This window comes from Microcebus murinus, chromosome 6 (assembly GCF_040939455.1).
Source record: "Microcebus murinus isolate Inina chromosome 6, M.murinus_Inina_mat1.0, whole genome shotgun sequence".
Classification (NCBI taxonomy): Eukaryota; Metazoa; Chordata; class Mammalia; order Primates; family Cheirogaleidae; genus Microcebus; species Microcebus murinus.
This window is the reverse complement of record NC_134109.1, coordinates 6843080-6985592: the sequence shown is the minus strand read 5'-3', so window position 1 is coordinate 6985592 and position 142513 is coordinate 6843080. Positions and strand designations below refer to the sequence as shown.

Sequence of the window (142513 nt, the reverse complement as noted above, 5' to 3'; positions counted from 1 at the left end):
AAACCCTAACCTTCAATGTGACTATATTTGTGGAGAGGACCAGTGAGATGACAAAGGTTAGATCAGGGCATGAGGATGGGACCCCTAATCCAACAGGGCTAATGTCCTTACAGGAAAGGGAGGACACACCTGAGTTGTCTCTCTCTCCAACCTGAGGCAGAGAAGAGGCCATGTGAGGACACAGTGAGAAGGTGACCACCTACGAGCCAATAAGAGAGCCCCCACCAGAAAACTGAATCGGCTGGTGCCTTGATCCTAATAAACTTCTAGCCTCCAGAACTGTGAGGAAATAAAATTTTGTTATTTATGCCACTCAACCTCTGGTGTTTTTTGATAGCAGCCTGGGCAGACTCATCAGCATGAAAAGAGACGAGCACAGCATCACCTCCGGGACACTCCTGAAAATGACGCACGTCCAGAATCCGATTGTGAGGAAACATCGGACGGAACCAAACTGATTAGACATCTTATAAAATAGTTGGTCTGTAAGCTTCTAAAACGTCAAGGTCACGAAAGTCAAGGAAACACTGAGAAACAGTCTCAACCTTAAAGACACTAAAGAGACATGACAACTAAATACGATACAGGATCCTGGACCTTTTCGCTGTCCCATTATTGGGACATACAAATCAGCGGTTGTTATGTCACTTCAATGGATTATTCTTTTTATTGATAGGAAATTAGCCTTTTTCATTTAAATATTAAATTAATATTTAATATTAGTGCTATCAAATTAAATTTTATTTTGTCTGCTATTAAGAACACTGTGCTAACTTCCTTTTGGTTGAGAAATGCCTAGTATGTCTACTCTCTATACCTAAATTTTCAAATGTCCCCTGAATTTTTTGAGTATGTCTATTGTAATCATCATACACTTATAAATTTGCAATGCAATGTGAAGTCTATCTTTTAACTGTGAGTTTAAGCTGTTTACATTTATTGCAGTTAGTAATATATGTGGATTTATTTTTACCTCCATGCCTTCTTTTAACCTCTTTTGTTTATCTCCTTTTATTTATTTTGTTGGATTGATCAAGTTTTCTATATTCCTTTGATTTTCCACTACTGGTTAAGAAGTTAAGCGTTCCATGGCTGTAGTGTTTACTCTTAAATTTTAATATGCTTATTTTTTATTTATGTTACACCTCACTCCTTCCTTCCGGATTTATTTTTCTTGCTTAGGTGTTTTATTTAATAACGCATCCACATGTAGTATCTATTCTATGTTCTGCTTTATCTAAAAATATCCTTATGTCATCCTCATCCTTAAATTATTATTGGGTTGGGTATAGAATTATAGATTCAGAATTATTTTCTCTCAACTTCAAAGATATTATTTCTTTTTTTTTTTCTTGTATATGTTGTTCTTGAGAAGTTGACTAACAATCTGACTGCTGCTCTGTTGAAAATAATCTGTGTCTTGTTCTCTGGGGGACTTTAGAATTTCCCTTTATCCCTTGATATTCTTCAGTTCCACTAAAAATTGTCAAGCTTGGAGTTTAATGAGTCTTTCTCTACTTTTTAAAAAATTCTCAGCTATTATGGCTTTAAATATTCACTGTCCTACTCTGGTCTCTCTTTCTTGACATATGTTGGAGCTTCATTTTCTATCTTCCATGTTTCTTAAGTTCTCTTTTATATTTCCTAGTTCAGTAATTTAGGTCCTGTTAGATTTATGTTGGAGCTTCTCAGTCTATATTTTATGTCACTTCATTTCTCTTATAATTGCTATTTATTTCATTTTGCCATCTATACTATATTTTCCATCCTATTAGTCACATGATGAAATACCTCATTCTATCCTCAAATTTTCTTAAACTCTCTTTTATATTTTCCATGCCTTTAATAGTTTATATCTCTATGTACTAGAGTCTAGTCCTCTAATTCATTTGTTCTTTTCTCAGCTATATCTAGCTGGTCACTTATGTATCCACTGAGAGGTTTTGTTTTCAGCTCCAATAAACTTTTTAAATTTACTTTTGACCTCAGAGAGCTGTGTTAACAATAACCCTCATTTGAAAGCATTTGCTATAATGTGTTTATACAAGACACTAATTTTATTTTCTTTTTTTCCTTTATTCCTGATCTCAACTGCCGTTCCTTTCTCACCCCTTGGAAATCATTCCACAGTATGTAATATACAATGCATAGTATATAATTTGGGGTGGCTTATGGTTATGAGCAAACAGGCTGTGGCAAGACTGGTTAGATGCTCTTTCATCCCATTTCCACATCCTGAACACTTCATTTTCCAACCTTCTTCACAGTTAAGCCAATAAAATTTGGTGGAAGTAATACAAGGTAACCACACTGTATGGATGGGGGGAGAGGTGCATGGCGATGTCAGGACCCACTATGGACCTTAGTGAGTATCTCTCGCTTTCACCTGCGTGCCTCCCTAACTAGCATCCATCCCTCCTTCATCTGATGGCAGCCCCTACTAAGGACTTAGGAAACCACTGTGTGCCATCTTGGTAGAACTGTTAATCATATCACCTTGCACTCACCTGACCAAAGCAGAACTAGCTACAAAATTTGTGGAGTTCAGAACAAAATGAAAATGCGGGTTCCCTTGTTTAAAATTATAAGAGTTTCAGCATGGCAACAGCAGAGCATTAAACCAAGTGTAGGGCCCTTCTAAGGGCAGGGCTTCCCAGGTGATATGCCCAGGAAAGTCACTGTCCTTCCCAATGACATAGATTTGGGAAAATGCTGGGACTAATCTTTCCTAGAAGGCGCCATTGGTTTCTGCTACTTAGATGCCCAGAGAAGTCCTGGTCCCTATCTTTTCTAAATCTGATTCATTTTTTCCCCTTCAATTCTATCATCCTCTGCTCCATTTCCTTCCAATTAAGACTTTGACTTAATTTAACTAGAGCCAACTGCTGATGGATACATCAAAGAACCCTAAATGAAACAATGAGTAATTCCACTTGAGTCCACTGAACGTCAGTTTTCCATTTGCAAAATAAGAATAGTGATATCTACCTCTGAGGACTCTAGTTATACTTTAAAAGAGAGAAATGAATGTGAAGTGTACAGCACAAACACTTGCATGTACTAGGAGCTTATTAAATATCAGGTTTTTTTCCTCACTGCCCACTCCACCCACAGACCATCAGTAGCAAAATTTCAGGCTCTCTGTTATTCAGACAGAAGCATCACCCATCTCAGAAATAGGTCTAGAAGTTAAGTTTTTCAAATGCATCAGTTATTATGAGAATGTTCCCCTGTGGCTAGACCAAGGGGAGCCTGGCTAGGGTCCCTGCTCAGGAAATGGAAAGGAGAAAGAGCCAATTTTGAGTTTGATGCACTTTCTAGTCACCTCCCTGAGAACATAGCAGATTCTTGGGGGGTATTAGCCTTTCCCCAGAGTGTGGTCTCTGATAGTGATTCCACTACAAGCCTCCCACTTTGGAAGCCCAGAGGACCACATTCTAACTCTCCCCACCTCCTAGGAAAGCAGGGGATGGATAATATGACCTCAACTCAGCCAATCAGCACCTGTCTACCAGGATCTGAGCTTTGAATCAGCACGTGTCCAGAGAGGGCTCACTGCATTTGCAACAGATAAAACACGGTGCTGGTGGCCTTCTACTTGCAAGAGTGTATCTGCATGTTCTGCTTCCTGTACCTCCTTCTCCTGGGGTTCTCTTGGTCCCTGCCCATTCCCAAGTCTGGTCTCAGGGCCCCGCCATCCCCTGACACACGAACGCCCCAAGACATCCTTGCACCAAAGCTCCATTTGCTTACGTTAACCACATGAGCTTTTGTTTCTTGCAAGCAAGACCTCAAATGACTACAGGGAATCAGACTCCATGCCCTCCAGAAGAGCCAGTCTTGGGGAACCAAAGTTAGGTGAAGCTTCCAGAAGAACAGAGGACAAGAACAGGGAATGGAGTCCAGGGTCAGCTACTGAATGGAACTGGATCAGGCCCCAAGGAGAAGGAACCCATAGCCCAACCAGGCACTTGATGGAGGTAGGCTCATTGGACCCCACCGGAACAGATGTCATGATCTCCATTTTTCGGAAAAGGAAACTAGACTCCGTGGAGTTATGTGATATGTCAACAGGCAGGAAAGCTGGGCATGGAACCACAGCTCCACAAGATGTGATAATGCCCATTTTACAGCTGAAGGGCCCATACTTCCAGATGACAGGCAGCTCTCATCAACTAAGCAACAGCCAAGCACCAGGCACTACTCTTGGACCGGTATTTCCCATGCCCTGTCTCAGTTGGTCCAAGAAACTCAATCTCTGTCGTTCCAATCAGTGTGTCATTATTGTTATATTTCAGGTCAACTGTTGAAACACAGGAATAGATAGTCCCACCAGGTGCCCAAAGCAAGTTGGAATGGCTCGAAGCTGTGAGGAACTTACTCTGCAAGTGAACGCACGTAGCTGTGTCCGAGCACATTAGGGGCCGACTGGATAATTCTGCATAGAATGATACGGATTGGAGGGAAAGAAATAAAACCATGTGAACTTGAAGCTGAAGGCGATACTATTTAGTCTCACTATTAAATGTAGCAATTGTTTAGAAACTTAGACCACCAAAGAACACGCCAAGGAGGAGTCGTCTGTCACCGGCTCTGTTAGAGTCACCAGCGCAGTGATACTGAAAGCCAACTCAGCGTGACTCAGTGTTAGTTTTTTAAATCCCCTGCAGACGACACACCCCTGACTGCCTGCTGCCCCCTCCCCCCGCCCCGCCCTTGGTGTGATATTTCCACTTACAGACGAAAGAAACTGGGCTCTGGATCCGGCCGTGTAAAGCCACCGGCACGGAGTGAAGGCGGGATTCAAAGTCAAGGGTGCAGAGATGCCAACCTCGCCTTCCTCCCACTCCGCCAGGCCGCCGGCCTGCGGGTGCGAAAGCAGAGGCTTCTTCCTGTGTGAGATAAATGTCCCTGCCTCCTCCGCCCGCCCGCTGCCTGCGAGGGGGCTGCTCAGCAGACTCTCCCTGGGAAGACGGCGCTTGTCCTGGGAGGGAGACCAGCTCCAAGAGCACAGCCAGGGCAGGGCTGGGTTCCAGCCTCCGCCGGGCTGACCACGGGCTTCACGGTGTCACTTCCAGGCTGCCTCACCTGTGCCCCGCAGGTGCTCGTGCGTGCATGCATGCGTGCGCCCCTACCTCCCAGGCTCTGCAAGTCCTAAGGGGTGGCGCCCCAGGTTGGCGGGACGGCCCTGCTTCTGACCTGAGCATCCTCAGCCGCCATCTGGAGGGACAGCGCCGGACAGACGGGGCGGCGGGCCAAGCCGGGCGCGGTGGCGGGAGCCTCCCGGGAGCCAGCAGCACCATGTGTCTGCACACTCTCATTTACACTGAGGAGCCGGGTATTTAGAAAACAGGGCTGGTCCCCAGCGCGCCATCTGGGGCCAAGCTTGCCCGGCCCGCTGCACCATATTGAGACAGGCGTGCGCTGAAGGGACCGGCGTCCCCCGTAGCCCAGTGTTTGTTTGGTTTGGAGCTTTTGTTGTCTTTCGTTTTGGGTTTTTTTTTTTTTTTTTTTTTTTTTAGCAAATTCAAATGTGGCTTCCTCGCTTTGCAAAGCAGGCTCGATGGCCCCACGGAGCCACCGGAAGGAGAGAAGGACGAGGCGGCGTGGGATTTGCGCACCAGCTCTGGGCGAGGGGGAAATAATCCCACCTGGCGCACGCTGAGGGTGTCTCCTCTGTCAGGCACTTGCCTAAGCACTGTGTATATCCGTATCCCATATACATATGATTTATGTGATTTCTTTATTCTGCACTACCATCTTACGCGGTAGACACTACTACTATTCCATTGTATAGGCATGGAAACGGGAGCACAGGGAGGTTGAGTAACTTGCCCATGGCCACACAGCAAGCAATGATGGAGCCCAAGCAGGAAGCCGGGTTTAGTCCACATCCACCCTGGCTGACCTCTGGGCCTTCTTTCTGTCCCTCACATCCGCTAAGCTCCTTTCTAGATCTTTCCAGCAGATTCCACACTTTGTTCAGTCACTCCCTTCCATGCACCCTGCTGCATTTTCCTTTGCATGCACTGCCGGCCTCTGGAACCACGCTCCTTGCTCTCCCGTTTGCCGTCCCTGTGGCCCTCGCCCAGACGCCAGTTCCGTGCCTGGCAGGGCTCGTGCCCACCTTGCTCACCACTGCGTCTCCTCTGCTACTCGCCCCATCACAGGTGCTCAAGAAACCATTGTTGAATAATGGATCAAGAGCTCTTGCTCCCTCTTTCTTCTCCCGGCCTCAGTTTCCCCATCTGGAAAAAGGTCCACTGCTCTTGAAAGTGGCTGTCTGGCACTGACGCCCTCTGGCCCGGCCCTGCAAGAGCCCTGGGCCGACCCCGGTGTCCAGAAGCAGGCCGAGGTGGTGAGAAAGCCCGTCCCACTGTGAGACGCTGCCTCCTGAGCACCCGCGGGGCAGAGCCTAGCCCCCCAGGTGCTCTCAGGAGGAGCCCCCCCCTTCAGGAGCGATCGTTCCACCCCTGGCGAGTGGCTGCAGCCGAAACCGGGTTTGGAGAGAGGGCGGGCCGGTGCTGAGCAGCGAGGGAGCACTCATCACCACCTTCATCACGCTCTCTTGGCGCTCCTGCCCGGTTGCGGGTTGCCTTCTCTCTTTAATTTAATTTTATTTTTTTTCAAGAAAAAAAAAATTGCTCTCTGGAAACTAAAGCAAAATAAAAATGCCAAGAATTAAAAATGCAAATTCATCCAAGATGTTTTCTGCCCAAGACAGCAATGGCCACATGGCTCGATAACATTTTAAATGTTAAAAAATGGGTAATTCTCAGTAAAAATCAAATTTGCCAGAGCCCAAATTTAAAACGAATCCCATATAGCACTCGGGCAGCCGGCCAATATTAATGAACAACAAGTCCCTTCGGAGGGTTATGCACTATTAAAATGAGGAGAAAACACAAACTTCGCATACGCAGCGCGGGCCCCTGGGATTCTGGAAAACTCGGTGGGCTGCCCGTGACTCCAGCTGAGCCGGCTCCTCGAGCAGGTCGCTGGCCCTCCCTGCACTTGGTGGCCTTGCCCATAAAATGGCCACATATGCGATGTACCCACCGACGTGTGAGTGCCACCAGGGCAGGTGTTGGGGGCCCAAGTTTGTTTGAAGACCAAGACCGAGGGCCGTGGGGGCAAGGGGAAGCGGCACACACAGGGACAGAGGGGCAGGCCTGTCCAAGGCCACACAGTGAATAAGAGGCGGAGAATCCGCGTCCCTCCCCGAGTCGGCATTGTCTGTGGGCTGACGCAGCCAGCAAGCGGGTTCACGGGCATCACCGCAAGGCGTCGGTGTCCTGCGTCCTCTGTCCCTTTAAAATCGATCCCATGGGAAGAGCTCTTCCCCGGCCCGGACTGTCCCCCACAGTCCCAGAGGGCCTCACGGTTCTTGAGGTCACCCAGCTGATGTAAGTTCTAACGTCGCTTTAAGTTGACAGACCCTGTGTCACCTCAGCCATTAAAAGTACCTTGTGCCTTGACAGAATCAAAACTTCAAACATGATTTACAGTTAACCCTTTTCCCGTCCCCAACAGGGCCAGCCAAGGTGGGGGGCCTGCCCCACGCTCCCCTCCCCATCCCGCTGCTCCCCTCTCCCCTTCCCTATCCAGGGCCGGGGTGACCAGGACTGGGGGAGCCTTGGGGGAGGGAGAGAAATGAGGTGAGAATGTCATGAGCTGGCTTCTCCCGCTCTCAGCCTGGGACCTGCGTGAGGCCAGCTCTGGCCACTTGTTCCTTTCCGGGAATCACTCCCCAAAGTCGCCTTGACTGGGTGGATGTGTCCTGATGCCAGCCGGTCACTCCCCCATCCACAGCCCCAGGAATCCCGGATGCGCCAGCTTCTCCCTGCCGAGTGTGGCTTAGCAGCCCAGGCCACTCGGGGCCAGCCCCTCACGATATGGAGCCCGCACTGGTCCACGGGACACACTCGTGGGCCCTTGGCCCTGGCGAGGTCCTTGTCAACACAGCCGGCTCAGCTCTGGCTCCTCCAAGAGCTGTCGGGCAGCTCCGGCTTCTCTGAGACAGGAGCTGGGCGGCAGGTCCACGTGTCCGCTTTGCAAGGGACAGACAGGAAGTGCCTCGCACGAAACCTGACGTTGGGGAGAGTCACCTCACACCCCCACGCGCTGGGGAAAGGACTGGGCACACCTCTGGCCAAGGACTCCTTCCCCAAAACTTCCTTCTATTCCCCCAAACCCATGTTTTCTTTTATATTCTCATTGTGAGTGGAGAGTTTTTAAAACCCACGTCAATTTCCCTTGGAAAATGTGCATCTCACACCGGACTTCCCTTAGGAAGGTAAGAGCTCTTAGGCCTTGATGCTTCTCTTGAAACTTCCAATTCCGCAAGCTGTCACAGCCTTTTTTTTGCTGATTGGTATGTTTCTTGCAGAAAAGAGAGAGAGAGAGAGCAGCAGATGAGAAGTTTATGACACCAACAGGGCAGATGATTTTTGCAAATTTTCTGAAGTTAAATAAAATATGATACTTCAGAGATTCGGTGCAGGCACAGGGGCCCCCTGCCCCCTAGAAACATGCCCGGTTGGGATCCCAGCCCCTCCTCTTCCCCACTTTCATGGACAGCCTCCCTAGGAACAACAGCCCCATCGCTTTATGGGTGGCTGTGATGACTCTCAGTTTACAGGTGAGGAAACTGAGATAGTAGGAGTGGCTTCCCGAAGTCCAACCGATATTAAATAGAGGAGCTGGGATTTGAACCCTCAGTTGTGGGGTCCCGGGCCGATGCTCCTTCCCCTCCTCCACCTCTGCCTCTAAGGAGAGAGCCACCAGTCCAAGAGCACCCTGCAATAAGGAGGTGAAGCTGAAGGCACAAGTCGGCAGGACTCACGCTGTTCCCTTTGTCCCCTCCCCGTCCCCGCCCCAGATGCTGCAGGCGTCTCCCCTTCAGCGCACCTTCCCCCAAGGGCCCTCGCTGGGCCGTCCCTGGGCCAGGCCGTGGGGACACCGAGAACGACAAACTACAGACCCGCCTCAAGCAGCCATGCCACCGGAGTGGCCAGCCCAGGCGTGTGGACCAGCGATGCCCGCCGCCGCCAGGAAAGTGCGGGCCGGGGCCGAGGGCTCTGGGTTGTCGGGGCAGCCCCCTCACCCCAGAGGTCTGCGCTGCTGGGGGCAGAAGGTGGGAAACGACCTCCCAGCAGAGCAGGAGGAAATACTGCCGGACCCCCTGTAACAGCGGCGGAGGGTGAGCCCTGGGGACCGGAGACGCAGCCCAGAGTGGGCCACGACCCCGCAAGGCGTCCAGCTCCGTTCTATGGCTGTGCTGGTTCTACCCCCAAAATAATGTTTGAAATCACTTCCTGGAGAGTAAAGGCGGTGCGTCTGCAAAGCGTGCCCTGAGTGCTGGGGCCCAAGTGTCACGGGGCCTGGGCAGGGGCTGCTTCTCGGGCCTGAGGGCACAGGTGCAGCCCGAAAGGGGCGTAAGCAGAGAAGTGACACCGCCCCATCTGCCCTTCGGAAAAGAGATATTTTGGCCACAGTGTGTCCAGGGAGAGGCTGAGATGAGGAGGCTGCCGTGGGGGCCAGCGACAGGGTGAGGCTGGCAGGAGGGGGAAGCGTGGAGCCTGCCAGCTGCAGCACCTGGGAAGTCCCTGGGTCAGGACAGTGTCCCATGGCCATCGACCCTGCTCCTCCACCGAGGCCCAGCCCAGGCTGCACGTGCAGAGGAGCCTCCGGGATGGCCAACCAGGCCAGGCCCCGCAGGACCCTCGTGGCCACGCCCACTCAGCAGGAGCACCTCGCATTTCCCCACGGGGCTCCTGGCAAAGGGTCTCTCCCCACAAGACAGTGAGCTCCACTGCTTAGCTGGTTGGTGGGTAAGTTGGTTGGTTGGTTAGTTGATTGATTTTGGTTAGTTGGTAGGTTGGTTGGTAAGTTGGTTAGTAATTTGGTTGGTAGGTTGTTAAGTTGGATAGTTGATAGGTCGGTAAATTGGTTGGTTGGTTGGTTGACATATTGATTAGTTGGTTGGTATGTTGGTTAGTTGGTAAGTTGGTTGGTAGTCTGGTTGATTGGCTGGTGAGTTGGTTGGTCCATTGCTTGGTTGACTGGTTGGTTGGTTTCCTTCAAATCGTGATCATGTCCAATATGATCAGTGCCATGAACATAGCAGGTCTACAAGAAATGTCTCTTGAGCACTCTCACATCCGCATTGTCTCACTTGCTTCTTCCAACATCTCGGTGCTCCAGACAGGGAAGGAAGTGACCACTTCCAAGTCACAGCTGAGGAAACCCCGATTCGGAGAGGGATGGCCACCTGCCCACAGTTCTGCCACCAGGAAGGGGGACAGAGATCCTAGCCTAGGCTCCTTTATGCCCAACCTAGTTCCTTCTAAGCTTAGTTCTTTCTACTTCTATGCATTAAATTCTGCTGTCATGCTGGGCCTGGATAGGCTGTCCCCTGGAGGAGGGGACAAAGGCTCGCTACAGGAACATCATGGCTCATGAATGGCTCTGGATTCCAGGATCCGAGTTCAAGTACGCTGGCTGCCTTCTGAGCTGTGGCTCCTGTATTCCATGGGCCAGGCTCTCCAAGACGCCCCTGGGAGAACTGCCTGGCAAGTGTGCAAGCCGTCAGCCTCCCAGCGCAGAGGAGAAGCAAACAGGCATGGAAACTCCATGAAGGACTGCCAAGCCAGCAGCCATGCACACAACCAGCAGAGCCTGCCAAAGGGCCCCCGTGCGGCCTTGACCGGCAGGGCGGGCGGGGGCAGGCAAAGGCAGGAAGGGAGAGCAGGTCTCTCTACGGCCCCACACGCAGGCCCCAGCCCACCCCGCAGCCCCTTACCCCCCACCCTTGAATAGCTCTGACTCCCCCAGACCCAGAGGGGTCACGCTGGAGGCACCCAGGGCTGTGGTGTGAACCGCAGAAGCTGTGAATCAGCCTGGGTTCAAACCCTGCACGTCAGAGGCAGAGCCGGGCCCGGGACCCAGGAGTCCCTGGCCTGCGCCCACCCTCACCCACGCCAGGGCCGCCGGTGGCAACCGTGAGGAAGTCTGACTGTCACAGAGCTCTCACCCTGAGGACTGCGAGGAAACCCTTCGTGGCCACGTCCAGGAAGAAAATGAGGGAAAATAGCATGTTTGCTCCCTATTACTAATCGTGCGGCCTCTGGGTTTCCTCAGTCTGTATTTTTGGTCTTGCATAAGCACATTACTCTCGAGCCGCTCTGCAAACGCCGTCAGCAGGCCCGCCCTCCTGCGGCCTCAGTGCACCTCGCGGTCTGCCCGGCCTGGACGGCACCTGCAGACCAGACACTTCGAGTGCATGTGGCTCTACTCAGTGGCTGCCTCCCACCACCACTGCCAGCTGGAAGGGTGTCCCTCAGCACTCACCTGCCTTCATGCAGAGCTGAGTGAGCCTCCCCCACCACCAGCCACTGCCCCCCCTAGCCCCCAGTGTGCAGGTGGTGCATTCCCAGCCAAGACCCTGCAGGAACAGGGAGACAGCCCCCCGCCCCCACGGCTTCAGTGAGCTCCAGTCCCTGCTCCTCCGCCAACTAATTGGATGGTCTTGAGCAAGTCCTTCTACCCACATGATCTTCGCGGAGGTCACAGTAGCGTGCCCTTCGAAGCATCTTGCAGAGACATCTGGAAATGGTTTAGCACAGACCTGGGCATGGGGCAATAACAGTAGCCAGCACTTACCAGGGCTCGCTGCGGACAAGACACTACTCCACGCACTTTCCAGTCACTGTCCGGTATAGGCCTTGCAGCCTTCTGCTGGGGCTGGCTCTTACATTACCCTCCCTGCTTTGCAGATGTGGAAAGGGAGACACAAAGGACTAAGTAACTTGCGCAGGATTTTACAACTGGTAAGAGAAGGATCGGAATACTAACCAGGTGGTCTGGTGGTGAGGTCCACGCTCTTGGCCACTGCCCAACAGGCCCAAGGAGAGAGACCCTAATGGTCATCGTCATTACTGCTCCCGGGCTTGGTGCCCGCCCACACGGCAGCTGTCAGTCGTGCTGTGACATTCCAAGGCTGGTTCTGGCGAAGGAGCCCGGGCTGCCTCTCCTTGGGCCGAGGCAGGATTCTCTCTCTGGCACTCCGCCTTGGAGGCATGATGGACAAGTAGAGGGAAGAGAAACCTGAGCTTACAAAATCAACCTTGAGAACACGGTTTCCCAAAGTGAAAACTATCAACAAAGACCTCCAGGGGTGCAGCGCTCCTGCCGCCAGCCCCTGCCAAGCCCAGCCACCCAGCTAGCGGGAACGCACACGCGCTCGCTGTTGCGACGTGCCCCGGCTTCCCTCCCCTCGGCCCCCGTCGCAGGATAGGAAATTAATCCCTCACCCCTCTTCCCAGTGTGCAGGCTGGGAATGCCGGGGCTGCTCCAGGAAGGGCGAGTCTCTAACGAGAGCCGGTTCCAAGGTAAACAGAAGGCTCCCACCGCCCGTCTCCGATGGCCTATGAAAACAAGACATCCTTTCTCAAGCGCATAGTGTGTGCGCAAACCAGTGCACGCGTGTGTGTGCGTGTGTGTGCGTGCGTGCCCATGTATGAACGTGTCTGTGAGAGTGTGAGTTGCAGAGGAGGGATGTGTCCTACCAGGAGCCGCCACCTGGAACGCCATCGCTAAGCATCGGGGAGGCCAGGTCTAAAACCTGCCACTCCGAAGAAATGCTTCTTGGAGTGAACCCTAGGGAAAATTCCTTCTCCTCTTCCCACTTCCTTCCGTCCCTTCCCAAAGCCCTTGGGACGGAAAGCCCAGAGCCCCTCCCAGCTGTTTGTGCTAAGGAGCAGAGTTTTGATGGGGAGGGATGCGCAGATTGAGTCTCCGCCCCCCACGAGGGCAGCGCCCCCAGGCCGGCCCCACCGGTCCAGCAGACCCAGCGGCTTGGATCCCATCGGATGCTGGAGCGGCAGGAGCTGAGGAGCCCACACGGCCAAGCTGATCATTTGGCAGCTAGGGACACGGAGGGGGAGGAAAAGAAGAACCTAGCCCAGGCCGGCACCTACAACATGCCACTCGCCTCTGTACCCACTGTCTTCCTGAGCCCGTGACGTCCTTTAAGACGAGTGTCCGTAGAGGCCCGGCAGGAAGTGAGCGCCGAGAATCCGGGCCTGCTGACCCCTGGCTTAGTGCTCTTCTGATGCAGCGTCTCACGGCCCGGGACTTGGCTTTCCTTACCGTGAGCGGCACGGTGGGGCGCTTTGATCCAGGATTGAGGGTCAGGGAGAAGAGGCATGTTTTTGATTCGGTGGCTTTTATTGTTGGTGGCCATCCGTGTTTGACCTGAGCGCCAAAGCCAGCCTGAAAAGTGTATTGTCGCCCCTTTCTTTCCGGGTGGTCTTTGGCCGAGTCTCCTGGTCAGTGCAAGCGGAGTGGCCACCAGCCCGAGGCCTCCTGGGACCGGGCGGCCTGTTTGGGGGGCAGGTCCCGTGCACAGCACTGGCCTGGTCCCTGGAACTCCAGCCTCCCCGCCTGCTTGTCCCAGCTCCAATTCCGGGCAGCTGCATCTCCAGGAGGCCACCACGCTTGGAGCTGGGGGTCCTTCACGAAGAAGACGAGAGACCACCACAGAGGAGAGGCCAGGGCCGAAGCGAAGAGTGTAGGGCCCTCTTGGGGACAGCCCCCTCCACGCTCTCTCCTCCCGGTCCTGCCTTTACCCCTTTCCTCTGTCCTCCTCCCTTCCCTCTGCTTCCTCACCGTCTCTCTCTCTCTCTTCCTTAGAGTAGGGGCTCATAAATGCTAAGCTGTCACCCCTCTGCTCCCTGTCCCTCTCCCCGGGAAAGGGCAGTACCTGCAGCCCACAAGACATCGGATTAGCCTGCAGGGATTACTGGAAACAATTCCTTTGCCCCTTCTGCCTACAAATGTGGCAACACGGAAGAAGCCACTGTCAGCACCTGGCCTCAGAGAGAGTGTGGCTGTGCGCTGCCAGGTCACCCTGTTAGGCACCACTGCGCCCCCATGCCCGCACGTGTGGGTGAGCGAACGGGACAATGACAACAAATGGATATTATAACAATGCTTTTACATATGAGTATCACAATAAGATTTTCTTGCTTATTATTAAAATGAGTATCATAAAACATTTTTTTCAATTGTTTTAAAAAGCTTGTTAAACTTACTGTATCAGACACTGACCTAAGCACAGAAAGGTTGAGTAATTTGCCCAGAAACACACAGTTATTAATAAGCAAGGAGCAATCGCTTCTCGGCCTTTTGGCTAAAGTCAAGTGTATTAACAGTAAGGAGCAGAGCTGGGACTCAAGCACATGGTATTATAAAAGTATAGAAAGTACATAAAGCATATATATGAACACACATCATATCAATATATCATATGGCATATATAACAATGCAAAGAATATATGTGTATATAGCATATCTAATATTAATATTTTATATAATTTCTATATAATGTATACATAAATTCATATGTGAGCATATATATGAACAATTTTTAAGTGTAACCTATAATGTGTATATATTTATATATAAAATATTTAAAATATATAAAAATGTGCAAATGAGAACATTATAACAATACAAACTGCCTGGAAATGTCACTGACTACGTTGGAAAGTAGTGAGTTCCCCGTCATGGGAAGTGTGCAGGCAGAGGCTGAAGGGCTGCCCATGGGAGCCGCTGGGAAGGGGGCCCGTCCAGGAGAGGGAACGTGGAGGACTGTGCTCTCAGGGCAGGCTGGGGAGGGCGCATTGTCCCCTGCCAGGTGGGTGGGTCTGAACCCGGGGAGGACAGAGACCAGGGGAAATGCCAGGTGCAGCCAGCCTCACCTGCCTGTTCTAAGTCTGGGGTTCCAGGTGGCCTGGGAAGCCCGGCCAGCGCGGACGGATCAGCCCGGCTGCGGAAGAGGAATCAGCTGACAGCGGCACTTCGGGGCGGGAGCCCGTGACCTGCCCCTCTCTCTCACCACCACGCGTCCCCACGCCACGCCCCCCACTCCACAGGGCCAGCGGCAGGAATGAGGTCGTCCCCGCGGCACCGGCAGCCCACGGGCGGGAGCACGGCCTGCAGAATCGGAGCTGGACCAGCATATGGCAGCTCTGCTTGGGACCAGGGAGTCGGGGAAAGGATGCCGAGAACTGCTGTGTCCTCATTCTGAACGCTCAGACCCCCGGGGAGTCAGAGTCAGAGCGGCTGGCTCCAAATCCCAGTCCTGTGCTTACCGGGCTGGGGAAGCCGCTTGTTCCGTCTGAGCCTTGCTTTTGTCCTCTATGAAATGGGATGATCCCAGGCCCTACTTCACAGGGCCGTTGGGAAACGTCAACGAAACGCTGTGTCTAGCGCGGCCGGCTCAGAGCCCGGCGCGCACAAGTGCCCAGCAGATGTGCGGTCCCTTCCCTTTCCTGGGCGAGCCCGCGAGGACGTATGGGATGGGAGAAAGCGTGGGGATTGGAATCAGAAGGTTCTCATCCTAGGCCCTCCTGTGTCTGCCCACCAGCCCCGTGACCGAGTCCCCTTGCCTCTCTGGGCCTCATTCCCCGTCTGAGAGGCGGAGGACTCACGTGCACAGCGAGCACAGGCCACCTGCGGCGTCGGCATGCGCTGTGCTGCCAGGAGGACCTCTGGGCTTTGGACTCGGTGCCTTCAAGGCAGCACAGGGACCTCTGAAGCAAATCGGTATCTGAGAACCACAGCACGAGGTGGTGCCTCACGTAGCAATCTATTTTCTCCTATCCCAGTAGCAATCCTGACAGGCAAAGGCCTCTGGGTCTATTCCCCTACAGGTGGGGAAACAGAGGCCCAGGAGGCTGCATCACTCCAGGTGGTGGGGAACCTTCTTTGCTTTGCCCCCAGCTCAGTGCATTCCCCACCCCGCTTTTGCTTTTCCCCAGAAAACTAAAATAAAATAAAATCATAATAGGAAGGCCATGACTCAGACACCTCTGTCTCCCCCAGCCCCGGGCAGGCCCCTGGCATCTCTCAGATCTGTCAGCTCTTTGAGGCCATCCCAGCAGTCCCCAGGTGGGGGGCAGAGCCCCCACTCCACGCTGGGTGTTCCCGAGAGTGACAGAGGGAGACAGAGCTCCTGTAGCATCTGGGTCTCCCCTCCCTTGCCCGCGGTCAGAAATAAAAGCCCTTACTCATTTTTGTAAGAAAGAGGCAAAGCAAGGAGTCGCAGTCGGCCGGGGAGGGGGAAGGTGGGGGCCGCCTGTGTTGTCACGGGCAGGGCAGCAAAGACGTGAGAGCCATGACGCCACCCTCTGTATGTCGCCTGCTCCCTGTTTCCTCCCAGAGTGGTTCCTTATTCGGGGAGCATCTGACTGTGATCACGGCTCCATTTGCATGAGAAGTTCTTGGGAGGGAAAAAGAGCTTGTCACATTTCTCCCACAAGAGTGTGTTCACACCAAGAACAAGGGAGATGCCAACAGTGGCCTTTGCCGTCACCAGAACTGGCAGCTGGGTTGAAGAATTCCTCCCTGCAGGCACATTTTCCTGTGTCTCCCTGTCTCCAGGGAAAGTGGATCTCCCTGTCACCGGCACGGCCTCCCCGCCCGCCCTCTGCACTCAGCGCTCCAGTTAAAGACATGTCCTGTCTCAGCTACAGGTTTATGAGGCCCTGTTTCAAGGATGACAGTCTCCTCTCCGGGCGAGAACAGGAGAGCCGGGGCCAACTCTTACAAAACAGGCTTCTTGGAAGGAAGCCGGTGGGGGTGGGGAGGGAGACCCGCAGTCAAACTAGGACAGCGTTTCCCAGGAGGAGCCAAGCAAGACGCCACATGATTTCAATCAGGGAAGGACACCCGGCTGTTAGCCACTCCACCTCCCAGCCAGAGCCAGCAGCATCCACATGTCTACAAAACATCCTGTCTCCCCCAGGTGCCCTGGCTCTTCCCACTGCTGGCCCTCCCTTGCCCTTGGGGCACACCTGGAAAGCGCTCCAGCCCTCACTGCTCTCCAAGGCCAGTGGAACGGCTCAACCCCATTCTCGCACTAGGATAGTTTACAGACCATTTGATAGCTCACCCGGTGTTGGACAAGAAGTGGTGCACGGGCCCTAAGCTACTCCTGGGCTGCTGCTCCTGGGGGGACGTTTCCGGGTGTTACACAGGAAGTGGCATGGTGGCCCTGTTTGTACTCAGTGGGGGAATGGGTTTCCAGAGGGAACTCCCAGCAGGAAATCAAATAAATGCCTCTTTGGGTCAAGGAGTGGGGCAGGGGTCCAGACACCACGGCCATGGGTACAGCCGATAGGAAGGCTCCAGGGCAAGGGGCCATGGCCCTCAGGTCCAAGACGCAGGGAGCAGCAGCAGCGCGGCCCCACGCCTCGGTCCCGAGATACTGCTGCACGAGGTGGCAACAACACAGAAGATTCAGCAAGGGAGCCTGGGGTCGTAGGGGAGACCCAGGCCACAGAAGCTGACCCGATGGGCCTAGGGCGGTGTCCGCCGGCCTCTCCAGCTCCTCAGTGGGAACGGACAGGAGCCCTCGCTAAGGTCCCTTCGACCCCCTTTCAAGCCAGTGCTAACTGCAGGGTGCTCTCGTTCTGGAGTGGGGGTTCAGTCACGTTCTACACATCCTTAGACCTTTGTTGCTAAGCCCCCAGGTTCAAAGCCATCCCCAGGACAACATCACTGCCCACATGTGTCTGGACCCAGTGGCTCCTACCTGACTCTAGTCACAGCTCACACCAGGTGTGAGCCAGGTGTGTAGGCCCCTTCAGAGAATTCCAGCTGAGCAGCCTCCACGGGACACCTTGGCGTCACCATTCCACGCGAGCTGCTGCTCAGAGAACGCCCTCCCACTGGAGCCGGCGAGGGGAACAACATGGGCGGCGTGCTTTCTCTGCGTCACCATCTGACCTTGGCCATCCCCTTCCCACTTGGGGGCCACACTGTCCTCGGCTGGTTAAGAGTAGCGTGGCCAAATGATGTCTGAGCCTCCTTTCTGCCTGTTTCCTCCCAAAGCAGTTCCTTTTAATCTGGCGCTAAAAAATCCAAAATTCTGCCCTCTGAACTCGGTTCTCAGAGAGGTGAGTCAGGTCTAAAACTTGGACTCAGAGGGAAGCCCAGGGATTAAGCCAGTTCAGGTCGACGGGGATTCATTCCATTATCACCAGGCAGAGGCACGGCCCAAATCTCCCAAAGCCTCCACTTCCCCCACCTGCACGCTGGGGCAGCCTCGTTCCGTGTTCTCCGGTGACCTCCCCTCCCTGTCTGCCCCGGCTCCACCGCTGCTCTCCGCTTAGAGCGTCCTCTGCCCTTCTGCAGGGCCGTGGCTGTGTCCCTCCCCTTGGAAGGGGGGTAGGCTGAGGTCAAGGGGACGTCGACGGGGGGACTGAATGGAGCCTGGAGCTTTCAGACCAGGGCCTTACGCTGGGGACTGGGGACGGCATCAGGAGGGATGAGGGTCCCTGGGTGGGACTGTGCCCATACCCGTTTTCCTGCAGTGCTTTAGTGGAGTTCTTAAGTGTTCTGAGACCTGGAAAAGGCTCAAAACCAAAGTGAATAAAAGCACAGAGAAAGTGGGAGGTGTTTGCTCGCCGGCTATTCATTTGGGCACGCAGCACTACATGGAGGGCCCCCGGTGCCAGGCACTGTGCCGGGTGCTGAGCACAGAGTGGGGACAGAAAACAAACTGTCCTGCTGGCGCTTACAGTCTCGGGGCTGCGGGGTCCGGGTCAGAGGCATGCAGACACGGCACACGTGTCGTGGCAACTCTGCCAAGGAGCGGTCTGTGGATGAGCAGCCCGCTGTGGCGCAGGTGGAGGTTTGGGGACATGAAGCTGGAGAAACGACGGGCTGTGCCAAATCCAAAGCACCCGAGTGGCCGGCGTGCAGTGGGGCCTGCAGAGGGCTTGGGGTAAGGAAAGCGAGGGTATGGCCAGCTGGAAGGCCCTGGCAAGTAACCAGTGGGGCAGGTCCGAGTGGCTCTACTTGACAGATGAGAACACTGAGGCATGGAGGGTTTAGGCAACTGGAGAAGGTCCTATGGGGTCCTGGTGGCACCTCACGGGGTCATTATACACCATACACCTATAGGGTATTAAAATTTGCTTCTCACAGGGTCCCCATCTTCCAGGTACTACAGGGGTACCTGTGGGAAACCCCATGCACCTAAAAAAGGAATGCATGACCCACCCTCAAAACCTCCTCCCTCCTCCAGCTGCACGCCCTGGGGGCTGCGAGCTCCTCAGGGGTGGGGTGATTGGCAGCGGCAGCGCCAGACACATAACAGCAGGTGGGTGGTCGCCTGGATGAATAAATCCATCATCGGGGGAAGGCGGCTGTGGCCCCATCAATGACACGCTGGCCCCTCCTCACCTGGGCCTGGAGGGAGCAGACTGTATCTGCATCTCACACCAAACCTTGCCCCCAGACCACAGGACGGAAAATCAATGCGGTGTCAGACAAATTAATTGTCCACGGGCGGAGAGCTAAAAACCAGAGCCGAGCTCGTGTAGCTGTTTCCAGTGGACAGAGCCCGGAAGCACCGCCGCTTTTTTAGCTCAGAAAATATGGCCCCCATCAGTCGCCGGAGAGTAATTACCCATTAGAGCAACAAAATGCCAATGTGCTGCTCTCCCCACGTGAAACGGGCAAACTTTTATGATTTGGAGGGAGGAATAAATTGCTTTAAGTATGACATGTACTAACAGCTGTGCTCTGCCAGAGTGCCCTTAAGAACCCATTTTAAATAAACACCTATAGGGTATTAGAATGTGCTCCTCGCAGAAAGGCCTTCTCCCAGGGATTAAAGCCCAGCGGTCCGTGAGCGGCACAGCCTCTCTCCACTGACCCCTGCCCGCCCGCACAGCCAGATCTCCAGAGCGGATTTTCCCTCCCCCATTTCTCCCAGCTCCATCTCCTTCTGTCCAGCCGTGGCCACATCACCGGCTCCCTCCCGGGCGGCAGCAGCAGCAGGGTCCCCCTGGCCTCCCTGCCTCTAGGCCCACTCGCTCTGCCCCAGCTCCTCCTGGCTGCCAGAGTGAACCTTCCAAAGTGCAAATCCAACCGCAGGACGCCCAGCTCAAAGCTTACCAATGCCTCCTTAACACCTCCAAGATCAAGTCCACAGCACTCGCCCACGGCTGAACTTGCTGCCTCGGCAACCACCCACCGGCTCTCGACTCCGTGGCTCCAGCCCAGGTTCCTCCTGCCTCTTGTCCGAGCTTCAGACCACCTACTGCTTCTCGGCCTTTTCTCCACTGGACAGTCTGGAGGTGCCTCAAAGTCACCACGGCTGGGACCAGACTTGTCACCTCAGCCCCACTTCCCCGCATACTGCCCCCTCCCCCTGGCTCAGCAAAAGGTCCCACCTTCCAGCCAGCCAGGAACCACGTGCACGTGGGCCGTCCAGGCCCTGTGGTCTCACTTCCTGAACACCTCCCGAACCACCGCCCTCTCTCCAGGCTCTCATCATTCTGAACCCCGACAACCTCCCAAATGGATTTTCTGCCCCTAATTTACCCATCTGTCCGCCAAGGCAATGCCAGCCGCTGTTACAAATAAAAAACACAATTTCAGAGATTGAACATGACAGAGCTTATTTCTCCCTTGTGCAACCATTCGGTGCAAGTGCCCCTGGGTGCACAGGTGCTTTTCCTGCAGGTGGTGGTTCAGACACTCGAGTGCCTTCCGTGCTGTGGTTCTGCCAGCCTTCTTGGACTCTCTCTGCTTGCAAAGTGGAAGAGAAAGAAGGCGTGCAGAGGCTTCCGTTCTTAAGCGCCTCGGCCTTCTCCCTAGTACCCCACTGGAGACAGCTGGTCACATGGCTGCTCGGGATACAGGGGGCTCCGGGAAGTGCAGTTCTTCCCCCCTCTCCTGTGCATAAGGAGGCCAGTCCAGCAACCTCGCAGCACATGTGAGACGCTCTCTGAACAGGTGCGCCTCACCTGCCTCTTCTCCACCCACACGGGGCCCTGTGCTCCCAGCAGGCTGAACAACTTGAAGGTCTCTGAATGCACCCAGCCTTCTTCCCACACCTCTGCACAAGCCATTCCCTCTGCCCAGCTCGCCCGGGACCACCCCCCTTATTCAGATGACAGACCCTTCACCGTCCCTCCAGACTCTGGGCGCTACCCACTCTAGACCTCCCTCTCACCCAAACAGCCAGGCTCACCCCTAGGAGCACCCTTTGCACACCCCCGACCCATCTGCAGGCATCGGCTCCCCCGGGGGTGGCACGGGCTGAACACAGATTCGGGTGTCAGCCACATGGGGTGCTAGCTGGGGGGCCAAAGGCCTCAGGTGCTGAATGAGAAGCCTGGGGTGGACAGAGCTGGGAGAGCCCCTGGGGGAGCATGGATGAGTACCCCAAGAAACAAGCTCCAGCCGAAAGATGGTACAAAATAATACTGGCCTAAAGGAGGTGAGTGGGTCCCCGTGCAAGGGACGGGGCCACGGGTGACTCAGGGGTGGGGTGGCAGTGGATGGTCCCTGCCACGCTCTCCAGAGGGTGGGACTCTGGAAAATGCACCAGGGAAACCACAAGGGATTGAGAATGTTCTCAGCCCAAATGCCCGGCTCTGCGGGCCGGGAGAGACGTGCTAACTGACAGGGCGAGTGCAGCAGGGAATGCTGACTGCACCCCCAGCCCCCTAACCCCCCAGGCAGACATCAGACCTGAGGGCGCTGGATTCCAGGGCCCTGTTGCGCTCTTGCTGTGGCCGGGCTGTGGGCTGGACATTCGCACAGCACCTCCCTCTACAGACGAGGGGACAGAGGCCCTGGGCTGTGGCAGGCCCCGCCCGAGCCCACAAGCCCTATGCAGCTCCGAGGTGCCAGCAGTGTGCACACAAGGACTCAAGGATGGGCCGCCCCACCCTGCCCCAGGTGGCCACCACCTCTAGGTCAGCACAGCCGAGCTCCCAGGCCAGCCCTTCTGCCGCTCTGCCACAGGGTCCCCGGCTGGGGCAGGTGCGTCCTCACCCTGGAGCTGCGTCTTCCACCGGCTCCTGGACGCTGCAGAGGGGCGTTGCATCCCGGCCCGCGGAGAGGAGGCCACGCACAGGAGCATGGTCTGGGCCTGGCAGGGGAGAACTTTACCCGAAAGCTTGAAGGCTGAGCAGGAGTAAACTGAGCAGACAGGAGAGGTGTTCTCGACGGGAGGGGCAGAGGGAGGGGACATGGCAAGGGGGCAGGACGCGGATGCAGGGAGGGAGGGAGACCCTCTGGGGCCCGGCACAGCACGAGGCTGGGTCTGGGGGCGTGGAGGGGCCCGCGGCACTTTTCTCCAGCAGCCGTGGTGGTCACAGCCATGTTTGGGAAAGAAAACAAGTTGGGGTGCAGCTGCCCCCCCAAGCTCCCAGCCTGCCTGGCGCCCATGGATTTCCACCCCCCTACCACCATGGAAAGCAAGCCTGGGCTTGCTTGGAATAATCCCAAATCAATAATGCATCTTAATCAAATAGTAGCAAGTCTTTTAATTGAAACCAATCATGGAGTTGCATTCTCCTCCCTTCCAAAGAGCTGTGCTTCTGATTAGGCAGACAGAAAACAGCCGAATTTCCCGCCCAGGGACGCGGGGTCCTATGCAGGCCCCTTCCCTGCTCCACGGCTGCAGAAGATAAGCTCCGTGGGGAGGACTGTGGGCCCCCAGATAGGGCTGGGGTCCCGGGCTGGGCTGTGGGTTTCCCTGTGTGGTCCCCAGAGAGCGGAATGCACTTAGGGGCACCTCCCGGGCTGGGGAGAGGCTCCCTGACATGGCTTGGCTGAAGTGGCCACCTGCAGGTAAGGGCCCTTCTCACCTGGGCTCCCGAAGGGCTAAGACTGGGTGTAGCTGCCTCTGTCACCCCGGCACCTGCTCAGTGGCCAGTGTGAAGGATGGACGGATGGATGGATACCTGCAGGGGCTGGGAGTGCCAGGAGCTGCCTGGGAGTGGCTCGGAGGTGGGGACTAGGGACCCAGGCAGAGTGCCAGCAATTGGACCCAGCCTCTGGATCTCAAGGCCATGTCCTGTCACAGCCCTGATGAGTTCTAGCCAGGAGCACCCCATGGGGCACAGGTCCTCAGGCATCTCTCCACAAGGGCTGACCTGAGTCATCTACGCTTTCACCAAAGATCTTCCTGACCAAGCATGCCTTCAGCCCTGGCTTTGGCGATGTGAGTGACCCTGGAGAGTTGAGGCCCCCTGCCCCTCTCGGGCCACCAGGCCTCATCTCCCTAGGGAGCCTCCTGGGGCCAGGCGTGTGTGTAACCACATCATGCCAAGTCACGGAAAGAGCCCAGTGTCCTGCTCACCTAGTCACGCCCTCCGGACCTCTGAATCTTGCCTCTGACCATGAGTGGGGTCCACCTGGACCCTCGGAGCAAATGGTGTTAGCTAGCGCCATGTCCACATAGCATTCATTCCCTGCTCCCTCCTTCCGGGAGTGCTTGACAGCATTGCTTGACACCTGGATCCAGCTGTACCTGCAGGCTCACCGGAAACAATAAACTCCCTTTTTGTTCAAACCCACTGGAATTGGGTTCTGTTGCTGTCATTGAAGAACTCATAACTAACATGGCATGGAGGGCCTCTTAACCTGGGCTCGATGACAAAGTCACAAACGTATGTGAGCATCATAGAACCCGAATGCTGGCCTAAGAACAGTCCAACTTCACGTCACTTACAGCGAATGCCGGGGTCACTGATTCCCAATCCTATTGAAGATGATGACCCTTTTATAATATTAAAAAAAAAAAAACCCTCACAAATCCCCACAAAACAATACCTGTACCTTTAGTAGCTCTTGACTCAGAAAGCAAAGAAACCAGCAAACTTTCAGAATGAATCTGTGGGTTTTTCTGTATCCACTGCACACATCAGGAAAGAGCAGTCACTCAGGCACATGTGAGAGTGTCACGCACCATCCCGACGCGCTTGGCCACACGCTCTGCAGCCCGCCGCCCATCCCCCGGAGCCAGAGCCGGCCTTGCCCAGCTCCTGGGGACAAAGGTCGCCAGTCTCGAGCTCCAGGTCCCCACACAGGAAACCAGTGGGCACCCTCAACCAGGGCGGCCAGGGGACTCGCTCTGCTCTGATGCTGCCTAATTCTCCTTTCCCAGCCGCTCCTCCCCCCCTCCCAGAGGCCCGTACCTGACGTCCCCGACGTCTCGCGCCTCGTCTTCATCTGCGTCCTCAGTGCCCCTCCGATCGCGGGGATAGAGGAGACGTAGGGAGGTGCTCCTGGCGGGGAAACCTCTTCCTAGTTGGAGTCCACACCAGACGTGGATTCCCCATGGCACAGCACTTCCTGTGTCACATCGTTAACCTTCCCCAGGGAAGGGCTTGGCCATTTCCCACCCGGCTCTGTGCTGAGGCCGGCCAGGCTCTCCAGGGTCTCCTCCGCCCACTCCCCGCCTCGCCTCCTCCCTTCATTCCTGCTCCTCCGTTCCTGCCGGCTTCTTTAGCCAGGTGAAAGCACCTCCAATGCTACAATGCCCGGCTCCTCTGTCTCTCTCTGTCTCTCTCTCTCTGTGTCTCTGTCTCTCTCCTTTTGCTCTCTTGCTAAGAATGCTGTGTTGACTGGGGAACCACTGTTCACCCCTCCACACCCAGGTTGGACCTCACGCCCTCAGAGAAGCTTCCCTGCCTCGCACAGCGTCAGGGTGAACCATTCCACCGCCGCCCGCCCCGCCCGCGGGCTTCCTGGACCTCTGACTACTGGGGACTTACCCGGAAGTGTGAGGCCATGGCGCATACACAGTGCCGGGCCTGCGGTAGGGACTCCATGTCTGTGGAGATGGAGAGGGCTGAGTGCACGAAGTCGCAGGGCAGGGAGCCACAGCTGTCACAGCTAGACAAGAGCAAAATCCAGCATCTTCGTCGTGGAGGTGAGGGCACAGAGGCTCAGAGAAGTGAGGGGACTTGCCTAAGGCCACCCAGTAAAAAACTATCACAGCCAGGATCCAAACTCAGATCTGAGTCCAGGGAGCGAATTAATGCTTTTCTCACCACCCCAGGCCGATCCTGGTTTCATGGAGGCTACTGAAACAGCATTTTTGTGTTAGGCCTCCAGACAGCTCTTCTGACTTTTGATTTCAATCTCGAGGTCCTTGTAAACTGGGATGGCTTGTTTTTCCCTCTTTGCTTTGGCAGCTAGGAAGCTCAGAGCCAAATTTATAGCAAACATAAAAGACACATAGCGGCATCTCGTAGTCTAACCTCTCCCTGCTTCATTTTCTTTCTCTTTTTCCTTATCTTGCCTGATTACCTCACTTACTAATTCTTTTCTCGTGTACTATGTATTGCATCCCTGTAGGTGAAAGGCATAGCATAAAGAACTAAACACTGATGCAGCAGACATGGCAACACTGGGCTCAGAGCTGCTCCTCCTGTCTCCCACTCTGTTGCTCTTCCCAGCCATCGCCAGCACCTGGCACCTCCCTCACGGTCAAGGACAAACCCTGAGATCTTCCAAAGACAGTCTCATCACCCTTCTTTTATTTTTCCCAGACGTTGGAAATGTCTCTGAAGACCTGGCGAAACATTTTCCCAGCATACACATAAAGCAAAAAACGTCCCCGTCCATCCATTTCGCCCGTTGTTCTTGGGAGAACAAGAAGAGTTCAAGAAGAAAAGAACAGAAGTGCACTTCATTACCATAAGAAGACGCCGCGAACAGAATATGATTCACAGAGGTCACTGAGTTCTGACATGCACATTTTGCTAAACAATTACCTGTTTTGTGCATTGTCGTAAACTGCGGCATCTTCCATAAAATGTCCAAATGCTACCGAGGGTGGAATTGGACCTCGGGGCCCTATTTCCTGCCACATTACAAGGCGGTAATTAGCTCAGCGCAGAGGTCCCGTGCCTCCCTCCCTCGGCGGCTCCAAGTGTCGTTGCCTTTCTCAGTTGTCCCTCCAACAGCAGCAGCAGGTTGCAGGCTCAGAGCCCGGGAAGCCCCGTCTCCCAGACGTCAGGACACCGTGCAGAGAGAGGCCGTGCCCCTGGACTGACCTCCCGGTGGGCCGCCTTGCAGCAAAGGGGTCCTCGAAGGCACCCTCGGAACGCACAGAGATTCCGAAGGATATCGGTCCACATGGCAGTAGCAGGACGCCAGAGGCTGCTCTGTGTGCCTGGGAGCCCCAGCCGGTGGCTCCCTAAGCAGAGCAGTGACCCGTCCCCAGGAGAGGCACTCAGGGCCCTCCGTGATCGGGCGGCTTCCTCACTTTGCATCTCCTTCCACGCACGCCCACACGCAGGCAGTTCTCCCAGGGTGGCACCCCCTGGCGGCCTCGGTGCAGGTGTCCTGCTGTCCCCACTGCAGCTACCCCTAGACCCACCCTGTCTTGGCAAACGTCAAGAACCCACTCCCTCCTTCGCTCCTCACCTGCCGTGGCCTCAGCACACCTGGGCAAGGGCCCCCCGTCTCCCTTGGCCCCACCATGGGCTCCGTCTGGGGAGTCCCAGCGGAGGGCAGCAGCGGTCAGTCCCAGCCTCTGCCGGACAGGCAGCGGCGGGGCGCGAACCCACACCGGTGCTGGGACTGGTGAATATCATAGTACAAACTTACAAAACCAACGTTACTAATAAGTCACACTTGTGATACTTTTGCATTCGTTGCTTGGGTTCTGTTTCAGATTTTATTTTTTAAAGAATGATAAACTTGGTTTGGTCTAAACTATACGTATATATGTGCATTGCATGAATCTGACAGTGGCTCCCCGAGCAGGTGGGCGTGGAGGGGCGTTCCGAGCCGTGGGAGGCCTGTCCACGCAGCTGAGGGGCTCATAGGGCGGGGAGAGGCCTGAGCAGGGCTGGCGGGGCGGGCAAGGGTGGTGTCACGGGCCCCTCCCTCCGCCAGAGGCCACAGCTCCTGCTTTAATTTGACTCTCAGCTTGACTATTATCGGTCTGTAGAAATGCTGCTGATCTGTGTATGTTGATTTTGTAACCTAAGACTTTGCCAGGCAGCCCCTATCTTTCCAGCCACTGTCTCCTGGTCCCGGTGACCACCCCACCCCTCGCCCTTTCAGGCCTGCGGAGGGAACAGCTCATACCATCGCTAGCCCTGGGGACTTCACCAGCCCCTGTGGGCTTCAGCTAGCTTTGCCCATAGCTTCGTAATTGTCTTTCCCTCTCCCTTTCCAGCCACCCCTTTGAGCGAGCCATCTGTGCCCTGCCGGGACCCGCACCGATGAGCCGACAGCCCTGACTGATCCACTCAACCAGGGAAGGACAAGGATTCGAATGTGTGGTGTGCCTGCCACAGGCCAGCCACGTTGCCTATGTCCTCCCGTTTAATTCTCGTAACTATCCTGGGATGCGGAGGAAGAAACTGAGGCACGAGAAGGCAGAGCGGCTGGTCCCAACACAGCTGGCAGATGGCAGAGCCGGGACCGAGCCCAGGTCTGGCCAATGGCAAACCCCGCTCTGTCTTCCCGCCCTCTGCTTCTATCCCCACCCGGGCATGGGGCGCAGAACCCCTCCCCCCAGTTGCCGGAGACCCACAACTGGCTCCCCGGGGACAGAACGCAGGGGAGCGGAAGCCACCGCACCTGCCCGTCACCGAGAAAGAGGAGAAATGGGTGCAAAGCCTGAATTATGCGGGTGACACAGCAGTGACGGGGGGACAGAACATTGTTAAAAAACACAATGGCTCCGAATTCTTGATTTTTAAAAAATATTATTTATTTTAGTCTTAGAAAGATCTTTTCTAAACTTGTTGTGAAGCAACATGACTAACAGCTACCCATCCTTCCGTCCAATATGTATAAAGAGATTCTTGAAGGGTGGTCACTTTTGTTAATGATGCTTATTGGGGGTTTGGGGGTGCCAGGATTTGTGGTGGTCAAGATTTCCTTCTGCTTCTTGTCTTTGCACTTTCATATGTTGCTTAAAATTTTTAAATCATGAACATGCATCATTTTGTGAAAACAATAATCATTATTCTAGAAAGTAAAAAGTGGGGGGCTTTTCCCAGCGCCAGGAGGCAGCAAGCCGGTGAGGAGCATTTGTGCGTTTGTCTGCCCTGACTGCAGACAGGAAAGGAGGTGTTGTCCCCAAGGCCACCTTGAGCTCGGGCGCTGGCCTGGCCCGCCTGGGCTGCCTCTCACATCAAAACGGGTAAGGAGGCTGAGAGTATCTCCACCCCCAAATGCAACTTTGTAGGAATCGTTTATGAATTCTTGATTTCGTGATATAGAAACTTGCTGGTATCGCATACGAGAGCCACATGTCTTGCTGGTGACAGCGTTTCTGGCCCACATGACAGGAATGAAGAGAATCTGCATTTCCTAGCGAGCCCCAGAGAGCCCCATGGCATCCAGCTGGGGTTCCTCCCCCAAAATATATTTGACACCCCCTGGAGGGAAACAGGACCAAGCCCCCATCTGCCCACACACGTCAGGATTCTGTGTCCTAGCCGTGGAGGGAGCATCTACTAGAGACCATCTCATCTCCCAGGCTGAGCCTCGTTCCTGGCTGTGGCTGCAGGAACAAACTGAGAAGGATTTGGGGTTACGACGGGGCTCGTGGGGACAGGGCAGTGACTGCTCCGTGAGGCCTGCCATGGCTGGGAGGCACTGGGGCAGTGAGATTGCTGGCAATTTCCATGCGGTTCAAAGTCCTCGCATTCAGCGACTTAATCAAAACATTTGTCATATTAATTCCTCGAGATGATTAAAATTGCCTGGAATGTTGCCAGGTGGCATGCGTCTCCCCAGTTTCCCACCTTTCCTGCCCTCCTCCTGGGAACATCTGAAATTCAGTTTAGGCATCCGTTCCTTTTGTTCAATCAGCTTTAGTGAATATAATTTATATACAACAAAATTCACCAATTTTAAGTGTGCAATTTGGTAAGTTTTGAGACGTGTGTGCAGTCCTGTAACCACCACTATATTCGTGATAGAGAACATTCCCATCGCCCCCAAATGTTCCCTCGTGTCTTTTGGAAGTCAGTCCCCTCTGCCTGCCACCTGGTGCCTCCCATCCACTAGTCTGCTCTCTGTCACCATGGCTTTCCCTTTCCTAGGATGTTGCATAAATGAAATAATGCATACAAGAGTCTTTGGCGTCTTTCATTCAACATGTGCATTTGAGAGTCACCATGTTCTTGCATGTGTGAGTAGGCCCCTCTGAGTTTTTATTCCTGACTGGTATTCCATTTTCTTTTTCCATTCAGCCACTGATGAACTTTTGGGATGTTTCTAGGTTTTTTTGGTTATTATGCATAAGCCTAGGGAAAAGCCTGTGTGTGGATCTCTGTTTTTATTTCTCTCGGGTAAATGCCTAGGAATGCAGTTATTGGATCATATGGTGAGAGTGTGTTTAACTTTGCAGGAAACTGTCAAACTGTTTTCCAAAGCCATGTACTGTTTTTCATTCCCGTGGCAACACATGAGAGTTCCTGTTGCTCCTCATCCCTTTTAGCATTTGTTATTGTCAGTCTTTTTTACTGTTAGCAATTACAATTAGGATGTGGTGATTTCTCTCTCTGCTTTTAGTTTTCGTTTTCCTAACAAATAGTGATATTGAGCATCTTTCCATGGGTCTATGTGTCATATTCATAAATCTTCTTTGGCATAGTGGTTGTTCAAATCTTTAGCTTGTGTTGTTTGCCTTTTATTATTGAGTTTTAACAGTTCTTTTTTCATATATTCTGTATTCCAGTTCTTCGTTAGATATGTGTTTTGCAAATATTTTCTCCTAATCTGTGCTTGCCTCGTCATTTTCTCGATGAGGTCTTTTGAAAAGCAAATGTTTTAAATTTGAAGCCCAATGATCTATTTTTTCTAGTTCATGTACTTTGTGTTTTATTCTATAAATCTTTGGCTAATATAAGGTCAAGAAAATTTTTTCCTACATTTTCTTTAGAACTTTTATAACATTAGCTCTTATGTTTAAGCCTATGACCATTTTGAGTTTATTTTTTTGACTAATTTTGTGGTGCGGGAGGTAAAGGTTGAATTTTTTTTTTTTACACAGATATCCAGTTTTTCATTAAATTACCTTGTGAACTTAGTTGAAATCAAGTGAACATAGATGTGTGGTTCTATTTTTTGGACTCTATATTGTAGTCCATTGATCTATAAATCCACCTTTATGCTAATACCAAGAGATTTGATTATTGTAACTTTACAGTAAGTCTTGAAATCAGATCATGTGAGTATTCTAATTCTTAAAAATCATTTAGGCTATTCTAGGTCCTTAGGATTTGTATATAAATTTTAGAATCAATTTGTCATTTTCTATTTTTAAAATCCTGTGGGGATTTCAGTTTGATTGCTCTAAATATATAGTTAAATGTAGGAAGACTAAATATAGAGTTTTGCAATCCATGAACATAGTATATGTATTTTTTTGATCTTCTTTAACTTCTCTCAGCAACATTTCATAGTGTTCAATGGGCAAACATGCATTTTTTATTAAATTTGTTCCTTAAAATTTATCTAATGGTATTATTTTTTAAATTTTCAAATGACAATTATTTATTGATATATATAGAAATACAGTTGACTTTTGTATACCGACCTTGTATTCTGTGACCTTACTAAACTTACTTATCAATTCTAGTAGCTTGTTTGTATATTCCTTGGTATTTGGTACATGGTGTTACCTGGGAAGAAAGACAATTTTAAAACCATTTTATTTCTTCCTTCCCAATCTGAATACCTTTTATTTCTATTTTCATTTTATGACATTATCTAGGACCTCATATATAGTGATGAATAGAATGGTTAAGTGCAGACATCATTGTCTTGTTCTGATCTCAGGGAAAACATTCAATCTTTTACCATTAAGTATAATGCTATCTGTAAGCTTGTGTAGATTTAAGAAGTTCCTTTCTATAGCTAGTTTGCTGAGAGTTTTTAATCATTACTAGGTGTTGAATTTTGTCAAATACATTTTATGCATGTATTGAGGAGATCATATGGCTTTTCTTTTTAGTCTGCCAACACAGTGAATTACATTAATTGACTTCTTAAATTCCTGAGATAAAACCCACTTGGTCATGATGCATTATCATTTTATATATTACTAGATTCAATTAGCTAGAATTTTGTTAAAGATTTATGTCCAAGAGGGATATTAGTCTATAGTCTTCTTTTCTTGTAATATCTTTTTATGGTTTGGGTACCAGGGTAATGCCAGCCTCATAAAATAAGTCAGATTATTCCTTCCTCTGCTATTTGCAGGAAGAGTTGGTGTACAATTAATATAATTTCTTTCTTAAATAGGTGGTAATTCACTAGTTAAGACTGCTGGCCTTTGAGAGTTTTTTGTTTGGTTGATTTTTGTAAGTTTTTAACTACAAATTTAATTGTTTCCAATACATATAGAGCTATCCTGGCTGTCTATTTTTTTTCTTGAGTGAGCTTTGATAGTTTTGTGTATTTCAAGAAACTTGTCCATTTCATCTAAGTTGTGGAATTTATTGGCATAAGGGTGTTTGTAGTATTCTTTCACTATGTTAATATCTGTGGGATAGGTAGCAATGTCCCTTCTTTCATTCTTGGTAGTTGGTATTTTGTGTCTTCTTTTTTTTCTTGATCAGTCCAGCCAGAGACCTGTCAATTTTATTGATATTTCAACAAACTAGAGTTTGAATTTATTCGTTCTCTCCATTATTCTTGTTTTCTATTTCAATGCTTTCTTTTCTTGTCTTTGTTATTTCTTCTTTCTGATTATTTTTTATTTAGTTTGCTCCATTTTTTTCTGGTTTCTTAAAATGAGAGATTAGATTACTGATTTGAGACCTTCTTTTCTAATATAAGAATTTAATCTTATAAATTTCTCTTTATGTACTTCTTTAGTTGTATCCCACAGAGTTTGATATGTTTTGTTTACATTCTCATTCAGCTCAATATACTTTTTAATTTTCCTTGTGATTTCTCCTTTGACCCATGAATTATTAAGATGTATGGTATTTATTTACCAAATAGTTTGAGAATTTCTCAGACATTTTTTTGTTACTGACTTCTAGTTTAATTATATGATGGTCAAAAAACATATTTGTATGTCTAGCCATTTAAATTTATTAATATTTGTTTGATAGCCCAAAATATGGTCTGTGAATGTTTCTTGTTTTCTTAAAAAGAATGTGTATTTTGCTTTTGTTGATTGAAGTGTTTCCTAGATGCCAAGTGGATAGTGTCAGTTGAAAGCAAAGTCTTCTACATCCATATTCATTTTCTACCTATTTGTTCTATCAAGTGTCAAGAGAGGAGTATTGAAATCTCCAACTGTAATGGTGGATTTGTTTATTTCTCTTTTTAATTTTATCAGTGTTTGCTTGCATATAAAGTTCTATTTTTAGGCACATACACATTTAGGATTATTATAGTCTCTTTGTGAATGGCATTACTGTAGGTGTGCTATCAACTCTTTTGTCTGAGGTCCACTTAGGTGGAGCAAATGATCTTGAAGTCCATCGGCCCACCCACTTCCATTTTCCAAAGCAATTACCGAGAAACAAAATAAGATTCAGAAAATTAAAACCTAAAAGCTATTCTACCAATATATTTTGCAACATGACACTAGAAATAATTGAAAACCCCATGAATTCAAGGCCACATTGATAACTCAGTAAGAGCAGAATATAATCACCCAAAATTAAGGAAATTTTAACTCTTTGCCTACATAGTTGGCAATGAGAACTTTTTGCCAAGGAATATTGCCAGGAATTGTGCAATGTTTCCATGAAGTCAGACTTTCTGATAGAACGATAAAATAAAGTTCTTAGTACACTCTAGTATTGCACTAAATCTAATTTATGAGAGCTTTATCTGAGTAATCTTTAATAACTTGGTGAGTTACTATTAAGTAGAAGTCGGTCATACATACCAACAAAAATAAATGGAATTGTGGATCATCTGCTGTTGAGAACTGGATTTTGAATGTACATTTTTAATCAGTTTGTGACTGTACAGGAGTCCCTCACCTCTCGCCAGTGGGCCGTGGACCACACATTGAGAAACATATCTCCATACGAGGACCCCTAAGAGAAAGTGCTTTCAGATTAAAGTGCCAAGAAACACTTCCCTTCATCTGAAGAACTACTAGGATTCTTTCCGCACTGCTGACTATACTCATTATATCCCTTTTCCCATTGACAGCCAGGAAGCTCAAAGCCCAGCTTGCATATCAAGCTGTAGAACTCTGTGCCTCGGGCGTTTGCATTTCACTTCCATTCACGGGGGCACTTTCCCTAATCATATTGTTCATAGTGTTCTAATTTATCCTACACATTTCTTATCAGACATCTCGCCTTCTTTTTGTTATGTATGTGTGTGGAACAAGTCGCTGGCATGAATAAATAAATAAATGCATGTCTCTGTCTGAGGGTCGCTTTAGATGTTCCTACAATCCATGCATGCTAAATTCCTGACCACAGCTTTTCACTCTCTTAGTCCACTCGGACCCCTTCCAAGTGGCTAAAAATACTGTTGCATATTTACAAGCCTAACCCTTTTAAGTGAGAGGAGAAACAAAGTCAGCTTCCTGCCAGTCTTCCCAGCATGCCAGCACTGTGGGATGGCAGACAGCGCCAGGGCCTGGTGGGCACAAGGTAGCCGAGGAATGAGAAGCCATCCCGACTGCCCCGCATCTCAGGGAACCCAGCTGCCGTGGGATGTTTTGTGCATTCTCCTAGAGCAGTTACCAGGGTCTGGAGTCCCAGTGAACATGACATTGTAATCTCCGTTATGTTTTATTTATGGAGAGCCGTGCCACGGCTAGGGTGTGTTAACAAACAAAGATGATTGCTTCTGAGCCCTCTCCCGTCCTGGGGTAATTAACACAAAGTAATGCGCCAGTTGGGGGATTCAAAGAGTCGACAACCTTTCTATAGGAAAGTGGTCTGCAACACTCAGGCCAAAGCGGGGAATTGAGAGAAGCGAGGGTGTGTTTTATCTTTGGTTAAAGGTGTATCATTAAAAGGCACTGGCATAATTATTCTTCCCTTTAAAAAAAAATCCATATAACATTAAGAAAACTACAAAGTATAAAATGTCAGGGGCAGAGATGTGTGGATTTGCAGCTGTTAGCAAAGTGGGCCAGGGGCTCCCTGTGTATCTGGAACGGCATAAATTAAAAATATTGACTGCAACCAAAATAGCATTTGCAATCAGCTCAATGTTGCAATGTGTTATACAGACCATTTGCTTTTAAAAAAATTAGAATATGAATCAAACTTGGATGACAAAGAAGTTCAACTTCTTGGGGGAAAAAAAATCAAATACATCATCAAAAGGTCACAATCCGTAGACAAATTGCTGTTAAAATTTATTAGTTGTTTGCAAAATGTACTGTTGATCATTGGTAACTGCTAAATGCTTGGGCGCCTCTGACAAAATAAATAAATAAATAAAGCACTCTGCATTCATTGGGGTGGCGGGGAGGAATGTGAAAAAGTACCTGGAATGCTAAACTCCAGGGGGCTGGGGAGGCGGGGAAAGTGAGGGAGGAAAAAAGAGCTGAGAACCGAAAAGGAAAAGGAAAGAGAAACAAGCACTTGGCACAGCAGATTCGTCCTTGCTCCTTTGTGAAACCCGAGATGACCAATAATCTGAAAAGCACAAAATCAGAGCATCTAAACATGAACCGCCACGTGGGTCGGTGCTGGGAGGGCCCGTGCAATTTGGCTGGCAGTCCCGAGGGCCCCCAGGCCACTGACGCGCATGCGCGCCAGGGGCCTGTACCTGCCCGTTTGCAGGGAAGGCAGGGCTCTGAACGCCCTGGCGGCAGAGACCGTGCCAAGGCCAGATCTGCACCTCCAGTGCCCAGCAGAGCTCCAGGCACCCAGCAGGGCATTTGGGGGACTTTGCAGTTGGCTCCCCAACATTTCTTCCAGCCTTCCAACACCGGGCAGCAGCCACAGCCACTTCGCGGCATTCTTCTGGCCGAGGTATCGGTTCGGGAACAGCCGCGTGGTGCATTTCAGGCCAATGACTCCTGGGGGAAGTTGGCTAGATATTCTAGAAAGGAGATTCCACTGTCTTCCGAGAGGTTTCATGGTATCCCAGCAGCCAGTGCCCTCTCCCCTCCAGGGCCCCTCGGGGCAAGGGCGTTAGGGTGGAGCCGGCAGGCGAGTGATAGGGACAGAAGGAGATGAAACTGGATGGATGCGTTGGATCCAGGAATGAAGGGTCTGAATGCTGTGCGGAAGCACCAGGCAGTGTCCCCTAAAGTCAGGTTGGGGCCATGTCACTGCCTCCCACTCAAGGGGATGGAGGCAGAAGGGATATTCCCTCCTCCCAGGCCTGGCCCACGAGGATCCCTGCATGTGACCCTCTGCATCTTCCATTGCAAATGTCTCCATGCAGAGGACTCAGCAGAGACCTCCTAAGGCCTCTCTAGAGCAGCGCTATCTAACAGAACTTTCTGCAGCGATGGAAAGCGCTGTCTTTGCTGTCCAGCGTGATGGCCATTTGCCACCTGTGGCTATCAAGCACTTGAAATGTGGTGGCTGCAACTGAGGAACTGAATTTTTAATTGTGCTGATTTTTAATTAATTTAAATTCAAATATTTCCTTGCAGCTGCTATATTGGACAGCACGGCTGCAGAAGACGTCACCTGAACAGGACGGAATCCCCAGGTAGGAAGCTGCCCACCCTTCACTTTAGGGGACTGTGGCATTAGCAAGAAACGAAGTTTGCTATGTCAAGTCTTTGGGGTTTCGACGCGGTTACCCTTGGCATGAATTCCCCAGCTGCCCTGATGCTTACCGAGTGTGTACTGTGCACACTGTGCTCAGCACTTCACACACCACAGCTTGTTCAATCATCTCAACAAGCGGAGGAGGGAGGTGCTGTTATTATCCACATTCTAAACATGAGGAAACTGAGGCACAGAGTGGCCACACAGATGAGAAGAGGCTGCATGGGGTTCCTGGCCAGGTGGGTTCCAGGCCGGTGGCTCTAGAGCTCCTCTGAGGCTAAAACCAAGACCCACGAGGGAAGCTCCTGTGGGAACTCAGAGCGAAGGTGGTGACCAGACCGGAGATGAGCCCCGAAGGGCCCTGTAAGCTACAGGGGCTCAGAGAAGGTAGGTCCCACGGCTAAAGGTTCCTGTGCAGCCCGCGGAGCCGATCCCGGGTGCTCTCGTTTCCTGGCACCAAACCCTTTCCTGCCAAGCTGCTCAGACAGTGCCTGCGAGGGGGAGAACGGCTGACTCTCCGGGGCTCTGGACAACCCACAGGTGGGTGTCCCCTGCACCCAGCAAGCAAGACACCTCCTCCTCCTCCCACGCACAGCCCTCCAGGGCCTGTCATGCTGAGCGCCACAGGGCACGGTGCCAGGGCAGATGTGCCCAGGGCGGGACAGTACCGCAGAGTCTGGGCTGTGGGAAGTCCAGGAGACGGGGCAGAGGGGACCTGGAACGACGGTCCCACAGGGCCCGTGCGGGAAGGGACAGACATTCCTGAAGGAGGGCACAGCAGGGAGGCAGGTGAGGTGTCTGGAAAGTAGCTTCCGGTGCTCCAGGGCCAGCAGGGCTCCTCTGAGGGATGTCCTGTGGCAGCTGGGTGCACTGGGAATTGCCACTGTGTTTTTGATTGTTTAACACATTCGTCACTTTCTGACATAGGTCTAGGGACATAAGCTCTCCAGACCCTTCTTTGGTCGTCACTTCATCAGTCCTCCCAACCTGAGGATGGCTGGTCCACCCCACTTTGCAGAGAAGGGGACAAGAGCGGATGGGACCTGCCACCTGGAGTGGCGGGGGCAAAGCTGGCGTTAGACTCGGGGCTGAAGATGTCAAGCTCAAGGCTCGCTTGCTGGGTGCACCACCCTGGCCTCCACCTGTCTCCCTGCCTCCCTGGGGGCGAGGCTCAGAAGAGCGGTGGGGAAGAGGCCAGAGGCCCTAGCGGCCAGGTGTGACCAGAGCAGAGGCAGCCCCGAGACGAGGGTTCAGCGACCCCCACACACGAGGCTTCCTGCGCGGCCCAGAAGCTCTGGGGAGCTGTGTTGCAAATGCACACTCCGGCTGGCCCCAGGCCTGCCACGTCAGAATCTCTGGGCAGCACGAACCCAGCATCTGGTATGGAGACAACCCGACTAGCAGGCTCTTCTGGGGCCACATCTTCAAGGAGTCTGCAGGGCTTCCTCCCCGGGCAGCCCGGCCTCGGGACAGGGTCAGTCCTTCACTAGAGCCCCAGGAACAGCGCGGGGAGGGGCGCTGGGCAGAGGAGGAGCAGGGTCTCTGCAGAGGGGAGCTCATGGGATGTGTGCACCGTGCAGGAGAGAGAGGAGACGAAGAGGCAGGAGAGGACACGTGACAGTGGAAGGACAGTGTGAGACAGTGACGAGAGGAAGGACAGTGTGAGACAGTGACGAGATGGCAAGCCGGAGATGGAGGCGGAAGGAGACATGGAGAGAGACAGCCAGGCCGGGAAGAGAGCAAGGCCAAGGAAGCTCACGAGCGTGGGCGACAGGTGAGGAAGCTGGGGAAACCGAGGCCACGCAAGTTGCTCCCATCTGTGGGGTCTTCCCTCCCCCTCCAGGGCGAGGGCCAGGTCGGCCGCAGCAGCTGCCCACCCCCAGAGCTGGCCCTCCCCGAGTGGCGGCCACCCCCTGCCCAGCCGCCAGGCACCCAGGGCTGTGCCAAGCGGGTGTCTCGGGGCGCCAGGCCAGGCTCCCCCAGGCACACACATGGGCGGCGGGGATGGTGGGAGCCTTCACCGACAGCGGGCGCAGAGCAGGCACGAGGCCTTCGGGTGCTCTGCAAACGGCGGGGTGGGTAGAGAGTGGGAGGCAGGGAGCGAAGAGGCTGGAGTGACGTGGGAGGGGGTCAGGGCCTTTCTGGAAACACAGAGACCACAACTGGAAAAGGAAAAGGAAGGCAAATGGAATTTTGGGGGGCACCTTCCATGTTCCAGGTGCCTCATCTACATTTTCTTGTTTGATCCTCACGAGAGCTCTGTAGGGTAAAGATCCATGTCACAGATAAGGAAACTGAGGCTGAGAGATGACAGACTCTGGACATTTAGCCAGTAGGAGCTGAGATTCCTGCTCAGCCTCGGGTGTGTGCAAATCTAGATTCCATATCCCTCCACTGCACTAAACTTTCTAAGCTCACGAGAAGACGAAGAACAATACACAAGATTCTCTGAAGCAGGACAGTCTAGCAGACCAGAGCTGTCACCAGGCGCTGTGACAGGGAGGTCCAGAGGGCGTGGGCTGTGTCCTGGGGTGGCTTTGCTTACTAAGCATGCTCTACCCTAGCATCTTCTAAGGCATGCTCAGGAGGTTACAATAAGATTACAGATACAGTAAAGTTTTCAAAATAGTAAATCAAATATAACACAGAAGGAGAAAAGTTTTTTAAAAAAAAATGGTCTGAAAGTAATAGAGCTGCTGTGATACGCACAACGTCCAAAGCTTAAATCGGGAAGAAATAGAAACCCGAACAGACCAGTAATGAGCAGCGAGATTGAAGCTCCCAACAAAAAAATCTCCCAACAAAAACTCTCCCAACAACAAAAAAGCCCCAGACCAGATGGATGCACAGCCGAATTCTACCAGGCATACAAAGAACTGGCACCTACCTACAGAAACTATCCCATAACATTGAGAAGGAGGGAATCTTCCTTCACTCACTCTATGAAGCCAGTATCGCCCTGATACCAAAGCCAGGAAAAGACACAACAGTAAAAGAAAACTTCACACCAATATCCCTTATAGACATAAATGCAGAAATCCTCAATAAACTACTAGCAAACCAAACTCAACAGCACGTCAAAAAGATAATCCACCAGGATCAACTGGGTTTCAACCCAGGGATGCAAGGATGGTTCAACACATGCAAATCAATAAACGTGATTCACCACATAAATGGAAACAAAGACAAAGACCATATAATCATCTCAATAGATGCAGAATGTTATATTTAACACTGAGCTTTCTGGAAGAGAGAGAGAGATAAAGAGAAATGCAACACATTATGCGATTCAATAGAAAATTCAAAGTACTGACTTACCAAAAAAGACATTCATTTCCCAATGCTACGTACTACAAATCAGTGAGAAGACTTCCAAATGGGTAAAATGTCACAAACATTTGTTATCTTGTTTTACATACAAATATAAATGCATGCATGCACACATATATCAAAAAATTTGTGTGTGTGTATAACAACGTATGTGTGTATATATCCAAACTCAGAAGAAAGAGAATCCCTGAAAACTAGAGAAATCAAAGCCTGAGTGGTAAGAACTAGCTCCACAGTTCATAGGCTTCGGACCTAGATATGGAGCTAATAGCTAGAGTTCCAATGTTCCTATGGGCACAAACCCGTCTGTGTCTGGCACCTGAAATGGAACCTCTTGCACAAAGCCTGGATTTTGAAGGGCTGCTCCATCACCAAAAAACAGGACAAGGAAAGCTACACTCACCAGGACATGGCAAAGGGAGAGGGTTGCCCTCCGGGGTGGGGCCCAGATGTGTGAGTTCCAGATTTATCCTCCCTTTCCAGACCAACCAGAGGCCCTAGGTGGGCACAGAAGCAGCCAGGAGAGTGCTCTGAAGGACACTTTTATAACCAAGACACTTCAGACACACTCAAGGGGAAACTGACAAAGATGAGCTCACAATCTGAAATCACAAACCACCAAGGAATCAGATCTGCGAGAGAGTCCCCAAAGGAAAAAACGTTAAGAGACCTTGGACCAATGAAATGAGCTGAGCGAGACTATAAAACGCATGCCAAACAATGCAATGGAAAGCATCTTTAGCAACTTTTCTATTTATTTTCCTTGGCTGTAGACAAGAGAATTGCTAGATGACAACAATTCTTTTTGTAGCCAGTCCCAGCAACAGCCATCCAAGGCAGATGAAAACATCATGTTGCAGTGAACCTTGTTCCAGATGTTGGCATGGGGGCTGATGTGCCCCCCCCCAGTGCAGCCTTATCATGTTCTACCTGGAAATAAGGGTTAGAACTTGAAATTCAGAGAGTACTGAATGGCCCCATGGGCTGCCTTTACTGATAACCATGGTCAGACTCTGGTGAAGCCCTGAGCCTTGGCCCTTCTTAAGAAAGGGGACAGAGTTTAAGCCCAGCTATGGGTATGCAGTTTTCTAGGTGTTCGTTTGCCTGGATATGAAGGCACATTTACAAATAGTAATTAACTGCATCCTCATCACATCTCTATGAGGGAGGTGCTCTTATTTCCCATTTTTAAAGATGAGGAAACTGAGGCATGACCAGGTTAACTGACTGCATGAAAATCTCACAGCTTGTAAGTGGCAGAGCCAAGCTATGAACCCAGGTAGTCTGCACTGAGCATGGTTCTGCTGGCAACTGCACTGTGCCGTTGCCTTGTGGGTATGAATTCTTGAGTTCTCTAAACAACCTGGTGAGGTAGGTATTGCCAGCATTAACCAGCAGGTATCTCTAGCTTCCTGTGCCAGGGAGAACTCTTGTGCCTCTTCCCCCCACCCCACCTGTCACTCATCTCTCGTTGTCTACCAGGTCCACAGATGGCCGTCCATCCTGGCGAAAGAGCTGTCGGCATCCTTGATGGCTCTTCCCTTCACAGCCAAACCCAAGCTACCCGCAAGTACTATCAGCTCTTCTTCCTGCCCCAAACACGTGCTGAATCGGAGTTCTCCACACCACCTCCTTCTTACCACTTTCCATCTAAGACCAAGCCACCATCCTCTCCCCTTGGATGGCTCCTACCTTAGCTACTGCCATGACAGTCTGTCCTCCACCTGCAGCCTGAGGGGCCTTGCTACAGTGTCACCTGGAAACAGCTTCCGCCACCCTGCCCTTGCATTTCCTTCTGGCACTTTTGGATGATTTTTTTTGAACAGAAATTATTTCAGGGATTAATCAAAAGAGATAAAAAATACTTCTGTTGTGATCAGTGCTAGGTTATGAGGTGAGCAAGGTATTTCCATACCGTCCAGGAGTGATTCCGTGCTGACCTTCATGGGCCTTGGAATGTCATCAACGGCCTGAGCAAATGGCACCCAGAGATGGCAAGTGCCGGCGAGATACCTGTAAGAGCCCGTCCGGCACATGTTATTCACTTGAATACTTTCAGTTGCAAAGGCAAGGACTAACTTCCTGAAAATTTAGACAAAACGGGAGACATACCTTTCTGGAGAGATTTTCCCCAAACATGTGCATAAGATACATGTTCTTGTCCACACATACATTTAGCTGGATAATTAGAAATCATAATGTGTGAACATTTTCTATTCTTTTAAGAGTTAACATTAGCTCATATACACTTTCCCTGTTGCTGCCCCTCGTTTTAGATCGATGTAAATATTCCATAATGAACAGGCTCTTCCTTACTCATTCTCTTCTCTATTGCTGAACACACAGGCTGCTTCCAAAATTGTTCTATCACACGTATCATTCACTGGCGTGTTTTCTCTGCATGAATCATGAGCAGTGTATCTAGGTTTCTTTTCTTCCCTTTGGCTACCAAGAAGCTTAGATTCAAATTTATGACTTAGGCATAGCAATGTATGGCCTTCTTCTCTAGTCTATATTTTTGTCTAGGTGTGTGCATCTTACTCTACCTTGTAATCTCTCAGGTCCTGAGCTTGAGCTCCTTATTTATATTTTATTATGTTTTATTGGTCTGCTCAGAATCTCGTGGGATGAGGAAAGATGCAAATTATTAATAAAGTATTTAAGGAGATGCTGAAGTGGCCGTCTATAAGCACCTAGCTTTTCCTCTCTCTAGGAATTGCTAATTAGTGTACTTAGCATAGTTTCCAAGAATGACATCACCAGATCAAATAGTCAGAATATAATTTGGGCCCTTGATACACACTGCCCCAGAGCTTTCCAAACGGAAGAGGGAATGTGGTTGAAACATGATACAGGTAACAAAACCGAACCCTCAATTAGACTTCCACACACAGGAGAAAGGGCTGGGTCTCGCCACGTGTGAAGGTGGTTGGGGGTCTGGGGTGTCACCTGCGGTCTGCCTCTTAACTTCTTCTTTCACTTACCAACCCGTTGGCACCGCACAGTGGCTTCCACGCTGCACCATAGGACTTCGAGCAGATGCTTAGTACGATCTTGCTGATGGAAAGGAGGAAGAAGAGCTAGGAAAAGAGAAGGCGAGAAGAAGGCGCTTCCGCCCTCAGTGGCTCCCTGGTTTGCTGGGAGGCGGCCTCGCCTCTGCAAACTGCGGCCTGCGGGGCATTTTCAGCCAAGGAGGCCTTATATGGCCTGCATCGCCATTGTGCCTTAGGGTTCTGACAGGTAAAGGGCCACCCGCATCCTCTAGGCAGGACCCCTGGGCTCACATCCTGGGATGTGTCCTAAACTGGACACTCTTTATTTTAAACTTGTGTAATTATAAAAGATTGCAGAAACACACTCCGTTTTCCTCGTGGCCTGTGAAGAATAAACCGCAGTACAGGGAGGCAGTTTGGGCAATGGCAGGGCTCAGTGGGACAAGGACTGGGTTTCCTCATCTGTAAGGAAGGAGGAGAATATTTCCCCCCAGCCTCCTGCTGCACTCGCGCTCCTGTCCCACAGCCTGATGCAGCAAAGGCCTTTGATAAATGTTGATTAAATTAACAAGCTTGTGGGTGGATGGATGGATGGATGGATGGATGGATGGATGGATGGATGGATGGATACATGGATGGATACATGGATGGATACATGGATGGATGGGATGGATGGATGGATGGGTGGATGGATGGATGGATGGATGGGTACATGGATGGATGGGTGAATAGGCAGATGTGCTGTACTTTAGGGTTTGGGAGATGATTCCTCTGTTAGACCAGGTTATACTAAAAGACTTTTAAGGTCCCAGCCAACTTCGACTGGGCTTGTCCAACCTTCGTGCATTTCCGGCGTCACACCTTCTGCCAGGCACACCACTGCTCCCTGGCTGGTCCTCATCGTCCTGGCAAATCCGCACTCATCGTTTGAGAAGCAGCACGATTTCCCCAATGCTCCCTCTCGCCCCTCTCACAGCCCATATGACTCTGTCCCAAGGTCCTGCTTCCTAGCTTGTCTGTCTCCTCGAACAGGAACCCACGAGAGCAAGATCAGGCCAGGGGCTTTCCTGTCTGCCCAGTCCTGGCACTCCGCTCAGTCTTTGGGACTTAAACTGACTTCTGAGCTCACCCTGTTTGGACTGCTTTAGAGCATCCTAGATGGTCGGTAACCAGAATCCTATAAAACTGTTTTAAAGGGTGGGCAGCCAGTCAGTGACCAAGGCTCCACCTGCACGCAAGACAGTCAGAATCGTTACCCTCCCTGGCTGGAAAGTGACATGGGACTCATTGTATATTTCCATCCCATTAGCATTAAAAAAAAGAAAACCAACAAGGCCTATGCATCTAGTTTTGTCTCCAAAGCAGACAGGGATGTTTTCTAGTTTTAATTTGTGGACCTACAGTTCCAGAGTGAGGTGCTCAGCAGCCTGCTGGGGTGCCCCAAACCAAGCCCGGTGCTTGGAAATCGTAGACTCCGTGACCTGCCCAGTACTGAAGGCTCCAGGGTGGCAACCCACAACAACATGGGACTTTCTGTCCTTGAGAACTCATTCTTACTCTGATTTTTGTAACCTGAACCGGGAGCATTTCTGACGTGAACCTTCCCAGCAAACCCTGTTACTCTGAGCCTGCACTGCACTCTCAGAAGGGTTCAACTGTTCGCAGGCGGAATGATTCCTTCCACTTCACCTTAACCCTCCGCCTTACAGACGGGGAGACCGAGGCCCAGAAAAGGGAAGGGACTGACTCGAGGTCACGGAGCTAGTTACTGAAGGGACGATGGTGAGAACTGAACTGAGCCTTTCCTTTGGTCCACTGGCAATCCCCAAACACGTCCAGGCCGGAGGCGTGAAGGACATTTTCATGAGTGACAACTCACTCGTCCCGAGCCGCGTCTGGTACTCAGCCTGGGTGTTTGCTCCCACTCCTAAAATGAAGAGTATCCCCAAAGTGAGCATACCCCTCTGTACGTCTACCTGAAAGCAACTGAGCGTTTCAGTTCTGCTATCTGCACAGCTTTCTGGGTGGGAAAGAAACACAAAGACTCACAAACACTTGTGTTTTAAAGCCAACCAGGGAGACAGACTTGGAGCCCAAGGCCTGTGGAAAAGAAAAAGAGAATTTCCTCGCTGGGAATTCGTATTCTCTAAGCCCTTCGGAAGCAGGGCAAGTCTCCCGAGTGACTGTCAATTCCATTTTGGGTGCTGGAGTTCAAACCCCACTTCTTGTCCAGGGCTTAGACACGGCCGTGGGAGGGTGACGGCTTGTTGGGGTGGAGACAGGGCATAGAGGAACACGCTGCCCTTGTGTCTCTTATCCTCTCTGTGGGCAGAACCCACAAAGGACCTCAGCGAGCATGGCTTGCTGTTTTCATTTCTTTGCAAAGTCTGCCTGTGAAGATTCTCAGCCTGCCCAGCGTGGTTCACGGTCAGTGCCCAGTGAGAGTCTGCAAGAGTGGTTCGAGTGGAATGTTCTCTGTCCCTTTAGGAGCAGGAAACCCAAGAAGAGAGTGGTCTAAAAACTCCAGTGGGTCCTTGATTCCTTCACACTCAGGGGTGGGCTCTGCCTCCCACTCACGGGGAGAAAACCATTGGCATCTTCCTGCCTCGGTGGCTGGACCCCGGCAGAACCCTGCCTTCCTCCGACCCCGCGGTATTGGCTGTTCCAGGCCCAGCGCTGGGAAAAGCCAAGTTAAAGGCTTTTTCATTCTGCAAGAGCTGACTTTGATTAACCCAGAGGAAAGTTTCCTGGAATCTGCTAACATCCAGCACGTGAGAACAGAAGGAAGCCCCTCCGTGTGATTTAGTTAAAAAGTCATGGATGGCCAGAGAGGCTGTCTAGCCCGACAACCTCATTTTACAAATGAGAAAAGCAAGGGGACCTGCTCAAGAACACAGTCATTCAGACCGTTGGGGCAGGCCTTCCTTCTCACCAGGTTCTGATCCCTCCAGTGGCTCTCGCTAGGGATTAATGAATGTGAGCTGAGTTAAACTAGACTAGTAAACCAGTCTGCTAATTCCTAGCCAAGTGCTTTTTCTTTAAAAAAACAAAAAAAAAAACTTGTTCTCAAACTGGGCTGTAGGAGAATCACCTGGGTCATTTGAAAAATTCGATGCTGGGCACTGAGATTTTTGAAAGCTCCCAGGAGGTCCGAGTGTGTAACCCGGGCTGAGAGCCACTGCTCTGAATCACACTGGCGCGTAGGGGCAAGCGGGAACTGTTGCTCCCACCAACCAGTCTTTCCTCTCTTTCCCAATAAGGGCATAAGGGTTTGGGTCAGGAGGAAAATGGAGAAAGACCTTCCATTCACCCTTGGAAATGAGCTGTCCATACCCCACCTTTAAAAGACACAGAAAAGGACAAGGTTTGGAGATCAAGTTAAATGTCCAATTTATTTTTATAACTTGAAACCAGAACAAACTTGGTTTTGAACAAGCGTACAAATGAAATGGCAGACACATGCTGAACTCAACATTGTGACATTAAGGAAAAAAAGAGGCCCAAAATCTTGTACAGAGGATAAAAGGAACAATAAATATTTTACTAAGCCATATTGAAATGACCTCCTGTCATCTCAACATTTTATCCATAATAAAAAAAAAAAAGGTGCCCGTTTCTTAAACAGAGCACAAATACCAAGCAATAATAAATAGTTCCAAACTTGTAGTAAAAGACAAAAACCTCCAAGTAAACAACAAAAGCTCATACAATAAGTAATAGAAAAGGTAATAAAAATATTTCGCCTTGCCAGTACAAATGCAAACAACTGAAATCAATGTAGCTTTGCTTTGCAGGGCTAAGATACAAAGAGCACCAAAATCACGGTTTGCCTGTGTTCAACAAAACCTTCCACTGACAGTTACGTAGGACCGGGATGAAAGGCTGATTTCCTTACTTTTCACATTTTGCTTAGAGTAATTCAGTCTCCTCCTCTCCCCATGAAAGACCCTCTAATGGCAAGTGGCGGGTTCCAATTTGGGGCAACTTTGAACAAAGTCGTGGCAGTGTGGAAACCGGCCTGGGGTGTCTGGGTCGCCCATGCTAGAGGCCTCTGTCACCGGGCCATCTGCTTCCGTGTTGGCTTTTTAAACACGAAAGAGAAAGAAGATTCTCTGTTCTCTGCAGCTGACAGAGACTCACAATCCTTGTGCTTTAGGATGGCTTAGTCCTGGCACTCTGGTGACTTTGTGTAAGCTGGTGAGCGCTGGCTAGCTCTTAGGACTAAGGGAGGACCGCCGTGGGGGCCCTGCTCGAGGACCTGCACGGGGCCTGCAGAGGGAGGGGCAGCCCGGGGCTCCGGGTCAGGCAGCAGGAAACTGAGATCTCAGCTTTACCTCCCATTCCCCGTCCCTCCCCCTTTCTTTTAACTTTGCAAAGGTAAGTGGCAAGGAGGAAAGGTCGCATGGAACAGAAAAGCTCCCAGAAGAAAGATTTCTGCATTTGGTAAAGAACTGCCCAAAAGGATGCTTGGTTATACTTTCATAACCTGAAATAATGGTTTCTTACATTTCCTGAAATTAAAAAAATGGCTTCCTGATATAGGTATTTTTAAAAAATGTATTATTTCCTCGTCCAAAAAACCACCACTTATATTGTCTTAAAGCTTACTCGGCTTTACAAAAAAAAAAAGAGAGAAAGAAAAGAAAGAAAAGAAAGAAAGAAAGAAAAAAGGAAAGAAGGAAAGAAAAGAAAGAAAGAAAGAAAGAAAGAAAGAAAGAAAGAAAGAAAGAAAGAAAGAAAGAAAATAGGGAAAGGGACAGAGAGGGAGAAAGAAAAGAAACTAAATAAAAATGAAAAAAGAAAATGAATAAAGGACAGACAGAGGATGGAGGGTGGAGAGGAAGCGCAGAGGAAGGAGAGAGAAAGATATATGGAAAGGCACCGAATTCATCCCAGGCCCTCGCATCCGCATCCGGAAGCTGACGGAATGTAGGTTTCGGAGAGCAAAGCAGCAAAGCAGGGAAGACAGCGAGAGGCCACAGCTCTCCACGGCACAGGGGTCCTGGCCCCGATGGGGTCTCCTTCCTCAAAACGCGCTGGCGCTGTTCTCAGCAGCAGGCCACTTCGCCTGTGCCTAGCTGACACACCAGCTCCTCTCGTTACATCTCTGTCCGTTCAGCGTTTTCTTTCTCAAGGACTAAAGCAGCTCGGTTGGCACTGCTTTCTGCTCCTAAGGGTGGGAGAGGGGTGGTGGTGACCGACTGCCACCGCGGTGACGGTGGAGAAGGAAGATGCTCTCTCGCTCTCTCTCCACCACATGTGACATCTTACAGATGGCCTCTCAGAGAAAGGGAGGACTCTGTGGAATGTTACTGACATCTTTACAAAAACTGATTTTTTTTTTCCACTCAACATGAATAAAGAATTTCCCATCCGGTCTGCTGTGGCCACACCAAGGAGCCTTGATGCAAGGTTCGGGGCGTTCAGAGTGAAGCCCAACACGAAGGGTTCTTTGTGTAGGCCAATTCCGACAAAAATATATACAACTAAAATGATTTGTGAACCAAAGCATTTAACTACTTCCTTTTGTTTCTTTTTCTCAAAGGTTGTCAAACAACCCTTTTTCTCCTGTACAATAGGACTTAACATACAAATTTTTTTTTGCAATATTTTATCCTGCCAAATTAAAAAAATATATTATGGCAGCCTGTTTGTTTTTGTTTTTTTTTTCTTTTTATTTCCAAATTCACTAACAAAAAGGTACATTAAATCCCTTTAAAAGGACAAGCTTACAGTTAAAAAATTACAAGCTCCAGTAAAAATACAGCAAGTGCCTACATCATATGAACCAACCAATATATCCATTCCAGAGGGAAGTGGGAAGAGAAAAATAAGTACAGGTCAGAAATGTGATTTTTTTTTTCTGCAAAGCAATAACAATATTAAGCACTTTTTTTTCTACATACTTTTTCTACATGGTGTAGCAATCCCCTTTTAATCCCCAAATACAAGTTTCTATACATTTTTTTTTGAAATAAAAATTCAACACCCAAGGCAGAAAAAAATTTACTAAAACTCCGACTTTACAGTTACTGTGACAAGAACAAATTTATAGACCCACCATTTAAATTTTACTGCAACATTTTCAAGGAAAAGAAAAGGGTTTTTTTTTTTCTTGTTTTGTAAAATGCCCAGGCATTCTCAATTATTACAAATACTGGTCCACTTTTACAGTAATCAAGAAATTTTAATATATATAATATATACTAAAACCCCGTCACCAAAAGAAAACAATATACACGCGGCCACTGTGGCATTTTTGTATAACCTATTAAGCAAACTTTGAAAAAAAAAAATGATCGCTCCAACACACATACACACATTTTTTTTTACCCTTGTATGTATCCAATACTGTAAACGTATTTTTAAGACAGAGTGCACTAAATTTAACTTTAGAAAAAATTAGCCGTTGTTCCTGAATTGTTTTTGTTTTGTTTTTCATTCAATGATATCAACTTGTAACTTGTGTCACTTGAGTTTTAATTCAGCAGTAAATCACCTCCACTCCATATCTAAGCAGCGTTGTCCCAAAAACAAAAGGGGCTGAGGATAATTCAGCTAATGATGTCCACGGTTGTGCTGGGTTTATTTCTTCATTTGATTGGGTCTTATGGCATTTTCATATCCTCTATCTTCAACCAGGATTTTTTTTTCTTTTTTTACTTAAAGTAAATGTGGCTTTGTTAGTTTCTAAAGAATGTACTTTTTCTTGTTTTACTTTTTTAAAAAGTCTTTTCATTTCAAAAAAAAAAAAAAAGTTTTGCATTTGTCTCAAGAGACTCAAATAGGAAGATCAGTTTTCAAGGCACTCACATCAAATTGAATGGCAGTAGAAAAACTGTCCTATAAATTATTATTTTGTTCTTTATAGTGCCAGTATTGTGAATGCCACGCTTAGCAACACTGACACTCAATCTCAGCTGTCCCTTACAGTTTAACCCACCTCTGGGCCAAAGAAGAATATGCTGCAATTTCTTGTTTAGAAGCCGTTTAATTTAAATGCAAACAAAAGCTTTAAAGTGCGGGTCAACAGAATTCAAATGTCTAACCTTAACAGTTTGATGTTTAGTACCTTCTGACCTAATGAGATAGAAAACAAAAAACAAAAAAAAAAACACTTGGGAAGTAGCGCTGGGCACCTGAGGATGGAACTCTCCCCCTGCTCTTCCAGGAAAAGGGAACAGAAATTCACAGGATTCCTCCCGTCCCTACAATATCATCAGTGTGCATCACATGAGAACACTAACTTCCTCAATTCACCATCGGGGCATTGTCTGCTTCAGAATCACCAGTTTCCACTGGTAGCAACGTCTGACTTGAGATTTAAGTGGTGGGGGTGATAAAAAGAGAGAAGCCTTAAAAAACACCGCTGGTTTCTTCCTTTCTGTGTCACTGCAGGCCACCCCATGTACCCAAAAAGTACCCTCAGCCCATTTTATTTAGCCTAATCTACAGCAAATAGCGGAGACAGTGTCCCAGGGAATGCCAACATTCCAGGAAAATGATAGTATCTGCTGGTAATGCACAACCTCAGAATGCTCTTGGGCCATTTCCCAGAGTAGCCCTCAAAAGCTCTCTCTCCGGTGGTGCGGAGTTTGTGGGGTGCGCCCCGGGGCCCCAGCACCACCACTAAAAGTTTTCCTTACACAATGGCAAAGTTGAAATCAACACAGAAAAGGCCTCTGTTGCTCAGGACATCAGTGCTACATCTCCACCCCAATGCTGAAACAAAGTGCTACAACTTTAAAGATTGTTATCGCTGTACATCCAATCCCCCACCCCAAAAACAAAAACGAAAAAAAAAAAAAAAAAAAAAAACCACGCATGCCACTTTTTATTTCAGGACCAAAAAAAGAGGAAGGAATAAAAAAGTAAACAACTTTAAAAGTCATTTAAGTGTTGGCTTCTTCACAAGAAATTACACATGCTTAGCTTAAATTTCAAAAAAGCAGCGCCCACCCCACCCCCCAAATTATAATTTAAAAGATACGCTTCCCCTCTACACTGCTCGCCAGTCATCTGCTCAGGCTACTACTGGGTTTAAAAAAAAAAAAAATGAAGAAGGGATGGATACCCAACAAAATCTTTTAAAGGAATTTAAACAGAAGGAAGAAGAATAAAAAGTACCTGCACATGCCAAAAAAATTACAAAACCCAATAAATACAGAAATTATTGCACAGTTAAAAGGCTCCACAATTTTTACTGCCTTAATCAACCCTCGGGTTTCCATAGGACTTCGCAGACACAGGTTGCGTTGGGGCGCCGCCCCCCGGCCCGGGCCGCGGGGTGCTGGGTGGCGGGGGCGCAGGCAAGTCGGGTCAGCGTCCGCTCGCTCGTGGCGACGGTGCCGCCGCGCAGGGGCGCGTGCCGGGCCGCGGCGCGCTTAGCTCCTCTCGGCCTGCTCGATTTTGACGTCGTTAGTCAGCAAGTGCTCGCCGTGCCACTTTTTCATGTGTTTCTCCAGGGTGCTGTAGACGCTGAAGGGCATCTGGCAGATGTCGCAGCGGTACACCTCCTTGCCGATCTGCCCGTGCGTCTTCATGTGGCGCGTGAGCTTGCTGCTCTGCGCGCACGCGTAGTTGCACAGCTCGCACTTGTAAGGCCGCTCGCCGGTGTGGCTCCGCCGGTGCACCGTCAGGTTGCTGCAGTTCTTGAACACCTTGCCGCAGTACTCGCACGTGTCGCTGCGCCGGCCCTCCTTGGAGCTGGGCCGCCCGGGGCCGGGGCCCCCCAGGTGCGGCGTGCTGCCCCCGCTGGCCGTGCCGCTGCGGCCCGACAGGCCGCCGTCCAGCAGGTCCCCCGGCGGCGTGGAGAAGCGCAGGCTGCCGTTCTCGGACGAGTGCTCGGACGACGTGGCGAAGGGCGACTGGCGCGCGTCCGTGAAGCCCAGGAAGGGGTCCTTCATGAAGTGCCGCGACGCGGCGTAGCCCACGAGCCACTGCGAGTACACGTTCTCGGACGGGATGAGCGCGGCGGGCGGCAGCTCCAGGTCCTTCTCCACCTTGATGCGCTTGGCCGCGCTGTTGAGCCCGGGGCTGGGCAGCGGCGCGGGCTTGCGCGGGAACAGCCCCGGGAAGGGCTCTGCGCCCGGCGCGAAGCCGCCGCCGCGCCCGTTGACCGCGCCGCCCGCGCCCGCGTCGCCGCAGCCGCCCGCGTCGTCGTCGTCGCCCGCGTCGCCGCCGCCCGGGCCGCGCTTGAGGAAGGCGCCGCGCTTCTGCTTGTCGGCCAGCAGGTCGCCGTACTGCGGCAGCGCGCCCAGGCCCACGTTCTCCATGACCTTGCCCAGCACCAGCGCCTTCTCGTCCGCCAGCGCCTTGGGGCCGCCCACGCCCGCGCCCGGCACCCCGGGCACCCCGCCGCCGCCGTTCTCGCGGTTGCGGCTCAGCTCCGAGTCCATGCTGAAGCTCGACTCGGGCCGGCTCTCGTTCTCCAGCAGCAGCTCCTCCTCCTCCTCCTCCTCCTCCTCGTCCTCCTCCTCGGGCTCGTGGCCCAGCGACGGGTCGCTCTCGTGGTGGCGGAAGTCGCCGTCGGCCGCCTTGAGGCCCTCGCCGGCCAGCTCGCTGGTGCCCGGCTCGGGGGAGCTGGCGGCCGAGAGCCCGTCGTCGGAGCGGCCGGCCAGCGAGCCGGCCTTGTGCATGTGCGTCTTCATGTGGCGCTTGAGCTTGCTGGCCTGCGAGCACGCGTGGTCGCACAGCTGGCACTTGTAGGGCTTCTCGCCCGTGTGGCTGCGCCGGTGCACGATGAGATTGCTCTGGAACTTGAAGGTCTTGCCGCAGAACTCGCACGACTTGCTCTTGGCGGGCGGCTGCGGCGGCGGCGTGCCGCCGGGGGGCATGGGCGGCAGCGGCGGCGTGCTCAGGAACGGGGACTTGGGGCTGGGCTGGAAGGGGTTCAGGAGCCGGTGCATAGGGTTGCCGCGGCCCGGCGACACGGGCGGCGGCGTGGAGCTGTTGCCCGCCAGCTCGCGGAGCCGGCGCGAGAAGTCCATGGCGGGCGAGTCGATGGCCATGGGGTTCAGGCGCATGACTCGGTCGAAGGCACTGGGGTGCTGGGCGACGAGCCCCATCTCCTCGGCACTGAGGCGGTGCGGGTCCAGGTGGTGGCGCGGCGGCGGGCTGAAGAGCGGCGGCGTGCCGGGCAGGCGGCCCTCGCCGAAGCCCGGGTGGTCCCGCAGGATGGGGCCCGTCATGCGCAGCAGGTTGAACGGGTTGCTGTCGCCCAGGAAATTCATGAGCGGGGACTGCGCCACGGCCTCGGGCCCGAGCGGCGGCGGGATGGTGAGCCGCGGCGTGAGCGAGCTGCTGGCCGGCCCCGGCTCCAGGTAGATGCGGAAGCCGTGCGTGTTCTGCGCGTGCTGCAGCAGGAACCACGCGCTGTTGAAGGGCTGCTTGCATGTTGTGCAAATGTAGCTGGAAGGCTCATCTTTACCTGGGGAGACACACGGACAGAAAGGCAGACAGAGCGTGAGAAGCGGCAGGGCGCGGACACCGCGGGGCAACGGCTGGATCCCCGTGCGCCCTGGGCCCCGAGGCGCGGCTGCAGGGCCGCCCCGCAGGCCTGGCTCGGCGCCGCCCGGCTGGAAGGCAGCCGGGCAGCTGGACTTCCGCAGGTTACGGCAGTTCTGTAGGCCTCACTCTGCTCCCCCAAAGAAAAGAGGTTCTTATCCCCATTATCTCTGAGGCCAGGTGAGATCCGCTTGTGACAAGACAGTGCCCGGTTCCTGCAGGAAGCAGTCTGGAAAAGGCTGGACGACACAGCAAGTAGCCAGGGCAGGTCTCCCCTATCCACACTCAAAACCGCCCAGACCGGGGGTTTCTCAACCAAGGCACCATTGACCCCAGTAACTCCTGGGGTGGGGCCCGTTCTTGTGGACCACGCATGCTCTGCGGCATCCCTGGCCTCCGCCTAGGTCGTGCCACAGGCAGCCCCTCCAGCGGTGGAGACAGAGCGAGTGGCCCCCGCCCTTGCCCCGGGTTCCCTGAGCGGCAACGTCTCCTCTCCCCCTGCTCCTTGAGAACCAGGTTCAGACAATATCGGATTCAAGGAAGCTCTACCAAAACACAAACTGTATCATTTTGCAAACCATCTCTTTTCTCTTGGAGGGAAATGGCTGTGATGCCTCTGCAACGTCAGGGACTTCAGCTAGAGGAGATGCTAGCGTGTCATCCACCAGTGTCATCGCAGAGCGCACCCGCCCACCCCACAGGGACACTCAGGAACAGGAAAAACGTGACCTACTGCTGCGTGACAGCTGCCCCGCCGAGTCCTCACACACAGCCTCGGCGTACAGTTCTGCCTCCAGGGACCCCCGGGGGGAGGGGGGGAGAGAAATTGGCCCAAGTGAGTATTTCCAAGTCCTCTGCCAGAAAACCAAGGGATCAAAGGACGTCCTGAAATCTGACAGGGCGGCCAGGATGAACAGCGGCAAGTGCTGATCTGTTAGAAACCTGCTCTGGTGCCACGGGCAGGAAATTGTAGTGGACGCTCATGGCACGGTGCCAGAATGTCACGGTCTTGGCCCGTCACTGGGGTGGTCACCAGACGGAGGCTGAACATTTTGTCATCTGGAACCCGACTTGTGGGCGCCCCCCTCAAGCATGGCTGCTCTCCAGCCTGGCCCTCTCCTAACGCACAACGTAAAGAGACGGCGCGGACAGGCCTTCTCTTCCATCATCGGGCTCGCTAGCCGGAGGAGGGGGACAGGACTCCCACCTCAGACCTGGCGTGAGGCACAGCATCTGTGACCTCGAAAAGCCCCTCTGTTTTCTCAGACTTTCCCGTACCTGGAAGATTTTGACGCTGATATTAAACTACAGTAGCTGCAAACTCCCTGGAGAAGCCAAAAGTGCGCACGAATCACCACCCCGGTGTCAGTAAGGTGCAGAGGGGAGCGGAGCAAACAGTCCTCATCCCGCTCTCTCGACCCGTCAATGGATGGAATTCAGAAATCCCGGGCAGAGTTTCCCCCCCACTAATTACGTTTCTGGAAGGCTGCACTGCGTCCTTAGCAGTGTTTATAGGCACAGAAACCTCCGTTTGGAGAACCAACTGCCCTGAATTCTGTCCAATTCAGTGTTGAGTGTGGTGAGCACCTCTCTCCCAAATTAGGCTGGCCAACTTCCGTGGGCCAGGACCTCCCCAGGACATCCCTGTGAGCACTGGCACAGAAAGCGTCACGCTGTGCAGGGGGCAGGGTGGAGACACAGCCGGGCCAGGGCAGCACTGGAAACTGAGCCGTGCTTTTGCGAGTATCCGCAGGCATGGTTTCACTGTCCTGCCCTGTGTCTGTGTGTGGTGAGAAGGCAGGCAGAAGGACCGAAATCAAAAGGGATTTCTGAAGTTCAGCCTCCCCTCCCTTTTAGAAACACCTCAAGAGAAGTTCTGAGGCTGTTTTCTTTCCCCAGGGTGCCTGGGTCATTGTCCTCCCCCTAGTGTGGCGGAGTAAGTCATGCGGGAGCCCCTGAAGGGGGACTCCCCACCTTGGAAAGGGCAGGTGCCTTCCCCGCCCCCCTGCACCGTCCCTGTCCCCAGCCTATTAGCTGATGTACTTGGGGACAGGAAGCCTCCTCAGCCGCTCATCGGAGAGCCGGCCAGAAGCCACGGTTAGACTCCTCCCTGCGTCCTTTCTTGGAACCCGGTGGAATAAATAAGTAATACATAAGAAAATAAATAAGCATCCCTTTCTGACACAGGAGCTAATTACACAAATGAAGTGCCACGTCCTACAAGGTCGTAGCTCTTCCAATTAAAGAGCGTTTCTGCACCCTCCGCCCAGGCTCCGGCCACTCTGGTTAATCGACGTGTGGCACGGCTGCTCGGGTTGCTCGCGTCTTTAAGGCGGACCACCTCCCTTCCCCCGATCTCGTTTTTCCTCTTCGTGTCCTTGTGTAGCTCCAAAGCACTTCCTATTCCTGGATCTGGTGGCCACACGTTTTCTAGAAAGTTCTGTGCCTGGTGAGGAACGTGGGTATCAGAGGAAAATGGCAGAACTCCCAGGCAGGCGGCAATGAAGACTGCTCTACAGCTGAAATGGCCGATTAAATTTTTTTTTAACTCAAAATGGCAGCTGCTGGGAATCATGTAGCTACATGTTCTGAAGAGCTCAGATGTTTCCACTTCTTGTTTAAAAAAAAAATGCATCTAAAACTTTAACTTGGAGCAGCGTAGGGAGGAAGTTACCTGTCCACCATTCACCATGAGGCGGGGAAGGGCGCTGTTCATTCCCAAGTTGGATTTCAGGAGCACCCGTCACCCCCACACCCTGAACCGCCCTGGTTCCAAGACTTCCCTCTGCACAAGAGTGGATCCGTGACAGGCGACAGCCTCCCCAGGGTCCGACAGCTTCCGATTTTGTGAAACTCTCCCAGCCCTCAAAGGCCCTCTCTAGACAACTCTCTTTTCCAATCCCCCCTTCCTTTCTTTAATAAAATGTTCATTTCCATATTATCACTTCGTGGTGATCTCTTGCCTAGCAGTCGCCCCTGAGCATGGGGCTGCTCCCTTTTAAGAACTGAACAATGTCAGAAAGTCTTGGAAGAGCCACTCGGAACATTTTTCTATTTGAAAACTCACGAAATATTTTAAGCACGCGGCAAACGTAGTCTCGGACGGCTGGTTTTTAAATGCAGCAGAAGACCCTCGGTGAGCAGGCTGCTTCTGACTCGGGGATGGCCCACTCCCCTTCCTGGGGCCCCTCCTCGAACTGCGGGCCACCTGCCCACAGGTGAGCCAGAAGCTGCGCTGCAGCAAGAGGTGGCGACTTTACGCTAGTGGCCCAGGCAGGCCACGGGGAGCTACTGAGTTTCCAACTGCTAGGTCAAGGGCTAGATTATGGAGAAGCGATTCACCCAGCAACATCCACCCTGGCCTACAGAACTAGAAACATCAGCTGCATTTTGCTCAGTAAATCAGGCTTGGCGACTCAGAACCCGGGATCCACGTCTCTCCTCGCCTCCTTCTTCCTGTCTCAGACATCTTTAGTATCAACTGGCGGAAACCCACACTGGGTCCTCTTTGCGCTGCTGGTTGGTTCTAAAGCGAGCCCCTGGATGTCTTTCTCAAATGCAACCCCCCCCCCACATCTCTCAGTCACGACAGCCCTGGGCAGCTTCGTGCCTCTGCCCCGATGACCCCAGAAGGGTGCATTCAATCAAGTCACTTAACCTCTCTGCACCTTCATTTCCTCATCAGCAGAACGGGAAAAATACACCCGACTCCGATGAGGGCTGGGGAGACTGAGTGAGCCCCCGCATGGGGACACGCCCTGTCAACCGCACCTCACCATGCAGACGTTACCGCGGGTATTTGCACGTTTTGTTTTTTTATTATCCATCCTTGTACCTGGCCGTGGATGTTTGAGGGACGCCTTTCGGTATAACTCTGCCAATAATGAAACCCTGGAGAAATTGTAATGCAGCCTGCCTCGTGTATTAGAGGTTCCAGGGAAGTAGAAACTTGCAGACGCTGAGAAAATGTCATTCTTTATCGTGATGCGTGGGAACCGACACACAACCGGACTCCCGCGATGAAATGTGACTTTTCCTTTGCAGTCAGTTTTTTATGAGCATTTATACAATTGTTCCTCCTTATTATGCCAGCTACTCTAGTAATACCAATAAAGGCATCAGGGATGTTCAATAAAAACACCTTTAACTGAATTATTATGCAATGAAAAGGCCATCATTAACATCCCTGTTGCTCCTAAGGCCAAGCGATACCAAGTGGAAGGACATTCGTGCCCTGGCCAGCAGCCAGGAGACCCCCCTCTGGGCTCTGGCAGGGCTTGGGGTGATGTCCCGAGGGAATGAGGTAAGAACTGGGCCCTGGTTCCACGTGCCCCTCTGCAGGTTGCCGGGCATTTTACGGCTGGTTTGGCATTCTCCCACGCATCCGCTCACGTCCCCACGGCGCACCACGGCTCCAAGGGAGGCCAGCGAGGACCACGTCCCTGCTGGCACCTGGGGAAACTGAAGCTCGGAGAAGCCAGGAGTCAGAAGTGGGGGGCCACGCCCCCACCAGGCTTCCCGACCTGCACCAGCAGGGCACCAGCTGCCTCCCCGCACGCTGCCCCTGCCCGGGGGGTCTCTACACGTGCCAGGGCCCGTCTCACAACGAAAACAGCCAGGAAAGAGCTTCTCCTGCCACACTGTGTCCTGCGAGTAAAGGGCACTGACTGTCCTTGCACAGAACGTGGCCGGGGCCACCACGGGCCTGGAGAGGCGTTTCACAGAGCAGGCAGGTGCGGCAAGCTGGGGTGACATGCCACACTCGGGATATGGGGGAGCGGCGGCCAGGCGGGTCGAATCCGGGGCAGGAAGCTGGGTCCCAGGGCCCTCTGTCACTGCCCCCTCCCCCTCTCTGGACTTCAGGCTCCCAGAGCTGGATTCACTGGCCGACCACCCGGTCCTCCTCCGCGATCTACGGCTGCTATAGGCGTTGCTCCTCAGTTCCGAAACGATCGTAATGACCAGTGTTGTCCCCTAGATGTGTGTGCTCCGTATCTGTTTAACAACTGTCTCCCCTTCCATGGGTGTCAGAAAACAGCCACCGGGCACCTGGAGGGTCTATGTAAGTTATCCTGACCACAGCCATCTGCGAAATCGATAACCAGCCAGCTTGTTCCAGAGGCATCGTCAGACCTCTCCAGGATGCCACGCCGTACCCGGGGAGCGACTGATAATCACAGCAGAACCAAGAAACCGTTAAGGAACCTGCACCGCCAGCCGGGCCCTGAGCTGAGAACACCAAGGACCCCACACGATGCTCCCGACAGCCCCTGAGGTACAACTGTTGTCATCATGCCCATTTTACAGATGAGGAAACTGAGGGCGGGAATCGGTAAGGGGGCCTGTCCGAGGCCACACGGCTGGTCGTTGGCAGAGCCTGTGCTCATGATGCTGTACTGATAAAAAAAGGGTAGGAGCAGGGTTGGAGGTAACTGTGCGTCCCTTGCATTTTACCTTCCATTCCAGCCCAGGTGCTAATGAAAACATCAAGATGTGTTGCTTTTGGCTAGAATTGCAGTAACATGATAAAATCATGCTGAAAGGTAGTAGATGCTGTTTAGAATAGAAAAGTCTTTCAAAGCAAGTGGTCCACGGAACGGTCACCCCTGGTGATCAGGTTCTGAGCCACTGCCCCTACACCAGTGCCTGCGCCAGACATTGCCAATCCATCCCCGCACTCTGCCCCCAGGCCATGGAATCCTGGTTAACCGCAGCTCTAGACAACCATTACCAAATAAAGTGCTCCCGTGCCTGTTGGCTGTTCCTGGATCCCAGCACATGTAAGCCGGTAAATGCGGGATCAGAATGGACCGGCTGAATAACTTGGTAGCAGCTGTGTGTCCTGCTGAGAACAGTGACTACCTGTGCCTGTCATTCATTCATTGAACAGCAGGAGCCGGGCACGTTTATCTGTCAGGGACTCTGCAGGTAGCCGGGGGTACGGCTCACATTCAGGGGGGGGGACAGGGAGCCCCTAACAGGCCGCTTCATTGCTTAATGAAAATGACAAGTGGTGCCAGGGAGAAGTTCAGGGAGACAGAAGAACTCAGGGGCTTGGCTGGTTGTGAGGGTCTGGGACCCGCATCCCCTCATTTGGTCCTCAGAATATCCATTTCTAGGGGAAATAAAGGAGGCTCAGAGAACTTAAGTAAGTTGCTGGAGAACACATTATTGGCCTCCGATTATTTATTTAAAATTCGATTTCCGGTTTCCAAGCTGCCCGAGGACAGGGACCAGACCGGTCTCGTCGGATGCTCAGCCTCCAGCGTGGCGCCGCGTGAAGACGCGCTTCAGAACCGCCCGCGGCCCACGGGCAGGAGGCGACCGCCAGACTGGGGCGTTTTCTCGGCCTTTCGCTGGCGTGAGCCTCTGCTCCCTTCCAGACTCATTTCGGAGCCAGGGCTCTTTGGCCAGGTCGCCGGGCTTCACAGAGCTTCAGGTTCATCGCCTGCACAGCGAAAACAGTATGTGCCCGCCCGGGTTGCTCGTTGTAGGAAGGGAGACCGTCATGAAGAAAATGCCCCAAACGGGGCCCCCAACACATGCAGTAAGCTCCGGGTACGTGGGAGGGGACGGAGACACGGGCGCACGGCGAATCTGCACCCCGAGCCCAGGGCTTTGTGTTCTGTGTGTTTTCCCACGGTTGGCATTGCTGAGGTCATCACCACCAGCACAAGGACCAGGCCTGGATGAGGCCTCCGACCCAGGCTGCCCTCTGCCCTCTGCCCTCCACTCCAGGCTGCCTCCAGAGCAGGGCTCAGCTCAGCGCCCTCAACACACGGCCTCTCCTTTCGGGCAGGGGACCCAGCCGGCACTGCCCACGCCATGCAGCTGGCTGCATTGCAACTGCCGGAGCAGGCCAGGATCCCTGGTGATTCTCAACTGAACCAAGACAATCTGCCACTACTCCCGCCACTGTCCACCCCAGAACAACGGACTGATCCTCACAAATCCCGGGGCTAACAGGGCCCCCCCTGCCACCCTGGAGGATGCACCAGCACCCCAGGCTTCAGGACCTGGCCCAACCGGCTGCAGGCCACACACACTGTGCACTGGCCACCCACTCTCCTGGTCCCCTCTCCTGGGGCCCTGCATGTATTTTCACATCTGCGCACCCTTACCAACGCTAGCCCTGCTGCCTGGAGTCTCTGCCTTTCGTTTCCCACCTGTAAACATCTTTGCAGACCCTGCCCGTGTCACCCCTGCTGTGTCCCCACGGCATTCATTCAGACCTGCTGCACTCTGACCACCACACTGCACGGTCACTCCTTGTCCTTGACTTTGTTGTGTTCAACTCACCTACAGCCCGCGTGTGCCAGTGTTGGGCTTTTGCTCTCAGGTGCATGCTCATGGCCACTTTGTAGAGTAGGTTTTAATCCAGATTTTCTAGGAAAAAGAAACTAAGTCTCATCACAGTTGAGTGAGGGGCCCAAGGTCACACGGCTGGCACACCCTGTCCATCTGACCCCAGGGCCGTGCTGCGTCTGGACACATGGCTGGCTTCCCTCATGCTGGGGCTGCAAACCCTGCCGCAACTGGCCCTGCGGAAGAGCCGGGACCAGCCCCTGGCAGTCACTCCACCTGCGTCCTGGGCACCGGCACGCTGGCCAGGGAAGCTGAGCAGCAGGCTTTCCTGGCAGGAAATGGCCGAGAAGGGAGGCTGCACTCAGGCAGCCAAGCTGGCTCAGCCCCGCAGTGTTTGGCAGCCCCGTCTGTTTACCTGACGGGACCCCCGCAGCAGAGGTGAACCTCGAGGCTGCACCTGCCCGGCGGTAGCCCAGGCTGGGAGAACTGCCCAGGAGCCTGGGGCTGCACCCTTAGGTGCCACCCAGACAAAAGGCCCCACGTTCCCCTTGCCAGCTGGCTTTGCACAGAAACGCTGGAGTCTCACTCCTCTCCTCTCAAGGAGGCCACAGGTGGGGTCGTGGGGTGGGGTCGTGGAGGGGGCTGGGTTAAGCTGTGGACACGGAGAATTGTAAGGCAGAACAGAGCTGCCGAGTGACGTCAGACAGTCCAGGGAGGAGGCAGGCGGGCAACACCGCACGGCGATGCTCGGGCCAGACGTGGAGAGCCAGGCGTGCCCAGGCGAAGGAGGGAACGGCCTGCCAGGCAGAGGGAGCTGCGCGAGCACCCTGGGGTGCAGGACGCCCGGGCACACCCAGGAGAAAGCAGCGCTGTTTGCTGCAGACCGAGGCGGGGGAGGGGAAATGGGAGACGCAGCTGGAGGGTCCCTCGCTGTCCGCAGGGCCTTGCAGGGGGCTGTTCTCACCCACACACGCTCCCCCTCCTGCCCGGCGAGATGCTAAATGTGAGCACGATGCCCTGCTCCCAGCCTTCCCTCCCAGGGAAGGACGGCAAGAGGATCAGGGCAACTCAAGGTCACGGTACCTCTGGCAACCCAGAGGCAGTGGGGTGACAGCGAGAGGTGAGCGCGCCCCCGCAACACCGTTCCCTTGCTCCCCCACCCTGTCCAGGTGCAGGCGTGTCCTCCCCGCGCCAGGCCCTGCGCTAAGCAGAGGGCCGCAGAAACGGAGGTCTGTCCCGGTGAAGCCGGAAGCCCAGAGCAAGCAGCGAATCACTCCCGGAACACCGAGGAAAGGTTCGAGCCACGCAGACACTGACGAAGGCTGTGCCACACGGCAGAGGCCCGAGCGGGCCCAGGCCGACAGCCTGGGAGCACTGAGGAGGGGGCACCCCGTGCCGAGTTCAGAAGGAGAACAGAGCCTGTCGCGCGGAAAACGGGAGCAAGGGGCACCTGGCAGAGGACGCTGCGAGTACGAATGCATCGGGGGCACCCTAGATTCAAAGAGGGGACGAAGCGAAGACAGAATTTGAAAAGGGGGTGTCCGGGACCTGTCCGAGGAGGCTCTGAAAACACGCCAAGAAACTCAGCTGGAGACACGGCCAATCCCATTGCCATAAATTCCATCACCGTGAAAATTTTCCCTATTTAAAAAATTGACTGGAATCTGGGGGATGGTCATGCTGGAAACTCAGACTTTGGGGGGGGCAGGGCGGGGGGGAAGGGCATTTTTTGAAACCTTCAAATTTGTACCCCCTATAATATGCCGACATAAAATTAAAAAACTAAATAAATAAAAGTAAAAAAAAAAATTGACTGAAAATGTGCAAGCTCACAGATCAAGGCCGACTCAAGTCAAGAGCTGTTTGGTCTAACAAAACCTCAACACGACAAAACGACGTAGGTGAACCCCTCAGAGAGCTTTGTTTCCAACAAGGCCCAACCTTCCCAAACTGTGGAACCGGAAGATATAAAGGAATGAAACTCGAAATCCAATCTCTGAAGATCACTGGTGTAGGAGGTGGCTTTTTTATCACCCTCTGGAGCAGGAATTCAGTTATTCCAGCAAGCCTCTTATCTGCACACCCTGGGCCTACGAATCCGCCTTCAGGAACAGGGTGGTCCAGGCTCTTAGTGGAACGGAGAAGTATTAAAACCCAACTACAGCTGCAGGCACCATGCACCCCAGATTCCCCAAAGCAGTCTCTATTTCAACCGCTCGATTCTGTGGTCAGACCAGGTGTGCCGTTTCGGGCTCAGGAAACTGCCACCCAGCCCTGAAACAAAGCGCGGGCGCTGACAGCGGGGGCATCTCGGTGCAGGGCGCAAACAGTGGTGTTTTGACAGCGGAGCCCGAGGGCAGGACGCACTGGGCGGATTTCACTTGTGGGAACTCATTTGCGGCACTCGTGAAAAAACTACGGCACATTCCTCAGGGCTGTGGTCCTCTCCCCGCCCCCAGCGCCGGGTAAGCTGCTCAAATCCACTGCAAACGACGCAGATCGCATCGTTGGAGTCCCTTGGAACCTGCTTTCTGTAGGCTTCCCTGGAAGGGGCCCGCATTTCCCGGTGGGGTTTGGTGGGCTGAGAGCTGGACTCACCTTCCTGGATTTGTTCCCGCCGCCCCACCCCACCCAACAGGGAAGGGTTCTCAGAAAGGGTTCTGGAACTCTGGGGACAGGAATTTTGCAGAGAACGTGAAAGAGAAGCACAGAGCATGCTGTCCTTGTTCCTTAAGTGACTCACAAAGAGGGAACTGGGAAACGCGGGGCGGGCTGCAGGCCTGTGACGGGGTCCCCGCGTGCCCGCGTGTGCCAGCCTTTCGAGATCACACGTGGGGCCTGAGCCTCCCCCCCCACCCTGGGGCGCTGCCAGCCTCGTCTCCCTTCTCCATAATTCACGACTTCCTTCCCAAGGCAAGGCTCCATCCTTCCTTTCCTTAAATCCACAAAAATCTCCACATTCCGCCCCAAGAAGCGCGGCAGGGGCAGTAAATCTCGTTTTAATGGAGTGTACGTTTAGCTCCGAGGAGATAATTGACGTTATGGAGAGCGCGACGCCGAGTTATATAGGTTAGCTAATGCAGGGGGGACTCATTACCAACGCACCACAAACAAGTCGTAATATATGTATATTGTTCTGAGTGGTGTTAGAGCAAAAGTGTTCCGGTCCGCGGGGATTGATAAAGCACAAGAAAACAGCAGATATGCACTTGTAAATTTGTCTCATTTGTCTCTGAAGTTAAAGGTTATTCCCTTGTTCTGAATTTGTAATAAAAACATGCTAGCCCAGGGTTTGTGGAGAATGTTTGAATATTTAAATTGTGTATAATGATAGGCAATTATAGGGTAAAAACTGGACCTTATGAATGGGGGAGCACTGTTTGGATCACTGAGTGTTTTCCCACTGACAACCCTTTTATCTTGAATGCATTTTGCAAGTAATTTCCCCGCAACGGGGTTCAGGGAGCATTACCGGGGGCCCCCGGCCACCAACCAGCACCCAACCAAGCGTGCGTCTGCCTAGGTGAGTGGGCTCTTTTCCTCTTCCTTTCCACCCCTGTTCTTTTCCTCTCTCTCTCTCTCTCTCTTTTTTTTTATAGTTTTCTTTCCTTAAACATGCACAGTGCATCTCTGCAACCAAGGGCAGAAGCAGCGGCTGCGGCTGAGGTCCCTCTTTCCCCAGCTACTCAGCGCTTCCAGGTTGTTCCAGGGAGACCGGGCAGACGAGGCCGGGCATGGGGAGAGGCCTGCGGGGCGGAGCATGAATTTCCTCTGCCCGGCCGTGGGTGCCTTTCTCCCCACCCTCTCCCCGAGGAGGGCAGGGTGCCGCGGGGAGCCCCGGCTGTGCCGTGCCCGCCCCGGGTGGGGGTGGGGGTGGGGGTGGGGGTGGCGCTGCAGCTCCCGCGGCTGGAGCCCAGGTGCCCGCCTGGCCGCGGCCGCCGTCAGCCCAGGTTAACCAACTGCAGTGCTAGAGTAACTCCAGCCAGCTTGTCACAGAGCACAAAAGTCATCAGCCAGTGAATGTTCTTTTCTGCACCACAATTAAGACGAATCAATACGACGTGCCACAAATGGTATTTTACTCTCAATAAGAACTCGAGCTGAGTTTATTCAGAATATTTTAGCGCTTCCCCGGGGGATTTTGGGCCGACGCAGATGGCAAATAAAGTACTCAGCCTAAGGCTACAGCACATTATGGTAATTCTAATGTCAGATGTACTTTAATATACAGCTCTATTTAATCACCCCATTATTTCACATTTCCATATGAAAAACCTGCGGCACTTCTGCGGCGCTTTGCCTCTGCCACGGTGCCAAGCTTCCTCCAGCCCGCTGCCGCCAGCCGGGGACGTGGTCACCCTCGCCAGCACAGCCTGACAGTGTCGGAGTTTCTGGGGGGCCCGGATGCACGGCTGCGCCGCTGGTGCAATGAGAAAGTCAGAGGACTCAGAGGGGTACCAAGCATCACCACGGGAGGCCACAGAAGAAACTGAGTGCCCCCACCCACCCCCACACAAAAATGCAGGGATGTGTGTGCGTGTCCATGTGGTCACACACGTGCACACACAGCGGGCGGGGGTGTAATGTCAAGGAGCAATCACACCCACGCTCCTAACACGGCCCAAACACCGGCACCCACAGCCCCAGCACGGAGACTCGGCAGCTAGACCCAACCGTGGCACCGGCTCCGGACTGTGACCCAGGGTGGTGGCCGTGCCAGCTGGCTCTCAAAACAGCACTGCTCACCCACCCACCCCATGAGGGCAGGAGGAAGCGAGCACTGGCATGGGAGACTGGGCTGGAGAACAGCAGCCCTAACTGCACAGCCTAGAGCCGGAGGCCCCCCGGGGAGGTATGGTGCTTAGCATTCCGCACGGCTGGGGCACCCCAAGGCCGCAGAGAGCAGCCCGCAGAAGAAGCATGGGTGTTGGCTGAGCCTGGGAAATCACTCACACACAGTCCCAGGGCGTTCCAAGGAAGCCCAACACAATACCCGCTGACCACCCAAGTCTAGCGTTCTCAAAGATGGGTTTGCAGATGGATGCAATGACATCTGGCACCTGACCCTACTGGGAGCTCCCGTAATGAGTCAACATTTAAAGCCACATAACATGATTCTTGTAAATGGTTACAGCATATGTCGTTTAAACGGGGTGCTTGCCTATGAGCAGGCTAGGTCCGGGGAGGTGGGAAGGGAGGGAAGGAGGGCATTAAAACTGAGAAAGTCCCAGAGCACATTGCCAAAATCACTGGCAAATTCCTCAGAAGTGATCAGTCACCAGGAAGACTTTCAGTAACTTAATTCTAGCAGAGTTGTCTTATCAGCTCAGCACGGGAAATTTTTTAGAGGAAAACTGCGTGAGTACTTGAAGGTACAGATGTCCAACCCACCTGGCCATTCCAACTCCTGCAGGTAGGACTGTGAGGGTACATACAGCTCACCACCCTGACTCCTGCTGCCCACACTGGTGACAAACCAGGGTCATCCTGTGACTTCTTTCTAAAATATGCTTTGGGAGCTGGCCAAGGTGGTGGGAGCCTGCAGTCCCAGCTTCTTGGGAGGCTGAGGTGGGAGGATCACAAGTTTGAGACCAACCTGGGCAAAATATAGAGACTCCTATCTTCAAAAATAAATATAAAAAGTAAAAAAAAAAAAAAGACATGCTTTGGGGGTAAAATGCAACAGTAGGAATTCAATTCCTAATTTCCAAGGCCTTTGATTCCACCCTGTTATTATTGGTTATTCTTAAACCTAAAAATAGACACTAATATTCCCCAGGTCTTTTTCTGGTTGTTGCTAGTTTGGAAAAACAGGCTAGACCAGTGGTTCTCAATTGAGGGCTATTTTGCCTCTCCAGGAGACTTCTGGTGGTATCTGAGACATTTTAGATCGTCAAGACTGAGGGGGCTCGGAGTGCCACTGGCATCCTACAATGTCACAATGCACAGGACAGCCCCACATCTCAACTGCCCCGAGAGTGGGCAGCCCCAGGCCAGACCATTCAACTTAAATGCTGGCTTCCTTGTGGGCAACTGCCCGTTGTCTAACAAAACAGACTGAAGGGAAAACACAGGGAATAGGGAGTAAGAAAGAGAGTCGGAAAGGGAGGAGGAAGAGGGGAGGAAGGGGTGGGGAGAACTGCAAAGACAGAGGAGGAGGGGCCCACACCATCTACTTTTGGCAATAAACGAACTGTGGAATCCCAGTCAATTTCATCATTGTGGAAATCATTTGAATTCCAGAGTTGCCTGGAGCCGTGACTCCGGGGCTCCTAGTGAGCTCCGCGCCTTGGAAAGGGGAGTGGCCGCCTGAACCGACAGAGGGAACCGGGCATTGCATTTGTCAACACCCCCAGCCACCAACACCCCCCACCCCAGGTGACGGACCCCTCCCTCCAGAGCTGGGCCCGGCCACCAGGCAGGGCTGTCAGGGGCTGCCCTAGATTCCGAGGCTCAGCTGTGAGCCTTGCAACAGCGGCTGTAGGAGATGAAAACCCAAATATACTTCCTGAAGTCAAAGAGATAAAAATACAATTTCTGCTGCGTGCACTGCGCTTTCACACCGCAGCAACACTTGCGTGTGTGTGTGGTTGGGGGGGGGGGGTGTACGATGACCATGCAAGCTTAAGTGATTTTTTTTTTTCAGACACGATCCAGAGAGATTACATAAAAAGTACAATTAAGGGACGCTCAGAATCCCGAGGCCTTCGAGAACGTGCTGCCTCCTCCGGAATATTTTTAGAACAATCACTGGAGTGATTCTTCTTAGTTGTAGAAACACTCCAAATCAGAAAGTCAATTTTTCCTCTATTTGCAGAACTGAGCTGGCTCCGCTGGACGGACTGCGTGTGTTTTGCTTGGCGGCTGTTCACAACACTGTCTTGGCAGCGTTTCCTTGGAGCGCGCACGGTGAACCTGGCTCTCGCATACAGTAGCACTTTCATTTTAAGCGCCCCAGCCACGCTTCCCTAATAACAGCCTGGGAACTGCAAAACCCCTGTGAGCCCAGCCCTTTAAATGGGGAATAGAGCAGGGCTTTTGGGGCCCCGCTTGCCACAATAGGGATTGTGAGCTGGGGCTGGTGCTTTCAACCAAGAAACGTGGCTCTCGTTAAAAGGCGGAAAATAAAACAATGCCGGCACGTTCTGGGGACAGCAGCGTGCTACCTTTCACCTCGCCCTGGCCACACACACACACGGGCCTGGCCCGGGCTGGCCGCTCCCACCTGCCTGCTGCCCTGACAGGCACCAGGTGTGTCCAGGCCGGCTGAAGTTTGGACGGGAAGGAACACGGCTCCTTCGGAATCCCTCTGGAGCTCTGGCCTGGAAAGATCTGATGCTGCTGCTTCCTGACCTTGGCAGAACATGAATGAGCGAGCTCAACCCCGAGCTCCGGGCTCCTTCTGCACAAATGGGGATAACACCTGTATCGAGGACCGGGGGAAGCTGCCGGAGCCTCCTGTGAAGAGCCTTGCATCTGGTTGGTGCTCAGGAGAGAAAGCTATTTAGTGTTAAGAATGTAAGGGAGTGAATGAATGAATGAATGAGTGAACAAATGAATGAGTGAATAAATGAGTGAAAGACAGCAGGACGGGGCTGGGAGGGACAAAAAGGAGACCACTCCTGACCAAACCCCTCTCCATCACGGCCAGCCGCCGCTGGCTGGCCCTCCCTGGCAGGGTGCCGTCAATCAGAAAGGGGACTTCCAGGTACAATTTCCGCCCCTGCCCGGCACCCAGAAATGCAGTTATTTAGGCCTCTTAGAACTGGCGCATCACCACTGTCTCTGTTTCACACGTTCCTCTTTCTTTCTCTGTGTGTTGTTTACAAAGGTTTCATTATGTTTTCAACTAATCAGAAAGGCCCCGCTAATACACAATTAACATGTGATTATAAAAAAAAATTAAAATAGCTTCCAGAAGAAGGAAATGTAATTAAGTAGAGAATGCTTTTCAATAAGTGCTTGCTTTAACCCATTGTCAGAACACAGTCTACGTTCGTCCACAATGCCTAGAACAGATGCCAAGGGCAGAATGTTAAAAGGAAATAGAAAGAAAGAAAAAAAAAACAGGGACATTATTTTCTGAGGGAATAATAGCCATCAACTTGGCACAACATGCCGGGGGACTCAGATTCCAGCTGCAAAGGGGTGACCTCCCCCCCCAGTCCTCTTACGACTCTTTTTCTGTAAAAATGTTTCCCTTCTTAAAAAAATAAAATAAAATAAATGATTAAACCCAAATCTAAGATAATACACGTCACTAGGTGAAGAAACAATCGTACACTGTTAACACAAGTTCTGGTCCAGACCGTGAAGAGGGTTTGAGATCACCACTTTTCAATCAAGTCTCTGATAATCCTGCTTCAAATCATTTGGGGTCGAATTTCAGAAGAGGCCTGTCTTTTGAAATACCCAGATCTAAAACGGGTTTTTCAGACTCACGTTCAAGGAGCGAGCTGACAGGTGGGAAGGGTTTTGTCATCTTCCCTATGGCCACCCCACGTCCACCCTCAGGCCAGTGCCTGTCAGTGCCAAGGGGAGGGTTGGATGGTGTCTGCCGAGCAATACGGCCTGAAAGCAAGGGGCACATCCAGCGACTTCCAGGGAAATGGGAATTCTACGAGCAACATGTGCATCCCCCACACGAAGCTTTTCACGATTCTCCCAAACACGGGGGAGAAGTAGCAAAATCAGGAAGCTCGGGGCTGGTGGCAGGACACCCCCTGGAACACCTGTCCCACCTCCCCAGACCCTCTGTACAAGAAACGCTGCTGTCCCCAGTCTGTCCCCAGACTGCCCTCCAGCAGAGGTAACAGTCGGTGAACAGCCAAAGCCCTCCCAGGACCGCGCTGGCTCGGAAAGCACACCCAGGTGTGGCACGATGGGCCTGCCAGGGAGCTGGGGCTCCCGGACAAACCTTCCACGCCGGTGGCAGGGCCAGGAAGTGGCCCCGGCAGACACGGCCAGCGCTCGGTCCTTACACCCTTCTGCCCCCTGGGCCACCCAGAACCGCATCCCGTGTTGCTCCATGCACCATGCAAAGGACTGAGCGCTACAGGTTTCTACTCCAAAGGACTCAGCGCTCGCCACCTGGTCAACTCCAGGCAAGGCGCTTAACTTCTCTGACTCTGTCGGAAGCTATTAATAACATTCTCCCTGTCACTTAGGGAAGAAAAGTGAGATTCAAAGAGAATCCGTGGCAGGCCCTACAGCGAAGGCGCCACGCCCGGGCCTGGAGGGCTGGCCTAGGCAGGAGCAGGCGGCCTTCCATAGTGCCGACCCTCAAGGAAGCGGACAGGCCCGCACGCGGCCCCTGAGCAGCGGGACCGTGTTAGAGCCTCATGGCGACCCGGCCTACGCAGTGCCCGAGCGAGGAGGCAGAGGCGGCTCGGGAGTTCGGCGCGTTTGCCCGGGGCCACCCGAGTGACCAAGTAAAGGGCAGGAACCGTGAAGCCCCCCACCAGCAAGTCTCCTTAGCTCGCACAAGCCACTCCTCAAAGTGCACAGATGGGGAGACCGAGGCTTCCCGGTGCACAGGAAGGACTTCCCAAGGTCGCACGGCTCAAGGACGAGGCTGGGGCGGGAACTCGAGTCTTCGGACACCTCTTAGCACAGGCGGTAAGAGGACTGAAGAGCACCTGAAGCCCAGACGTGCTCTCAGGACACCTCACACCTGCAGGGTGAGCCGCTCTCCCCAGTCCCACCTGCCAAACCCACCACGAACGCCAACAAGGCGGGCACTGGGACCCTGGGACCCTCTGGGAGAAGGAAGGGAAGCTGCCAGTGGCTCCCCAGCATCCCCTGACCTCCTCTTTGGGGGTCCCCAATTTCACAGATGAGATGAGAACACAGAAGACAAATGGCATCCTCACCCCCCGCACCCCTCCACAACCAGGACACTTCCCAAAACCAGGCCCGAGCACTTGCCGAGTGCCTCAGCATGTCTTCACTAACCCTATGAGGCCTGTCTACCCTGGATTCCAGGTGGAGGATCCAAGCTCAGAGAGGCAAAGCAACCTGCCTGAGGCCACACAGCTCACAACCATCCCAGAACCTATAGCATGGGCGGCTCTCAAAAAGTAATGTACATAACCGAAGGATGCCGTGAGCATGGGGAGGGGCCTGGGGAGGGGAGGGGCATACCTCTGACCCTTGCTAGGGAGAGGCAAAGATATCAAATGTAACCAAAATGTTTGTACTCTCATATTTTCCTGAAATAATAAAAAAAAAAGTAATGTAAATAAGTTTCCTTGAGATAGCACCCTGCTCCCCAGGAGGATGGGCCTCCCCAGAGTAGGAGCCTCATCCTAGTGTCCCCTGTGTCCGTTCACCACCCGGCACCATCTGACTCATAGTAGGTGCTCAACCAGCACCTGCTGGGCGGCACTGAAGTGGCCCTCCTGCCCGCTGCCCAGAAGAGCCGTTAAAATTCTGCAGTCGGCGCCCGCCCTGCACACGTCTGCACCGCGCAGCAAGAACTGACAATTCTTCCTAGATAAATATCTGGAAAGAAGTCGGGAAACAATTAAAACTAGAAGCTAATAAATGATGAAGAAGCCCATGAGCCAAGTGCTGGCCCACTTCCCAGTCTTCATTCATGCGTCGAAAAAAACCCCAGGGTCTGAGGCTTCGAGAGGGCAGCTGGGCAGTAGGGCTGTCCGGCGTAGTATAAATGGGAATTAGATATGATCGAATGTACCCGCCGCATTCCCAACAGCAGACACCATCTCCCAGCGCCCCCGCCCCCGCCCGAATCTCCCCAGCCAAGCCCCCTTCTCGGGGAACACGTGACAGATGAGCTTGTAACCAGGCAACCGGGGAGAGAAAGGGTTCCAAAGTTCCTCCACATGAGCGGGGACAGAGGACAGCCTCGCTGTGCTCATGGTGGCTGCTGAGACACAGCGCCGTGATACCCTCGTCCGGACCCTAAATAAATGGAGGGTGGGGGGTGTACTAGCTGTTCCTCCAACGTGAGGACCGACACGCCCTGGCCTTGCTTGTCCCTGCGCCCTCCCGAGCCAGGCCGGCCAGCCTGCTTCGCAGGGAGACAGCCTCACGCCCTCTCTAACAGTCTCGGTCAAAGCTGGTCACCAGCGGGCTTCCGACAAAAGGTCCCGGGCCACGGCCTACCCAGAACGGCTCATCCTCCCTGACATTCCCTGTCCGCAGCTGTCTTGACAAATGGCCCCAAGACTCCAGGGGACGGAAGCCTGGTCGACCTGGTCAGCTGCACTTCGGGGAAATGTCAGCCCCGTGTGCTCCTGTGAGAGAGGGGGACATGGTGCAGGGATCCCACGGTCCTTGCAAATGAAACAGAAGCTCTGCGTGCACCCATGGAAAAACCACAGTGCTTTCCGGGGCCGTGAGAGGCGCCTCGAAAGCTGAGCTCTTCCACCGGAGCCCCTCCGAAGCCCGCCGTTTTCTCAACCAAGGTGGCTCCGGGTCCCCACCAGTCAGGTGGGCCTTACAGTTGTCATGCTAGTCCTGGTAAAATTGGGGCCTGGGGCTGGAAGGAGGAAAGGGAACATTGACCAGGAACCTACCCTGTGCAGGGAACCCGACCCGAAAATCGCGCACACGTAATCTCGGGAAATTTATCCTCACACCTGGAATGGCACCCATTTTTTTTTCAGCAGGTGAAGGAACCAAGGCCCACGCCCAATGCACACCCTTCCGCCTCCCCAGCCCGTGCCCTTCTCAGGCTGCACGGCAGAGCCTCTTGCTGGCAGTCCTCTCGTTGTAGGGCACTGTCTAGAGGCGCAGCTGGCGGCAGCAGGTCAGAAGCAATGAGCGGCGGGGCGGGAAGAGGCCCCAGGCGGAAGGGCACACCTTCGGGGGCGCAGTGCGTGCCGGGCACCGCCCGGGGGCCTGGAGACACCCCCGCCCCGCTCTTCCCCGCCAGCTGAAGTCAGTATGCAAAGCAGGGGCCCGCACTCTGAATTCAGGGCAGAGCTGTCATTTTATTTCTTTCTTTCCAATATCCATAGTGCACTTAATAAAGAAAATGAGTGAAGTTGGAAAATTGAAAATTGGAAAAAGAGTCATTTTTTTCACGAGGCAAGCCTGTCGTTCCTCGGGTGTCAGAGGGTGGTGGGGGCAGTCCAGGGAGGAAATGAAGACCTTGCTGCAGGGAGGGGCACTACCCTCCTATCTAATAAGGCTCTTCTGACAACACCAAGATACGTACCCCGCACTCGCCCCTCCTAGGCGCACGGACAGAATATGATTATTTCTAACGTCTCTATCTGAATGGAAATGACCCCAGCCAGAGAGCGGGCGGACGGCTGGCGCACAGCCTCTGACTGGGGCCGCCAACTCAGCAGCTGGGCACGGGGGGACTGTCCTCACCAAGTGTCCCCTCTTCTGGACCATGTGCCCTCGGCCCCAGAAGAGAGGGGTCTGGGCCCCATGCAGAACCCCCGGCCCCCAATCTGGGGTCTCCAGCAGGGCACGGAAATCACAGCAGGAAAAGGAAGATGCCTCCCCAACACACGGGGCCGCCGGGCCGCGCTGGGAAGCCGTCCAACAGCGCCGGGCTGGCGCGGCGTGCTGCAGAGCACCCCCCCGTTACTCCGAGGGGCTGAACGGCTTTCTGGGAAGCAGAAGGAGGAGCTCACGAAACCGCAAGCTTGGCAGGAGCTGCCGATGCGGGGGGCCCCGGCTAGAAACTTCCCTTTTCCAATGAGCAAAAGTCACTGCGACTTTTGAGATCAACGTTACCCCGTTGGCGGATTTTCAAGGAACACGGTCTTCCTGTAGAAAGCTTTACAGATACACACAAGGATCCGGAAGAAAACAGAGCCCGCCAAAGCAACTTCTGTTAACAGGTCGCTGTGTCCTTTCCATCCCTCTCCTATGGATTTAGACAGACAAGAACACGCAGGCGTCAGGCAGCTGAGCTCTGACTGCAGGCGGCTCTGATGTGCGCTTTGCTCTTCTCGACGTTCTCCCACATCACCAGAAACGCCTCGGCGTGATTATTTTTGATTGCCGCGTAATGTTCCCTCGTGTGGCTGGGACGTCGTAGTTCATTTCCCCACTCTCCTCCTCCTGGAATCTACTTGCTTCCAATTTCCCGCTATTTTAAGGCCACTGCTGCGGTGCACACGTGATCCTCTGCAGCCCCTCGCTGGATCTTCAGCCTGGCTCCGGGAAGCAGAACTCCGGGGTACGCGAGGCCTTGCCACACACCTCCAGCTGCAGCCCAGCCCTCCCAGCGCCGCGCCACCTGACAGGCAGCCCGTCGGGGCCAACCCTAGCAGCGTGAGAATACCTGCTTGATGCCACCTTTGGTCATCACATCAAAAACGCACTTTCTATTTAATCGGTCATTTGGGGGAAAGTCTTCCCCGGCTGGGGGCTGGCAGGCTCCCGACTGCTCACCCCTCCCAGGCTGACCGGGACAGCGTCCCCTGACCCAGGGCACCCCGGCGCCACGCCCAGCGCCTAGGACACGCCGCCTGCCCCAGCCGCCGCGGCCCGCTCGCCACAGAGCCGTGCTCCGCGCGGGGCCAGGCGTCCACAAACAGTCATTTTCTAAAAAACAAACAGAAAGGGCGTAGCTGGTCCTTTCGCCATACTTACCCGCTTCCTGAAAATGTGAGATAATGAATAAAAATGTTCATTACTGAATTATTCACTTTTCCTCCCTGATTCACGTCCTGGTAATTACCGTGACCAGCCTAATAAAAACTGCTACAAACCGAAGGTCAACTGGCAGTTAGAAGTGTTCATTTTCATTTCAATGTATTCATCTCTGGCTCCTAATGGCCTCATTTTCTCCCATGCTCCTTAATAAATACCACTGAATTACAGGTTAAATAGCTAAATTAAATTATTGCAATTACAGCGTGCAGAGCCCTGAATCTGGGTTTACCTTTCCCAGTTCAATTAGAGGCAAAGTTTCAACAGCCGAGGAATTCTGATTGCTGTCAATATTCTCCACGGCGGAGCGTCTGCACGGGCGCCCAGGCGTTGGCAGGAGGGTTCTCTCCCGAACCCTCTCGTTTCTGAGGGGCTGATTGGAGCGCTCTCGACTGAAACCAAATCACACAATCAAAAGTGGTTTTTGGAAAGCGACCACAAGGCATAATTGATTCTTTTCGACTGAAAAGGGAGAAGACTTAGCAGGGTCCTGGCTAAATGCTCTGTGTGCGTGTGCGTGTGCGTGTGTGTACACAAAAGGGAAAAAAAAAACCATCTTCCGAAGGGGGAAAAGCACATTTCAATAAATACAGATCCTCTCTGTTTCCCGCCACCGGCCCACAATTATTTTACGGGTCCACATTAAAGGACTTCCTCATTATTTAAATATATTCCAACGCTTGTTGCTATTGCCTCGCCACAGGATTAATTATCCAACATCCCCTATAAGACAGAGTGTCTTAATAATACGGAGTGCCTGGGAAGGGAAAAAAAAACCTCGCCAGTTCTGTTTCCCCAAATCCCAAGGCACGAGCGTCTATTTCTTGTGAAAGAGCTCCCCCTGACTTCTCCATCCCTCCCTCGGCTTCCGAAGGCACCGAATTCCACCGCACACGGAACTCTGGTCTTCTTTTTAAGCAATCTTAAGAATACACAGCACGGGGCACGGTGAAACCCCCCGAGGCCCACCTCTGAGGGTTTGGAACTCCAGGGTGCTACTGGGTCCGAGGCAGGGAGCAGAGCCCACTGCCGGGCACCCAAGGCCTGGCCGGGTCAGCCTCGAAGCAGGTGCCGGTTCCACCCGCTGGGACGGTGGGGACCCAGGGAACCCAGCTGAAACCCCACACGCACCCCCGTCATTGCCACTCAGAAAGCCCACGGCCAAGCCAGTGCCAAGCATCAGAAGGCCAGCGATACCCACAGCCGGAGCCAGGGGGGCATGGCAGTGCCTGAGGTCTCCGGGCAAGGGGTATACAGACATCCGGAGGCCCTCCAACCATGACAGGCCTCCTCTGGGGGAGCCCAGGCGTCTGTCTCCCAAAGAGGTGGGAAAAGTCTCTGCCTGGGCCCAGGGAAGCAGTGAGGCACAGGAATCTGTGTCGGTCATAGCCGGAGCCCTGGACCCACTCCCTGCAAATGCCTGCTCCATGGCCTGGGTCACAGCCCTCCCCACCAACGGTCACATGTCCCTGGCACGCAGCAGGAGGCTGGCACAGCTGATGCTGGGGCTAACCCCGGATGGAATCAGAACCAGTAAGTCCTGGAAAGAAGAAGCTTCCAGAGAGAGGGCAGAGCCTGTGTGTGGCTCGCCTCCAGGGCCCAGGGAGTGGCCCTCAGCCAGAATTTGCTGACCCAAACAAATGCGCAGTGGCCTCCCAGCGGGCCACGGGCTGGCCAGAGGGAGTCCAGCCTCCCGGTCCTGTGTCCCCCCAGGCCAGACTTTGCTGGCATAAGGAAGTGGGCATGGCCAGGGCCAGCGTGGTGGGAGAAGCCGGAGCCCTGCAGTGGGTTGGGGAGCGGACACACACCACCCCGACTCTCCAGGCCCCCAGCATTTTCCTAAGAGCAGGATCAAAGCCGCAGGCACACGGTTCCCCAAGGGAAGTGGCCAGTGGCCCAAGAAAATATTTCTACAGAGGAAAATGCAGCTCTAGCCAGGAATTTCTATCCCTGGAAGCAAAACCAAGGTTTGTTGCAAAGAACGGCTGAGAAACAAACTGACCCTCAATTGCTTAAAGCTGATCAGAGGTTGAAAGTTGTCTTGCACGATTAACATTTAAAACGCTATTTTAAGGGGGAGGGGCACAAATGATGACAGGGCCACCCTCCGGGGCACTAGAAATGCTCTCATCTGGACCCCAATGTGAGCCTTGCAATGACCCCATAAGACAGGGATCATCCTCATCCTCACCATCACCATCCTCAGCCCCAGGAGGTGCTTCTTCCCGCTTATCAATGAGGAACCTGTGGCTCAGAGGGGTGAAGGCACTTGCTCAGGGTCACACAGCTGGAAGCCCCCAGCCTCCCCTGACAAGGCTGCTGCCTGGCGCTGGCCCTGTGTTCATCTGGATCTGCTGCCAGCGGCCACGCGCCCTCCTCTCTGCACCATGTCCTAGGCTCCCTGACGCTGAGCCATCGCCGGCCACCTCCAGGTCCCGGAGGAGCCTCCGCCCTCACACCTGGGACTGCGCCCTTCCCCTCCGCGTTCCTGGTGCCCAGAACAGCTCCGGGCTCAAGGGTGTCCTCAAGCACACGCCAGGCAGGAACGAGCGGATGGCACCAGCCAGGTACACGAGACACCCCGTGGGCACCAGAGCCACCCGTTTTTCCTCCTGAAACCTTCATATACTGTATGTATCCTTTTAAAAACTTTTTCCTTTTTTATATACGCACCCCAGGAGGAGGAAGAGACACTTCCCCCTCCCCCCCCCCTCCGCGCTCCAACCACTGTGACGGTGCTGGGTAGCAACTCGGTGCCCAGCTGAAAACATACCTGGAGCAGAAGAGGACGGCCCAGCCTGGGCAGGACAGTGACAGAACAGCTCCCTCTAAGCCACGTGGCAACTCCATGGGCAGAGCTGAGGACGCACGGGGCCGGGAGGGCACGAGACAGCCATCGGGCTCTCTCCCTGGCTGAGGCAGGAGGGGCCACCGCTCGGCCACCGGAGCCTGAGTGCGACAGTCCTCACCGCTGCAGGGCTCTCCGACCTCCCGGCCCAGCCTCGCCCGGCCTCACTCACCATGGAGGACAGCGAGGTGGCCTGGAGCCAGCGGAATAGGCCTGGGGTCTCACACAGTCCCACCCCTGCCGAGCGACCCGGGAGAGTCTCTTCCCCTCTCTGGCCTCGGGTCTCTGGTCTGGGAGGGAATCAGGCCAGGCGGCTCCAATGCAAACCCCGCACCAGAAGTCCAGGCCTCACAGCCCAAGTGCCACGGGGAAGGGGCAGCCAGTGAAAACCCGTTTCCTGGAAGAACTGCACAGCGTCCTCTCACCCCCGTCCTCGGCCGTTCCTGCTGGGACCTTCCACACGTTTATCTCAACTCCCATTCCTGGAAGAGAAACTGAGGCCCGGGGACAGGAAGGAGCTCTCCCCAGCCACAGAACAGGAGGGCAGGGACACTGCACTGCCCTCCCTGGCCCTGTTCTCATCCCATGTGGCCTCAGTGGGCAGACAGGCCCCGACAGCCACAGGAGCCAGCACCAAACAGAGGGTCCCCACCTTTGCTCCTATAAATCCTACACTGGGGTGGGGGGAAGGGAATGGCGCCCACAGCCCCAGGGCCGAGAGATGCTTAGGCGATGAGAAGATCTCACTGGACCGCCCGGACCGCCTAAGCAGCAGGGTGCTGACGTGCGTGTCCGAGACGAGCGGCGCACTGAACACGAAGTCCCGGCTGTCGCCTCTCAAGGGTGGCTTCGAAGAGGTCGGCAAAGGAAAAAGCGCACAAGTTCCATCAGTGAGGACGAAAAGGAAGAGTAGGTTCTGACAGGTTCACCGGTTGAGCAAGCACTTCCTAAGCACCTACTATGCGCCGGGGCTGTGGGGATCCTGGGAAGACCCCTGCCCACAAGAAGCTCATGCACTCATTCTTTCATGCACTCATTCATTCACCCACTCATTCTTTGCTCCTTCACTGCACAGACGGGTCTACTAAGTGTGTCTTCCGTGCCACGCTGTGTGCTGGACAGGGGAGGATGCACTTGGGAAGGGAACCCCCCAGCCCGGACACCGGCAGCATCACTGCAGCCCAGCACAGAGGGGCCTGTCACACAGGTAGGGACGGAGAGCCGTGGAGGCCCAACCACCTCTGCCTCTTGGGGCCTAATCTCATCGCAGCACCCCCAGCCCCGCTGAGCCCCCACCTGTGAGCCGGCAAGCATCACTAGGTCAGGAGGCACCGAGGCCCCCAGTCCTCCCACCCCTTGCAGATGGGAGAAAGGCTTCCTCCTGGTGGTCTTTCAGCCACTGCTCCCACCAGCCGGCCTTCCAGGCTCTGCCCAGCGCCCAAAGTGTGGGCGTTCTGGGACCCTGCTCAGTGGGAGCCTGGAAAAAGCTGTCTCTCGGGTCATGATGGAGGGCGCCGACCAAAGGGATCAGTCACCGGGCGAGCTGCTGCAGACAGATCCATGCGTGGTGGGCCCCGGGGGAACCCCGTGGACTGGCCATTCTGGGGGTCTAGAATAGAGACGTCTCTCTGCCTGCACCTGGGCTTGGTGCAGAGAGGCTACGGCACCTGTGACCCCACCCCCACCCCCTGCCCAAACACCTGAGCTCTCCTGGTCTGCAGTGGGCAAAGGCATTTCACCACCCAACAGCTCAAGGGCGGGGGTAGGGAGGCAGATGGGGACTCAGACTCTTCTTGTTCCTCCAGCCCCGTCATTTCACCCCAACCTTCACAGGGCGGCAGGTGGGGGGGCTCACACACAATACCTCTGTCTTTCCCCCACACCCAGGGAGAGTGGGAGCCTGAGCCCAAGGGGTGAAAGGGATGTTTCAGACAAACCAAGCACCAGCATCTTAGTTCCACCCCTGGGTCCCTGAAGGTTGTCACGCAGGGCGGCCCGCATTCCTTGTTCAAAAGTGTTAGCGACCTAAAGAAACTCGTGAACTTACCCAAGGTATGGTACGGCCACACAGGGGCAAAGCAAAACACAGCTGTGCAACATGGGGGCTAAGTTCAGCCCATGTGGTGACAACACCAATACGACCCTCGGACCTGCTGCTCGTTCCCAAGGGGGCATCTGGGACAGAACAGGTGGACTGGGTCCCAGCTCACCTGTGGGCAGGTGTCCGGAGAATGCACCTCTGGTTAAATCACTTCTAACGGGAAGAGGAAATGATTGATACTTAATGGAAACGAGACTCTTTCACAGCAGTGGGAAGGGCAAATTCTAATAAAACAGCCCTCAAAGGATGAAAGGACCCTCCTAGGCAGCCCACAGAGAATTCGAGAGTTGGTGTCGATGGTGCTTCCATTCTGGGCCATTTCGTCATGGTGATGCGGCCAGAACGTCTGCCCCTAAAAATGAGCATCCGGGACAACCCTAAGCATGACAGCCCGAGCCAGCTGGGCCGTGGAGAACTCACACCCACTCTGGCTGCCCCGCACGTGTCTCATACAGTTTGAGAAAATTCGAGGACTCTCCCAAAGGCTGCCTCTGCCTCTCCCACCTCTACAATTGTGGGTTGAATGCAGCCAACGGCCGCTGGCATCTAAGGAGGGGAGAAAACTGATCCCGGGCGCCTCCTGTGTGTCACCCCCTGCCCTGGGCGCTTCCTCAACCTGTGACAGCCCGAGATGAGCCCCCATTCCAGAGGAGGAGAAAGTCGCTCAGACTTCGGGAGGACATTGACGCCGTCCTCCCGCCCCTCCCCAGCCTTCGAGGAACGAGGCCAGAAAAACGTAAATAAACAAACTGAGAGTAAGTGGTAATGAGAAGAAGTCACAGAAATTTCTATTCCCATATTTAGCCTCCAACGATTCACAGAAAACACCAGCGCAGGTATCTGCTCCTGGGAGCAGTCTGGGTCGTACGCGCCACGCACGGGGCAGGTTCCAGGCGGCCGTAAAGCCAGCGAGGTCCCTCTGTCACGGCCAGGGCCGGGGCCCCCCTGACCAACTCTGTCTCTCCGGGGACGGAGGCGGAGGGAGGTCCCGGGACGCAGAACAAGAGGGCCAGACCCTCGGCTTCATGTTCTGTCCCAGCTTCCATCAGGGTGGGTCTGAGAAGGGGTGTGCATGCTTTGTGTGATAACGTCACAGTCACCTGCCAGTGTGACACTCGCCACGCTTACCTCGGGGGCCACATACACGGGCCCGGGGCTGGCTGCCTACATTTTGGTAAATAAGGCTTTACCGAAACAGCAGCCACGCTTGTTCGTCACCTGCCCACGCCCGCCCTTGCACTACAACGCCCGGGTTGCGGCAGTAGCTCCCTGTTACCTGTGGGTTCCCTTTCTGGGGTTTCAGTTAACCAAGGGTAACTGTGGTCCGAAAACACTGTGTGAAAATTCCAGAAATAAACAAGTCATCAGTTTCAAACTGCACGCCATTCTGAGGAGCATGCTGAAATCTCACGCTGGCCCACTCCGTTCCACCCGGGACGTGAATCGTCACTGTCCAGCACGTCCCCGCTGTAGACACCACCTCTCCGTTCGTCACTCGGTAGCTCTCTCGGTGACCAGATCCACTGCGGCGCTGTCGCAGTGCTGCTGTCCAAGAAACCCTTGACCGACCTAGCAATGGCTCCAAAACGCAAGAGCAGTGACGCTGGCATAGTATTATAATTGCTGTGTTTCATTATTAGTTACTGTCGTTAATCTCTTACTGTGCCTGATTTACAAATTGAGCTTTATCATAGGCATGCATGCACTGCATAGGAAAATACATAGTCTATACAGGGTTTGACACTGTCTGCATGCACAGGCAGTCTTGGAATGTATCCCCCAAGCGTAAGGGTGGATTATTATAGGTGCAACACAGACCACTTGGTCCACAGAGCCTGAAGGCCCTGCCTTGTCTAAACATCCATGGGATGGAGCTTCCCAGGCTTGCAGTTGACCTAAAATTCTTTCTATCCTCAACTATTACTCTCCATTTCATAACTTAATCAGAACTCACAATGTATCCCTTTTTGCCAAGGCTGCCAGGAAGCTCAGAGGTAAATTCAGTGTTTACTGGAACAGCCTTTCCGACCCCTTGACTGTATGCCTCCCATTCTTTCACTGTCATTTAAATGCTTCTGTTCCTGGTTTACTTCAAACTCCTTTTGCGATGACAGCAGCTACGGCATAAATAACAAAGAAAGAGAAAAAGAGCACAAGGACAGAATGGCTGACCCAGCGCAGGGTCCCTCTGCAATTGTGATTAGCCTTGGCAGACCCAACTCTTAGAATTCACCTGGCCAAGGGCCCCTCATCCCTTCCTTTCCTTGGGACCAGGAATTCCCGCCTGGGGCTGGGCGGCTTTCAGCGCTCACTCTCCCGTCACTTCCAGTGCCCTTCCTGCTCTGGTGGGCAAAGGGGCTCCAAAAACACCCCTGTTCACAGACCCTCACTGACCCCCCCCCCGGGCACCGAGGTCTGCCCTGGGTGCTGGGACCCTGAAACAGTTGCGAGGGGCACGTTCCGTGCCCCGGAGGCCCGTGTTGCCCAAGGGAGGACAGGCGTGGGCCCGGGAGGGCGTCTCCCGCAGAGCGCACAGAGCTCCCGCGGCTGCCCGGGAGTCCGGGGCTTGCTGGGCAGAGTCTGGCCAGGCCGAAGGGCAGAGGCACTGAGCACGGCTCAGCCACTCAACGGCAACGGCAGCCCTGAGCGACGGGGTTGTGGCCCAGCCTGACCCACAGCTCCACCTGGGAAGGAGCCCCCACCTGCTGTGGCCATGCGCGAGTGACAGTGACCCCCGAGGCTCAGAGCCCAGCATCATCAGGAAGGCTTGAGACAGCCGGTGCACACGCCCGGCGCAGACTGAGCGCTCTACGAGCAGAGGCTGTCCCGGGCGGCCAGGTTGGGGCAGCTCTGGGAGATGAGTCCAGGAGGTCCCAGAGGCCATGAATGTCGCTACTTTCCCAGGGGGGTACCGGGGAGCCCGGATATTTAAAGCACGAGGCGACGGACCCAGTGCCTCCTCATCCTCGGCAGCACAGCTTGAACTGAGGCTCGCTCAGGCCTGGCATCCCTTGCCCCGACAGAAGAGCCCGGCAAGGCCAGCCAGACCACCCACAGGGCCCTCGGACCTCACGGAGCCCCCATCCCAGGTGTGGACGGGGGACCCTGCTCCGCAGAGGCCAGCTTCTCGGGGGCTGCAATCCTCGCTAATCGCCGCGTTATTTACTTGCAGTTTATTAGGCAGTTGCTGCCACTGGCTGTTGGCAGGCTCTCATATTTACACCCAGCTTTCTCGGGGTCTCCTGAAGCGCTCGAGTAATAAAAGGGCCATTCCTCCTCGAGGCAGACGGAGAAGCTAACCGAAGCAAGACCAAGCGCGGGGGTGCGTTTGACAAGAGGAGAGGAGGTTTTCAGGTTCCCTTTGGCTCAGGACTTTACAATGCTGGTTAATTACACTACCTACACCCCGTCCGGGGAGGCTGGGGGCGGAGGCCCTTCCCAAATCCCGCCTGGCCCTTGTCTGAGGCCTTCCTGACCCAAGACAACAACCAAGCCAGCGCAGAGGGGTGCTTGCCGGAACAGTCGGTCTGGTTATCCACTCGCTCACCCCGCAGCCACTGCCAGGCCCCTTCCGCGGGCCGGGCACGATGCGGGTGTCAGGAACACAGAGGTCCCGAGACCCAGTCCCTGCCCTCAGCCAAAGTCGGGTCTGGGGGGGCCACTAGAACAGCCACGCATGCTGCAGCCAGGTCAAGACCAACATGGACATGGGCGCCTCCAACCCCAACAGCAGGGAGCGAGGGAGGGAGTCCACGAGCGCCAGGCCACCGCCCGGGGAGGCAGGGCAGGGCCACAGCAGAGGAGGTTCTGCTTGGCTACCCGGGAGGGAAGGGCTGCGCTGCACAATGTGTCTAGGAGCCTGGTCACAACCTTCCCTCTGCCACTTCAGAGCCCTGAGGTCCCTTCCGAGCCTCAGTTTCCTCGTCTGTGAGATGGGAGTGGCCCTCCCTCCACTGGGAGCCATGGCAGGACTCCAGAGGTAAGGGGAGAATGACGCGGCCCATGGCCGAGGGCTCGGGCACCTGTCTCTGAGCTCATATTCCTACTGGACCCCAAACTCCACCCCTTGTTTATCCGAACACACGGGCTCCACTGACATCAGCGAGGAACTCCTGGGCGCGCAGAGAGCAGGCCCCGGCCCTGGGGTGGATCCCGTGGAGACCGCAGAGGCCATGTGATGGAACAAGGTCAGTGCGAGGGCCGGCCCAGCCCAGAGCCGTGAGCAACAGCACAGCTGCAGGTGACACCCGGGACAACCAGGGGATAAAACCATGCGCAGAGACGAATCTCAACAAGGTGCCAAACAGGACGCAGGCCCCAGCCCCTGGGGAGACCCTCAGCCTCAGGCTGGGCCAGGGCCGCTGCTCTGGGCAGCCAAGAGACGCCTGGGAGGGCGGGGCTGGGGACAGAGGCCCAGAGAGCATAGCCTGGATGAAAGCTCAGAACCCTGGGTGGACTGGCTAGGCCAACTGTCCCCTCTGCCTCTTTCCCAGTCTGTGACCTCAGACTGGGAAAGTCTTCTCGCCTTCTCTGAGCCTTGGCTGCGAAGGTGTGAGAATGCAGTGAGCCCCAGGCGGCCAGGCTGAGCCCGGCACACACCAGCGTTCAGTAGGGCAGCCGTCATTCCTGCAGCTGCAGCACGTAAGCTGAAGCCTCTGGCCAAATCCCCCCAGTGGTCCAATGACCAGGAAGGACCCCAAGTCCCCAGCGGCTTTCCTCAAGGGCTGAGGAAATGGTGCAAGGAAGTGTCCCCTCCGACCATTCCCCCAGAGGAAAGTCACGCCAGGACAGAAATGAAATTTCAACTCCAGGGCCAGTGTGATCGATTTGCAGTGGCTGCCCTGGCTATCAGCCTGAAGCGCCCAGGCCAGGCCCAGGGGAAAGAGGTGCTGGGATGGACAAGTGATGTCTGTCCTGGTGCAGGACGGAGCAACTGAGGCGCACATGCATCCATCTAACCCTAATGCATCTCTGGGCAACAGAATCCCATTTCTTCCAGGAAAAACAAACAAAAACACACAGAACAAGGATTGTAGAAAATAGGAAGGTCGGGAGAGCTGGTCGAAAGGATGGCTGAAACCAAGGGAGGGAGGAAGAAGTGTTGCCTAGAAGAACTTCCCTAAACTCCTGGGCTTCGTCAGCAGTAAACACAAGGCCACGGGTTTTCCAGTCCATTCCACCTGCAGAAGTGTTTACCGAGAAGGTTTCTCCAGGGAGAAGTCGCTGAGAATAGGTCTCTGCTCGGCTAGCCTTCTCCCTCGCTCCAGCCCCTTTGTTCTGGGTCTGGAACGGGCTTCCGGAAGAGCCCGAGCAACGCACGCCCGAGGTTTGGGTGCACAGAGAGGCTTTTCCCTGCTCAGGTGTGGAGGGCCACTCGTGGGAAGAGAAAGACACAGCCCGATAAAATCAGGATGCTGGCGCGGGGCAGGGGCTCCCAGTGGCCCAGGGGGACAGGCTGTGGCTTCACACGGGGAACAGGGCAAGCACTGCAGCCCCACAGGGCAGCTCGCACTGGGCTAACGGGGGGACTCAGACACTCCTGAGTCGGGGGTCTCTGTACCTAGAATATGCCGGGGTCCCCAAGGCGGAGAGCCCAGCTGTCACCACCACCCCTCTGCTTAGCTGCACGCAACCCCTGCTCGACCTACGGCGGCAATTATCGAGACAATACTATAGGAGCGGTAACAGCGCGGCCTGCTGAGGCCTACCCGGTGCGGGCCCTGTACTCGGTGTTATATGTGCTCGTACCCAGGTGATACCAGCATCTCCTTTCAGCAAGGAAGGAAACTGAGGCCAGAAGGTGGAAGTGGAGGGCTGCAGTCGCCCAGTCAAGAAGGGGCAGAGCCAGGTCAGGCCTGTGGGACCCCACCGTCGGGCCGTCTGCTTCGGAAAGAGCCGGGAGAGCGGCAGGGCTTCGGCGCCCACCCGAGCCTGTGAGCGCCCAGGAGAGCAGGGGCGGGTCCCCTGAGAGCAGCTGGACCTCCCCGGCAGGGCGGAGTCAGGCACGCGGGCGTGGTCCTGGCCCCTCCTGGCCTGTGCCTTTCGTCTCTTTGCCCTCTTCTCAAAGATCACAGAGAGCCGGCCACAGAGCATGGCTGCGGGAGTGGGGGGGCGCCCTGCACACGCACACAGGTACAGACACAGGTAGAAGTGCACGCACACACACACACTTCCTTCTGGCCACTCTCATCCATCGTCCCGACCGCCCAGGCCCCACCTGACCTCTCTAACGTAAACACACGGCTCTGAGCTGCTGGCCCAGGTCCCACCCGAGGCTCACATCAGACTCTTCCTCGCCCTCCAAAGTGCCCCGCTGCTGGCTCCTCCGGTATAAACCTTTGTTGGTTTTACGGAAAATTTAATAAGTAAACAAACTCTGCTTTTCCAGCCTGTGTTTCTCATCATCTGCATGGGCATTTTCTTCTTACTCATGAACAGGGAAAGTTTCAGCTTAATACAAGTAAATGAACTTGAACCCCTGCCGTCCCCACGCCCCCCACTCACATCCCCAAGGAGAAGTTCTGGTTCCAAACTTTGCATCAGATCCAAACCCAGAAGCCTCCTCCACTCCTCCTCATCCTCCCTGCATGTCATCTGTCTGTCCAAGAGGTGCCACCAACCCAAGGGATGGCTCCTCCTACCAAGGGCTCACCTTCACCTGAGCAGTGGGTGGCCCGAGCAACTTGCTGAATAAGAAAGCAAAAGCAACATGGATCCCCCTAAAATTTCCAAGATCCAACAGTACACCCAAAGCCAGAGACAGAATTCCAGGTTGGCCTGACAGCTGCACTTTATAGAATCCAAGTCCAGTATTGCTCAAATGTGCAAACCTACAGGTTCCCCTGGGCCTGAACAGGCAGCCAGCATTTTGGGAAACTGAGGCTCCTGAGCGCATCTGCCCTGAGTCTCTGGCCACACTGGGCCTCTGCCCAGTCAGCTTCTTTTTGCTTGGGCTCAGCAAGTGCTTGCAGACGGCCTCCCGGGACCAGACCACCACCCAGGTGTAGGGGACAAATCACAGCCTGGTCTCCCAGGGCAGGCAGGGACACAGGAGGGTGGACCCACAACTGCCACGGGCCCCAGGACAGGTGTCACCATGGGAAGTGCAAGGACCCACGGGGGAGGGCAGAGGTGACACCCTCCACCCCTCACGCCCAAGAGCTGAGCTGGAGCCAAAGCTCGGCTAGCCCGTGACAGCCCACGAGAGAGGCCACAGAGACGGCACAGCCAGGCAGCTGGTCCCGGGGCCAAGCTCCCCGACCTCCCTGACCTGCCGGCTCCTTTTCCCCAAAGCAGGACGTGCGGCCTGCAGACAGGAAGTCTCTGGGCCTGCCCCCAGGCCCCAAGGACACTGCCCTGCCTTGGTCCCTTTCCTGGCCCCTGGAAGCTTCCGGGAGGATACAGCAACATCAAATCTACAGACCAGGCTCACTGAGGGAACAAACCCGAGCCTGTCCCCACCTCCCCGTGAGCAGGGCACCCACTGGGGAGAGGGGCCCCCAGATTCCGTGCCGGAGCCAAGTGAGAAGGGGGGACCCACTCCCATCTGCTCAGAGTCCACACGAACGGACAGACGTGGGACCTTCTCAACTGGACCGCACGCAGCAGCCACAGTTAGATGCCCAAGACCGCGCAGAGGGACTGCGGCGAGCCCAGGGACGAAGGAGGCCCCGCGGCGCTGGACGGAAAGGCTGGACCGGCCCAGGCGTGCCGACACACAGGGACACGCAGGGACGCACGGCGCCAAGCGCACGCCCTCTCACCCGCTGCTCGCACGGCCCCGACTGCGCCCGGATGGCCGGGGGCTGCCACACAAAATGCCCTGTGGATTATTCAGCAAGGAGGTGTAATTGAAAGGATTAACATGAATGCGATGCTTCCCTTCCAAAAATTCGAGGAACGCCAAAACGACTCTCATCTGGGCTGGTATGACTCATGTTTTTAATAGAAGAACTTAATTTTCACTTCTGAGGAATCCGGGCTCAGGCGAACATTGTCTAAGAAACACTCATCTTCCTCCACGGTCAACAGCAAGTACTGCCACCCTGAAAGTAAAGACAAAGCCCCCCCTCAGCCTGTCCCTTGTCTCCCAGCCTCCTCCGTGAGCCGCAGGGTGCGTCCCGCACGGGCTTAGACAGAGCGTGAGCTTCTCCGGGGAAGAGTGGGGCCCAGCACAGCCTCAGCCAGGTGCCCGGCTCATCGGGGTGGCCTTGGGCAAGTCCCGGTGCCTCTCTGGGGCCCTGCTCAGAGGGCAGCTGGCAAGGAGGCACAGAGGCCCCTCCTGGCAGGGGACCCCGAGGGGCTGTCCAGCATGACAGGCACAAGGGCACAGCTGGGGCAGGCTCCTTTCTCCTGACCCCAGGGGGCTCTGGCCACCTGCTGCAGAGGGACAGCTCAGCGTCCCCACCCTCCGCGTCCCTCCTCCCAGCAGGGCTGAGCCCCAGGACACGGACTCCCCCGTCTCCCCAGGCCAGGACCTCGGACCCCGCAGAGAGCAGATGCAACCAGAGCTCAGGAGTCGGAACGGCCAGCGTCCTCATTCGTGGAGATGGCCCCGCCCACCTCCTGGACGGACAGCACAGGAGCTCCCCTTCCCTCCCGGCACAGTGGGTGCCCCAGGCCACGCCCTGCCTGCCCCCAGCCCGAGTCCCCACGGAGACCCCGCCTCCCAGGGGCTTCCCAGCCCACGGCCAACACTCTGGATTCCAATCTCGAGGCAACTTTTACATAAAAACCGAACCCAAAATGAGCATCTGGGATGCAGACTTCTTGCGAGCATCAGGACCTGGCAAGACACTACTCTCTGCCTCTTTGCCTTCCCAGTAATAGCTTCTTATTAGCACGGGCCCCAGCAGGGCCCCAGCGCCTCTGTGCTTCCAGGGGCGGGACCATGGGGCCAAGAAGGTGGGTGTTGCCTGGAGGCTGTAGCGCCAGGTACTCCCATCAGGCACCTGCGGAGCTCCACAGATGAGTTTCCCATCAGACACGTAGGGATGGAGGATGCTCTGAGGCCACCGTGCCCCCGACAGCACGGTCCCCCGGACAGCTACAGCGGCATGTCCCCTCTGAGCGCGGCTGACCACTCACCAAGGCCGCCGTGGGAACCCTCCGTGCCCAGAACGGCCCCCGAGACCCCCAGCCCCCACCCTGCAATTTAAGAACAAACACCCAAATTCCTCCTCCCCAACCCTTCCCCACCCCTGCTCCGGCCAAGGGAGAGGCACTAATTTATAAGTTGTAGATAATGTCACCCACCATTCATCCAAATGTGTCACTAACATCCCATTAGGCTGCAATTATTTTTTAATTAAAACTAAGAAAACTGGCATGCCTGAGCCGACTTTATGCATCTGTTATGGGTTAAAATAGCTTTTAAAAAATGTTTCGGAGACCGCAGTCTATTGTGGCCGCGGCCTCTGCCAAAGAAAACGCAAGCTTGCTTATTTTCTCCATGGGGTGCAACAGCGCCTATGTGTGCCGGCACAGAATCGGCTGGCCGTGAAAAGAATTCTAAATAAAACACAAACATGGAATTTGGCAACGCCACAGAAGCAAGCTTAAGACTAATTCCAGCATGCGGACGGCTCTCACATAGTAAGTCTGGCTCCAGCATAAATGAAACCAGGCACTGTAAAATACCGAGGCTCGCCGGAGCTTCGCCTTAAAGGGACAGACGAGGATTCCAGGTAGAAAAGCTTATTAAGCCAACGCGCGCTGGCTCCATAAATCCATAGGTTATTAGCTGTTTGCTTTCGGCCAATCCCTCCTTCAAGAGATGTATATTAAGAGAGAGGAGGAGGAGAGAGAACAACAAATGAAAACCATTACTTTGCACTTGACTTTTAGAGCAGTGGTTCTGGAAATACTGTGTTCATTACCTCAATTAGAGGAGAAAGACTATCTGGGACCTTAAATATACACGAACTCAGACCAGAGGAGCAGGGGCGAGGGGTGCGGGAGATGGAAGGCAGGAGCTCCGGGGAAGGATGAACAGGGCCCCCGAAAGCAGAGGGAGGAACGGCGACAGAGGGGAAAGACACGGGGATGCTGGGAAATACCGACACCCGGGAAACCGTAACGATAATGATTGGGGTGGTAATAATTATAGTTATAACAACAATAAAAATACAACAGTAATGCCTGCTCTACCTGCTGCCATTCACCACCTTTCACAGACCAGCTGCAGCCGAAGGCAGGGGGATGTAACAGGAGAAGCTTCTAGCGCAGAATAAAGCAGTCAAGATTCTGAACTCAGACTGCCTCAGTTTCCCCGTCTGTAAGATGGGGATGAGAAGAGCGCCTTCCTCACTGAATTGGGGTGTGGGGTGTTAAAGATGAACACTTAGCAAAGTGCACCGTCATTATTGCTGACAGCAGTGACATGGGACGGATCCCCCTTTACAGACAAGGACACCTGTGCTCGTAAAGGCCAGGTCACCTGCCCAAGGTCAAAGAGCTTGTAAACATCGGAGTCCGTTGGAACCCGGCTGGCCACCTCCAAAGCCCTTGTTCTCCCTGCACACGCTCCTGCATGGGTCACACACGGGACTGGCCACACGCTCCAGGACTATGAATTGTGGGTTCCCTCTGAGGGTAGAGGGGAAGGGGGCTCAGTCTCCCCCCGAAGGTATTGAGAAGGTGAATCCCTCTCCAGGGAGAGAGCCAGAGGTCGCAGCAGGCCGCGGTGCTGACACAGGATGGGCACACGCCATAACCCGGGAAGAATGACAAAGTTCAGGGAGGACAAGTAGTTAAAAGTGCCTCCACCATAAACACCCAGTGTCAGGCAGGGGTGGAGGGAACTGTTCTGTGCTGACACTGATGGTCACCAACACCACACACATGTGAACATGCACACACATGCATACACATGCATACACATACACACTCACTGAAGCATACACAAACACCCACATGCATGCACACACACACACAAATGCATACACTCACAAAAACACACACAGACACACACACATATGCACACATCTACACACACACATATACACTCACACACCTACACACACCTACATACACACACACGGCCTTTCACTATGGGGTCCGTGCCAGACCCAAGGACGCTGGCAGAGGCAATGGGAAAACCAGGGAGACAATGACATGAGGCAATGTTTGGCTCCAAATGAAAAAGCCATGGAATGTTTTCCCTCAAGTCGTGGTTATTTCTTGCAGGTCCGCTCAGACCCGGTCAGGTCCGCCTCGCCCAGGGGGAACCCCCAGCCCCTGGCCTCTAAGCCGAACCAGCTGCCTGCTCTTCTCTTGACCCCACCAGCTACCTGCGCAGGTGTGGCCAGGACCTCTCAGGCCACCGACACCAACGGGGGCCACAGTTAGGCCACTCGTGGACCATCCTCTCATCAAATATACACTCGGCAAAATGGGGCTAAGAACTAAGCTCCGTAACCTCTGACCCCACCACCTGGCACCCCCTCTGCAGGCCTCTGGTGGGCTCTGACTTGGTGACATCATCAAGCTCCAGTGGGCTTGGAGCTGCTCTTCCTGAAAAGATGCACAATGTCTTAGAAGATGCAGACTAAAAATACTCCTGGCTTCTCAGAGCCAGTTTACAAAAATAATTATATTTTCTTTTTAAAAAAATGGATTATAGGCAAGTGTGTGTCCAGCTATTTTTAGCTCCTATTCAACTCAGTTAATTTTTTCTCATAATAATCATGGCAGACTCTTTTCAAAAACCCTCCCCCTCGCTTGCTAATAACTGCGCTCTGACTTGGCATGGGGGCAACCTTGGGGGGGCCGCATGTGACCACACAGCCCTCCACAGACCGCAGAGGTTTGAGTGCCGGCCAAAGGTGCCCGGCATTTGGGGACCACCACGCTCCTCGGGACAGGACACACGTGCCCGCCTTGGCAGAAACCAGCTCCAGGCTCAACACAGGCGGCAACTGGGGAACGCCCCCAGGTGCCTGGCCCTGGCCCTGACCTCGGGAGTTCGAGCAGGAGACCGAACTGGGGTTCCTGCCCCGGAGGGGCTGAAATCCAGCAGGGGCACGCAGAGAGGTCTGCATGGTGGCCCCTGAGACGATATGTCCAAAACCAAATGCCTGGACGTGTAAATGTGATCTCATTTGGGAAAAGGGTCACTGCAGAAGTAATTAAGGTGCTTGATGAGATCATTCTGGATTATCCAGGCGGGTCCTAAAGCCAGTGACAGTTGTCTCTTTAAATATGAAGTGTCCAACGCAGGAGAAGGCAGACTCAGAGGGGCAGGCCACGTGACCACAGAGGCAAGGATGTGAGTGACGCCGCCACAAGCCAAGGAACACCTGGAGCCCCCGGAAGCTGGAAGGGGCAAGGAAGGACTGTCCGCCAGAGCGCCCAGTGGGACGACAGCCCTGCCCACACCTTTGTCTTGGACCGGTGGCCTCCTAAACTGTGAGAGATAAACTTCTGTAGTCTTAAGCCACCCAGTTTGTTGTCATTTGCTGCAACAGCCCTGGGACACCAACACGGGGCAACAGAGAGGAATCACAGCCCCAAGTAGCCCTCACGATAGCCTGCGGACTGCTGTCCCCAATCTACAAAGGAACCCCTCCCCCGTCCCTCCCAGCCCAGCCAAGTTCCCAAGGCCAGCACGATGGCTCCCGTGATGCAGAGAGTCCCCAAGAGGCTCAGAGAGGGTTGAGGTCCAGCCCAGCACACCCCACGAGCTCTACCTCGCTCCTAGGTGTCCTAATGCTAAATACGGGGCTCTTTCTGCTAAACTGTACTCAAACCCATGCCCCAAGGACAGGCAGAAAGGACAGTGAAAATTGTCCATTGGCAGAATTGTCTTCCCCAAACTCTTAAGGTAGCTAAACGTTTGGCTGGCTGTTAAAAACCAGCCATCCTGGGAGACAAGGCTGTCATGGGGAAGCATTTACAAGAGAACTGGGGTTCAAGACCCTCAAATAAAACATAACGAAGGTGGTAGCCCAGGACAGTGGCTATAGGCACCACACCTGGATCAGGTGAAGCTGGGTCCAAATTCGCCCTCTCAGGTTTATTAACTGCATTACCTTGGCTTGCTGTAGTTGTAAGGAACCTGATGTGCAGGTTCCTTAGTTATAAAATCCAATAGTCCAAACAACAACAACAAAAAAAAAAAAAACGAAAAACTGAAAAAAATCCAACAGTCAGGTGAGAATGTAGAGAAAACTAGGACCCTCGTACACTGTTGGTGGGAATTTAAAATGGTGCAGCCACTTTGGAAAATAGTTTGACAATTCCCCTAATTTAGTAAACATAGAATTACTCTTCAATCCAGCAATCCCCCTTCTGGGCACATGTACAAAAGAACGGAAAACAGGGACTCAGACAGACACTTGTACACCCATGCTCTTAGCTACATTATTCCCAACAGGCAAACCCAGAAGAAGTGGCTCAAATGTCCGTCAGCAGATGACTGGGTCAGCAGAACGTGGCACGCACGAACCATGCGCGGAGTAGCATTCAGCCTTGAGAAGGACGGATGTCCCAGCGCCATGCATATGACATGGGTAAACCGACCCTGGGACACTACAGTAAGTGAAATAAGCCAGACACGAAAGGACAAACACGGCATGATTCCACCTACATAAGGTACTAGAATAATCAAATTCAGACATAGAGTAGAATGGAGGGACAGGGCTGGGGAGGGGAAAGGGGAGTGAGTGTTTAATGGGGACTGAGTTCTGCTCGGGGTGATGGGAAAGTTCTGGAGATGGATGCGAAGTTCACCAGATGCTGCAAAACCATCGCAATGTACTTAACGCCACTGGACTGTACGCTTAAAAATGGTTAAAACGGTAAACCGTATGCATATTAGACTACAATGAAAGGAAAACCTCACGTCGTACCTCTGTGCTGTGCTGAGGCCCAGTGGAGCCGACGCGGGGAGCCCACAGTGCAGCACACAGTGGGCCCGCAGCCAGGGCTTCCTGCTACAGCTAAACCGAGAAGAAATGAGCTGGCTAATCAAACACAGGGGCGTTCAAAGCGCAAGAACTCGAGTCCGAAAGAACCGGTTAGAGACCACGCCAAGAGTGGACGCACGCACCCACCCCACTCATCCCTCACCTCTTATTAACAGAGGCAATAACGAAAAATGTCCGGTTTTATGAAAAGATTCCAACTGCCCCTGTTCCTGCAGGTAGTGACTCCGTTTTTGCATTCACCTCCTTGGAGATGTCCCCAGCCCTCTGACCCTTCCGCGGGAACCATAAAATCCAGGCGTTCTTATTACCCACGGCCTGGCTGGCCCCACGGCCGCCCCGTGACTCACAAGCTCCAACCTCTCCTTCGGCTGTCCCTACTCACACCTGCTGTTCTTACTCCCACCTGTCCCTACTCACCTATCCCTACTCACACCTGCTGTCCCTACTCACACCTGTCCCTACTTACACCTGCTGTCCCTACTCACACCTGTCCCTGCTCACACCTGTCCCTGCTCACACCTGTCCCTACTCACACCGATCCCTACTCACACCTATCCTACTCGTACCTGTCCCTACTCACACCTGCTGTCCCTACTCACATCTGACCCTACTCACACCTGTCCTACTCACACCTGTCCCTGCTCACACCTGTCCCTGCTCACACCTGTCCCTACTCACACCTGTCCTACTTACACCTGTCCCTACTCACACCGATCCCTACTCACACCTACTGTCCCTACTCACACCTGCTGTCCCTACTCACACCTGCTGTCCCTACTCACACCTGACCCTACTCACACCTGCTGTCCCTACTCACACCTGTCCCTACTCACACCTGCCGAGCTGAAGGCAGGCTCAAGGGGCAGTGGAGCAGACTCCAAGCGCTGGCGTGGGCCTGGGTTCAAATCCTACCTGCACGATCCACCAGATACACAATTTCAAGCAGTCACGTCACCTCTCACCTGCGAGCTACAGGAGAGGTTACCCCCCTAACACAGGAGCTGCAGGGGCAGCCTGAATTCAGAGCTGGGACGGGCGCAAAGGAGCCTAAGGCACAGTGCTGGGCCGCGGAAGCCCACGCAGAGGGGCCCCTGCCTCCGTGGTTCCTCCCCGCGCTGTCTGGGCTGCGCTGGCCAGCCCTGGCGGGGTTCGGATAAACTGTATTTCATGGCTTAGACGGCCTGAATCTGACCGTGAAACACGCACCGTACGCAGCCCCTCCACCCCTACCCCGCCCTCGGGATTGAAAGGTCAAGTACATTGCGTTCCCCCACCAAAAACACAACAAAGAACACCTCGAACTTTCTTAAGAAAAATGAAAGTTGGTTTCTCCAGAGCGAAGAGAAACTGGTTCTATGACACCATGTGCAAAAGCGAGGACTGTCATCGGAGAACACGACCAGTAGCATTCTCTGTGCCCTATTCTTTCTCCCACGGGTGTGGACACCGCCTTTTCCGGGTCTCCACTGTCCCCCGGCATCTTCTGGGCGCCTCCTGGGGCCAGGCACCTCCCGGGTGCTGAAGACACAGGGACGGCCTTGAAAACCCAGCTGGGCTGGAAGGGGCTCGATGCCGGGCCCCGACTCCCAGCCAGACCCCGAAACCCACGCTGAGGGCGATTTGATGAGAAAATCTTGTCCATGCCCAGGCTCTCTTCTTCAAGGTCAAAACTTCCTTCTGGTGGTCTGAGGAGCAGTCACTCTGTGTCCCGGTTAAGTCCAGCCAGGCCCCTCCCTAAAGACGCCCCCATCCACACCTGTCGTCGACCCGTGGGGGCCGGACCCTGGGCCCCACCTTCCCTAGCAGTAAAACCCCCGCCAATCTCCCGGGACACTCCCAACTCCCATAAGCTCAGTCTGTTCGTTAATTTATTTTTTAAATAGAGAAAGGCACCGTGGGGCACAAATTTCACATCCCTTACGCGAGAGGGGCTTTCATGGGACAACTCTTCCCCCCGTGGGTTCCTCTAGGACAAGTACGCCAAGGACCCTGTCACCCTGTTTCTGGATCCCTCGGGCCTAGCATAAGCGTGACCAGTGAAGGAAGGAAGATCTTGGGGACCCTCCCACGGACAATGTCTGAGTTTGATCTGGCTTCCCACCGGTGACTCCAGCTCTGCTGTCCACGTCCAAGCAGCCACCGCAGCCACCAGAAGCTGGAGGGGAGAGCTACAAGCGCAGCTTTGAGGCTGGCCAGGCCTGAGTCCACATCTGTTTGTGTGCTGTGTGACCTAGGGTGGGTTGTTTGGCCTCTCTGAGCCCCAGTATCCTCATGTTCAAGAGGGAGGGGTGGTGCCTCCTCTTAGGGGTGTTATGAGGATGAAACGCCATGCCTACGACCATGCTGGCACACGGCCCTTTAGCAGCAGCAAGCAGCAGCAAGCCCTGGCAACACTGACCATGTAACCCTTCCTCTCCTTTCATGCACGCTAAGAAACTCTCCCAGGCAGGCCAGTGACTTCCGAAGAGATGGAAGCTAAGTCACCATCAGAGCACAGGGTACCAGGGCCGCCGTGTCGAAGTGTTTTTGTACAGCCCAGCCTTCCCCTTCCTGCCCTTCCCTCCACTTCCCCTTCGCGCTGGCGGCAAGCTGTGGCCATGTCACGCCCGCGGATGCCCAGCAGAGCGATGAGGAGCAGGCATCTCCAGCGTCCCATTTCACAGGTGAGGAAACTGAGGCTTGGAGAGTGGAAGTGGCAGGCCTGGGGTCACACATTCACACCCATCCACTCTGAGGACAAGGACCAAGGATGGTGCCCTCTCTGGAGCGCACCGTGGTGCCTGCAGCTGTCCCACTACCGTGGCCATCGTGACCCTTAATCCCAAACACGCATCCATGCCACGGAGTCCCGAGGGCCTGCGGCAGCCAGTGATCAAAGCACGGCCACAGAACATCTCAAAGCTAGGACACAAGAGTGCTCCGACTGCAGGTGGCAAAGATGCAGGTCCAAGGGGTCAAACGTGGGGCTCCTCAGCGTAAAAACCCGACCTGCTGCCAAATCTAATCACAGCTTTCACGCTGAGCCTCCGAGTAACGCAGAAATCAACTTGTAGGCGGCTCCCACTAGATGATGAAATTTCCTTTTCTGGTTTTCAACAGAAACTCAAGAGGGGCAGTATGGCCTAGTGGGCAGAGCCCAAAGAACTCGAGTCCAAGTCAGCTCTGCCACCCACGTGCCATGGCCTCATCCCTGCTCTCTGCCTCAGTTTCCCCATCTATATCATGAAGGAGCCGGATGAGATGATCTCTTGGGGCCCCTGGTCCTGGGTAGATAAAGATTAATTTGAGCCTCTGGTCACCCAAGGCAAACCCATTTCTGGACCACTCCGCTCCAGGTGGAGGGCCACGCCAGCCCCCTCTGCCACTCTCGGGTTCCCTTTAAAGGAGAAAGTGGCTGCCTCGCTCTGAGGTCTCTGATGTCTGTGGCCAGTGCCGGTTCTTCACATCCACTAACTGCTTGAAAGCGCTGCATCTAGCGCTGCATTAAAAATTAATTACACATGCTATTTTATTGCCAGTGCATAATGTAATGAGCACCAGCTGTGCTAAACAGCCAAACTCCTTTTTAAGACAGCTATAAAAAAAAAAGAAAAAAAAAAAAAAGGAAAGAAAAGAAAGAAAGAAACTGCACTTCCAAATGCCTCTCCTGTCAGAGCAGAAAAACAGCAACATCTTGTACGGATTTGAACAGAATTCTTTGATTTAGCTCTGCCTTCAGAGCGTCTGAAGGGCCGGCTCAGAGAGCGAAATGGAATCTGGCGAGGCAGCAGCGGTCTCTGCTCCGGGACGTTGCTGGGGCCTCTTTTATCTGAGGACAGTCACGCTGGTAGGTGCCCCCGCCCCCCGGCTGCGCAGCGATGCAGTCCTCCTGCGGGCCCCCCCTCCCCAGCTCCTCCGGCCCCCCGCTGGTGCTGGAGAAGATGTCACCTCCCAGCTTTCTCTAGTCCACCAGAGCCCCGCCACCCTGGGCCACCTCCACCGCCCTGGAGAACCAGCTCCCCCTGCCCTGGGTCCTAGCGGCTCTCCTTGGCTCCTCCCGGCACTTCCTCTAGCCACGGAAGGAGGCGTCTGGGGTCTCAAGCAGGCAGGCAGTGGAGGGCAGCCGCTGCGGCAGCGTGAGCTGCAGAAGCAGGCAGAAGCCAGGGCGGGACCCACGGCGGGCGCGCGCAGGAATCGCCCACGGCGCTGCACCGGGCTGCAGAGGCTGGGCCGCCAGCCCCCTGGGCGACGGGGACATCGCAAGGCGTGCAGATGACTCTCTAAATTTTTAATGACACCCCTGAAAGCCCCTTTTCGACAGTGAGCCAACCCCCCACAGACACTGGGACCTGTTTGGCCCAGAAAGACCCCAACGACACACGCTGCTTTGCAGAGGGGCCCGGCGGGCACGTTCACCAGCCTGCCCACGCCCGCGTGCCGTCCGCACACACTCGCTCTCACTCACAGTTCTTCTCCTCCTCACCCCCATACTCACCCCTCCCTCCAGAGTCCCAGTGCAGGCCCTGACGCCCTCCCGGGGCGCCTCTGGCACCCTCTGCACCGGAGCCGGGGCGGCGCACCAGCGGGGGCCGGGCGAGGTTGCCATCCCTGTCCGCTTCGCCATCCGGCTTCCCATTGATCCTCCGGTGTTAATCAAACCCAGTCCAGAATGGAACTACAGCCTGCTTCTAGTTCTGGTATGAAATGTGCAAAGCACAGACCATATCATTAACATAAAACTTCCAGAAATAAGGCCACTTTCCAGACAGACTGTATTAATTGCATCAAGCTTCCACAGCTAGGGTGGTCTCACCCACGGCGTCCCATTGGACGGCTCCGGTTATAAAACCAACACAAAACCAACACTGGGATATAATTGAGGGAGGAGAAAAGGAGAGATTCTACTGTTAAGCCCCACTATTTACTTACAGGTATTCTTTTATCTTTATTGTCCCTTTAACCCATGCCAAGAAACCCCAGACTAGTTAAATAACACAGCAAGCACAATTTCAGTAGAAAAGTAAATTGAATTTAACTTTACAAGATTGCCCTGTGATTTCAGCATATACTAATGACTGCAACTGACTCCCTCTATTAAATCCAACTACTTCCACTTCCCTGAGCTGGGATCCTGTGTGTTCTTGCGTGAGACCTTGAACTTCACCAAGCACACGTATTAATCACTCTGGCTGATGACCATTTGCAGCTTTTAAATATGCAATGAGATGTCTCAGTTCCTCTACCGCCTTCCAACGCCGGGACATGATCCGAGCCAGCCAGGGCTTTTAAGAATGGAAACAAGTACCCAGCTTGAAGTACGATCCTACAGGGTGGCGGACACGTAATGACGTGAAATTCTGCTCGTGCATGAATCACACTTTCTAGGGGCTCGCTGGGGACAAGGCATCGTTCTCAGCACCTGGCCTACGCGCCCCCACGCAGTCCTCAGAACAACGCTTTGGGCCAAGTACTGTCTTTGCCTCCATTATATAGATGGAGAGCCTGAGGAACAGAGAGGGCAATGACCTGCCCAAGGCCACACAGCTACAGAAGGCAGAACAGCCTTCCCCACCCGCTGCAGAAGTCTGATCACTCTGACAACCAGAACAGGGAAGGGTCTGGGGATGGGGGCCGAAGCCCAGGGGTTTTCAAACCGTTCTCTGGTTACCCCACCCCCTGCCCTGGGAACCCCTTGATCTGTTCCATAGAACATTAGGAGCCTTGTTTACAGATGTTACACACATGCAAATATACATATATGTAATTCTTACAAAGGGGGAAACTGAGGCTCGAAGAGGGGCAATGACTTATTCAAGGCAGCCAGCCAGCTGGAGTCAGGGCCAAGACCACAGTCTGAGACTCTTGACACCACAGACACTTGGCCAAGCCTTGACGTGGAATTTCTCAGGGATGAAATTTCAGTTCCCAGGAACTCTTACTCTCCAAGCCCAACATTCTTTCAGCAAAGTCAAGAAGAAATGGGGGCCTCGGGTCCCTTTTCCCCACGGTGCTGGGGTCCCAGGAGCCGGGGCTGATGGCTGCAGCCAGACCAGGGTGTTCACAGACAGGCATACCTGTGCGGTTTTCTCCCCCCTAAAATCACATCCTTCCATAAATAACCGAGAGTGCATTCACGGGCATGCAATTAACCTGTGTGAAACACGTTTACACTGGGGTTTTCCGTATTAATTTGAAGAGACAGGTTCAGTGCATCCTGATCCGAAAAGGGACAAAACCAAGTAGGGACGGGGGGCCCGTTCCATCTTTACAGAGGACTGCTTCTTCCTAACGGGGTGCTGGGAATTTAATGACTCCATTCCAACTACTAATTAAACAGGCACTAAAAACACTTAAGCAAACAGCCCAATGCCAGGGACAGAAACCACAAAGGGACAAAAACCACTGGAATAGGAGATCTTTCAGGTATTGAAATTGATCTGAAAATATGGTGAGGCGGCTGGCGCGGGGGTGAGGAACGAGAGCAGTGCTGGACGCAGGGGCAGAGGGCCGGAGGTAAGAGCGGCTCTCAGGAGGGGCTCGGTCCCCGGCGGCCCCGACCCAAGAACAGGACACTGCCCGCCTCACTCCCTTCAGGCACGGCAAGCGAGGCTGCTCACGGGCTCTGAGCTCTCAGAGTTCTCAAGTCCTAAGATCCAAGGCGTCTGAGCAGGAGATGAGCCAACACCGGAGAGGAAGCAGGTGATGGATGGGTGCCTGGGATCGAATCCCACCTCCGCTGCTTCCGCTTTCTGCCCCCTCCAATCACCCTGGCTGCAGGTCCCCAGCCCTGTCCTCCCCGCACCAGGCTGTGCTCTGCAGCAGGCAGGACCCGCCTGCCTGGCCTGCCTTTGTCTGCACAGTGCCTACACACCAGGTGCCCCGGAAACGGCTCGGGGCTGAAGAAGGAATGCATGGATGGGTGGATGTGAGCTGTGAGACCAACATCTCTGAGCCTCGTTTTCTCATGCACACAGTGGGGAGAGGAGAGCGTTAGGTCAGCACGAGGATTAAAATCAAGAAGGCACGCCAAATACCCAGCGCAACGCAGTGGGGAGAGGAGAGCGTTAGGTCAGCACGAGGATTAAAATCAAGAAGGCACGCCAAATACCCAGCGCAACGCAGCACGTGGCAGGTCCGTGCACGAGGTCCTTATGAGGAACCTGGGAGAGTGCGAGAGAACACGCCAATGGCTGAGGCCACCGGGACCCAGGGCGGTGGAAACCTCGTCTGTCCTCCTGTGGACGCAGGCACAGGCAGTGTGCCTCAGTGTGAAGAGGGGTGGCCTCGGCAGGAGTCATCCCAAGGACAAATCCCAGTTCCCAGTTCCTCCACCTCGGCCCAGCCACTGACTCTCCCTGAGCATTCGCTGTCCCATCTGCAAAATGGGGCTGGTGACAGCTCGTGCTCAGCACTGCGTGAATTTGCTGGGAGGGCCCGGCCACGGGAGGGAGGGGCTCCGGCCCCTGGCTGCATCTCGTCTACTCTGGCAGCTTCTAAGCAGGGCCAGGGCCAAGAGAGGGTTAAGCAAGGACCTGGGTGAGCCTCCGGCGAGGAGATCATGTTTCCATGCCGCAGAACTTGACCGAGTCCAGTCATAAACACTGGGGCTGGTCTCTGATAGTGTGGCCGCGAGTGGCTGCAGGGGCTGCAGCACTAATTACAGGAAGCCACGAGACAAGGCAGCCGCCCAGACAGAGCAGTCAGCCCTCGCTCGGCAAGCAAGGTCTTCTACCGACCCCCAGAACAGATCTATGGAGCCAGGACAGGAGCCCCAGTGACCCTGGGGACCAGCGTGGCCCAAGATAGGGAGCTGGCTGCTTTGCAAGTAGTTATGCCTCCTTCCCGGGTGATTTGGGGTTTTGCTCTGTGCTTTTAAGGCACAAGCCCAGTAGAAAAAAAACAGAATTTCCTCTTGGAAGCCAGACCCTATGATGTCACCACCTGTCTCTTGGGGGGGGGGGCAGCACACTAAAGGCTGTAGGCCACTCCACCAGCAGAAGGCCCAGGCAGCTCTTGACCTCGGAGCAGGGCTGCCTGTGGCCTTCTGCAGAGCTGTGGCTCCAACAGGGACCATCCCTTGGGACAGCTTCAATTGAAAGCAAAACCTGCCCAATAAAAATAGTTTTTCTTTTCACAACTCAAGTCAAGAGAAACCCTATAACATGCCTGGTGACAAAGCAGGAAAAAATCGAACCTGCCCCAGTTCTGAACCCACCGTCTCCTTTACTGGCCCCTACCACGGAAACCAGGCCACAGCCCCTCACCACGTGTGGCTGGGTCAGCACCCTGCCTTGGGCGGCCACAGCGCCTGTCACACTATGCCCCGCTGAGATGCTGGGCAGGAGAGGCTAGGAGGCGACCCCGGCAGAGAGGAGCCGGGTCTTGTCCGGGGAGGAGGGCAGGTGCGTGTGGCCACACTTCCCGTCTGCCCATCTTCTGGGAGGGCTACACCGCCCTCCCAGAAGAGCTGGGGCGAGTGGGGCCCACGGACATGCAGGTCTGGGGTTGGCCCAGAGCCAAGCACGCAGTAGGTACTCAGTCCTGTGCCCCTCCACCCCACACCCCCCACGATGTGCCCCTCCCTCTCATGGCCACAGCTCTTTAAAAGGCTCCTTTTGAGTGACTTCTTTTTCTCAAAGTTAATGGGCAACACATTCTCCCAAAGAGAAACTCAGCATTTTGGATGGCTCTGGCCATGCGCACAGACAACCCAGGAATCTTCTCCTAGCCTCCTAGCGCTGGGGGAGTCGGGGCGGGGGAGGGGACGGCAGTGGCAAGGGCAGAAGAAAACCTCAGATGTTAGGCATTATCCAATTAAGCCTTAGCGAAACAGTCCAAGGAGACGGGACGGGACTGGAGGCTGGAGTGCATTCTGGGACGGAGGCTCGGAATGGCCGGGGACGGTGTGAGGAGCGGTGGGGACCGGGCGCTGGCTCGCGGTTCTGTGAACATCCTTTACCACTTCCCCTGGCACCCCCGGAAGGCCTCGTGGGTGCGGGGGGGCGTGCCTCCTCCCTGGGTCCCCACCTCGCCCCCGCGCTGCCCACGCCGCCGCAGGGCACACCCGCCATCCCGGGGGCCCGCCCCCCACCGCGCGCCGTCTGTTACCTGACAACTGACACTGGCATCCAAAGGGAGCCTCCGTCTGACCCTCACCCTGAGTCCCGTCGCCCGAGAGCGGGCGTGCGCTGCAGCACGGCAGGGGGAGGCAGGGCGGGAGAGCGCCCAGGGCACGCAGAGGTGAGGTGATCACGGATGAGTGAGGGTGGGAGGAGGCAGCTATGGGGGCCACCGCTGGCAGCTGGGCAGGCCTGCACGGCCCTGGAGAAAAAACAATAGAAAAGACTGGTCAGTCGGGCCCTGGACTGCACAAGGGGCCCGGGGCGTGGGACGGGGCCTAGGGCGGGGGCTGCAGGCCACCCTTCGAGGGTGGGTGGCCCGGGAGTGCCAGGCCCTGCAGGGAAGGCGATGGGGACAGAGGCAGGGCACTGCGGGGCCCCACTTCCACTTCCACAGCTGCCAGGCTGGGCTGTCTGGGGGCCAGGACCCTGCCTCTGGGGGCCCCGATCCCGGGAAGGACCCCCCACGCGGGGGCTTCTGGAGCAATCTGGAGCAGGCTCCATGTGGGGATGTGTTCCCCCAAATCTGGGCCACCCATCTCCAGAAGAGCAGGGACGCTCAGAGCTACCACTTGTCGCTGCATCAGGATGGGCTGGTTGTACAGGCCTCAGGCACCTCCGAGTGTCCGGGCACGGTGAGCCTCCTGCCTACCACCTGGGGTCTCTCTCCAGCCCCAAGCACCGAGCACGCGGCACCCAAACTCCAAGGCCTTCTAGAAAGCTCTGACGCTGCCTCCCTAGCCTAAGAAAACCCTGGCACTGCCCAGACCCCTCTTACCATCCCAGCCCGGGCTTGGTGGGCCTCCCACCGTGTTGACAGCAAGCACGCAGGGCCAGGGCCTCCTCACCTCCGCCCAGCCCCTCGGCTTGCCCCGGCTCCCCGGCAAGGCCTGCGTTTGATTTGTCCGTTTATCTTAAATGGCTAAGAGACCACCAGGGCAAAACATTTGTGTGAAGCCCTTGCCAAAACCACAAGTGAAGAAGCCCAAATTCCCTGGGTAAATAATTGAGCAGGGAAGCACCAGAGAGACAAAAAGGAAACATCAACAAGAGGACAGGCAGCCACCCCCCACCCCCTCACCCCCCCCCCCCCGTCTGCACGGTGGGGGTCTGCCCACACCAGGGCCCCCACGAGAGTCCCCCGTACCCAGAGAGCCAGGGGTCCCCACAAGCCCACTACGGGCCGGGAGCCTGTTGGTCTCCGCGTGATGGAGTTCCCACGGCGCCCACAGGACCAGGGGCGTAGGAGACCCAGCGCACAGACCCGGAACCCTGCGAGGACCTTTGGCAGGAACCGGCCAACACCAGCAGCACGGCCCTGGCCGCCTGGCCCTGAACTCCGGCTCCTCCAAAACTCGGGTTATGTGGGATCAGGGCACATAAGACCCCCGCTTAGGGCTTGGGAGCTGACAGTGTCCTGTCAAGAGGCCAAAGCTAGTGATAGGGACACTTACAATTTTGACTCAAACGGTACGAAAGCGATTTATGTAACCACAACGTTTGTACCCCTGTAATATTCTGAATTTTTTTTTTAAAAGGCCAAAGCTAACACGGCCGGGTACCCCCTGGGCCAACAAAGGCTTCGTAATAGGCTAGGCCCGGGGCCCAGGGTGTTTCTGAGCTTGCGACAGCCCTGGAGGGGCATGGCTGGGGTACCCGTGAGCAGTTTCAGCCACAGACGCTATCAGAAGCCCCTCCCTAGATTTAGGGGGATTCCTCAAGTAAAATCTGCCCCCCGAGGCCAGCGTTTCCTGCCTCCTGAACCCCCAGTACTAGACACTGTGCATTTGACCCTGCCTGCTGCTGCTCTCAGACCCCTCTGTGGCTCCCCACTTCAGACCAGAGGGCTCTGGATCATTCACAACCTTGACAGTGGCTTTGTGCTGAGTACACTACAACCACCTCACTCAACAGAGAAGACCACCCACATTCCATGGGGGGAAACTGAGGCTCAGGGAGGCCTGGGACTTGACCCCCATTGTGTTTCCACAGACTGGCTATGTGCCCCTGTCCTCGTGGGCTGCAGCTGGGGTGGGGTGAGCAGGCAGGTGCCTCGGCAAGGGCCACTTGGGGGTGGGGCAAGCCTGAGGGTCTGTTGGCTCAGTCCAGCCATCGGTGGCTGCAAAAGGCCAAAGTCCAGCTCCAGGGCTCCGGGGGAGGCCACCACACAGCCAGCACCATGGCTCATGGCTGAGAAACCAACAGAAGCCCCTCGAGGCCTGGGAAGGGTTGCCCCAACTGCTAAGGGAGCTGACTCTGTCTCCACGGCGGAAGAATGACCCAGGAGCAGGTAGAAAACAGCCATCCAGCCACATCCTTTTCCTGGAAAAGTCAAAGGTGGGGCTCAGGCCAGAGTCTGTGAAGGCGAAATCACACCCCCCCCCCCGTGATGCCCCACACAGAGGTGGGGGCTGGACAGGCTTCCGCAGGGCCTCGTTAGGAATGCTGGCCTTGCTGAGGTCCACCTGCTCCAGGGACTGGCTCAACTGAGGCAGGGGGGGGAGGGCGGTCCACAGGGAGAGAAGCTCCAAATCCCAAGCTGTACCAGGCCTCTCTGGGGCTCTCAGAGCACCCTCTACTGGTGGGGGTGATATCCCACCCTTGTGGTAGCTTAAACCCTGAGCTCTGCCCAAAGGTACAACTCAAGAAATCCTCTTCCGAAGCTACCGCAGGAGCCAAAAGTGATGAAAGAAGCCACGTGGTGTATGATTCCACGGATATGCAATGTCCAGAATGGGCAAAGCCACGGAGACAGAAAGTAGTGGTTGCCAGGGGCTGGGGAATTGGGGGTGGGGGGCATCTAATGGGTACACGGTTTCTTTTAGGGGTAATGAAAATGTTCTGGAATTAAGACCATGGTGATGGCTGCATAACACTGTCGATTCAACACCACTGGCTGTGCTCTTTAAAATGGTGCGTTTTACATTCTGTGAATCCTATTTCAACATTAAAAACAAAGCCTCGGTGTCCTGTCGGAGGCCACCTCCCAGCCCCCACCCTCGCTCAGGGAAGGGGTGCTGCCTTCACAGGTGCGGCGGGAAACACAGGGCCCTTAAGGGGCACTTGAGACCCAGCGACAGCCGAGCTCCCAGACACACACAGAGGAGGCCTCCGCAGCTCAGAGGCAAAAGCGTGGGGACAGAAAGACCCGGGTTCCAAGTCCCCCGTGCCATTTCCTGGCCTCATGACCTCCGGTGAGTCATTTTCGCGGAGCCTCAGTTCCCCCACCTTTCAAGGAAGGCTCAAGCCAACTCTAACCAGAGCCAGGCAGTTAGTAAACACTCAATAACCGGTGCTTATTCATGAACTATCATCCATTCATTTTCAACTGTGGAGCTTCTCCTACTCCCCTGTGGGTCCTTTCCCAAGGCGTCATCGCGGCCTGGCACCGAAAGCCTGTCCCAGTGCTCTGGGCGCAGGAAGACCCCCTACACAGCCCTGCAAGACACTCTTCAAAAACACCTGCTTTTGAGGTCTACACGCGCGCACACACACACACACACACACACACACACAAAAGATCTAAAAATAAGGTCCCTAAAATGTTTCTTGAGCTCGAAAGCAGAGTATAAAATCATTTTCAGTGCCTTCATGGGTGCACGCATTCCACAGGGGTCTGCAACCCGCCTCCCTTCTAGAGGGGCCCTGCAGATGCCTCGGCTTCACTCTTCACACATGCGCACTAACCCCGCAAACACGCCCACCGCCGGGGAGCCTGCAGACACAGAAACGCCTGGAAAAGCCCCAGCTGGGTTCTGAGGGGAATCGGGAGCCTTCCCCACCACTGAATCCTCTGGGGCACCCCCCCACCCCCCCGAACGGGAGGGTTACGGACGCGGTGCTCAGAACTGGAGCGAGGTGGTCTGGAAGACACTGTGCATGCGATGTATACCTCCCTCCCCACCGGTGCCTTTCAATTGATACATTTCTTTAAAGCCGAGAACTCCTACTGATAGTGCAGAAATGAGTCACAGATCAAGGCAGGAGACAGACAGGGAGCCAGCGTGTGTGAGTGAGGGACACTGGCAAGGGAACCTGACAGTCCCCGCGCCCCCTCCCCCCATGCCAAGACATTAATTCTCACAAGTCGGAGAAAATTACTATGCATGAATGCAAAAAGCATGATCAGGAGTAATTAACATGGCTTCATATGCAAATTTTATTAATGCAGAAGTACAAAGTCATTATGCAAATGAAACTTACGTCAACTCTCTTGACAAATATTCATCTCTGAGGCTCAAGTTTCTCCCTTTTTATTTATTTATTTAATTTTCTCTCCCCCCCCACCCCCCACCCCAACCTCCTTTTATCCTGGGTTTTCTGTTTTGTTTTTTTGTTTTTTTTTTGCTTATGATTTTATTTTGGTTGGGGGGACGGAGGGACATGCGAGGGAGGTGGCACTGGTGGCTGCTACAGGGAGGCAGCAAGCCACAAGGACTGTTTGACAAGTTTGCAAAGTTGTTTTTCCACCAGAGAAATTTATTCTTGCATTGTTGATTTTTTTTTGGGAGGGGGGGGTTGTTGGCAGGTACAAGACAGCTCATAGGAGAAGGGAAAAAAATTAAAAAAAAAAAAAAAAAAAAAGCTCTGGGCAGCAGGCAGCCAATCAAAACGCCAGAGCCTGTAATGAGGGCGATTGATGGCTGTTTGGCTTTTACTGCAGGGTAATGAACTAGAATCCAGTCTGAGGAGGGGGGAAAATATGAATATTCATGAGACTGTGCTCCTGCCTTTGATGATTAAAGAAATTTTTAATATTCAAATAAGCGCTTGCCAAGTGATTAACAAAGAACAAGCACGCAGAAATATGGAAATGGGAGCCGGGAAAGATTTGAGAGGCGAACATACTGTGCAGGAAAGGCAGCCCCAAATTTCATAAACAAGATAGGCAGATAACCCAATTCGAATGCGGGCAAATAAAAACATTTCTTTCTGATCACTTAAATATTTGTCTCCAGGATGATAAAAAAAAAAAAAAAAACGCTACGTATTAAGGGGGTGGGGGGAGAAATGCCATGAAGTCAAATGCATGGCTCACATTTAAAGAATCATTATCCTGATCCGAGCCCACCTCCTCCCAGCCGGACGGGAAATTGGGATTCTTTTTCCGGTTTGCTAGAGAGGAGAGAGATGGAGGGGAAAGCCCACTCAGACTGGAACCCCCAATGCTTGAGATTTGGGTCTGCCAGTTCTGGGGCATTTGCTGCTTCTGGGCTGGTCCAGAGGACCAAAGACTGGGGGAGGTCCAGAGGGGAGGGGGTGTGACGCTGGTGCCCACAACCTGGACAGCCCGGGCCTCCTAGGGATTCAGGTCCTGCTCTAAACACATGAAAAAGGTGGTAATAGGGAAAACCAGGCGCTGGTCTTGAGAGGTCGAAAGGACTTGCACCTTAGCACAGGGCCCGGTCTGGGCATCTCCTGGGCCAAACGCACCAAGGGACCAGCTGCCACGGAGGAAAGTGTCTCCACCGATCCCACAGGCTCCATTAGCCGCGTCTGCTAAGACCTCACGCTCATATTTTAACAGCTCCACCATGGGTTCACATTGAAGCACATAATAACAGTATTAGCTGGTAAAATGATCCTGCAGTTAAAATACATCTAATTAGCAACCGATGACATCCATTTTGGCAATTTCCTATTTGAGAGAAGTGGAGTGCTACCTTAAATGAGACAGGCACTGGGTACTCACCCGAAAGGACTGGACTTCCCATCAATTTGTCTTTTTCCTCTCCCCTTTTTTGTGGGGGGTGAGGGGATGGATTGTAGCGGGGAGTGGCTGAGACAGCAGGAATAGAGAACCATTCTAAGCAGCCTTCTTTGTTGCTCAATTTCAGAGCACACAGTTCTGGGAGGGCTACCCAAAAAATAAATTCCTTCGCTCTACAGGTATCATTTTCCCTTCCTTCCTTCCATCCTTCCTTCCTTCCTTCCCTCCTTCCTTTCTTCTTTCGGTTTTTAATTACCAAGGTCTGGGATCCAGCAATGACTGCAAATTGTTTTTCATTTCATTGTAAAAAACGTATATGACAGTAATTCAACAAAGCAGAAAGGGAAATCCAACCATTTATGCGAACTCCTTAGGCTGCCATGAAAACCTGCAAGGTCAACACAGTGCCCAAGACAGGACCAGAGTGGGTGGGTTCGGGGGACCTAGAAATGTCACGCAGGGAGCCAGGGCTCCCCAAGTCCCGCTTCCCACTCTTCCAGATTCTCCTCCATCAGGGGCCACTGCTCTGTCTGAGCGCCCAGTGGGCGTCCCGGGTCTCCAGCCCCTTGTTGCAACGGGTTTTGGTTTGGGGGTGAATGTGGAAGTGTCCTTTGAAAGAAAAGCAGCAAAAAGGGGAAAATGAGGTCTCACCAGGGTTGCACGGCTGTATTTAAAGAGTTCCTGCAGGGTCATTCCATGGGAGACATGAAAACAGCTCAAATCCACGTCTGGCCTTTACACAGCTGCCTGCTTGTATCTCTGCCACCACTTCCCTAAATGAGCACCCAGCGACCCCCACTCGCCACCCAAAGCCCCGTATAGACAGCAGGACATCTCCCTGCACCCACGGACAGAGGCTGGCCACCACGCGGAGGTGAGCAGCACATCTCCATGAGCACCCAGAGCCGGCTGCCTTCCTCCACTCCCCCTCCTAGAGCACTCCTGAAATCTGTCACCGTGATTCACCACTAAACTATTTTCGATCCCCGACATGCTGCCCATTTAATGCAGCCCAGAAAAGGGAGAGGCGAGGTGAAGGAGTGACCGTGCTCCCCAACACTGCCAAAGCCTGTTTTCCTCCCCAGCAGCTGCGTCTTGCGATTAGAAGCAGGCTCACTCGGGCACACCCCGTTGCCGGGTCCGAAAGCACCTGTTTCCATGGCTGCCAACCCCAATTTCCTCAAGATGCAAGCAGCTGAAACACGCCGGGGCGGCGGATGCCCTTTTTGCACCCAGAGCCAAGGATATGTGAGATCCTGGCACAAATTCCAACACCTCCGATAATGGCCCTTCCAAAAAAAAGGTGCCCAGTGAGAGAGTCAGGAGTTGCTGGGGAGGAAGGGTGTCCCTGAACCATCCCCCGTGAAGCACTGAGGGTAAGGAGTAGGGAGCTGACCAACCAGTTGGAGCTGACCATTCCACCCCTTAAGCGGCATGTGCAGGGAAAAACACGCAGCATGCACTCTTCTTCTGCTAGTCTCTTGGGGAAAACTCTGTGGACTGCTGGAATGCACATAAACCACAACCACTTGTCCCCCAGCTGGGACGCTGAGGCCTATGCATCATGGCTTCAAGACACACACAGAACAACAAGCATGACTCCTCTGGGGTGACCTCCGCAGGCAGAGTCCACCAAATTGGGGCCCAAAGTCCTGGGGAGGGCAGGCCTGGGGACAACAGAAGGTAAGGCCGTGTGTCTCACTAGTTAGAAAAATGTGTGGGTGCACACCTATTATATATTAGAGAGATCATATAAACATATACATATATGGCTGCACACACACACAAGCAACGTATATCAGCAACGTGCACATGTTAAAATGTCTGCGTGCATCCTGAGTCTACAAAGGCCAAGGACAAACTGCAGCTGACAGATTCTCCGAATCTCGCTAACAAAAACAGCCAGTACCTAGCAGAGGAATTCCCCCTTTTCCTCTGATTTGGGCCTTCTGCTGAGAAGAAGCTGTGTGGCTGCTTAGACCTTGAACAGCTTCTGCTTCCCAGCACGACCCACCCAAGATCCTCCAGCAATGTCGCATCTGGTTGCACTCAGAGCCACAAACAACATACTGCACGTAATCTGCATGAAGCAGGTAAAGAGCCAGATAGATCATTTGGATTGCAAGCAGGAAGAATTTGGGACTTGGGCTCAGGACCCCACAGCCCTTTCCTCAATAGGACTTAGGGGCCAAGCTCCAATGACAAACTTGGCCAGGCATCCTTCAGGTACATCCCCATTTCTCCATTAATTTCGAGCCGGTAGAGAAAAAAAAAAAAAAATCCACAATCAAGACAGAAGTCACATGTCCCAGGAGGGAAATAAACCTTAGGAAACACACCTTCAGATCGGTGCCTACAGTGAGTTTTAAACGAAAGACACCTTTTTCTTCCTCCCCAGCACCCACTGTGCCTGACCTCTGAGGAGCCACCTGGAAACGCTGGACCCTGACGCTTATTAAAATCTGGTCCTCTATAAAGCCCGTTTAAAGACTGGTGAGTTCAGGAAGTTGTTGTGGTTGGAAGGTCCCACAGACTCCAACACTGGCTTTTGCTCAACCGCCATGCGCAGACAGCGCAACGGAATAAATAGAAGGAGGAAGTCTGAACTGTGAGAATCCCGGAGAATTAAGAATGAAAATAAACAGCACAGCCAGTAAAAAGAACATAAAGAAAGTGGAGTGCCCAGCAAGGAGGTTATTGCCATGACTCAAGCCCGAAGCAGCCCAGAAAGGGGACTGAAATTTCAGGTGCAGATGGAGCTGTAGATTTGAGGAATGATAGCATCATCGACCTTTTTAAGATCAGGCCATAAAATTCTACCTGGGCAGTAAGGTAACATGCAACCACAGGGCCAGCAGGGCTTCTTGTCTTAGATGGAACAGAAATAAACCTGGTTAGTGGAAGGTTAAAAAAAAAAAAAAAGAAAAGAAAAATCAAATTGTGAAAAAGGAGACTCTGCTATAGTTTTGATGCACATTTTGGTTTTAACTGCACTTATCAGAGTTACAGGCAACTGATCTCTACTATTGCAATAAAGAATCCAGCTCTCTTTTGCATGTTGTTAATGATTAAATCTTTTTTTTTCCTTTTCATTTCTTTTTACCTTTTTCTAATGGACATACAGAATGCTGAGGCTCAATGCTTTGCATCACGTAAGAACAAAAATCTTTCTATGGCCTCTTTATGTTTCTAAGCCAAGTCTGAAATGTCACTGAGTGAAAAACTGAACAGGCCTGTAATTACTTTCAACAAAGTAGTTCCTTTAACTGAGTTTTCTGTATGTAGATGGCATTTAATACACATATTGTAAGCCTTCTTTTCAACACGGGGAACAGTTGACGGCAAAAATCACAAATTTTCTTCTAAGGGAGCAACCTCCCAGCCACCTCCTTACTAATTTTTTGACGTGAAATCCATTTTCATCTCCGAACATACCAGCAGCAACGTGCAGTGTGTGTGTGCACAACAAAATTTGTAAAAATTAACACTTCGCAGGATTAATTTAATAAAGATTGTTAGCACATTAACACTAGTAACACTGCTCCTTACGATTCATCTAGCCGCGCTCGAGACCCCGCTGTAACAGAGGTTTACGTTCAGCTGAGGTTTATACCGCTATTTAATGTAATTAAAGAACCAGCAGCTCGGTTCTCAATGGAAATATCGTTTCTATTGCAGAGTATTCCCATTAGAAATTGGGGGAAGTCATAGCACGCTGACTTTGATTTTGTTGTAATTTTTTTTTCCCTTGGCTGTCTTTGAAACAGAGCTGATGTGCTGGACCTCAGACAGAAGGCACTGCAGAAACCCCACAAAGATCGCCGTGATAAAGACAAGCCTCCCTCCATACAGGAGCGCCCAGCATTTATTTGCACGCACTTGTTTTTGAAACTGTTAAAAAAAAAATTTTTTTTTTTTACTCTTACAGACTGTATCTGGCTGTAATTACCCAGGAAGTTCTCTGCCCAGCACCCTACCATGAAAATGACTTTTCAGACACCCCAAAACAGCATCATGGATAACACCACCAGGGCAGAGAGGCCTCTGCGGCTGTTCTTATACAGAAACAATGATAGTGTAAGCTGGGATCCCGACAAGCTCCAAACCCAGATGGGGCCAGAACCTCACTGGAAGAAAGCAAGTGCTGCTCAGGAGCCCTCAGAAATGAAAGAGGCATAAAACCAAAAAGGAAAAAGAAAAAGGAAAAAAAAAAATTCTTTGCACCACATCACCGAAATGGCAGAGAAAATTAAGTCTTGGGGCTGAATCGAAGGCAACCTGACTCAGCTCTCGGGGCCCAGAACAGCCTCTCCCTCCGCCTCTGACAGCCGCCTCCTGCCCTTGGAGCCGCCAAGTGCAAACAACAACAACAAAAAAAAAAAAAGAAAGAAAGAAAGAAAAGAAAAAAAAGCGACCTTTCTTCTCTAAACCTGCTTGCTACATGGCCCTGTGCTGCAGGGGCGACTGGATAGCTTTTTTTCCCCTTCCCTAAGTGCATTTTAATACCCTTATTCTACATCCTAATTTCTTTGAAAAAAACATCAGTGTCACTAAAAAAACGTCACTCTGTTTTGCAAAATCCAGCAGCTTCCTTGGCAGCGAGAAAGGCTGGCTGGCATTATCCCCTCATTTGACAAAACTACTATTTCTGGGCATGTGCTCAAAAACAGGTAGGAAGCAAATGCTGAGAAATAAGGAAGTAAAAACAGCCAACAGATTTTTCACTACCAAGAACGCCAAGCGTAAACATGATTTATTTAGCTGTGTAACGTGTCTGTTCTCCACTCAACTACAAGCCCACTTGGGTTTAAGGAAAGGGGTGGGTAGGAGGGGACAGGAGAGGGGGAGCAGGGAGGACATGGGGGGAGAGAGAAGAGGCGGGCAGCGCGCCACCGTACTGAGACTTCCTGAACGTTCTGGTTCAGAGTTTTCAGAGAACGAGAATCTTCTACCCCAAAATATATGCACGTGTCAAAAGAAGACAGCACTAATCTGCCGGTTAATTAATGAGCTGCCACTAACAAAAGATAGAAGACCCAGTTCATACAAACAATATTTACACGGGCGTAGCATGATCTTGTCCCCCACTTTCCCACCTTTCCTTGCAAGCCACGTGGGGCTGGGTGCAGGGACAGGCAGAGAGGTTCGTCAGGTAGGGAGGTCACGAGCTTTGGGGAGAGAGGCGAAATATCACCACCTTTCTTGCCCATCCTTGCATGCCCACGTGGAATTTACTTAGATCTGTGTTCAATTAAGGAGCACCAGACAGCTTCTGGCTCCAAGCCTGCACCAACACAGATTCTCGGGGTATCTGCCGTCCCCCACCCACCCTAGCCCCGAAGCCAGAGAGCAAAGACCCCGTCCAGGCACCCCCACCCCGGGAAGGGAGAGGGCCACACTCACCCAGTCCCCCCCCCCAAAACTCCAGCCTGTCACTTCTGGAGTGAACAAACCAAATATGTATTTTAAAAAGCATCTAGATTTCCCAACTAGCAAGGGAACCCAGAGGTTTTGGGCCCGGCCAAAGGTTATTCTTATTAAAAACCTAATTCAAGTCATCCAGCATTTGCTGGAAAAAAAGAAACCAAGTCTCTTCGAAAGGAAAGCAACAAAAAAGTAAAATGGACCCCAACAGGACACTTGAGGCCTCCGGTTTCCCTAGTGAAGGTACCATTTCACAGCAGCCAGCTGTGTGCTCCGTGGGGATAAATGCCAATTTTTGTTAGCTTTGAGAGGCAAAGGAAAATGAGAATTTCCTCACCAGTCTGCACTGAGTTCCTTCCTCACCCACCTGCACCTAGCAAGACTGTGCACTTAAGGACTGCCTGCTGTATGCAGGCAGGCTGCTGTATGCCCTGCAGACACCTCCCAGGGCTCAGAACAACACCAATCCAAGTCCACATATCCCCTGTCCAACTTCTCTCCTTCTAGGACCAAAAACCAAATATTACGAAAAATACCTTTTCTGGGGCATTTAGGTCAAGGGCAACGGCAACACTACTTGCTGTTAGGATTCAGAGACACGTGACAGTCCCCAGCAATAAAAAAGGGTCTTCTAAAATGAATGGGGTAGGGAAATGTTTTCTATTGGTATTAGGTTACTTAATTGAAAACCCAAGTCCCCCCCCCCAAAGTCCCTAATTCTTCCTCCTTGCATTACAAATGACACCATCTACCAAGCAGCTATTTGATTCCTTTCCCCTTTGCAAATTAGTCACCCTGCCCCCCTCCACACACACTGAACAATAACAGTTCTCCACTTTTATGATGTCTTTGGAATCAGCAGTTGCTGACTGGTTCGGTGACAGGAAAGTAAACAACTGGCTATGCCCATTTCAGAGACGAAGAAACCAGCTGATGAACTGGCTCGCCCTGGGCTGTTTAGGAAGGAAATACATGTGAGACTGCCCGAGCCTGCAGGCCAAGCTCTCCATTATGGTGCTGTAACAGTGACATCGCCTGACATTCCAGCAACAACAAATATTTACCGAACCTCTAACCAGGACTCGGGTGCCGCTCTGGGAAGCCACACCTGTGGAAATCCTGTAAGAAAATCTAGACTTCTCAAAGCAATAAAATTAAAGATGTTTAACAGCATCTCCATAGGAGGCTTCTCCAGGATCCCTCTGGGTACCAATCTCACTGGTGTTCGCACTTTGCTGCAGAACAAAGAGAGGCAAGTGCCCTGCAGACACCTCCCAGGGCTCAGAACAACACCACCACCGGGCAGCCCACCCTGCCACTCCCGACACACAAATAAGTGCCCCTCCCCCCCCCCCCCCCCGCAAAAAAAAAAAGAAAAGAGAGCACCCTGGGGGCTTCAGGCTCTCCTCCAGAAAGAGTGTGGACAAGAACCTTCCACCACTCTGCCCAAGCCTTAACTCAAACCAAGAGGGAGAAAATCACACGTAATTCTTATCACTGTTGAGCCGTCAAAATAAAGAAAACAGAGATGAAAAGTCAGCCTCCTCCTCAACGTTCTAGCCAATAAGTCAGCCAGCCACAGGTTACCGTCTTCCAAGCAAAACATAAACAATTACTCCATACACGCACACACACCTTGTCTCTAAAAATCCTGCCATGTACATGTCTCTGAATGAACTGCAGAGACCCAGGACGGGGCCCCTCAAACACACACACACATAATTAGCGTTTCATCTTTCTGTAAAGGAATCCGGCAACATAAATATTAATCAAACCCGAGAATCTGCCTGTTCATTTTGGGCCATTATGAGTGCAGGACTGTGATCTGCGCCAGTATTTACAGATATTCAAAGACAGATTCCATCTTGTTAGAACTGCTATAAACGGACGGCTGAGAAATCAAGGAGCAAGTTCAGGCAGATACGGAAACCTTTCTGTCCAGGACTGGCAGGAGCTCTGAGTCCCCAAGTGTTGAATTCTTGGGATACAGAATACAGAAAAGCTACCTTTCAAAAAATAAATTGACAAATAACCTTCGGATTCTTCCACCAGAAAAGCTAGCTGCACAAAGTTTGGGTTAGCTAAATCTTGAGATTTTTAAGATTGACTCTAACTCAAAATGCCACGAAGGTACTGTTTACATAATATCTTAGCCTTGAGAGCACAGGAAGTGCAACATACTGTTTCTGACCCAAATCATAAATGTATATATGTAGATACATATATTTTTTTAAACTACTTTGACTCTTGTTATAGCAAATCTATTCTGTTTGGTTCAGACTTATTTCTGAATAATGGAAAATAGAGATGTGGTTCCAATTCTAGGCTGGAAAAGCTGTCACAGTGAAGGTAAACTTTTAATCTTCTATAGGCAAACAGCATACATTTTTATGCCCAGAGCAACAGCTCTGGGAAAATGTTTGAACATTTTCTTTAAGAGCTTTGTGGTAGATACACTGGGTGTCCAACCACTGCTTTCCTGGGTCTTTAAGGGCTTGTTGGAGTGCTGTCAACAATTGGAGGCCAATTTTTAACAAGTAAAAGCAGGGACCCCCTAGCAAGGTGACCATTTACATACAAATTCTCCTTGGGAAGAGTTACCCAAAGAGAAGTCTGGGCTGGAGGGAGGACTGCCATTAACGTCCTGCAATTCCACGAGGCTTTGTGTCCCACTCTAGTGGAGGGTTTCACTCCCACGCAACTGGGAAAACACCTTTGCCCTCGAGTGTTTTAAGCCCCCAGCCCCAGGATTTGCCCCTGGAAGAGCAGGCTCCCTCTCCTCCCCCTAGGGGGTTAAAAAGGTGCCCCCCCACCCCCGGGGGTGGGGGCAGAATCCACTTTGGGACAAGACCTCTGACCCTGGAGGACCAAGAATACGTACAAAGAGCACTCTGTGAGGCTCCTTCCGCCAGGGCCTCACCTGGACCCAGGGCGCCGCCGGGCTCCGTCCCGCCCAGGTGGGCAGATGAGGACGCCCCCTCCTCGGAGCAATGGCGGCGGGCAAACGCGGCCCCCCAGGCGGCCCCGGGACCCGGGCAAATGCCAACCGGCGAGGAGATCTGCCCCTCACGCGCAGCGCTTTCCAGGAGGGGGGCACTGGCAGGAGTTTTCGGGGTCCTGAAATGAAACTCCCCATGCCCGGGAAGGTCACCCGCCCAGGAGTGCGCCCAGGGGCCTGGCGGGAGGCGACTGGTGGAGGAGGGGCGGCCCGGTGAGCACAAAGGGGCCCGGGCCCGCGGCCTCCCCGCCCTTGACCTTGGGTCTCCGCCTCCATCCATCTCCGCCCGCAGCCAGGGAAGGGGGCTGGCCCCGGGCCAGGGGCGTGCTCGCGGGGCTGCTGCTGGGCTAGGGACGACAGGGGCCGCCAAGGGGCTGGAGGAAGGGGCCCGGAAAGAAAGACTCAAAGGCTGCAGAGTGCAAAGGAAACCTGCATCCCAACTCCTTCAGGAGCCGGGTCCCGCGGCGGCTCCGATTCGGTGCAGGGCCCCCGCCCTCCAAGGCAAAAGTTGCACGGATGCACGGAGGAAATCTCCCCATGGCTAGCCCTTCGACCAGCCGGCTGCCCGCTCTTCCTCGGACCTGGGCCGAGAGGGGGAGGGGAGTGTCGGGGAGGAAGAAAGGAGCGCGCCTTCCCGGCGAGGCCAGACGCGGGCAGGGTCAGCTGCGCCTCCGCCCGCCCCTCGCCGCCCCGCTCGGGCAGCTGGCCCATTAAGCCCCCGAATTATGCATGGGCCCGGAGCCCCCCCTTTGCACTCCCGCCCCACGAAGGCACAATCTACGTGCGCGCCGGGCCCGGGTCAGGGAGAGCAGGAAGGAGGTGGGCGACAGGCGCAAAGCCGCGCGCCCCGGGAGCAGGCTGGAGAGGCCCTGGGCGAGTTGAAGGGGCCAGCAGCCGGGCGGGGCCCAGGCGCCCCCGGAGGCCCCCGACGGAACCAGGGCTGGCCGAGAGTGGGACATGGCCCGCATGGGGAGGTCCCACCCGCAATTTCGAAGTTGCCAGGGTGTCCGCGCCGTACTGGGTGCAGGGTCCAGGAGGTGCGGGAGCTCGGCGCCCCCAGCCTCGGAGAAGGCCTTTGCGTGCTCGCGCTTGGCGCAGAAGGGGGGCTAATGGACCGCAACCTCTGGGCCCCCAGAGGCCTGGGTCCGAAGCCCCCCGCCGGCAGGGCTAGAGGAGCTTGTGCAGGCCCCCCTCGCTGGCGGCGGCGGGTGGACATGCTTTGCTAAGGGTGGGCGCCGTCGGGGGAGGGGAGGGGCCAGGTGGGGGGAGGGGTTGCTGGAAATCGGAGGAGGGGGCGAGTCTTGCAAGTTGCAATGGTGGGGGCTCAGGGGAAATTGCATTAGTTGGGGAGGCAGGTGGTGCCTGGTTTCATGGGAGTGGGAGAAGAGGTTTGGTCTCAGGTCTGATGTCCACCCCGAGACAACGACCCAGGGTGCTCGGCTGCAGTCCCGCGCCCCGCCTTCCTACAGCGCCCCGTTTGCGGAGGTCCGGACCACCGCGCTCCGGTCAACATTGCCCTGGCGCCCAGGGTGGACCTTGTTTTGCTGTCTCAGGATCCGTCTGTTTCTGGAAATGACTTCTTTCTCTCATTCCCCTTCTCCCCAAAGCAAAGGCCAGGTCATGAAAATTACATACTTCTCTTTCCCAGAGAATAAAGCCGCCTAGTTTGCAGGGAAAGTTTTACAAGCCCATGATGCAGAGAGAAGACCGCACTGTTTAGGTTTCTTAATTGGCTGGCTTTGAACTCGCTGTGGGAGGGGAAAGGAACCCGCTCTGGCCCCAGAAGAACTTAGTTTTGCGGGGTCACCAACCCGGGCTGTTTCTAGCCGGGTGCTGGAGGTGGAAAGGAGTCATCCAAGGTTTGTCCTATTTTCTCCTTAACGGAGGAGAAGCATCCAGACAGTTGCTGTCTCTCTGAGCTCAGGACATGCCATCTTTGCCCCTAGCCCCAAAAGAGGACCCCAGGAACCCCTGGGTGGGAGGCTACACTTTCCAGAAAGTGTGCTCTGCCCCGAGAAAGACTCTGAAACAAAGCCACTTTCTCCACTACTTTCAAGAATGCCTTTGGCACCTGAAGTCATCAAAAATGAGTGGATTTGGGTTTTCTGGATACTGCCCAATTGGACAGATGTCCTCATGTGCACTCTGTCACTTGGGGCACCCCAGGCACTGGGACTGCCAGCCTGCAGGGCTCTGCGTTTGGATTCATCTTAGGTAGACACTGCCCCACGCACCTGTTTGCCTGCATCTTTGTGGCTGGGTCCACACCTGCAACCTGAAGGCCGTGGAAGCTGTCCTCCTGGCACTGAGCCCTGGCGTGGGGGCTGGAGGGCAGCCCTGATCAAAACCATCACCTTGGCTTAGAGAAGGAGGAGGCCGTCTCAAGCTGGGTCTCTGCCTAGCCCTTGGCCAGTGCATCTAAACAGATAGCTGTCTTCTCTCCACACCAGGAGCAGGGAGTCTGACTTTTCACTTCCAGCAAAAGGCCATTTGGTGGCTATTTTTCCACCCCCAGGAGCCTGGGGTCCCAGTTTCTATGCTGTCTGAGCAGCAGCAGCAGGATGCTTTCATAGACCTGTGGCTCATCAATGGGTCCCACCTCTCCCCTTGCCAGCCCTCCTCCCCCACCCTCCTCCCACCCTCAGCACACTCCTCCTCTCTGAGCCACCCCTCCAGATCACAGCCAGCAGACCAGCAAGAGGGCACCAAGGAAACCACTTAAGAACAAAAAACAATGAAGCCTGTGACGCCTTCCTCCTCCAGGACGGCCTCCTCTGCCCTGGTCCCTGGTCCAGCTCGCGCCTGCAAGTCCTGGTCACACCCTGCCCTCCAGAGGCCCCACTCCGTGTGCCCACAGGTCACTGGTCACCCCATAGCAGTCTCCAGGCCTGAGGTTTATACAATTCAGGGGACCTTCAGCACAAAAACAAACACCAAACCCCACAGCTACATTAAGGACAGGGCCTGGAAAACCACATTCTTCCAGAATCTTCACAGCTGGGAGCAGAAAGACCCTGTTGATCTTTTAGTCTAACAGTTTCCATTTCCGCCATCAATTTCTTCAGAGAAAAATTTCTTACTTTCTAAGCCCAAGATGTAAAACAGGAGCAAAGCCGGGGCGCTTCTGGGTGGGAAGGGAATTTAGGTGGGAACCTGAAGTCCCCCCAGCCCCTCGGCCTGGGTCTTGCAGCTGTTAGAAACCACTGGTGGCTCCTTCTCACGTTTCAGCTCTGGAAGCGCAGGCCCAGAGAGGGGGAGGGTCTGCTCAAGGTCACCCAGCATGCCAGCCCCAGGAGAGGATGCCCAGAATCCACTGAGCCTGCCCCTCCCCACCCTGGACCCAGGAGGCCCCCCTGTCTGTCACTCTACTCCTGACTGGGTGGGGGTCAGCTCCTCCCAACATGCACAGTCGCCACGCCATCCACAGGCATGTCGGGACACGTGTCCCACTGTCCTGACCCTTTCACCTCACTCTAGACCCCACGTCCCGTCACGGAGATTTGGTCATCTCTGTGGACATCACTCATTGCCTGGCCAGGAGCAAGAAGGGGCCTGCGCCAGCCACAGTTGCAGCACTTCTGGATCCCTCGGGGCCCAGGCTCCCAGGAAATGACCCAGTGAAGGCCCACTGGCTCCCTGGAGCCCGGTATCTAGGCACAAGAGAGCCACCGACTCATGGGATGGCTGTGTAAGGTACGTGACTTCCCTACAGCTCGGCCACCTCATCTATAAAACGAAAGTAACATCTGATTTACTGTCTTCATAGGATGGAGACAGTGCATGGGAACGCAAGAGGAAATATGACCACAGTGAAGAACACGACTGCCACTGCCGGAGCTGACACCCTGGGACCCTACTCACCGCTGTGTGACCTTGGGCAAATAACTTAACGTCTCTGGGCTTCGGCTTCCTGTGCTGCAGAGTGAGACTGATATCAGCACCTACCTCATAAGGTTGTAGGGAGGGTTAAATCGGATGATGTTTCCAAAGTCCTAAGAACGGTGACTGGCACATAGTGAGATCTAATAAGTATGTGTTAAATTAAAAATCAAATTATGAAAAAGTCAATCTCTTTGTTTCCTGGGTGAAAAGATGACCTCAGGGGCACAGGGGTGACAGCCAGCCTGCCTCATGTGTTCAGATGACCGACAGAGAGCCCACTCCTAACAGATTCTAAGAGCTGGTGGTTATGTGTTAGTCCAGCATGAAAATTAGCAGCAACAACAGCACCAACAACAAAAAAATGCCTAATAAAATACTCAAGTCAACTGCTAACTATTTACTGAAAAATAAAAAGCCTAACAATAATAATAACTGAGGCTGACCACTGATTGCATCCTCCTCTTGGGAGCCCAGTCGCCTTGCCCTCCCTGTCTTCCCCGACTGTCCTCCTCTCTCCTGCACTGCTGCTAGGAGCATGCAGCCGCCCCTACACATCAGTAAGGCCTCAAACCTAAAAAGGAGAAAAAGTTACCCTTTTCGTTGACCAGTATTTCTGTCTTTTTTTTTTTTTAATACAATAAAACTTCCAAGCAGAACTCAGCGCTGACATCACTCTCTGTAGCCACTAATACACAGCTCTGGTTTGTACAATGTACACGGTACCTGGGTCTGCCCCCCCCCCCACCGCAGGCCCGCGGGACAGGCCTTGCTCGCCCCCACGCTCGTGAGCAAACTGGTGCTGCACACGGTGAAATGGCCTGCTCAAGCCACAGGCCTGGGCAGCCCGGCGTGGCCTGCCCTGACCCAAAATAACTGGGATCTGGATCAGCTCTGCCAGTAACTTGCTGCGTAAGCTCAGACAAGTCGCCAACCAGGTGACAATGACAGTGCTGGCAACGAGATCCTTCCAGCTTAGACTAGGAGGCCAGAACCTTCCTCTGCATCCCACCAGTGGATCTCTATTCATACCAGCTCACAACCACAGGGACCTACTGCACATACACATTGTCTAAACCAAACCTTACAACAAGCCCGGAAGACAAGGAAGATTAGCTCCATGTCACAGCAAACCGAGATTTGGAAGAGACGAACAGCTGGCTGAGGGCCATACAAGAAGTCACTGGCAACACCAAAATTCCTCCAGATAAAGCAAATAATTTGTGTTAATGGGCAAAGAACTGTGTAACAACAAACACCAAATAAAACAAATAATTTGTAGGCCGGGCGCGGTGGCTCACGCTTGTAATCCTAGCACTCTGGGAGGCAGAGGCGGGCGGATTGCTCAAGGTCAGCAGTTCAAAACCAGCCTGAGCGAGACCCCGTCTCTACTATAAAAAATAGAAAGAAATTAATTGGCCAACTAATATATATATATATATATATATATATATATATATATAATTAGCCGGGCATGGTGGCTCGTGCCTGTAGTCCCAGCTACTCGGGAGGCTGAGGCAGGAGGATTGCTTGAGCCCAGGAGTTTGAGGTTGCTGTGAGCTAGGCTGACGCCACGGCACTCACTCTAGCCTAGGCAAGAAAGCGAGACTCTGTCTCAAAAAAAAATAATAATAATTTGTGAATATGAGAGAAAAAAACAAAATTCTAGCCTGAATTCATATTCTATTGCTTTCTTTTCTGCCACCCACCTCTCCAAAACCTTCACCAGGAAGTAAAGTATATGTGGAAGCCACAGACTGTGAGCCAAGGTCTCCAGGGACCTGAGGAGTCTTAGCGGTATCCGCAGGGTCATCTCTGGGATGGACTTCAAAGACCACCTTGGATGGGGTCAGAGGTAGTACCTGCCATCAAGGGCTCCACCAGCCAGGCTGACAAGAGCTGGAATACCTCTCCCTAAGGGCTCCCATACTCCTCGATATCCAAGGAAGTCAGGCAGACCCAGGTCTCACTCTGCTATGCTGTGTGACCTTGGGCAAGTCCCTTAACCCCTCTGAGCCCAAACTCAAAGTAGGGTTAGAAATAGAAATATCCATTTCAAGTTTGAAGAATTAAGGGAGATAACCCAGGAAAAGCACCTAGCACAGTGAGGGGTACCAAATAGAGACCCTCTTCCCCACACCCGGCCAGCCCAGCCCAAGCTCTGCCCTGGTCAGCCCTACAAAACCCAGCCCCGCAGCCTGAGCCCAGGGCTGTGTCCCTCAGACAGAGCACTGCACTATTCCTCGGCGCAGACAGAGCTAATAATTAGCTGTCACGATTTAATAATAAAAAAAAGATAATCCATGCCACAACACACATGGATTTAACTAATCTTAATTTGAAGGGAAAATAACAACTCTAAATAGATCAAATGCAAGTTTTTTAAGACAACCTGCAAGTGGGGTTTATCTCCAGTTTCCAGCACAAGCAAGTTATTTAGTTTCTCCCACTGGCCAAGCTAATATTTTTTTTCACGTTTATTTTATTTATTTTTAAAAAGTCTGAAGCGAACGTTCTCAGAGTAGCGTGTAAATCCCAGGGCTCAATCAGAAGCCCTTTTCTCCAACACGTTTTGCTTAGCAATGGGGCACTGGGACCCCAGACCTGGCCCCTCTGTGCCCCACCTGCCACAGGAATCCCCCAGGTGCAGCCCTGGCCCTTCCCGGGTTCCAGATGAAGACGTATAAAGCGGCAGGGACACTGCGGCAGGGGCTGCCTGCCACCTCCAAGCCCAGAGGGACCTGCCACCTCCTGTCACCCAGTGCCTGTCTCCCGCACTTCTCCACAAAACTGACATTCAGGGTGGGGGTGGGGGGAGACAAGGCTGTGAGTGACAGCTGATGGCTAATTCCTCCTGTTACAGCTGCATTTGGTTATGGGAGGGGAGGTAACATGCAAAACCCAATTCCCTGTGATCCGCGCCTCCCCTTCCGTGGCTATCAAATGGGAATTCCGCAGAGGAACGGGGAGGAAATCACCAAGAGAGACATCCCAGGTGTGTGTTCCTGGTTTTGACAGAGAAAAGCAAGCACCCTGCATGTCGCCAAGTGGCTTTCTAGAAGCATCCACTTCTTGGTCTCCTACCACGGCCCAACCTGTGCCAGGCTTCCACCTCTCAACTCATTATGCTGCTTAACCCACAGCATAATGCCGAAAAGTAGGTGCACACAAGGAAACTGAGGCCCAGAAAAGTGAAGTGACTTGCTGGGTGGCCAGCCAGAGTCAGGGTGCTGGGATTCCACCCGTGCTCCCTCAACCCCTAAAAACCCCCAGCCAGCTCCCCAGGGTGAACCGCCAGCAGAGAGCTGTCCCCATGTGACAGCAACGTCACAACAGGCAGGACGGACACCAACGAGAGTCTGTCTGGTTCTGACGTCGTTTCTGATGGCGGAACCCAATGCAGGCCCTTCCCCGCGCTAACAGGGAGCCCGGTGCCGAGGAGGCCACTGCTAGCTCTTTTCACACCTGAACCCCGGACAGAGGTAGGGAGAGCAAAGGGCCGGGAACAGCCCATATTCGCAGCACACCTGCCCCTACCGTGCACCAGGCACATGTCATAAATGTCACCGTTTGGGAGGTGAGCGGACCAGGAAACTGCCAAGGCTGGCAGGGAGCAGGGCGGGGCTCGGCCGTGGGCAGTGTTCTTCCCCCACAGAGCAGCACGTGGCCCTCACACCCCAAATGCTCCCAAGCACCCTCCCCCTCCCCCGCCTCGAAACGCCACCAGGATAACGGCCCAGCAGCGACAGGTGCCTTCGAGAACCCTGGACGCCTCTCAGCTCCCCCAGATGGATGGTCCCGTGTCCCCCCAGAGCCCCCCCCCGCAAAGGCAGGGAGGCTGTCTCAGGCAGGGACCCTAAGAAACGTAAAGAAATGTACAGACGGTGAATACCAGAGGCCGCGAGGCCAAAGACCCTACCCTGGACCAACGCCACCCCCATCCCCAGATAGGCCTTGAAACAAGCCGCCAAGGATCTCCTCTCTCTGCCCACAGCAGACACGCAGGGACCCGGACCCAGACCGCTCGGGTCAAAGGCAGGGCCACCGCCAACGCACACCCTGGCCACGTGCCCACTCTGGACATCCTCTCCCTCCCCAGAGGCTGTCGACCTGGGAGCCGGGAGGCGATGCCCAGGCAGAGGTGGGGCTTGGCCGCAGGTGCTCAGGTGCCAAACGCATGAATGGATGGATGAATGCCCTCCAGGAGACAAAGCCTCAGACACCTGCTCCCTCTGCCTTCCTATTTCTCTACCATTCAATAATAATTAAAAAAGTACTAGTAACTCCTTTGATACCCATCTCCAGTAGGACTGTCCCAAGGAAAGGGCTGATACGGGGTCTACGCCCTGGTGCAGTGACTGGCAGAATTGCGACCCAGTTCTCACCCTACAGACTCCCTTAAGGGTCAAAGGAATCCCTCTGGGCCATCCTGGAGCCTCTCGAAGCACCTGGCAGCAAGGAAGGGCCGGGACCTGTCCGGGCATGGGAGATTGCTGGCTTCAGAAAAGGCAGGACCCTCAGGACCCCACACCTTGGACTCCACCACGCCTGGGCAGCCAAAGCCAGAGGCAGAGTCCCAAGAATGAGGAGCGGGAGTCGGGCGTGGAAGGGCCGGGGGATCTCTCTGAGCCACCAAAGAGAGGCAGGAGCCCAAGAGGCCAGTAGGGCCAAGGGGCGTGGGCAGCCGCTGTGTGGGTTTCCGGAAGCCTGGGCAGAGAAGCACCGTGATTCCTGGTTCTCCTCTTAAAATATAAAGACTCAATTATCTCTGAGCAGCTTGCTTTACACATGAATTGACACATTTATTTTACAATAAATAACTGAAAGTTATCTGTGTTTCCTTTACTGTTAATCTACACAGAGAAATAATAAACAGGGCTTGTCTACAAAAATGCAACTACTGCAGTCCTCAGAATTCAATTAAGCTAAAATAATTAATGCTCCCACCATATTAAATTACTTTATACATTTGAGCCACTGAAGTTTTACTCTTTAATCTTTCCTTTTTTATTAAATAAAAAAAAAAGAGAGAGAAAAGTTGGTACCCAAGTAGGCAGGGAAATAGGAAAAATGGGAGCTAAAAGGAAAGCACATGATGTGTTGTTAAAATGGAATGGCCGTCTTCAGCTGACACAGCATGTAGACTGTTTTGTGCCTTTGATTAAAATAACATTTTAAATGCTTTGAACAAACATATCTCTTTAGACTTCTAAGGGATTATTTTACATATTTCTTCTAGAATGAAGCAATCCATTTGTCCTGTTGCTGAACAGAAAGGCCAAGAATATCTTTCGTCACACATAAAATAAAAATACTGTAGGCTGCTGCAGTATTACAACCCGGGGGAAAAAACAAAAAAAAAAAGGAAAACGGAGGTGGGGGCAGATGGCAGGACGAGGACAAAGCCGCCTCAGAGATTAACTTTGCCTTTTACGAAATCGGATCTAGTCACTTTCTTAAACAAGCCCCCCACGGTGATCTGCAGCCTCCCGTTGGGCAAAGCCTCCAACGTGAGGTGAGGGTTGGGAAGTCTCTGGCAAAAGCTGCAACTCTTTCCCTTGAAGCATAGATGGGGGGCCCGATCTCCCCAGCAGAGGCCACCCCTGAAAGGTCTGTGTGCAGGAATGCCAGGTGTCCATCCCACGGGAGAAATGACCCCGCCAGTGTCGGACGGCACAGACAAAGGGACCGGTGCCGGCTTGGCCGAAAGGTCAGCCCAGCAAAGGGAGGAAGCGCTCCTTCCTCTGCTCGGCGCCCCAAGAAGCCGGCGCTCACGTGCTTGTGGCCAGGACGTGGCAGGTGTTTTTCTCCGTGTCCTTTGTATGTTGGAGGGAGTACGAGGGGCTCCATGCTAGGACGCCCACCAGAAAGCAAGGTGGTTCCCTGGGGTCTCCCAGTGCCCAGCAGGTGCCTGCGGGAATCTGCACCGCTGTCCCCCACAGGAGGGAAGTCTCGCTAATCCCATCATACAGGGGAGCAAAGTGAGGCCAGAAGTCACAGAGCTGCCACGTGGTGGGGACAGGCTTGCAGCATCAGCCGACTGCCTCCTGGTGGATGGGGGTCCCTGTCTCACCCTCCTAGACGCATCCAAAGCCTCAGTCCCTGCAGGGCCCTGGCTAGCTTCCAGGAGGGACACACAGGGCGGGGCTCGGTCCACACCTTTTCCCAGCCGGCCACCCACTCGCACGCTGCAGAGCCAGAGGGAGGAGTCCCACTGGCAAAGCACGCATGGAGCCCCTGCTCATTAATCCTCACACCCATCCTCCTGGCATTATCTCTCCCTGTTGACAGATGGGGAAACTGAGGCTCGGACCCAAGAAATGGCTAGCCCAAAGTCAACCAGCAAGATGCAAACCCTCCCCTGCATGAACTCTGATGTCCATTCTGCTCCCGGACAGGCTGCTGCTCTTGAGGAGTGCAGGCCGGCCAGGCCTTCCTTTCTCCCCCAGGCCTGCTGGGCTCAGAAGTATAAAGCAGAAGCAGACACCCTGGTTTGCACAGGAAGCAGAGGCTCCCTGGAGGAGGCTCCAGCATGCATGGCCATGGCTAGGAGGGACAGGCCCAATGCACACTGGCTGTGGGGAGCAGGCCCCCTTGGAGGGTGCAGGCCCGTGCCTGGGGGAAGAGGGGCCCCACGCCTGCTCTCAAGGTGGGACAACCAGCTGTGCGGCGGCTGCTGAGTGAGCAACCAAAGGACAGTCCAACCTCCCAAGGGCTCCAGCAAGTTCCCACAGCCCTTCCCCAGACCCACCCGTAGCGTCAGGCAAGTCAGAAGAGGCCTCAGGGATCACAGTGCCTAACCCCTCTTTTTGCAGATGGGAAACTGAGTCCAGAGCGGGAGAGGGGGAAATGAGTGCTCCCATTCATAATGCCTACAGGTACTGCCACACCCAAGGTCTCATTGATCCTCACAACAACCTTAACGAGGCAGGTTTTCCTGAGGTCCATTTCACAGATGGGGAAACTGACGTGTCCAAGTTGTGAAGAACAGATTCCAGCCCAAGACTGTCTGGCTTCAAAACCAGGGACAAAGCCGACATCAGCAGCAAAGAGAGGGCCAACCCGACTTCCAAATTTCCATTCCGTGCTCCTGGCCACCTCTGGATTAGGCCCCCAAACAGAGTCCCCTGACAAAAGCAAAGCAACCGTCCGCCGTTCAGGCCTCCCTGAGCCCCTGGCCCGTCTCCTCCTGAGGGCTACCTGGCTGGTGGGCCCTCAGGAAGGGTGAGCCCCACCTGGCGGCCCAGAGGCCGTCCTGGAAGCCCCCAGGCCCTCCCCAGCACCAGCGCTCTCAGACAGAGGGCGTGGGACCCAGGAGGTGGCTTCAGCAGCCACCGGGCGAGCGCAATGTCCCATACCTGCAATGTTCTCCTGCTTGGGGCAGATGCCTTTTGTGGGCGAGAGCAGGTGGTCATCTTCGTCGGGGGTGACCTGGATCCCGATCTCCACCGGCTCGGACACTTTCCTGAGCTCGGAGCGTGAGGAGGGCGGCGGGCTGCCCTTGTCCAGGCCTTTGTCATAGCAGGCACTCAAGCTGCCGCCACACTGCTTCCTCTTGTGCTCTATAAAAACCAGGATGTCCCCCAGGGGGAAGTTCATCTGACACTGGCCACAGGTGAGCAGGTCAGGGTCGGGGCCACCCACCATCAGCCCCAGGCCGCTCGGCTCCTCTATCTCCAGGCCCTCGTCTTCCTCGAGGATGGCGGCCTCCACATGGTCAGCCTCTGCTGGAGACAGAAAGGACAAAGGGAGGGGCAGAGAAGACAGAGATGGGCTTAGGCGATCACAAGCACGCGACATTCGTTCCAACCCTTCCCCACCAAGAGGCAGTGCCCTCCACTGCTGGCTGCGGCGCTCACCAGGCCCTCCCCAGGGGTGGGACAGACGGGCCCACTGAGGCTCTGAGAGCAACGTCACAGCACCCAGAGGTTGTCGCATACGTAGTGCTGATACACTGGACTCTAGTGTGTTTCTGACAATTTCTCCCCAACACAGCATAAGAACACACGCTTGGACAGATGCATGCACGTGCGTGCACACACCACACACACACACACACACACACACACACACACACACACACACGCACGCACACCCTGGCTGCTAACAGAATCAGGTAGAGACATGTCTCAAACTTTGCAGTCTCTGAGAATCACCTGCAGGGCTTTGAAAAATCCCAATGCCCAGGCAGCACTCCCAACCAATTACACTGGGAACCAAACATCAGTTATTTTTTTAGACTCACCAGGTGGTCAAATGGGCAGCCAGAGCCCCTGGCCCCTGCGCCCTGTGCTGCCTTTCCCTTCCCCTACCCCCTCATTCACACCCTCCCGTGCACGCGAGTCCTACACGCATTCCTCCACCTGAGACCTGGCCACACACCAAACTAGAAAACAGAAACCCAGACGGGCGTCAGAGGGGCAGGCCTTATGAGAGAAAGAAGCCCACATGCTTGGAGAGCAACAAGTGAGTGTCGGCTTCCAAAAAACTATAAAAGGAAAGAGCAGAAGGGACTCAGAAAGCAGCTTGCAGGGGGCAGCAGGCTCTCCTGCCAAGCACCCTGGTCCTGGTCAGACTTCATTTCTCTGCAGATTTCCCAAGACTCATCAACTCCCCACTGTCCCTTTCTGTTTGTTGGTTTTATTTTCACCCCCAGAAAAAGGAAAGAAAAAATATTCTTCAGACTCCAAAAGCATTCCTTGGCAGATAGCAAACCACACTTTCAATGGGCTGTATGTTTTTATATTTCTTTAGCAGCAGATAGATTCCCCCCCCCTTTTCTTTTGGTAGGGGGCACAGAACCCAAATATTTTGAAGCTAATAATCGTCTCAAAAAGCAGCAACCCCCTCAAGGGAAAATTGGAAGAATCGGCGGCCGAAAGTGTCATCAATAAAGGTAAGTGGACAGTGCGGAGGTTTCATATTCCCCTCGGGGTCTGAGCAAATTCAGGCGGGAGTGTTTCAAGAGCAAATGTCAGCTGTCTATAGGAGTTGCAAGTGTTGGGATCTTCAGAGGAGCAAAGGGGCAGCCAAAGGTCTGCAACGGGAGGAGGCAGGTGAAGTTTAAGTCGTGCGGTATTTAGGAAGGGGCAACGAAAACCACAGCAGAGCGGCGAGGAGGAATGGAAGAAGAGGGGAAAACACATTCCGTGGCAGTGAAGTTACTGACGGGCCAGAGCCAAAGGACAGATAATTTAAGGAAAAAAAAACTCTGTGGCATCTTCCATCCTACATACAAATTACTGTTCTCTATTTTCTGAACACAGGCTTCTTCGGGGGCTGAGGAGAGTCCCTGTGTAAAGCTGAACACGGAATATACGGCGTATGACGTGCAACGTGCACGCCTGGGCTATACGTGGAAGGGTAGAGGCGTAGGTATTGCTAAGAAGGGAAATTGCAATTTTCAAATTACGATTTGAAATCCTGCCTGTGGTTACAGGAGAGTAGACACAGCCCTCCACGAATTACACGTAGAAATGCATCAGAAATGCGGCAGTGCAAAAACACCCCGCAGCTGAGGAACTCCTAAATCTGTCGTCTGTGTATCTCCAACAAAAAAGAACCTACAAGGTAAAGAAACAGTCCTCACAAAGCCAGAAACCATTAATTATACTTTAAAAAGAAATCGGAGTTTACTTAAAAAGGAGTTTGAAGACAATGCCACATAATTAATTTACCAATTTATTTTATGAAAAGATGCTTTGCTATGGTTAAAACGTAATCACAACCTTCCCGCTGAACAGTGGTTCTAGGAAAGACTGGATTCCTGTGAACGGGTTTGTCAGAACGTAAAAGGTAATTATTTGGTGCCTCTTTTCCCTTTAATGATCTAACATTGAGCAATACTGTTTATATTGAAAAGCTCGCACCTTTAATTACCAATTACATATACATAATTTCGGAGCCAAAGGAGAGGGCTGTAAAAACAGCTCTTTAGAAATATAAGGATGTATTGTGCGCCATTTTTAGAGAAGGAGCTCTAATAAATGGGAGGAGGATGTCAAAATATTGTTTTGTTAAAAAAAAAAAAGGCACAAAGGAAATGAGCTGAAAAGCAGAAAAGGACATAAAGAAATTGAGAATTCAAAAGGAACAGGGGCGAGGTGCAGTACCTGGTAGCGTTTAAAGCGTCACCCCCATGCGGGGCCTGGCCGAGGCCACCGCGTCATCAACAAATCCACATGCCAAGCCTGACCATCTTTCTCAGGGAGAGGAGGTGTTTATTGTTGTTTTGGTTTTTTTTTTTATTTAATCTCCATGTACTTTTTTTGTTGTTTTTTATTAACTTTTTCAGCCACGTGCACCCTCCTGGGCAGCAGTTCCAGGGAGCCGAGCATTTCTGCTCTGCTAGTAGCTTTCAAGCTACATAATTTCAAATTCATTTTCTAATTCAAAAGAAACACAGACTAATCTAAAAATTAGCAGAGGTCACATATGCCTGATCGCAGCATCCCTCTCTCTCCCCACTGCGCCCTGCCTTGCCAAGACTCTGTACCAGGACTTTTCTCCTTTCTCTCTCTCTCTCTCTCTCTCTTTTTTTTTTTTTTTTGTAACATCTGGTATTCTTTCCTGGTTTTGGCAGTCTCTGCCTTTTCACTTTCCTTGTGCGGCAAGCCCTGCGAGCCCCAGGAATTGAGTCTGAAGGTGTCCAAAGCCGAGCGCGGAGCCCCAGCCCTGCTTCCTGCGTCAGCCAGCAGGCCGGGGAGCCAGGCCCTCCGCCGTCCTGCACTGTCCCGGGCTCCACTCCTCAGTCGGATCTGCGCCTCCCAGACCAGCCATCCAGCTAACTGCCTCTAAGGGACTCTGGGAGGAAAAGACACCAGAAGAGAAGAAAAAAAAAAAAAAAACTCCTTCCCCTCCCACTTTCAGCTTTGAAAGTAAAACTCCCTAAGATGACAGGGTGTTCCCCCAACTCCAAAGAATGGGGTTTCCTTTCCCCGCCCCCCAGGCTGCGGAGCTCTGGGCCTTGGCCTGCTCTCTTCACTCCGTATTTCTCAGGAGGGTGGCAAGGTCACCCCCAGCGTTCAGGCAGCAGAATCACCCCAAACCCCGAACTTCGGGGCCCAGAGCAACTGGACCAGGCAGCTCACTGGGCCTGAAAGCTCGTGCTCTAGGCCTTTGGAGACACCCCAAAGACTGTGGTTTCATTTCCGCTGGCAGGCGGATATCGAGCTGGGCGTGTAGGGTGCCTGCATGCGTGTGGCGTGTGTGTGTGTGTGTGTGTGTGTGTGTGTGTGTACCTTCTTAGAACTGAATTGATAATGGAAGAAATAAAAGGAGATAGAGCTACTTGGCCAAGCCCTGAAAAGGGCAAAGTGAGAATGTGTCCGGCCCCCCGAGAACCCCCTTTCTCTGCCCTGAGGATACTTGAGTCTCCCGGCCTCAGAGGACCAGGCCTCTGTTCTGACAGGCAGAGTCGTCCGACCTGCACCCAGAGATGAAAAAGCACCAGGAAAGAGAAGAGACAAATAAAAACAGCCTTTCACAATCCCCAGACCTTACAAATGAGCCCCACATGCAGCCTTGTCCAAAAAACTCAGGGCTTAAAAAAATAAGGCAAAGATGAAGTTTTCCTCTGAGATGATTTCTGTTTTCATGGAAAGCTCCCCAAGTGTCAGACAGTCCTGCAAAATACTGCTGCTCTCAATATATATTATGAGCCGAATAAAGTAGAGCAATTGCTAAAACGTTTGACTCATTAAGAGGAGAAATGAATGGATGCGGCAGGCAACTTGTTCCAAATGTCAGATATCAGAGGGCTGGGTGAATTCTGAAATGCTAAATCCTAAAGTACATGGACAAATATATATTTACACACACACACACACACACGCACGCGCACACACACACGCACACGAGTTAGATTTTCTTTTACAACAAAACCACATTTTATTTACAAGGCTGGGCCTCCTCCCAGCTGGTAAATGCATTTAGAAGCAATGAAATCAGGCTTCACAAATAATAATGGGCATCGTTGTTAAGTAGAGGGGGAAGTACTTGATCCTAAGACAAACTTCTCCATGCCTGAGCTTGGCTGGGAAGGAATTTGGGGCAGAAGACAGAAATGGAAGAGACATTGTTGACACTGGCTCAGCCAAGCAGCCAACAGGCCCTCTGCAAGGCCTTACCTGGCCAGTGATCCACCTACACGAAGGGCTGCAAGGACCCCGACTGCCCTGGTCCACCTCTCTCAACTGCCCCTGCACCTGCCGTTTGGGGGATTCCACCTACTGTCCGCAGAGCCCAGGGGCTGTGCGTTGCCGCACGGGTGGCCCATGAGCCCGTGTTCCACTTTACCCTGCGCTGATTCAAATCCTAATCTCTATCTGTGATGGCTAAGCCCCAGTCCAGGAGAAACATATGCATAATTATCGTTTCAGTGATGGGGGGGCGGGGGAAGGGAAGGGTGTTGGGGGAGGGGAGCCGGGCTCTTAAAATCGTGTGCCACTAACGTCACAGCCGCCATCACGATGGGCACGGGTGTTTACAAGAAACGTTCAGCATCCAGCACGCAGGATGCCCGAGCTCTGCATCCGACTGGAGACTTTACACCTGCTTCCTACGAAGACGGAGCCTTCGCCAGCAAGCCCATGCTTACCGATAATCTGCGAAGGGATCTGTTCATTCTCCTGCCCGTGAGCACTCGGGGAGGGGCCGGGGCTCCCGGCGACACCATAACGCCACCAACACGCGCACACTCGACGGAGCACAACACTTTCTGAGCTGCCATCAATTTTTAATTTATCGTATCCAAGAGAAAATAACAACCGTGGGGAGGAGGGCTGGAGAAGGGTGGATGAGAGAGAGCGGGGAATCAATTCTTGGTGGAGAAAATAATCTATGACTAGATGACGCTTAAAGGCACGACAAGAGGTTTTATGAAGTCCCCCCCCCCCAGCACAGGGAATAATGAAGTGCCAGGCGGAGAAGGAAATGAGAGTGAGGATGTGGCGGGAGGGATGTCCACACAGGGTCAGGAAGGGTTCTTAGGACACAAGGTGAGGGTGGGGACCCTGCGAGGGCACGCCAGGTGGCACCATCAACGGTCTCTGCCCGGACACCCTCCCTCTCAGGAGACAGCCTGTTCCAGATGCCACAGCCCTGCACCTCCCGGAGACCCTCCAAAGACTACCTCCCTGGAGGGACGGGTGCACACCACAGCCACCACCCCAGGAGGCCCTGTCTGCTCCACGCCAACCACAGCACACGCCTCAGGTGCCATCTCTGACATCTGGGAGGAAGACGAGAGAAGGCAGCCGGTGCAAAACATGGTCACCAGCGTGGGTTTCCGTTCCCAGAAAATGACCAGCATCCTGGCTGACTCGGCCAGCAGGGAAAGCCTGGGGCCGGGCCTGCCTTCCAGGAAGGTGGGGATTCCTGATCCGAGAAGAGGTTTTGGATACAGGAAGATGCTTTCTCCCACAACCCTGGTCGGTAGACAGGCGGCCAAGTAGGACCTTGTAAGGGAGGACCTGCATGTGTACAAATTGTCCTATAAAACTCCAGCCTGGTTTTAGGATACTTAAGCAGATTAAAAACAGCTCCCTGAAAAATATCCTAACTTGCTCTATAGACTTAGAGCAACCTCCTCCCCTCCCCCACCACATACACTTCTCCAGAACCCCCAAAACCGAGCTCCGGAGTCTGGGTCGTACCAACTCAAGAGCAGGGAAAAAAAATGAATAAGCAAAACAGCATTCAGGTGTATTCATAGATCCTAGCCATTGCTAAAAGGTTACAGATGAAAAGCTATATTCACAACACCCAGGAACACAGTGACCTATGTTTTGATAAATAAAATAGCTGCTTTAAAGAAAAGAAAAAGATTTACCACTACAGAAATCCTTCTAAACACACATTCAGCAGGTTCTATGAAGCTGCAAATGCCTTAAATATTCAGAGCCACATCAGGGCTCATGATGATGTGATAGGAAAGCATGCTTCGTAGCCAAATGAAGAGATCTGTTTTATTTAACATTATGCTTTTTCAAAGGTGTGGAAGAAAAGAAGGACTTCCACACAAGACACTCGGCCTCGAGGCTTTAGGTGGAGGAGCTCAGATTCTCTGAGGCTTGACAGCAAAACAGCAAGGCAGGAACTGCTCTCAACATCTCTTTTCCAAGGTAAGAGTTTCAACATGACCCCATTTATTTTTTTAATCCTCAGTAGTGCATCCATTTCTGAGACACATGTTAATCACAATAACATTGGCATTCAACTTCCTTGAGTCATTTTTGTGTGTAGGTTCGGTAGAAAACTCATTAGAACATTTCACAAATGTGTTTGTATTTCAGCAATTCAGTGGAAGGGGGTCATAAAAAAAGTTATGTAAAACAGAGGATTTTTTTGTTGTTCTTTTTCACTTTGAAGTTACTTAATTTTGTGTGGTCTGGGATTTCATTGCAGTAAAATAGCCTTTTGGGCTGGCTAATTCAACACCCAAGCAAATTATCAGCTGTCGCAGAAAAAGAAAAAAAAAAAAAAAAAGAATAAATTTCTTAAATTTCAGCAACTACACAAAAGACTTGCATATGTCAAAATGCCGGACGAAAGTCCCCGTGAATGTGGCACCATTAATCAAACCTCGATCTAGTGTCACTTCTGCCAGTTATTAAACGAGGCCGTTCTGCTAAGCCCCCTCCCTTGCTCGAGCAGAAGACGCAAGAAGTGCGTGTCCCTCTGCTTCTATGTATCTCCAAATAGCCTGCTCTCGGCACTTTTTACACCCGTCCTGGGAAAACCTACTGCTCCAGGGAGGCAGGCAGAGGACGGCTTTTCTTGGGGAGAGGTGGAGAAACCGGGAGCAAAACGTGAGCAGATCTCCCTGCCGTCTGCCTCCCTGGACCGGATGGAAGATTTGTGGGATCAGGGAGCAGGGACAGGACAGAACACACAGGACCCCAGGCCAGATCGTGTGAGTAAATAAAGAGTGCCGCAAAGTGACAAAGCCACGCTCAGAGCAGATGGATGACACGGACATTCATTCCTGGTATTCTTCTGTGCCCCATCTGCATTAAAAAAATATGCAAGTGCTTGTCTACAGCGAACACTGTCTTCAGAGAAGGAAGTGCAGCCGGCATCTCTCACTTGACCGTGTGGGGTGCAGGGTGCAGTCCCCAAAGAGCGTTTATTTTTCTCTTGTCCTCCCCAGATATGATGCTAGCGTTAACCTGGAGGCCAAAGTCCTTGGAGAGTTTCAGCTAAAGGTGAGGCCTAACCAGGCAGCCAGAAGCTCCTTCCTTAAGCCGTAGGAGGTGAAAAAAAGAGCCTCCAACAGACAAGAAGCAAACTCCCATCTTTTCCCATATATATATAGATATATATATATATATATATACACACATATATACATATTATTTTCTCATGCATTATTGTGTCTGTGGTCTGTGTTTAGTTACAGCTTGTGAAACTCCCCCAAGCTCCAAGGCAAAGGATTGAGGATTTCTCAAAATGAATTTTTTTCAACAGTTTTCTGTGTGCCAGAGGCCACTGCCCGCCGGGCCCAAGGCTGTGAAGAGCCCGTGCCTCTCCTTCTCTGAGTTTTCCAGGGAGCTCACTGCCACTATATGCCTGCAACTGGCTCGATGTGAGCATTCAAACGAAGTAGAGAAATCATCAGATAAATTGCTGGCCCTCTGTACTGGAGAGTGAGGGCTCTTCCTCCAGCTGATGACAGCACTAGGCTTTTGTCTGACCTAATTTATTTCTCTTTCAGGTTAGAATAAAGCACTCTTTCCTGTCGCAGAATAACCTCTGCCGCTCACACACTGAACTCAAGCATAAGACGCAAGGTTCCTGTGCTGTCTGCATATTTCTCGAACTTGGAAAAGAAGACATTATAAATCTAGAAATCCCATGATCAAAAGCACACATATTCCCCAGCACTGAATTACATGTTTAGGGAAGAAATAGTCTCATTAAAAGCCATCCACGAAGGGCGCCGTTTGGGGTGAAAGGTATCACCGACGCTGGCTCTGGCAGGCACACGCTCCCTCCAAACAAAGTTCTCTGCGTTATTTGAGTTGGCATTTTCTACCTTTGGGGAGCGGCACTACTTCCCTTAGTACAGTGGGAACACTACCTAGTAAATGGATGGAGAATCCAAGTTTTATAAAACCTGAGCTAAAAGGATTTCAATTCATTGAGCTGTGTTAGGTGCATGACTCTCGGCTGTCCCTGGGTCTGTAACGTTGGGGACAGAAATGCACAGAATGCCTTAACCCCAAAGGATGCATGCATGCTCTTGCCTGATGCCCCTCCCTGCCCCCCGGCCCGGTCACAAACGCCTTAAACAACCCAACATAATTTTCAGAACGTGAAGAGCACAGACGGATGGCGGAAACGCACCCATTCAAAACGAACAATTTTAATTGTTAAGAAACAAAAAAAGAAAAAGAAAGAAAGAAAAAGAAACTCAAAGAAAAGGAAAATGCCCCCGTCTGCCAAGTGAGGGCTTGTAAATCAATGGCAATAGCTTGAAAATGGATTTCTCAAACTTATATTCTCATTTTGTCCTGCACAAATCTCGGCAGGAAAATCAATATTACAACTTCACACTTAAGACATTTTGCAGCAACGTAAACTGCCGGCGCGGCCGCCGGTGCAGCCGTCCTGGCCGCCGCGGCGGAGGCGCCACGCATGACACGGGCACCGAGCGCCCCCTAGCGCCAGGCGGCGCCCGGCGCGGCGGCTCAGCCAGCCTTGCCATCCCCAAAAGCCAATTCGACTGAGTTTATTTTGGAAAGTATTTTATCACAACAAGCAACAGCGAATGCAAAGCAATCGAGATAGGAGATGCAAAGGGGATAAGTGAAGTCTGCTGCAAGCCGTGTTCTAAGCTGAAAGAGAGTGCCAAGAGTCCAACTCTGACAACGCTCTAGAAACCGGTTATCTGCCATCGGGCGGATGTGCTCCCATCTCACCTGCAACATAATTCTAATGATGGTCAAAAGCACCCAAAGTTGGCCCTCCCCTGGGTCGTGTGAGACCCGTTCAGTCCTGCACAGCGGTCAGGACTAAGTCACACCCAACCATCTAAGCCTCCCTCAACGTTTCTAAGGCCGGCTTCACAAAAGCAACTGCATTTAACCCAGCACTTGAGAAATGACTGCTTTTCTGTTACGAAATATTTTAAAGGCCAGACAAAATTTGCCAAGGTCAAGGCACAAGCAGAAAGCAACCCCCCAGCCCCGCCAAAAAAAAAAAGAAAGAAAAGAAATATACATATGTATATAATATTCAGGTAGGGAAAAAATATCCTTTAAAAATATTAGGGGTTGTTAAAATATGCTCACGGCTGTTTTCTCTCAGGTGTGAATTACAAATGAATAAAATCAGCCTGGCATAACACCTTTGATGAACACATTTTCATTCTCCCGTGGCATCAGAGCAGCTGACTTATACCACACTTCTAATGATATGGGGTTCCCTTCTGTGCAGAAGGGAGACGAACTTCACTCCCCCACCAACTGCTAAAAAAAAAAAGAGGGCTCATGTCTGGTGAAATTTATCGGAGGCCCAATTTTGAACGATATGTGGACCACTGGAGATAGACTATACCCTGGGGAGTTAAGATAATTGTGAGCACAGCCACCTTCAAAACATACAGCTACAGCAAAACCTAATTTAAAAGGCAACCATGGAATTAAGTTAGCCTAACTTCTGCGTCAAATCCTGGGTCTCTAGTTGTTTTGCAAAACCGTGAATTCATACGGAAAATTACTAATCTTCCAAGGAAACCTGTTGGTGGGTTGTTGAATATCACCTTAATTGGGGTTATGTAATTTACCATGGACATCTTATTTCCTCTGGTTTCTTTGGAGAGCCACAGGCTCCTTCGTGGACCTGAGTCCATTTCCCTGGCCCCGTCTGCACAGCCCTCGGCCTGGTCAGCTGTTCCCCCTTAACCTCCCTCTTCACCATTGTCACTGTGTTGTTTCGTATTTGTTTTTATTAATAGCTGTGTCTGTCCTGCAGTTTTAAAAGCCATATCCATCTGGGTCAAACATTTTGAAGCAAACCAGAAGCCCAGGTTCCCACCGCCAGCTGTCTTCTACACTCTTTTTGTTAACCTCGCTCCTCTTGTCACTGGCCCTGTCTGTAAATGTAACTATCTCATTATGGAGCCCTTCTCAGAACCCCCCCACACACACACACATACAACGCAAAGATCATCGATGCTATTTGCGTGCACTTCTTGTTTCCCAGGCCATCAGTTATTCTCAGTTGCATCATCCCTAAAGAACCTGAGGCTGCGGCCCCACAGGCCGGCGGGCTGCCACCCAACTGATAGAGACACACTACGTTTCAGGTGGCTTTTGTCACGTTTAAAACCTAAGATGTGAACCCCAGGCAGGGGCTGTGACAGCACCGCTCTGCTAGCTGGAGCTCCAGAGCACCCTAAACCCACGACTCCTGTGTCATTTGTGGAGAGGCACTGCCAGCGGCCACGCAGTCTGAACTGCATCGATTCCTGCCTGCTCCCACGTCCCTCCCGGGTGACACGGGACAGAAGAAAAGCCAGCAGCTTTTGGATAATAAACAGCCTTGTCTGGAAACTGGTCGGACCACTCTCCCAGCTTAAACCCGCACACCAGGCCTGGGCCCCGTGTGCCCCTGGAAGGCAGGCGGCTTCCCGTGCTGGCCAGTCTCCTTCCCTGCTTCTCCCCGGCTCTCCTCCTCTGCCTCTCTTCCCTCCCTGCCCCAGCTCCAGTGTCAGCTGGCTCCCCCAGCACCGCTCTGAGCAAGGCTGAGAGAGATAGGGAACAAATAAAGGATGGAAGGACATTGCACCAGGCAACCCTCGCCCCTTGCGCCCAGCTGCCTGCCTGCGGTCCTCTGGCCAGGGCTCTCTCCTGACGTCCCAGGGAAGCCAGGACAGGGAGAGCCAGAGCAGAGCGAACCTACCTGCTTCTTCCCCTTACACACAACTGCAAATGCTCCTGGCTCTTGTCGCTGCTGCCAGCTTGGCAATGCACCCCCATCAACTCCCCCTTCCCCGACCCCCCCACTTCCCCCTCCTCAAAAACAACCCTTGCAATTAAACAGAGGCTACGTGGGGCAAATTGCCTCCTGGAGAAATTAGGTGTCTGCAAGTATAGACGTTTTAACAACCACCCCATCTAAAGGGGGGGGTGCAGAATAAGCGATTGCTGTGGCTTGGTAAAGGATCGAAATGTCAACTGGCGAAAAAGCCCTTGATCAAACCAGGCTCAAATCTGGCTGCAAAACATTTTGTTTTAAATGCAACCAGCGAGTCTTCTTTGATGTTACAGTGGGGGGAAAAAAAAGAAGAAGAAGAAAGAAAAGAGATGTCCTCTTCCCTCCCTCCAAAAAGGCATATCTCTCACAAGGCAAATCCCACTTTAATATCCATTCCCCTCCCCAAAAATAATAATAATAAACCCACAAATTCTTACTAATGTCTCTGCCGTAACAAAGGAGAGATGGCAACAGCAATTGCTCCGAGCAGATGGCTCCTATGCTGGGTTTTCAGGGGAGGGGAAAACCCCTTTATATATTTATTTATTTATTTAAATTTTTTAAAATATAACATAAATATTCGGCTCTCGGCCGCCCCGCAGCCAGTCCTCGGCGGCGGCTGGGCGCGCAGCCCGCTCCAGCTCCGCACCGGCAGCCCGGCCCCAGCCCGGCGAGGTGCGCGGAGGATCGCAGGGATACAACCTGCTCGCGGTCTCGATGGCACCCAGAGGATGTTTTATTTCTATTGCAATTAAAAAAATAAAATAAAAAAAGTCCACGGCGACCCCCGACCCAGGCACTGCGAGAGAAAGAACGGCGGGGAAGTGTTCGCGCGCGGCGAAGAAGCGGCCCCGCGGGCTGCGGCGGGCGGGAGCGCGGCGAAGCGACCGTCCCCGCGCGAGCGTGCGGGCGCCCGGGCGCACCGCCCTGCGGCCCGGCACCTCGCCCGCTGCCCGCGCTCTCGCCCGCGGCCAAACTACCCGACAGGGGCGCCGGGAGCCGGGGCGCCGCCGCCCGCCGCCCGGCTCTGCCCGCCCGCCACCCGCTGGAAATGCGCACGACCGCGGCCAGCGGATTTCCACTGCGCCCTGCCTTGTTTGTTTAGATGGGGAAGACGCAAGACACTGAGACAGAAAGATGGATAAGAGACTGAGAGGTCTCTTTTCTCTCTTCTTTTTTCTTCTTCTTCTTCTTTTTTTTTTTTTACTATTTTACAAGCGCATCACTCTCTTCCCACTCCTGACAACCTTTTTTTTTTTTTCCCTGTGGCGGGGATTTTTCACCAACCCCAATCCCCCCCCCCACCTTTTTTTGGAGTGGGGGGAAGAAGATCATCCCAGGAGACAGACGGAGGTGGGGAAACGGGGGGCGGGGGGGCCTTGAGCCCGGCTAGCAGCCGCGCAGCTGGATTCTTTTGCAAATAGCGAGAGGAGGGGAGAGAAAGACGGCAGCGGAATCGAGGACCGGCGTGGCCTGCGCCCTGCCGGGCTGGGCGCAGCGACCGAGCACCGGGGCCGGCGGCCGCCCTGGGCCCTGCGGCTCCCCCGCGCCGGAGCGCACCCCGCTCTCCTCCGCCCGCGCCGTCAGTGCGGACCCACGCGCTCGCCAACTTTTCCCCACTTCCCGGCTGCCCCCTCCCCCTCCGCTCCCCCGGCCCCCTCCCCCTCCTCTCCAAACCCCGCCACCAGCGCCGCCGCCGCCACACACGCCGCTCGGAGGGGCGAGCGTCCAGCCGGGCTCGGCGCGCACACACACGCCTCCTCCGGCCCGCGCGCCCCTCCCCGGCCCGGAGCTGGCTCCGCAGGCCCCCGAGCCCGAGGCGCGTGCGGCCGCTCGGCGCCGCGACTCCCCGGGCTGCAGAGAAACTTTCCTATGGCCCCCCGCCCCCCACCGTGCTCCGGGCCGCCGCCGCCGCTCTGCCAGCCCGCGGGCGGCCCCGCGCCCGGCCCGGCCGGCTGCTCCCCGCTCGGCGGCCCCAGCCCGGGGCGCCCGGAGCCCCGAGCTCCGGCCCCTCGCGCGCACGCCGCAGACACTTACGGGTGATGAGCTCCCTCTGGGACAAGTGCTGCGGGTTGCCCTGTTTGCGGCGGGACATTGCCCCGGCATCTATTCTGGCATCGCCCGGAGAGCTGCACTGCTGGGGAGAGCCGGGGGAGGGTCCGAGCCGCCGCCGCGCCGCCGCGCCTCCTCCTCTGCCCGGGTTGGTGTTTTTTTTCCCCTTCCTCTCTTGCCCTCTCTTCCTCCTCCTCTTCTTCTTTATTTTGCTCTTTCTTCTATGCTGCTTTTTGTTTTGTTTGAGAGAAGACGAAGAAAAAAAAGAAAAACCTCTCGATCTAAAATAGGAGAAAGAGGCAAAAAAAAAAAAAAAACAACTGCTGTTGGTTGCCGCGGACTGGCTGCTTTCCTTAAAAAATATATTCTTTTGAAGGAAAAAAAAAATCTCTTACACTTCTTCAAACTGCTTGGCCTCTTGGACTTCCAAATGTCTTCTTGAACTTAAAACCGGATTTTGCACCGGCTCCTGACACTTTCTTTCGGGGTCTGGTAGGTGGAAAGCGCACTTCTACCAGGAGGGGGAAAAGAGGGGAAAAAAATGCAAACAAATAAAATAAAAAAATGAAAAGAAGAAAAAGCAAAGCAAAAAAAAAAAAAGCTACGAAAACTTGGGGACTTGTCTCGTACCCCCTCACCCCGCCCCCTCAAAAAACCCGGAGCAATTGCAAAACTGCCCGGTTCCGCTGTGTCTGGGTTTTCTGCGGGCTGCCTGTTTTTTTCTCGGAGACTGACCCTTCCGAGGCTCTGGGGGACTCCGGGAGCGGCTCCTTCCCAGTTCACCTGGCAGGCTGGCGCCGGCCGCGGGGCTGCCGAGTCCCCGCGAGCGCTCCCCGCGCTCCCCCGGCGCCTCGGGCCCAGGGGGAGCGGGCCGCGGGCGGCTCGCCCAGTGCGCCTGGGTCGGTGCGGGCGCGGACTGGGAGCTATAGATTGCAACGTGAAGATGGCGGAGTCCGGGTTCTCTGGGAGCTCTCGGTCTCTCTATGGCTGGGGCTGCCTCTGTACAATGGGATAAAATTCAAGTTCAAGTGCGGACGTGACGTTTAATCTGCACTAGAGACAAAAAGACCCAGAGAGTCGGAGCACTGGGGGCGACTAGCGGTGGCTTTTTAACATTGTACCCTGTAAGAGAACAAGAAAGCACACACAGAGACACGCGCGCGCGCGCACTCACACACACACACACACTTGCCCGTGCGCACACCCGCAGCCCGGGCCGGCCACACGTGCAAACCGCGTTTTTGTGCGCTCCTCATCCCCCCTGCGCACCCGCTGCGCAAAAGCGGCCGGGGGGCTGGTGGGGGGGGCGGGCAGGATATTTTTAAATAAAAGAAAATCCTCCCCCATCCCTCCTCCCCTCCTGGGAGCAGGACCTCTGAGAAGGGGGCGCGGGGTGCCCAGAGAGTGAAGTAAATTGAATCAATGCAAGTCCCCACCCACCCAAAAGCGCTTTCGGACTTGGGGGCGGGGGTGTTGGACTGTGGACAGGGGATCAACTGCGGACTAGAGGGCATGATCAATTGCTTCGTCCTCCTAGAAAAGTAGCTTGGTGGTTTTTACTTTGTTTTATTGGGGGTCGGAGCTCAACTTCCAAAAAGTGTCTCCCTAGAAATACTGGTATCGGACTCCGAGAGAGCGGGACAAAATAAAACATACCAAGGGAAGAGAATCCAAAAGCACGTGGGGAGATCTGAGACCTTGTTTCAGTCCCATTCTGGAAGGGATTTTACCCTAATCTCAGCTCGCCCTGACCTCTCACCCCCTTAACTCCCGGGGGGTCTACCACGGCCCCGCCCCCTAATGCCAGGATCGGTGGGACACGAGAGTGAAGAAGCGGGGCGCCCCACGTGGGAGAGGAGCTGGACTTGCTGACCCCGGAATAGGTGTGGCCAGGTCCCGGGTGCTCGGGTGGGTGCGTCCTCGTCCTCGAGGCCCCCGGTTCCCTTCCACCCCCTGACAATCACAGCAACCTGGAAGTGACACCCCGCCTCCCCATCCCCACCTCCGCCCGCCTGCTCCTGGCCCAGGGTAGGACCTGAAATTGCCTGTCACACTGAGAAGGACACAGCTGCCTTGTCAGCCGTTTGATCTCCAGCGAGCAAGGACAGGAGTTGCTGTGGGGGCCTGTCCGTGGCCCGGGGACAAGGCCAGGCCGCGGCCCCCGTGGACAGCCCCGCTCCCCAGCTCGGGGCCA

At 53.5% G+C, this 142513-nt stretch overlaps 1 protein-coding gene across 4 annotated transcripts; it reads right to left on the bottom strand.

Annotated features, from left to right (window-relative positions):
* Positions 1 to 47835: 47835 nt before the first annotated feature.
* Positions 47836 to 141342, bottom strand: BCL11B (BCL11 transcription factor B). 4 transcript variants are annotated; one of them, XM_012751728.3, is made up of 4 exons: positions 140305 to 141342; positions 126645 to 127013; positions 101265 to 101477; positions 47836 to 52274 (listed from the first exon to the last, which is right to left on the bottom strand). In XM_012751728.3, the coding sequence occupies exons 1-4, from the start codon at positions 140360 to 140362 to the stop codon at positions 50230 to 50232; spliced, it is 2685 nt and encodes an 894-aa protein (XP_012607182.1). In that variant the 5' UTR covers positions 140363 to 141342; the 3' UTR covers positions 47836 to 50229. The 4 variants fall into 4 exon arrangements, with proteins under 4 accessions (XP_012607182.1, XP_012607183.1, XP_012607185.1 ...); XM_012751729.3 differs by having other exon boundaries at positions 126645 to 127010; XM_012751731.3 differs by lacking the exon at positions 101265 to 101477.
* Between the last annotated feature and the right edge of the window lie 1171 nt (positions 141343 to 142513).

Bases quoted from the DNA above. Each gene is read 5' to 3' on its own strand.
- BCL11B (XM_012751728.3), bottom strand. From the start codon at position 140,362: ATGTCCCGCCGCAAACAGGGCAACCCGCAGCACTTGTCCCAGAGGGAG. The intron at 127,014-140,304 runs GTAAGTGTCTGC...TTCTGTCTCCAG, and splicing joins CCAGAGGGAGCTCATCACCC to CAGAGGCTGACCATGTGGAG. The intron at 52,275-101,264 runs GTAACAGACGGC...GTGTCTCCCCAG, and splicing joins ATGCCAGTGTCAGTTGTCAG to GTAAAGATGAGCCTTCCAGC.